Source organism: Phyllobates terribilis, unplaced genomic scaffold (assembly GCF_046119375.1).
Source record: "Phyllobates terribilis strain yellow unplaced genomic scaffold, ASM4611937v1 Scaffold_1__5_contigs__length_1240528914, whole genome shotgun sequence".
NCBI classification, from domain to species: domain Eukaryota; kingdom Metazoa; phylum Chordata; class Amphibia; order Anura; family Dendrobatidae; genus Phyllobates; species Phyllobates terribilis.
This window is the reverse complement of record NW_027362761.1, coordinates 36,868,505-36,978,441: the sequence shown is the minus strand read 5'-3', so window position 1 is coordinate 36,978,441 and position 109,937 is coordinate 36,868,505. Positions and strand designations below refer to the sequence as shown.

The following is a 109,937-nucleotide window of genomic DNA, read 5'->3' as shown; positions in this document are numbered from 1 at the left end:
CATGAGACAAGACTGGTGGTAGCGCTCACCTCTTCTTCTCCGAATAAGCTGTTTTCCAGATGTCCCAAACAATCGAAAAGGGGATTCATCAGAGAAAATGACTTAGCCCCAGTCCTCACCAGTCCACTCCCTGTACCTTTTGCAGAATATCAGTCGGTCCCTGATGTTTTTTCTGGAGAGAAGTGGCTTCTTTGCTTCCCTCCTTGAAACCAGCCCTTGCTCAGTCTCCGCCTCACAGTGCGTGCAGAAGCACTCACACCAGCCTGCTGCCATTCCTGAGCAAGCTCGGCACTGCTGGTAGTCCGATCCTGCAGCTGAAACAGTTTTAAGATACGGTCCTGGCGCTTGCTGGTCTTTCTTGGGCGCCCTGGAGCCTTTTTGACAACAATGGAAGCTCTCTCCTTGAAGTTCTTGATGATGCGATAGATTGTTGACTGAGGTGCAATCTTTGTAGCTGCGATACTCTTCCCTGTTAGGCCATTTTTGTGCAGTGCAATGATGGCTGCACGTGTTTCTTTAGAGATAACCATGGTTAACTAAAGAGAAACAATGATACCAAGAACCAGCCTCCTTTTAAAGTGTCCAGTGATGTCATTCTTACTTAATCATGACTGATTGATCGCCAGCCCTGTCCTCATCAACCACCACACCTGTGTTAATGGATCAATCACTAAAACTATGTTAGCTGCTCCTTTTAAGGCAGGACTGCAATGATGTTGAAATGTGTTTTGGGGGTTAAAGTTCATTTTCTGGGCAAATATTGACTTTGCAAGTACAGTAATTGCTGTTAAGCTGATCACTCTTTGACATTCAGGAGTATATGCAAATTGCCATTACAAAAAATGAAGCAGTAAACTTTGGAAAAATTACTATTTGTCTCATTCTCAATACTTTTGGCCATGACTGTATAACTGTATTATAATCTCTTATATGTTCTGCAGGACTGGTATCTAGCAATATGTCACCATATGGCGGTAATAGCAGTGCTGGTCTTTGAATAGAGATTATTTTCAGCAACAGTGCGGTCATCTGCTGAGGTTCTCCTACATCCACTATTCGGGTGCGCCACCATAGTTGTAACCAGAATTACCTGGTTAGGGGCCCACGCAGAAGTTTCACCCCCCCTGAACCAAAACTCTAGCTACACCTCTGCTCAGTACACAACATTGTGGGTTATAAATAATTTAATGTATTGTAATGTATTGTGCTGAATGTATAATGCAATTTATTTGTGCATAAGATTTAGGGAAAGTATAGAATACAGTTTAAGGCTTAGGTTAGAGATAGCTAGTGACTTTAGATAGATGAGGACATAGGGTATAGTATAAAGTTGATAGATTAAATTAGGAAAGAGAAATATGCAGAAGTGGGCACATTAGGTATAGGAAGTGGAGCACAGGGTTAGATGCAGTTAATATGTTCTGGACCAGCCCAGCATGGGAGGGGACAGGGTCGTACAAAAAGGGGAGCACTTCCTGGTTAGATCAGTTGATTAGATTGAGAGGTAAATTGAAGCAAAGTGAGAGTTCAAGGCCAGAGTGCCGGTGTTAGAACCCTCCTGTTTGTTTTTTCCATCTTGTGTTTTGTGGTCACGTGACCATCTGCCTTTATATTCCAGATCCGCCCTTGTGGCTGTGCTGGACTTCAGTGTTTGACTGTTTTTCTAGCCTGGTGCTTCCTTGCCTTTCTCTTTCAAGTTCGCTTGGTCCTCTGGGACCTTTAGTACTTTTTTGTCACTTTGTCTTTTTGTGTTCTGCAACAACTTCTCTGTTTACGAGGTGTCCCATTTTTTGTTCCAGTCCTTAGTTCTTTTAGGGACCCCTCCCTTAATTCTATAGGTCTTCGTTCAGACTAGCCGAGGACTAAGGAGGATCTGTTCACTAGGAACAGGCAGCCCGCTACATCGTAGTCTTACTGTAGGGACAGCTTTCCCCTATCTTTCCTTAGTACTTGTTGCAGATCATAACAGTAAGTCCAGCCCAAAAAAAAACTAAAAGGAAAGAAATTTGGGGATCAGCATGGTTTCCGTCTAGGATTTGGCTCAACGCCTGCAGGGATTGTCTCTGGAGGTGGCCGAGCTTCAGCAACATGTGAGTAGCTGTTCTGGAGCGCATTTTGTCGAACCCAAGGTGGGACTGCCTGATGTTTTTTATGGTAAACAGCAAGATTTTTTTTCCTTTAAAAATGCTTGTTTGTTATATTTTTGTTTGAGACCAAGGTCCTCTGGGAATGAATCACAGCGCATTGGTTTTATTATGTCACTTTTGCGCAATGAACCACAGGGGTGGGCCTTTTCTCTCCAACCTAATGATCCGTGTTTAAGGTCTGTTGAAGAATTTTTTTATGCTATGGGGCTATTATATGACGATCCTGATCGAGTCTCATCTGCTGAATCAGAACTCAGACGTTTGAATCAGGGGTCAGATGATGTTGAAAATTATTGCACACACTTCAGGAGATGGGCTTCAGAAGTTAAGTGGAATGATCCTGCGCTGAGATGTTTATTTCTTGCTGGTCTGAGTGAAAGGGATAAGGATCTGCTAATTGCATTCCCGGCACCTGAGACTCTGCAGGATGCTATGCAGTTACACTGTTCGTATAGACAGGAGACTGAGGTGCCGGCTCAATGAGGTAAAGACTCCTGTAATGCGAGGTCCTAGTCTCCAGAAAATCTGCTCTGACGGAGGAGAACGATGGAGGTTGGGGGGATGTCACTCCGCTCTCAGGAAAGAGACCGGAGGTTCGCCGAGGGATTGTGTCTTTATTGTGGTAAAGCTGACCATTTGATTAAGTATTGTGAGCGTCGTTTAAGTAAAGAAAAAAAAAAGGTTAGGTATGCCTGTATAGCTTGTTTATGCTCTGCAGGAGTATTTCTTTCTGGGAGTACTACTCTGCAGGGAGATTTGATTGAATTTCAGGTATTTGTGGATTGTGGTTCAACACTTAATGTGATTGATAAAGGGTTTTTGGAACACCTTAAATTGAAATCCAAACCTTTGTCATCACCTATTTCTGTGATTGCAATTGATAACACTTCTTTGAAATGTATTACTCACAAGACTGCTGCATTTCCCCTCACTATCAATGGAGTTCACCAAGAAATTTTGGACTTGGTTGTTTTAGATAATTTACCCTCTCCAGTTGTTCTAGGATTGCCTTGGTTAAAACTGCACAATCCTTTATTGAACTGGTCTACAAATGTGATTAAGTCTTGGAGTCCGAAGTGCTATGATAAATGTTGTAATGGTCGCATTGCTGAGGTGGAAAAAGGGGAATTACTGGTACCTATTCAAGATTTTTGGAGTTTTTTTTCCGAGGAGGAATCGCAAGTTTTACCTCCTAATAGGGATTATGATTGCGCCATTGAGTTTGTTCCGGGAGCTACTCTTCCCAAGAGTTGCTTGTTTAATCTGACTATCCCTGAAAGAAAGGCCTTGGAGGAGTACATACAGACTAGCCTGGCTGCTGGTCACATTAGACCTTCTAAGTTGCCTGTGGCAGTTGGATTTTTCTTTGTTAAAAAAAGGACGGCGGTATATGTCCATGTCTGGATTTTCGTGAAATTAATAAGATTACCGTACGCAATTCCTACCCATTGCCGTTAATTCCTGACTTGTTTAACCAGTTACTGGGGGCCAAGTGGTTCTCCAAAATTGATCTCCGGGGGACATACAATTTGTTACGAGTGAAGGAGGGTGATGAATGGAAAACTACTTTTAACACTCCGGTAGATCATTTTGAGAATCTGGTGATGCCTTTTGGTCTTACCAATGCACCTGCATTTTTTCAGAACCTTATTAATGACATCCTGAGACCTTTGATTGGTAAGAATGTGGTTGTGTATTTGGATGACATTTTGATTTACTCACCAGATCTAGAGTCCCATTGGCAGAGTGTACGTGAAGTTTTGCAGTTATTGAGTAATAATTCACTCTTTGCTAAGCTGGAGAAATGTGAGTTCGCTGTGCAGAAAATTAGTTTTTTGGGCTACATTATCTCCAGCGAGGGCTTTGAGATGGACCCTGTGAAGGTTCAGGCTGTGCAGGAATGGCCATAGGCGTATTGGTTTGAAATCTATACAGAGATTTTTGGGTTTTGCCAATTATTACAGGAAATTCATTAAGAATTTTTCTGTAATTGTTAAACCTCTAACCGATCTCACCAGGAAAGGTGCGAATACGGTCCAGTGGACTACTGAGGCCATTGAAGCGTTTGAGTATCTCAAAGAGAGGTTCAGTTCTGCCCCTATCCTTATGCAGCCTGATGAGACCAAGCCTTTTTTGGTCGAGGTCGATGCTTCATCGGTGGGGGTTGGAGCAGTTTTGTCTCAGGAGAACAAGGGTGGAGTACATCCTTGTGCCTTCTTTTCGAAAAAAATTTCAGAAACCGAACTGAATTATGATGTTGGAAATCAGGAGTTGCTGGCTATTAAACTTGCGTTTGAACATTGGCGTCATTTTTTGGAAGGCGCTAGATTTCCTATTCAGGTTTTCATAGATCATAAGAATTTGATCTATCTGGATGCTGCCAAGCGCTTGAATGCCCGTCAAGCTAGGTGGGCACTTTTTTTTCTCGGTTTCATTTTTCTGTTACCTATATCCCTGGTACTAAGAATGTTAAAGCCGATGCTTTATCTCGCAGCTTCTCTCCTACGGTCGGTGCCGAGGAGGAGAGCATTTTACAGAAAGGAGTTGTGGTGGCGGCATTGGACTCCGTTTTGGAGAATGAGATTCTGCAAGCTCAAGATGATGCTCCATCTAACACTCACCATGGGAGGTTGTTTGTGCCTAGAGCCTTTAGGAGAGATTTGTTTGTGGAGTGTCATGAGTCTCGGTTGGCAGGTCATCCAGGAATTTCGGAGACTAAGAGACTTATCAGTCGCAGTTTTTGGTGGCCTGGATGGCAGAAGGAAGTCATCAAGTGGGTGCGTCAGTGTACTGTGTGTGCTAGGTCAAAGGCTTCACATACTCCTGCTGCGGGATCGCTTTGCCCTCTGGAGGTTCCTAGTGCGCCTTGGACGCATCTCACAATGGATTTTATTACTGATCTTCCTTTGTCCGAGGGTTTTACTGTCATCTGGGTGGTCGTGGACCCTTTTAGTAAGATGTGTCATTTGGTTCCATTCATTAAGTTGCTCTGCGCCAAGACACTCGCTAAGGCGTTCGTTAAGGAGATTGTCAAGCTCCATGGCATTCCCACGGATATTGTTTCTGATAGAGAACCTCAGTTTGTGGCTCGCTTTTGGCGTGCTTTTTGTGACAGGTTGGGAGTCCATTCGTCATTTTCGTCTGGTTATCATCTTAAGTCTAATGGACAGACTGAAAGAAAGAACCAGGATGTTGAACAGTTTTTGCGTTGTTTTGTGGCAGACAATCAAGAGGTGTGGTCTGAGTTTCTGCCTCTCGCAGAATTTTCTCTTAACAATCATACATCCTCCTATGCTGGGTGTTCTCCTTTTTTTTGTTGTACTGGGAGACATCCGTCTTTTGGTTCGTTCTCCAAATTGGGGTCGGCGGTGCCGGAGGAGGTGATTTGGAGAGTTTGGACTAATGTACGTTGCAACCTACAAGAGGCTAACAAGAAGTCCAAGAAGTATTTTGACAGGAAACGTAAGGAGGTTTTGTTTACTGTGGGTGACATGGTTTGGTTGTCCTCGAAGAACCTGCGGTTGAGGATTCCCTCTAAAAAGCTGGGTCCTAAGTTTGTGGGTCCATTTAAAGTGCTTCAGGTTGTTAACCTGTCTGCTGCTAGGTTGGATGTCCCTACATGTTTCCTTGTTGAAAAGGGCTGATGTATCTGATAGGGACGCCACTGTCACAGTTCCTCCTGTTGTGGAAGACGGCGAATATGAAATTTCTCGTATCTTGAATTCTAGATGGCATAGAGGGAGATTACAGTATCTTGTCTCCTGGAAGGGTTTCGGTCCCGAAGACAACTCTTGGGTAAGGACGGATGTTGTCTCTGCTCCTAGGCTTGCTAAAGCTTTCCACAGGAGGTTTCCGGATAGGCCTGGAGGATCCGGAGGATCCTCATAAAAGAGGGGGTACTGTTAGAACCCTCCTGTTTGTTTTTTCCATCTTGTGTTTTGCAGTCATGTGACCATCTGCCTTTATATTCCAGCTCCGCCCTTGTGGCTGTGCTGGACTTCAGTGTTTGACTGTTTCTCTAGCCTGGTGCTTCGGTGCCTTTCTCTTTTAAGTTCGCTTGGTCCTCTGGGACCTTTAGTACTTTTTTGTCAGTTTGTCTTTTTGTGTTCTGCAACAACTTCTCTGTTTAGGAGGTGTCCCATTTTTTGTCCCAGTCCTTAGTTCTTTTAGGGACCCCTCCCTTAATGCTATAGGTCTTCGTTCAGACTAGCCGAGGACTAAGGCGGGTCTGTTCACTATGAACAGGCAGCCCGCTGCATCGTAGGGATTCAGCTTAGTCTTACTGTAGGAACAGCCTTCCCCTATCTTTCCTTAGTACTTGTTGCAGATCATAACAGCCGGAGGGCATGAGAAGTACGGATTGTTCTGGCAGTATGAGAATGTCAACAACTTTCTTCAGCGGACATTCCTATAATATTCGGGACCTACAGCCTGAACTGGGCACTGGGAAGCTTGTCTTATTCCCTTCCAACAAGTGGAAGCCAGACAGAGAAACTAGTAAGGTAGACGGGTCTTATGGAAACTGCAAAGCTGGACAGAGTATCCCAGGTGCCAAAATAGCCATTAAGCGAAGGGATAGCTCAGGATGAAATAACGGAGAACATGGAAACGTACTGTACTGTAACATTAATTGAAATCTGACTGTTAAGTAAAGTTGGACTGTTTGATGATAAGCGGGTGTCCCCTGATTTGTGTGTGGCTGTTCCTGGACGAAAGGACGTGGATGCAGCGGAGGCCTCTGGCTTGAATGTGAGTACACTGCATTGTACACAGCGTGACACTAAGGGATTGGGACACTGTTTATTTGTGGGGTGCCGGCGTGTGCGGAGTCACTGTGACTCCCCGGCGCCTGCACAATAGAACCCTGCGGCGCAGTGCACAGACAAAACTGGGCAGGGAAGGAACAAAGCACGCTCTATGTGATTGGCGCTTTGCCAGGGAGAACAGTGCACGTCGCAGGGCCCTGTGATGTGCAGGTGAGGGGGGCAAAATGCTAACTAAGCACATAGGCGGTGATTTCAGGGATTACTAAGAAGGTAGGTGGGGATTTCTTGGCATCCAGGGGACGCCAAGCCTGTGCAAAACAGAGTTGATAAAAACACATTTCTCTGCAAGCAGACCTCTACTATGGGCCATACAGGTATGTATAGATTTACTTTTCTATAACCTGTATGCCCATATTAGAGGTCTGATATCTCCCACGGGGTGACAGATTCCCTTTAGAGGGGTTGTCCAGGACTAGTTTTTTTTTTCCTACTATGGGCTTAAAAACTAATAGGCAACTAGTTAACAGAGGCAGCTACCTGCCTATTCTAACTGGTGCCGGCTCAGAGCAGTCACAGACCGCTCCTGACGGCGATTCAACTGCTTAATGTCAGCACAGCTCTCTCTTCCGCTCTGCGCTGTTGACTGGGTGTGACTGCTGAACTTATGATGATCTTATGATTGGCAGCAGGGATCCGGCAGCTTAAGGCCAGTTTCACACGCCCGGATATTTCCGGTACCGGAGATATCCATGTCCCGTGTCCTTGTGTGTTTTACGCGTTGCATCCGTGTGCGGCTTGTGTGCAACATCAGGATCACACGGACGGGTGCCTGGGAATCAGTGCTACAGTTAGCGCTGTTCCCAAGCGCCGGTGCTGAACACTGCCCTTATCATGGTTCCCTGTCGGCACTGTGATCAGCACCAGCAGGGACAATGATGAAGATAGTAGTAGTGTCTGCTCCTGCAGTGTCCCCACTTGTAAAAATAAGAATAAAATCAAATCCATGCACTCACCTCTCCTAGGTGGCCCCTGCTGTAATCCATGCGACCGCTGATGCCGAGGAGCCAGGGAGAATAAAGCGGTGTCCTGTCACTCACTGAGCGCAGCTTTGGCGCATTCTCTCGAGTCCTCTGCAGCAGCAGTTGCATAGATTACAGCGTCGGACACCTAGGAGAGGCGAGTACATGGATTTTATTCTTATTTTTACAGGTGGGGACACAGCGGAAGCAGACACTACTACCCTCATCACTGTCCTTGCTGGTGCTGATCGCAGCGTGGGCAGGGAACCATGATGAGGGCAGTGTTCAGCACCCGGCGCTTGGGAATAGCGCTACCTGTACACTGATTCCCAGGTGCTGGTCCGTGTCACACTGATGACACAAGGATGTCATCCGTGTGGCACTTTTGCAGACCGTGTATCCGCAAAAAAACCTGACTTATCTCCTTGTGGAGCACACAGACACACGGTCCGTGAAAGCACACCGAGATGTGCACAGACACATAGATTTGAATGGGTCTACGTGTGGAAACTATCAGCACTTGTACCGGAGATAAGGACGTGTGAAGAACTGGCTGTCAATCAACGTAACGTGGACCGTCACACCCAGTCAACAGCGCAGAGCGGATGAGAAGCCGCTGCTCTGTCCACGTTGCGTCAGAATCGCCAGCAGGAGCGCTCTGTGCCAGCGGAGATCAGCGCCGGGCAGGTGGGTAGTAACTACCTGCCTGTTAGAGCTTAGCCCCATAGTAAACAATAGAATAAATAGTGGTGGATAGCCCCTTGAACAGAAGACAATGGCTCTCCGGGTACAGAAACACAACAGTTATTTATTTATTCTTGTATAAAACAGGGTTTATAGTGTGCAAAATATAAAAACCAAAAGCTGCAGTATATGCATGCATGTTATACTGCCACCATAGGATAACGCTAACGGGATAGTTACAGCCCAGACTGGCAGAAGAAAGCAGCTGTACTGAATACTGATGGACGTGCCCCCACCTCACACCGTGCTAGGCAAGGACTATACATGCCCCAGAAGTATGTGCACGTATAAGCCGCTGTGCAGGAACACAGGCCCTGAGAGACAGAGGCATGATGGGAAACGGGACACCTAATGTGTAATGTTCCCATAGAGCAGCCCCTATAGGGAAAAAGGAACGGCGGCATTGAAAACAGAAAGGCGCCATGCCGCAGAGCTCTAGCGCACCTCTCCTCCTGTGCGACATTAGAAAAGCGACTACATGGGAAGCCTCCAGCTGCCGCTGCTCTCACCACTACTACAACTCCCAGCATGCACTGCGTACAACCCAGCACTACCCGGATACACTGATGGAATATAAATAACAAAAGCTCCGCCCACTCCTTCCGAATCGGCACAGCCTATTGGTCTTTCTGCTGTCGATCATAGCGCGCTGGTGTTTTGATTGGTTTACAAGCCGAGACTGGTTTTAACTTCCTTAAAGGGACAGTGCACTGCCCTTCCTGCAGCTGTTCTGTTATCACATGGCAGGGGAAATGTGACTTACTCTTGGGCCACAATTGGAGCACGAACTTCAGCATGGTAAGAGCTTAAATGGTTAATGTCACGAGCTTCTTCATGAGATGTAGAAAGGAGTTTACTGAAGTGCTCGTAGCCGTCTGCATGGCACTGTATATCTGCTTAGATTAGAAAGTTGTTCTAGAAGTTTTTATGGGGATTAGGATTAGACAATGATACTTTACTTACTCATTGCGTCACTACAGTAAAGTGATGGAAGTGGCCAAAACAACCAATCAGTTCCCTGCTTTCATTTGATAACTTGTGCACAACATATATCCAGAGCCAGGAGTATGAATGGAGGGGGTAATGGAAGGTAGGATTACTGTACAGGAAGTATCCAGAGCCAGGAGGATGAATGGAGGCGGTAATGGAAGGTAGGTCTACTGTACAAGAAGTATCCTGAGCCAGGAGGATGAATGGAGGCGGTAATGGAAGGTAGGATTACTGTACAGGAAGTATCCTGAGCCAGGAGGATGAATGGAGGTGGTAATGGAAGGTAGCATTACTGTACAGGGAGTATCCAGAGCCAGGAGAATGAATGGAGGCAGTAATGGAAGGTAGCATTACTGTACAGGAAGTATCCAGAGCCAGGAGGATGAATGGAGGCGGTAATGGAAGGTAGGATTACTGTACAGGAAGTATCCAGAGCCAGGAGTATGAATGGAGGGGGTAATGGAAGGTAGCATTACTGTACAGGAAGTATCCAGAGCCAGGAGTATGAATGGAGGGGGTAATGGAAGGTAGCATTACTGTACAGGAAGTATCCAGAGCCAGGAGTATGAATGGAGGGGGTAATGGAAGGTAGCATTACTGTACAGGAAGTATCCAGAGCCAGGAGTATGAATGGAGGCGGTAATGGAAGGTAGCATTACTGTACAGGAAGTATCCAGAGCCAGGAGTATGAATGGAGGCGGTAATGGAAGGTAGGATTACTGTACAGGAAGTATCTAGAGCCAGGAGTATGAATGGAGGCGGTAATGGAAGGTAGCATTACTGTACAGGAAGTATCCAGAGCCAGGAGTATGAATGGAGGCGGTAATGGAAGGTAGGATTACTGTACAGGAAGTATCCAGAGCCAGGAGTATGAATGGAGGGGGTAATGGAAGGTAGGATTACTGTACAGGAAGTATCCAGAGCCAGGAGTATGAATGGAGGGGCTAATGGAAGGTAGGATTACTGTACAGGAAGTATCCAGAGCCGGGAGGATGAATGGAGGGGGTAATGGAAGGTAGCATTACTGTACAGGAAGTATCCAGAGCCGGGAGGATGAATGGAGGGGGTAATGGAAGGTAGCATTACTGTACAGGAAGTATCCAGAGCCGGGAGGATGAATGGAGGGGGTAATGGAAGGTAGCATTACTGTACAGGAAGTATCCAGAGCCGGGAGGATGAATGGAGGGGGTAATGGAAGGTAGGATTACTGTACAGGGAGTATCCAAAGCCGGGAGGATGAATGGAGGCTGCAATGGAAGGTAGGATTACTGTACAGGAAGTATCCTGAGCCAGGAGTATGAATGGAGGGGGTAATTGAAGGTAGGATTACTGTACAGGAAGTATCCAGAGCCAGGAGTATGAATGGAGGGGGTAATGGAAGGTAGCATTACTGTACAGGAAATATCCAGAGCCAGGAGTATGAATGGAGGGGGTAATGGAAGGTAGGATTACTGTACAGGAAGTATCCAGAGCCAGGAGTATGAATGGAGGCTGTAATGGAAGGTAGCATTACTGTACAGGAAGTATCCAGAGCTGGGAGGATGAATGGAGGCGGTAATGGAAGGTAGCATTACTGTACAGGAAGTATCCAGAACTGGGAGGATGAATGGAGGCGGTAATGGAAGGTAGCATTACTGTACAGGAAGGATCCAGAGCCGGGAGGATGAATGGAGGCGGTAATGGAAGGTAGGTCTACTGTACAAGAAGTATCCTGAGCCAGGAGGATGAATGGAGGTGGTAATGGAAGGTAGCATTACTGTACAGGGAGTATCCAGAGCCAGGAGAATGAATGGAGGCAGTAATGGAAGGTAGCATTACTGTACAGGAAGTATCCAGAGCCAGGAGGATGAATGGAGGCGGTAATGGAAGGTAGGATTACTGTACAGGAAGTATCCAGAGCCAGGAGTATGAATGGAGGGGGTAATGGAAGGTAGGATTACTGTACAGGAAGTATCCAGAGCCAGGAGTATGAATGGAGACGGTAATGGAAGGTAGGATTACTGTACAGGAAGTATCCAAAGCCATTAGGATGAATGGAGGGGGTAATGGAAGGTAGCATTACTGTACTGGAAGTATCCAGAGCCAGGAGGATGAATGGAGGCGGTAATGGAAGGTAGGATTACTGTACAGGAAGTATCCAGAGCCAGGAGTATGAATGGAGGGGGTAATGGAAGGTAGGATTACTGTACAGGAAGTATCCAGAGCCAGGAGTATGAATGGAGGGGGTAATGGAAGGTAGCATTACTGTACAGGAAGTATCCAGAGCCAGGAGTATGAATGGAGGCGGTAATGGAAGGTAGCATTACTGTACAGGAAGTATCCAAAGCCGGGAGGATGAATGGAGGCTGCAATGGAAGGTAGGATTACTGTACAGGAAGTATCCTGAGCCAGGAGTATGAATGGAGGGGGTAATTGAAGGTAGGATTACTGTACAGGAAGTATCCAGAGCCAGGAGTATGAATGGAGGGGGTAATGGAAGGTAGCATTACTGTACAGGAAATATCCAGAGCCAGGAGTATGAATGGAGGGGGTAATGGAAGGTAGGATTACTGTACAGGAAGTATCCAGAGCCAGGAGTATGAATGGAGGCTGTAATGGAAGGTAGCATTACTGTACAGGAAGTATCCAGAGCTGGGAGGATGAATGGAGGCGGTAATGGAAGGTAGCATTACTGTACAGGAAGTATCCAGAACTGGGAGGATGAATGGAGGCGGTAATGGAAGGTAGCATTACTGTACAGGAAGGATCCAGAGCCGGGAGGATGAATGGAGGCGGTAATGGAAGGTAGGTCTACTGTACAAGAAGTATCCTGAGCCAGGAGGATGAATGGAGGTGGTAATGGAAGGTAGCATTACTGTACAGGGAGTATCCAGAGCCAGGAGAATGAATGGAGGCAGTAATGGAAGGTAGCATTACTGTACAGGAAGTATCCAGAGCCAGGAGGATGAATGGAGGCGGTAATGGAAGGTAGGATTACTGTACAGGAAGTATCCAGAGCCAGGAGTATGAATGGAGGGGGTAATGGAAGGTAGGATTACTGTACAGGAAGTATCCAGAGCCAGGAGTATGAATGGAGACGGTAATGGAAGGTAGGATTACTGTACAGGAAGTATCCAAAGCCATTAGGATGAATGGAGGGGGTAATGGAAGGTAGCATTACTGTACTGGAAGTATCCAGAGCCAGGAGGATGAATGGAGGCGGTAATGGAAGGTAGGATTACTGTACAGGAAGTATCCAGAGCCAGGAGTATGAATGGAGGGGGTAATGGAAGGTAGGATTACTGTACAGGAAGTATCCAGAGCCAGGAGTATGAATGGAGGGGGTAATGGAAGGTAGCATTACTGTACAGGAAGTATCCAGAGCCAGGAGTATGAATGGAGGCGGTAATGGAAGGTAGCATTACTGTACAGGAAGTATCCAGAGCCAGGAGTATGAATGGAGGCGGTAATGGAAGGTAGGATTACTGTACAGGAAGTATTCAGAGCCAGGAGTATGAATGGAGGCGGTAATGGAAGGTAGGATTACTGTACAGGAAGTATCCAGAGCCAGGAGTATGAATGGAGGCGGTAATGGAAGGTAGCATTACTGTACAGGAAGTATCCAGAGCCAGGAGTATGAATGGAGGCGGTAATGGAAGGTAGGATTACTGTACAGGAAGTATCCAGAGCCAGGAGTATGAATGGAGGGGGTAATGGAAGGTAGGATTACTGTACAGGAAGTATCCAGAGCCAGGAGTATGAATGGAGGCGGTAATGGAAGGTAGCATTACTGTACAAGAAGTATCCAGAGCCAGGAGTATGAATGGAGGCGGTAATGGAAGGTAGGATTACTGTACAGGAAGTATCCAGAGCCAGGAGTATGAATGGAGGGGGTAATGGAAGGTAGGATTACTGTACAGGAAGTATCCAGAGCCAGGAGTATGAATGGAGGCGGTAATGGAAGGTAGGATTACTGTACAGGAAGTATCCAGAGCCAGGAGTATGAATGGAGGGGGTAATGGAAGGTAGGATTACTGTACAGGAAGTATCCAGAGCCGGGAGGATGAATGGAGGGGGTAATGGAAGGTAGCATTACTGTACAGGAAGTATCCAGAGCCGGGAGGATGAATGGAGGGGGTAATGGAAGGTAGCATTACTGTACAGGAAGTATCCAGAGCTGGGAGGATGAATGGAGGGGGTAATGGAAGGTAGCATTACTGTACAGGAAGTATCCAGAGCCGGGAGGATGAATGGAGGGGGTAATGGAAGGTAGGATTACTGTACAGGGAGTATCCAAAGCCGGGAGGATGAATGGAGGCTGCAATGGAAGGTAGGATTACTGTACAGGAACTATCCTGAGCCAGGAGTATGAATGGAGGGGGTAATTGAAGGTAGGATTACTGTACAGGAAGTATCCAGAGCCAGGAGTATGAATGGAGGGGGTAATGGAGGGTAGCATTACTGTACAGGAAGTATCCAGAGCCAGGAGTATGAATGGAGGGGGTAATGGAAGGTAGGATTACTGTACAGGAAGTATCCAGAGCCAGGAGTATGAATGGAGGCTGTAATGGAAGGTAGCATTACTGTACAGGAAGTATCCAGAGCCGGGAGGATGAATGGAGGCGGTAATGAAAGGTAGCATTACTGTACAGGAAGTATCCAGAGCTGGGAGGATGAATGGAGGCGGTAATGGAAGGTAGCATTACTGTACAGGAAGTATCCAGAGCTGGGAGGATGAATGGAGGCGGTAATGGAAGGTAGCATTACTGTACAGGAAGTATCCAGAGCTGGGAGGATGAATGGAGGGGGTAATGGAAGGTAGGATTACTGTACAGGGAGTATCCAGAGCCGGGAGGATGAATGGAGGCGGTAATGGAAGGTAGGTCTACTGTACAGGAAGTATCCTGAGCCAGGACGATGAATGGAGGCGGTAATGGAAGGTAGGATTACTGTACAGGAAGTATCCTGAGCCGGAGGATGAATGGAGGTGGTAATGGAAGGTAGCATTACTGTACAGGGAGTATCCAGAGCCAGGAGAATGAATGGAGACGGTAATGGAAGGTAGCATTACTGTACAGGAAGTATCCAGAGCCAGGAGGATGAATGGAGGCGGTAATGGAAGGTAGGATTACTGTACAGGAAGTATCCAGAGCCAGGAGTATGAATGGAGGGGGTAATGGAAGGTAGGATTACTGTACAGGAAGTATCCAGAGCCAGGAGTATGAATGGAGACGGTAATGGAAGGTAGGATTACTGTACAGGAAGTATCCAGAGCCAGGAGTATGAATGGAGGGGGTAATGGAAGGTAGCATTACTGTACAGGAAGTATCCTCAGCCAGGAGTATGAATGGAGGTGGTAATGGAAGGTAGCATTACTGTACAGGGAGTATCCAGAGCCAGGAGGATGAATGGAGGCGGTAATGGAAGGTAGGATTACTGTACGGGAAGTATCCAGAGCCAGGGGTATGAATGGAGGCTGTAATGGAAGGTAGCATTACTGTACAGGAAGTATCCAGAGCCAGGAGTATGAATGGAGGGGGTAATGGAAGGTAGGATTACTGTACAGGAAGTATCCAGAGCCGGGAGGATGAATGGAGGGGGTAATGGAAGGTAGGATTACTGTACAGGGAGTATCCTGAGCCAGGAGTATGAATGGAGGGGGTAATGGAAGGTAGGATTACTGTACAGGAAGTATCCAGAGCCGGGAGGATGAATGGATGCTGTAATGGAAGGTAGGATTACTGTACAAGAAGTATCCAGAGCCAGGAGGATGAATGGAGGGGATAATGGAAGGTAGGATTACTGTACAGGAAGTATCCAGAGCCAGGAGGATGAATGGAGGGGGTAATGGAAGGTAGCATTACTGTACAGGAAGTATCCAGAGCCAGGAGGATGAATGGAGGCAGTAATGGAAGGTAGGATTACTGTACAGGAAGTATCCTGAGCCAGGAGGATGAATGGAGGCAGTAATGGAAGGTAGGATTACTGTACAGGAAGTATCCTGAGCCAGGAGTATGAATGGAGGTGGTAATGGAAGGTAGCATTACTATACAGGGAGTATCCAGAGCCAGGAGGATGAATGGAGGCGGTAATGGAAGGTAGCATTACTGTACAGGAAGTATCCAGAGCCAGGAGTATGAATGGAGGCGGTAATGGAAGGTAGCATTACTGTACAGGAAGTATCCAGAGCCAGGAGTATGAATGGAGGCAGTAATGGAAGGTAGAATTACTGTACAGAAAGTATCCAGAGCCAGGAGTATGAATGGAGGGGGTAATGGAAGGTAGAATTACTGTACAGAAAGTATTCAGAGCCAGGAGTATGAATGGAGGGGTAATGGAAGGTAGGATTATTGTACAGGAAGTATCCAGAGCCGGGAGCATGAATGGAGGCGGTAATGGAAGGTAGGATTACTGTACAGGAAGTATCCTGAGCCAGGAGGATGAATGTAGGTGGTAATGGAAGGTAGGATTACTGTACAGGAAGTATCCAGATCCCGGACGATGAATGGAGGCTGTACTGGAAGGTAGGATTACTGTACAGGAAGTATCCAGAGCCAGGAGTATGAATGGAGGCGGTAATGGAAGGTAGGATTACTGTACAGGAAGTATCCTGAGCCAGGAGTATGAATGGAGGTGGTAATGGAAGGTAGGATTACTGTACAGGAAGTATCCAGAGCCAGGAGTATGAATGGAGGCGGTAATGGAAGGTAGCATTACTGTACAGGAAGTATCCAGAGCCAGGAGTATGAATGGAGGGGGTAATGGAAGGTAGGATTACTGTACAGGAAGTATCCAGAGCCAGGAGTATGAATGGAGGTGGTAATGGAAGGTAGCATTACTGTACAGGGAGTATCCAGATCCCGGACGATGAATGGAGGCTGTACTGGAAGGTAGGATTACTGTACAGGAAGTATCCAGAGCCAGGAGTATGAATGGAGGGGGTAATGGAAGGTAGGATTACTGTACAGGAAGTATCCAGAGCCGGGAGGATGAATGGAGGCTGTAATGGAAGGTAGGATTACTGTAGAGGAAGTATCCAGAGCCAGGAGGATGAATGGAGGGGGTAATAGAAGGTAGGATTACTGTACATGAAGTATCCAGAGCCAGGAGGATGAATGGAGGGGGTAATGGAAGGTAGGATTACTGTACAGGAAATATCCAGAGCCAGGAGTATGAATGGAGGGGGTAATGGAATGTAGAATTACTGTACAGAAAGTATCCAGAGCCAGGAGTATGAATGGAGGGGGTAATGGAAGGTAGGATTACTGTACAGGAAGTATCCAGAGCCAGGAGTATGAATGAAGGGGGTAATGGAAGGTAGGATTACTGTACAGGAAGTATCCAGAGCCAGGAGTATGAATGGATGGGGTAATGGAAGGTAGGATTACTGTACAGGAAGTATCCAGAGCCAGTAGTATGAATGGAGGCGGTAATGGAAGGTAGGATTACTGTACAGGAAGTATCCAGAGCCAGTAGTATGAATGGAGGGGGTAATGGAAGGTAGGATTACTGTACAGGAAGTATCCAGAGCTAGGAGTGTGAATGGAAACGGTAATGGAAGGTAGGATTACTGTACAGGAAGTATCCACAGCCAGGAGTATGAATGGAGGCAGTAATGAAAGGTAGGATTACTGTACACGAAGTATACAGAGCCGGGAGGATGAATGGAGGGGGTAATGGAAGGTAGCATTACTGTACAGGAAGTATCCAGAGCCAGGAGTATGAAAGGAGGGGGTAATGGAAGGTAGCATTACTGTACAGGATGTATCCAGAGCCAGGAGTATGAATGGAGGCGGTAATGAAAGATAGGATTACTGTACAGGAAGTATCCAGAGCCAGGAGTATGAATGGAGGGGGTAATGGAAGGTAGGATTACTGTACAGGAAGTATCCAGAGCCGGGAGGATGAATGGAGGGGGTAATGGAAGGTAGGATTACTGTACAGGGAGTATCCTGAGCCAGGAGTATGAATGGAGGGGGTAATGGAAGGTAGGATTACTGTACAGGAAGTATCCAGAGCCGGGAGGATGAATGGATGCTGTAATGGAAGGTAGGATTACTGTACAAGAAGTATCCAGAGCCAGGAGGATGAATGGAGGGGATAATGGAAGGTAGGATTACTGTACAGGAAGTATCCAGAGCCAGGAGGATGAATGGAGGGGGTAATGGAAGGTAGCATTACTGTACAGGAAGTATCCAGAGCCAGAAGGATGAATGGAGGCAGTAATGGAAGGTAGGATTACTGTACAGGAAGTATCCTGAGCCAGGAGGATGAATGGAGGCGGTAATGGAAGGTAGGATTACTGTACAGGAAGTATCCTGAGCCAGAAGTATGAATGGAGGTGGTAATGGAAGGTAGCATTACTATACAGGGAGTATCCAGAGCCAGGAGGATGAATGGAGGCGGTAATGGAAGGTAGCATTACTGTACAGGAAGTATCCAGAGCCAGGAGTATGAATGGAGGCGGTAATGGAAGGTAGCATTACTGTACAGGAAGTATCCAGAGCCAGGAGTATGAATGGAGGTGGTAATGGAAGGTAGCATTACTGTACAGGAAGTATCCAGAGCCAGGAGTATGAATGGAGGTGGTAATGGAAGGTAGCATTACTGTACTGGAAGTATCCTGAGCCAGGAGTATGAATGGAGGTGGTAATGGAAGGTAGCATTACTGTACAGGGAGTTTCCAGAGCCAGGAGGATGAATGGAGGCTGTAATGGAAGGTAGCATTACTGTACAGGAAGTACCCAGAGCCAGGAGTATGAATGGAGGGGGTAATGGAGGGTAGGATTACTGTACAGGAAGTATCCAGAGCCGGGAGGATGTATGGAGGGGGTAATGAAAGGTAGGATTACTGTACAGGGAGTATCCTGTGCCAGGAGTATGAATGGAGGGGGTAATGGAAGGTAGGATTACTGTACAGGAAGTATCCAGAGCCAGGAGTATGAATGAAGGTGGTAATGGAAGGTAGCATTACTGTACAGGGAGTATCCAGAGCCGGGAGGATGAATGGAGGGGGTAATGGAAGGTAGGATTACTGTACAGGGAGTATCCTGAGCCAGGAGTATGAATGGAGGGGGTAATGGAAGGTAGGATTACTGTACAGGAAGTATCCAGAGCCGGGAGGATGAATGGAGGCTGTAATGGAAGGTAGGATTACTGTACAGGAAGTATCCAGAGCCAGGAGGATGAATGGAGGGGGTAATGAAAGGTAGGATTACTGTACAGGAAGTATCCAGAGCCAGGAGGATGAATGGAGGGGGTAATGGAACATAGGATTACTGTACAGGAAGTATCCAGAGCCAGGAGTATGAATGGAGGGGGTAATGGAAGGTAGGATTACTGTACAGGAAGTATCCAGAGCCAGGAGTATGAATGGAGGCAGTAATGGAAGGTAGAATTACTGTACAGGAAGTATCCAGATCCCGGACGATGAATGGAGGCTGTACTGGAAGGTAGGATTACTGTACAGGAAGTATCCAGAGCCAGGAGTATGAATGGAGGCAGTAATGGAAGGTAGGATTACTGTACAGGAAGTATCCTGAGCCAGGAGGATGAATGGAGGCGGTAATGGAAGGTAGGATTGCTGTACAGGAAGTATCCTGAGCCAGGAGTATGAATGGAGGTGGTAATGGAAGGTAGGATTACTGTACAGGAAGTATCCAGAGCCAGGAGTATGAATGGAGGCGGTAATGGAAGGTAGCATTACTGTACAGGAAGTATCCACAGCCAGGAGTATGAATGGAGGCGGTAATGGAAGGTAGGATTACTGTACAGGAAGTATCCAGAGCCAGGAGTATGAATGGAGGTGGTAATGGAAGGTAGCATTACTGTACAGGGAGTATCCAGATCCCGGACGATGAATGGAGGCTGTACTGGAAGGTACTATTACTGTACAGGAAGTATCCAGAGCCAGGAGTATGAATGGAGGCGGTAATGGAAGGTAGGATTACTGTACAAGAAGTATCCTGAGCCAGGAGGATGAATGGAGGCGGTAATGGAAGGTAGGATTACTGTACAGGAAGTATCCTGAGCCAGGAGTATGAATGGAGGTGGTAATGGAAGGTAGGATTACTGTACAGGAAGTATCCAGAGCCAGGAGTATGAATGGAGGCGGTAATGGAAAGTAGCATTACTGTACAGGAAGTATCCAGAGCCAGGAGTATGAATGGAGGGGGTAATGGAAGGTAGGATTACTGTACAGGAAGTATCCAGAGCCAGGAGTATGAATGGAGGTGGTAATGGAAGGTAGCATTACTGTACAGGGAGTATCCAGAGCCGGGAGGATGAATGGAGGGGGTAATGGAAGGTAGGATTACTGTACAGGGAGTATCCTGAGCCAGGAGTATGAATGGAGGGGGTAATGGAAGGTAGGATTACTGTACAGGAAGTATCCAGAGCCGGGAGGATGAATGGAGGCTGTAATGGAAGGTAGGATTACTGTAGAGGAAGTATCCAGAGCCAGGAGGATGAATGGAGGGGGTAATAAAAGGTAGGATTACTGTACAGGAAGTATCCAGAGCCAGGAGGATGAATGGAGGGGGTAATGGAAGGTAGGATTACTGTACAGGAAGTATCCAGAGCCAGGAGTATGAATGGAGGGGGTAATGGAAGGTAGGATTACTGTTCTCGAAGTATCCAGAGCCGGGAGGATGAATGGAGGGGGTAATGGAAGGTAGGATTACTGTGCAGGGAGTATCCTGAGCCAGGAGTATGAATGGAGGGGGTAATGGAAGGTAGGATTACTGTACTGGAAGTATCCAGAGCCGGGAGGATGAATGGAGGCTGTAATGGAAGGTAGGATTACTGTACAGGAAGTATCCAGAGCCAGGAGTATGGATGGAGACAGTAATGGAAGATAGAATTGCTGTACAGAAAGTATCCAGAGCCAGGAGTATGAATGGAGGCTGTAATGGAAGGTAGGATTACTGTACAGGAAGTATCCAGAGCCAGGAGTATGAATGGAGGCGGTAATGGAAGGTAGGATTACTGTACAGGAAGTATCCAGAGCCAGGAGTATGAATGGAGGGGGTAATGGAAGGTAGGATTACTGTACAGGAAGTATCCAGAGCCAGGAGTATGAATGGATGGGGTAATGGAAGGTAGGATTACTGTACAGGAAGTATCCAGAGCCAGTAGTATGAATGGAGGCGGTAATGGAAGGTAGGATTACTGTACAGGAAGTATCCAGAGCCAGTAGTATGAATGGAGGGGGTAATGGAAGGTAGGATTACTGTACAGGAAGTATCCAGAGCCAGGAGTGTGAATGGAAACGGTAATGGAAGGTAGGATTACTGTACAGGAAGTATCCAGAGCCAGGAGTATGAATGGAGGCAGTAATGGAAGGTAGGATTACTGTACAGGAAGTATACAGAGCCGGGAGGATGAATGGAGGGGGTAATGGAAGGTAGCATTACTGTACAGGAAGTATCCAGAGCCAGGAGTATGAAAGGAGGGGGTAATGGAAGGTAGCATTACTGTACAGGATGTATCCAGAGCCAGGAGTATGAATGGAGGCGGTAATGAAAGATAGGATTACTGTACAGGAAGTATCCAGAGCCAGGAGTATGAATGGAGGGGGTAATGGAAGGTAGGATTACTGTACAGGAAGTATCCAGAGCTGGGAGGATGAATGGAGGGGGTAATGGAAGGTAGCATTACTGTACAGGAAGTATCCAGGGCCAGGAGTATGAATGGAGGCGGTAATGGAAGGTAGGATTACTGTACAGGAAGTATCCAGAGCCAGGAGTATGAATGGAGGCGGTAATGGAAGGTAGCATTACTGTACAGGAAGTATCCAGAGCCAGGAGTATGAATGGAGGTGGTAATGGAAGGTAGCATTACTGTACAGGAAGTATCCAGAGCCAGGAGTATGAATGGAGGGGGTAATGTAAGGTAGCATTACTGTACAGGAAGTATCCAGAGCCAGGAGTATGAATGGAGGGGGTAATGGAAGGTAGCATTACTGTACAGGAAGTATCCAGAGCCAGGAGTATGAATGGAGGCGGTAATGGAAGGTAGCATTACTGTACAGGAAGTATCCAGAGCCAGGAGTATGAATGGAGGGGGTAATGGAAGGTAGCATTACTGTAAAGGAAGTATCCAGAGCCAGGAGTATGAATGGAGGCGGTAATGGAAGGTAGGATTACTGTACAGGAAGTATCCAGAGCCAGGAGTATGAATGGAGGGGGTAATCTAAGGTAGCATTACTGTACAGGAAGTATCCAGAGCCGGGAGGATGAATGGAGGGGGTAATGGAAGGTAGCATTACTGTACAGGAAGTATCCAGAGCCGGGAGGATGAATGGAGGGGGTAATGGAAGGTAGGATTACTGTACAGGGAGTATCCAAAGCCGGGAGGATGAATGGAGGCTGCAATGGAAGGTAGGATTACTGTACAGGAAGTATCTTGAGCCAGGAGTATGAATGGAGGGGGTAATTGAAGGTAGGATTACTGTACAGGAAGTATACAGAGCCAGGAGTATGAATGGAGGGGGTAATGGAAGGTAGCATTACTGTACAGGAAGTATCCAGAGCCAGGAGTATGAATGGAGGGGGTAATGGAAGGTAAAATTACTGTACAGGAAGTATCCAGAGCCAGGAGTATGAATGGAGGCTGTAATGGAAGGTAGGATTACTGTACAGGAAGTATCCAGAGCCAGGAGTATGAATGGAGGCTGTAATGGAAGGTAGCATTACTGTACAGGAAGTATCCAGAGCCGGGAGGATGAATGGAGGCGGTAATGGAAGGTAGCATTACTGTACAGGAAGTATCCAGAGCTGGGAGGATGAATGGAGGCGGTAATGGAAGGTAGCATTACTGTACAGGAAGTATCCAGAGCTGGGAGGATGAATGGAGGGGGTAATGGAAGGGAGGATTACTGTACAGGGAGTATCCAGAGCCGGGAGGATGAATGGAGGCGGTAATGGAAGGTAGGTCTACTGTACAGGAAGTATCCTGAGCCAGGAGGATGAATGGAGGCGGTAATGGAAGGTAGGATTACTGTACAGGAAGTATCCTGAGCCAGGAGGATGAATGGAGGTGGTAATGCAAGGTAGCATTACTGTACAGGGAGTATCCAGAGCCAGGAGAATGAATGGAGGCGGTAATGGAAGGTAGCATTACTGTACAGGAAGTATCCAGAGCCAGGAGGATGAATGGAGGCGGTAATGGAAGGTAGGATTACTGTACAGGAAGTATCCAGAGCCAGGAGTATGAATGGAGGGGGTAATGGAAGGTAGGATTACTGTACAGGAAGTATCCAGAGCCAGGAGTATGAATGGAGACGGTAATGGAAGGTAGGATTACTGTACAGGAAGTATCCAGAGCCATTAGGATGAATGGAGGGGGTAATGGAAGGTAGCATTACTGTACAGGAAGTATCCAGAGCCAGGAGGATGAATGGAGGCGGTAATGGAAGGTAGGATTACTGTACAGGAAGTATCCAGAGCCAGGAGTATGAATGGAGGGGGTAATGAAAGGTAGGATTACTGTACAGGAAGTATCCAGAGCCAGGAGTATGAATGGAGGCAGTAATGGAAGGTAGCATTACTGTACAGGAAGTATCCAGAGCCAGGAGTATGAATGGAGGGGGTAATGGAAGGTAGCATTACTGTACAGGAAGTATCCAGAGCCAGGAGTATGAATGGAGGCGGTAATGGAAGGTAGGATTACTGTACAGGAAGTATCCAGAGCCAGGAGTATGAATGGAGGGGGTAATGGAAGGTAGCATTACTGTACAGGAAGTATCCAGAGCCAGGAGTATGAATGGAGGGGGTAATGGAAGGTAGCATTACTGTACAGGAAGTATCCAGAGCCAGGAGTATGAATGGAGGGGGTAATGGAAGGTAGCATTACTGTACAGGAAGTATCCAGGGCCAGGAGTATGAATGGAGGCGGTAATGGAAGGTAGGATTACTGTACAGGAAGTATCCAGAGCCAGGAGTATGAATGGAGGCGGTAATGGAAGGTAGCATTACTGTACAGGAAGTATCCAGAGCCAGGAGTATGAATGGAGGGGGTAATGGAAGGTAGCATTACTGTACAGGAAGTATCCAGAGCCAGGAGTATGAATGGAGGGGGTAATGGAAGGTAGCATTACTGTACAGGAAGTATCCAGAGCCAGGAGTATGAATGGAGGGGGTAATGGAAGGTAGCATTACTGTACAGGAAGTATCCAGAGCCAGGAGTATGAATGGAGGGGGTAATGGAAGGTAGCATTACTGTACAGGAAGTATCCAGAGCCAGGAGTATGAATGGAGGGGGTAATGGAAGGTAGCATTACTGTACACGAAGTATCCAGAGCCAGGAGTATGAATGGAGGCGGTAATGGAAGGTAGCATTACTGTACAGGAAGTATCCAGAGCCAGGAGTATGAATGGAGGCGGTAATGGAAGGTAGGATTACTGTACAGGAAGTATCCAGAGCCAGGAGTATGAATGGAGGCGGTAATGGAAGGTAGGATTACTGTACAGGAAGTATCTAGAGCCAGGAGTATGAATGGAGGGGGTAATGGAAGGTAGGATTACTGTACAGGAAGTATCCAGAGCCGGGAGGATGAATGGAGGGGGTAATGGAAGGTAGCATTACTGTACAGGAAGTATCCAGAGCCGGGAGGATGAATGGAGGGGGTAATGGAAGGTAGCATTACTGTACAGGAAGTATCCAGAGCCGGGAGGATGAATGGAGGGGGTAATCTAAGGTAGCATTACTGTACAGGAAGTATCCAGAGCCGGGAGGATGAATGGAGGGGGTAATGGAAGGTAGCATTACTGTACAGGAAGTATCCAGAGCCGGGAGGATGAATGGAGGGGGTAATGGAAGGTAGGATTACTGTACAGGGAGTATCCAAAGCCGGGAGGATGAATGGAGGGGGTAATTGAAGGTAGGATTACTGTACAGGAAGTATCCAGAGCCAGGAGTATGAATGGAGGGGGTAATGGAAGGTAGCATTACTGTACAGGAAGTATCCAGAGCCAGGAGTATGAATGAAGGGGGTAATGGAAGGTAAGATTACTGTACAGGAAGTATCCAGAGCCAGGAGTATGAATGGAGGCTGTAATGGAAGGTAGGATTACTGTACAGGAAGTATCCAGAGCCAGGAGTATGAATGGAGGCTGTAATGGAAGGTAGCATTACTGTACAGGAAGTATCCAGAGCCGGGAGGATGAATGGAGGCGGTAATGGAAGGTAGCATTACTGTACAGGAAGTATCCAGAGCTGGGAGGATGAATGGAGGCGGTAATGGAAGGTAGCATTACTGTACAGGAAGTATCCAGAGCGGGGAGGATGAATGGAGGCGGTAATGGAAGGTAGCATTACTGTACAGGAAGTATCCAGAGCTGGGAGGATGAATGGAGGGGGTAATGGAAGGTAGGATTACTGGACAGGGAGTATCCAGAGCCGGGAGGATGAATGGAGGCGGTAATGGAAGGTAGGTCTACTGTACAGGAAGTATCCTGAGCCAGGAGGATGAATGGAGGCGGTAATGGAAGGTAGGATTACTGTACAGGAAGTATCCTGAGCCAGGAGGATGAATGGAGGTGGTAATGGAAGGTAGCATTACTGTACAGGGAGTATCCAGAGCCAGGAGAATGAATGGAGGCGGTAATGGAAGGTAGCATTACTGTACAGGAAGTATCCAGAGCCAGGAGGATGAATGGAGGCGGTAATGGAAGGTAGGATTACTGTACAGGAAGTATCCAGAGCCAGGAGTATGAATGGAGGGGGTAATGGAAGGTAGGATTACTGTACAGGAAGTATCCAGAGCCAGGAGTATGAATGGAGACGGTAATGGAAGGTAGAATTACTGTACAGGAAGTATCCAGAGCCATTAGGATGAATGGAGGGGGTAATGGAAGGTAGCATTACTGTACAGGAAGTATCCAGAGCCAGGAGGATGAATGGAGGCGGTAATGGAAGGTAGGATTACTGTACAGGAAGTATCCAGAGCCAGGAGTATGAATGGAGGGGGTAATGGAAGGTAGGATTACTGTACAGGAAGTATCCAGAGCCAGGAGTATGAATGGAGGGGGTAATGGAAGGTAGCATTACTGTACAGGAAGTATCCAGAGCCAGGAGTATGAATGGAGGCGGTAATGGAAGGTAGGATTACTGTACAGGAAGTATCCAGAGCCAGGAGTATGAATGGAGGGGGTAATGGAAGGTAGGATTACTGTACAGGAAGTATCCAGAGCCAGGAGTATGAATGGAGGGGGTAATGGAAGGTAGCATTACTGTACAGGAAGTATCCAGAGCCAGGAGTATGAATGGAGGCGGTAATGGAAGGTAGGATTACTGTACAGGAAGTATCCAGAGCCAGGAGTATGAATGGAGGCGGTAATGGAAGGTAGCATTACTGTACAGGAAGTATCCAGAGCCAGGAGTATGAATGGAGGCGGTAATGGAAGGTAGGATTACTGTACAGGAAGTATCCAGAGCCAGGAGTATGAATGGAGGGGGTAATGGAAGGTAGGATTACTGTACAGGAAGTATCCAGAGCCAGGAGTATAAATGGAGGCGGTAATGGAAGGTAGCATTACTGTACAAGAAGTATCCAGAGCCAGGAGTATGAATGGAGGCGGTAATGGAAGGTAGGATTACTGTACAGGAAGTATCCAGAGCCAGGAGTATGAATGGAGGGGGTAATGGAAGGTAGGATTACTGTACAGGAAGTATCCAGAGCCAGGAGTATGAATGGAGGCGGTAATGGAAGGTAGGATTACTGTACAGGAAGTATCCAGAGCCAGGAGTATGAATGGAGGGGGTAATGGAAGGTAGGATTACTGTACAGGAAGTATCCAGAGCCGGGAGGATGAATGGAGGGGGTAATGGAAGGTAGCATTACTGTACAGGAAGTATCCAGAGCCGGGAGGATGAATGGAGGGGGTAATGGAAGGTAGCATTACTGTACAGGAAGTATCCAGAGCTGGGAGGATGAATGGAGGGGGTAATGGAAGGTAGCATTACTGTACAGGAAGTATCCAGAGCCGGGAGGATGAATGGAGGGGGTAATGGAAGGTAGGATTACTGTACAGGGAGTATCCAAAGCCGGGAGGATGAATGGAGGCTGCAATGGAAGGTAGGATTACTGTACAGGAAGTATCCTGAGCCAGGAGTATGAATGGAGGGGGTAATTGAAGGTAGGATTACTGTACAGGAAGTATCCAGAGCCAGGAGTATGAATGGAGGGGGTAATGGAACGTAGCATTACTGTACAGGAAGTATCCAGAGCCAGGAGTATGAATGGAGGGGGTAGTGGAAGGTAGGATTACTGTACAGGAAGTATCCAGAGCCAGGAGTATGAATGGAGGCTGTAATGGAAGGTAGCATTACTGTAAAGGAAGTATCCAGAGCCGGGAGGATGAATGGAGGCGGTAATGAAAGGTAGCATTACTGTACAGGAAGTATCCAGAGCTGGGAGGATGAATGGAGGGGGTAATGGAAGGTAGGATTACTGTACAGGGAGTATCCAGAGCCGGGAGGATGAATGCAGGCGGTAATGGAAGGTAGGTCTACTGTACAGGAAGTATCCTGAGCCAGGAGGATGAATGGAGGCGGTAATGGAAGGTAGGATTACTGTACAGGAAGTATCCTGAGCCAGGAGGATGAATGGAGGCGGTAATGGAAGGTAGCATTACTGTACAGGGAGTATCCAGAGCCAGGAGAATGAATGGAGGCTGTAATGGAAGGTAGCATTACTGTACAGGAAGTATCCAGAGCCAGGAGGATGAATGGAGGCGGTAATGGAAGGTAGGATTACTGTACAGGAAGTATCCAGAGCCAGGAGTATGAATGGAGGGGGTAATGGAAGGTAGGATTACTGTACAGGAAGTATCCAGAGCCAGGAGTATGAATGGAGACGGTAATGGAAGGTAGGATTACTGTACAGGAAGTATCCAGAGCCATTAGGATGAATGGAGGGGGTAATGGAAGGTAGCATTACTGTACAGTAAGTATCCAGAGCCAGGAGGATGAATGGAGGCGGTAATGGAAGGTAGGATTACTGTACAGGAAGTATCCAGAGCCAGTAGTATGAATGGAGGGGGTAATGGAAGGTAGGATTACTGTACAGGAAGTATCCAGAGCCAGGAGTATGAATGGAGGGGGTAATGGAAGGTAGCATTACTGTACAGGAAGTATCCTCAGCCAGGAGTATGAATGGAGGTGGTAATGCAAGGTAGCATTACTGTACAGGGAGTATCCAGAGCCAGGAGGATGAATGGAGGCGGTAATGGAAGGTAGGATTACTGTATGGGAAGTATCCAGAGCCAGGAGTATGAATGGAGGCTGTAATGGAAGGTAGCATTACTGTACAGGAAGTATCCAGAGCCAGGAGTATGAATGGAGGGGGTAATGGAAGGTAGGATTACTGTACAGGAAGTATCCAGAGCCGGGAGGATGAATGGAGGGGGTAATGGAAGGTAGCATTACTGTACAGGGAGTATCCTGAGCCAGGAGTATGAATGGAGGGGTTAATGGAAGGTAGGATTACTGTACAGGAAGTATCCAGAGCCGGGAGGATGAATGGATGCTGTAATGGAAGGTAGGATTACTGTACAAGAAGTATCCAGAGCCAGGAGGATGAATGGAGGGGATAATGGAAGGTAGGATTACTGTACAGGAAGTATCCAGAGCCAGGAGGATGAATGGAGGCAGTAATGGAAGGTAGGATTACTGTACAGGAAGTATCCTGAGCCAGGAGGATGAATGGAGGCGGTAATGGAAGGTAGGATTACTGTACAGGAAGTATCCTGAGCCAGGAGTATGAATGGAGGTGGTAATGGAAGGTAGCATTACTATACAGGGAGTATCCAGAGCCAGAAGGATGAATGGAGGCGGTAATGGAAGGTAGCATTACTGTACAGGAAGTATCCAGAGCCAGGAGTATGAATGGAGGCGGTAATGGAAGGTAGCATTACTGTACAGGAAGTACCCAGAGCCAGGAGTATGAATGGAGGGGGTAATGGAGGGTAGGATTACTGTACAGGAAGTATCCAGAGCCGGGAGGATGTATGGAGGGGGAAATGAAAGGTAGGATTACTGTACAGGGAGTATCCTGTGCCAGGAGTATGAATGGAGTGGGTAATGGAAGGTAGGATTACTGTACAGGAAGTATCCAGAGCCAGGAGTATGAATGGAGGCGGTATTGGAAGGTAGCATTACTGTACAGGGAGTATCCAGAGCCGGGAGGATGAATGGAGGAGGTAATGGAAGGTAGGATTACTGTACAGTAAGTATCCTGAGCCAGGAGTATGAATGGAGGGGGTAATGGAAGGTAGGATTACTGTACAGGAAGTATCCAGAGCCAGGAGGATGAATGGAGGGGGTAATGAAAGGTAGGATTACTGTACAGGAAGTATCCAGAGCCAGGAGGATGAATGGAGGGGGTAATGGAAGGTAGGATTACTGTACAGGAAGTATCCAGAGCCAGGAGGATGAATGGAGGGGGTAATGGAATGTAGAATTACTGTACAGAAAGTATCCTGAGCCAGGAGGATGAATGGAGGGGGTAATGGAAGGTAGGATTACTGTACAGGAAGTATCCAGAGCCAGGAGTATGAATGGAGGCAGTAATGGAAGGTAGAATTACTGTACAGAAAGTATCCAGAGCCAGGAGTATGAATGGAGGGGGTAATGGAAGGTAGAATTACTGTACAGAAAGTATCCAGAGCCAGGAGTATGAATGGAGGGGTAATGGAAGGTAGGATTACTGTACAGGAAGTATCCAGAGCCGGGAGGATGAATGGAGGCGGTAATGGAAGGTAGGATTACTGTACAGGAAGTATCCTGAGCCAGGAGTATGAATGGAGGCGGTAATGGAAGGTAGGATTACTGTACAGGAAGTATCCAGATCCCGGACGATGAATGGAGGCTGTACTGGAAGGTAGGATTACTGTACAGGAAGTTTCCAGAGCCAGGAGTATGAATGGAGGCGGTAATGGAAGGTAGGATTGCTGTACAGGAAGTATCCTGAGCCAGGAGTATGAATGGAGGTGGTAATGGAAGGTAGGATTACTGTACAGGAAGTATCCAGAGCCAGGAGTATGAATGGAGGCGGTAATGGAAGGTAGCATTACTGTACAGGAAGTATCCAGAGCCAGGAGTATGAATGGAGGGGGTAATGGAAGGTAGGATTACTGTACAGGAAGTATCCAGAGCCAGGAGTATGAATGGAGGTGGTTATGGAAGGTAGCATTACTGTACAGGGAGTATCCAGATCCCGGACGATGAATGGAGGCTGTACTGGAAGGTAGGATTACTGTACAGGAAGTATCCAGAGCCAGGAGTATGAATGGAGGCGGTAATGGAAGGTAGGATTACTGTACAGGAAGTATCCTGAGCCAGGAGGATGAATAAAGGCGGTAATGGAAGGTAGGATTACTGTACAGGAAGTATCCTGAGCCAGGAGTATGAATGGAGGTGGTAATGGAAGGTAGGATTACTGTACAGGAAGTATCCAGAGCCAGGAGTATGAATGGAGGCGGTAATGGAAGGTAGCATTACTGTACAGGAAGTATCCAGAGCCAGGAGTATGAATGGAGGGGGTAATGGAAGGTAGGATTACTGTACAGGAAGTATCCAGAGCCAGGAGTATGAATGGAGGCAGTAATGGAAGGTAGAATTACTGTACAGAAAGTATCCAGAGCCAGGAGTATGAATGGAGGGGGTAATGGAAGGTAGGATTACTGTACAGGAAGTATCCAGAGCCGGGAGGATGAATGGAGGGGGTAATGGAAGGTAGGATTACTGTGCAGGGAGTATCCTGAGCCAGGAGCATGAATGGAGAGGGTAATGGAAGGTAGGATTACTGTACTGGAAGTATCCAGAGCCGGGAGGATGAATGGAGGCTGTAATGGAAGGTAGGATTACTGTACAGGAAGTATCCAGAGCCAGGAGTATGAATGGAGACAGTAATGGAAGATAGAATTGCTGTACAGAAAGTATCCAGAGCCAGGAGTATGAATGGAGGCTGTAATGGAAGGTAGGATTACTGTACAGGAAGTATCCAGAGCCAGGAGTATGAATGGAGGCGGTAATGGAAGGTAGGATTACTGTACAGGAAGTATCCAGAGCCAGGAGTATGAATGGAGGGTGTAATGGAAGGTAGGATTACTGTACAGGAAGTATCCAGAGCCAGGAGTATGAATGGATGGGGTAATGGAAGGTAGGATTACTGTACAGGAAGTATCCAGAGCCAGTAGTATGAATGGAGGCGGTAATGGAAGGTAGGATTACTGTACAGGAAGTATCCAGAGCCAGTAGTATGAATGGAGGGGGTAATGGAAGGTAGGATTACTGTACAGGAAGTATCCAGAGCCAGGAGTGTGAATGGAAACGGTAATGGAAGGTAGGATTACTGTACAGGAAGTATCCAGAGCCAGGAGTATGAATGGAGGCAGTAATGGAAGGTAGGATTACTGTACAGGAAGTATACAGAGCCGGGAGGATGAATGGAGGGGGTAATGGAAGGTAGCATTACTGTACAGGAAGTATCCAGAGCCAGGAGTATGAAAGGAGGGGGTAATGGAAGGTAGCATTACTGTACAGGATGTATCCAGAGCCAGGAGTATGAATGGAGGCGGTAATGGAAGGTTGGATTACTATACAGGATGTATCCAGAGCCAGGAGTATGAATGGAGGGGGTAATGGAAGGTAGGATTACTGTACAGGAAGTATCCAGAGCCAGGAGTATGAATGGAGGGGGTAATGGAAGGTAAGATTACTGTACAGGAAGTATCCAGAGCCAGGAGTATGAATGGAGGGGATAATGGAAGGTAGGATTACTGTACAGGAAGTATCCAGAGCCAGGAGTATGAATGGACGGGGTAATGGAAGGTAGGATTACTGTACAGGAAGTATCCAGAGCCAGGAGTATGAAAGGAGGCGGTAATGGAAGGTAGCATTACTGTACAGGAAGTATCCAGAGCCAGGAGTATGAATGGATGGGGTAATGGAAGGTAGGATTACTGTACAGGAAGTATCCAGAGCCAGGAGTATGAATGGAGGCAGTAATGGAAGGTAGGATTACTGTACAGGAAGTATCCAGAGCCAGGAGTATGAATGGAGGCGGTAATGAAAGGTAGCATTACTGTACAGGAAGTATCCAGAGCCAGGAGTATGAATGGAGGGGGTAATGGAAGGTAGCATTACTGTACAGGAAGTATCCAGAGCCAGGAGTATGAATGGAGGCAGTAATGGAAGGTAGAATTACTGTACAGAAAGTATCCAGAGCCAGGAGTATGAATGGAGGGGGTAATGGAAGGTAGGATTACTGTACAGGAAGTATCCAGAGCCAGGAGTATGAATGGAGGGGGTAATGGAAGGTAGGATTACTGTACAGGAAGTATCCAGAGCCGGGAGGATGAATGGAGGCTGTAATGGAAGGTAGGATTACTGTACAGGAAGTATCCAGAGCCAGGAGGATGAATGGAGGGGGTAATGGAAGGTAGGATTACTGTACAGGAAGTATCCAGAGCCAGGAGTATGAATGGAGGGGGTAATGGAATGTAGGATTACTGTACAGGAAGTATCCAGAGCCAGTAGTATGAATGGAGGCGGTAATGGAAGGTAGGATTACTGTACAGGAAGTATCCAGAGCCAGTAGTATGAATGGAGGGGGTAATGGAAGGTAGGATTACTGTACAGGAAGTATCCAGAGCCAGGAGTGTGAATGGAAACGGTAATGGAAGGTAGGATTACTGTACAGGAAGTATCCAGAGCCAGGAGTATGAATGGAGGCAGTAATGGAAGGTAGGATTACTGTACAGGAAGTATACAGAGCCGGGAGGATGAATGGAGGGGGTAATGGAAGGTAGCATTACTGTACAGGAAGTATCCAGAGCCAGGAGTATGAAAGGAGGGGGTAATGGAAGGTAGCATTACTGTACAGGATGTATCCAGAGCCAGGAGTATGAATGGAGGCGGTAATGGAAGGTTGGATTACTATACAGGATGTATCCAGAGCCAGGAGTATGAATGGAGGGGGTAATGGAAGGTAGGATTACTGTACAGGAAGTATCCAGAGCCAGGAGTATGAATGGAGGGGGTAATGGAAGGTAAGATTACTGTACAGGAAGTATCCAGAGCCAGGAGTATGAATGGAGGGGATAATGGAAGGTAGGATTACTGTACAGGAAGTATCCAGAGCCAGGAGTATGAATGGACGGGGTAATGGAAGGTAGGATTACTGTACAGGAAGTATCCAGAGCCAGGAGTATGAAAGGAGGCGGTAATGGAAGGTAGCATTACTGTACAGGAAGTATCCAGAGCCAGGAGTATGAATGGATGGGGTAATGGAAGGTAGGATTACTGTACAGGAAGTATCCAGAGCCAGGAGTATGAATGGAGGCAGTAATGGAAGGTAGGATTACTGTACAGGAAGTATCCAGAGCCAGGAGTATGAATGGAGGCGGTAATGAAAGGTAGCATTACTGTACAGGAAGTATCCAGAGCCAGGAGTATGAATGGAGGGGGTAATGGAAGGTAGCATTACTGTACAGGAAGTATCCAGAGCCAGGAGTATGAATGGAGGCAGTAATGGAAGGTAGAATTACTGTACAGAAAGTATCCAGAGCCAGGAGTATGAATGGAGGGGGTAATGGAAGGTAGGATTACTGTACAGGAAGTATCCAGAGCCAGGAGTATGAATGGAGGGGGTAATGGAAGGTAGGATTACTGTACAGGAAGTATCCAGAGCCGGGAGGATGAATGGAGGCTGTAATGGAAGGTAGGATTACTGTACAGGAAGTATCCAGAGCCAGGAGGATGAATGGAGGGGGTAATGGAAGGTAGGATTACTGTACAGGAAGTATCCAGAGCCAGGAGTATGAATGGAGGGGGTAATGGAATGTAGGATTACTGTACAGGAAGTATCCTGAGCCAGGAGGATGAATGGAGGGGGTAATGGATGGTAGGATTACTGTACAGGAAGTATCCAGTGCCAGGAGTATGAATGGAGGCAGTAATGGAAGGTAGAATTACTGTACAGAAAGTATCCAGAGCCAGGAGTATGAATGGAGGGGGTAATGGAATGTAGGATTACTGTACAGGAAGTATCCTGAGCCAGGAGGATGAATGGAGGGGGTAATGGAAGGTAGGATTACTGTACAGGAAGTATCCAGAGCCAGGAGTATGAATGGAGGCAGTAATGGAAGGTAGATTTACTGTACAGAAAGTATCCAGAGCCAGGAGTATGAATGGAGGCTGTAATGGATGGTAGGATTACTGTACAGGAAGTATCCAGAGCCAGGAGTATGAATGGAGGCGGTAATGGAAGGTAGGATTACTGTACAGGAAGTATCCAGAGCCAGGAGTATGAATGGAGGGGGTAATGGAAGGTAGGATTACTGTACAGGAAGTATCCAGAGCCAGGAGTATGAATGGATGGGGTAATGGAAGGTAGAATTACTGTACAGGAAGTATCCAGAGCCAGTAGTATGAATGGAGGCGGTAATGGAAGGTAGGATTACTGTACAGGAAGTATCCAGAGCCAGGAGTATGAATGCAGGGGGTAATGGAAGGTAGAATTACTGTACAGGAAGTATCCAGAGCCAGGAGTGTGAATGGAGGCGGTAATGGAAGGTAGGATTACTGTACAGGAAGTATCCAGAGCCACGAGTATGAATGGAGGCGGTAATGGAAGGTAGGATTACTGTACAGGAAGTATACAGAGCCGGGAGGATGAATGGAGGGGGTAATGGAAGGTAGCATTACTGTACAGGAAGTATCCAGAGCCAGGAGTATGAATGGAGGGGGTAATGGAAGGTAGCATTACTGTACAGGAAGTATCCAGAGCCAGGAGTATGAATGGAGGGGGGAATGGAAGGTAGGATTACTGTACAGGAAGTATCCAGAGCCGGGAGGATGAATGGAGGGGGTAATGGAAGGTAGCATTACTGTACAGGAAGTATCCAGATCCAGGAGTATGAATGGAGGGGGTAATGGAAGGTAGCATTACTGTACAGGAAGTATCCAGAGCCAGGAGTATGAATGGAGGGGGTAATGGAAGGTTGGATTACTGTACAGGAAATATCCAGAGCCGGGAGGATGAATGGAGGCGGAAATGGAAGGTAGCATTACTCTACAGGAAGTATCCAGAGCCAGGAGTATGAATGGAGACGGTAATGGAAGGTAGGATTACTGTACAGGAAGTATCCAGAGCCAGGAATATGAATGGAGGCGGTAATGGAAGGTCGCATTACTGTACAGGAAGTATCCAGAGCTAGGAGTATGAATGGAGGGGGTAATGGAAGGTAGCATTACTGTACAGGAAGTATCCAGAGCCAGGAGTATGAATGGAGGGGGTAATGGAAGATAGAATTACTGTACAGAAAGTATCCAGAGCCAGGAGTATGAATGGAGGGGGTAATGGAAGATAGAATTACTGTACAGAAAGTTTCCAGAGCCGGGAGGATGAATGGACGCGGTAATGGAAGGTAGGATTACTGTACAGGAAGTATCCAGAGCTGGGAGGATGAATGGAGGCGGTAATGGAAGGTAGCATTACTGTACAGGAAGTATTCAGAGCTGGGAGGATGAATGGAGGTGGTAATGGAAGGTAGGATTACTGTACAGGAAGTATCCAGAGCTGGGAGGATGAATGGAGGGGGTAATGGAAGGTAGCATTACTGTATAGGAAGTATCCAGAGCCGGAAGGATGAATGGAGGCGGTAATGGAAGGTAGGATTACTGTACAGGAAGTATCCAGAGCCAGGAGTATGAATGGAGGTGGTAATGGAAGGTAGGATTACTGTACAGGAAGTATCCAGAGCTGGGAGGATGAATGGAGGGGGTAATGGAAGGTAGCATTACTGTACAGGAAGTATCCAGAGCTGGGAGGATGAATGGAGGCGGTAATGGAAGGTAGGATTACTGTACAGGAAGTATCCAGAGCCAGGAGTATGAATGGAGGGGGTAATGGAAGGTAGCATTACTGTACAGGAAGTATCCAGAGCTGGGAGGATGAATGGAGGCTGCAATGGAAGGTAGGATTAATGCACAGAATGTATCCAGAGCTGATGATGCTGAAGTTGTTTTTTTATTTGGCTGTTTTTTTTTGGCAGTTTTTTTTTTTTATAGATTTAACAACAAAAATAAAAAATCACAATAATAAAATACAATGTAGTGAGGTGCCCTGATGTGAATAGATGTACAAAAATGATAAAACTGTCACAAAAATGGGCATCAAAGTGGACACTGAAGGGCGTTATGGAAAGAGTTAAATGACTTTGGGCTACTGATCTCTCAATGCAATGCAATGCACATAGTTAATGATGTCCCACATCTAATTCAGGTCACATTAGTCTGGCCCAAATGGGTTCTGGGCATCAGAACTGGCTTCAAGTTGGGCAAATAGTCAGTTCTCCCAGATTTGGACAAGTAACTGGTGTTTTTAAGGGGTTAAATGGCTTTTGGCCACTGATATTACACAACTATTACATGGATGGTAATGCCCCACATCAAATTCAATTGAAAACAGTTTCTATGTATTAATAAAGTATGTCATATTATCAACGCATTTCCCATAAGTAGGTGTCACAACTCTGTTGTTGGATTACCCAGGTCCAGGGGCTCCTTCCCTTTCCCTAACTCTAGGGACGCCCTAGCTATCCCTTCTTCCCGGATTACTTCTGATGGTGAAGACACTGGGGCCACGTACCTTGCTGAACTTCTTAATCAGCATATCTGTCCCCCCTCCCCCATCCAGGGAAGTGGGGAGTAAGTGTATGTATATACACAAACCAGGCTAGGAAGGGAGGACGTACAGGGATAAATGAAAATACCAATCATACAAATATGCACTCACAGACAACAGAGAGGAACACCAGGGAGAAAAGTAAGGAAAACCAAATAGAAGGATGAGGATTTGCACACATCCGAAACACCAAGCAACAGTCACAGATCAACACTCCAAACGCCTCTACCAACAATCGACACCTGCGCTCCACACCAGGCAGTATGAAACTAATGCTGGCAATGCTGATTGCCAGAGGCTAGTATATATAGCAGAGGGGAGTGGCCAACAGTGAACAGCTGAAATCATCCAAGCAGGAAAACTTCAGAAACTCTAAACTGAAGAGTTTAACCCCTGCACTGCTAAAAGAAACCTGCACAGTTTAATATGAAGAAGTGCTTCTAATCAATGCAGGAGTACGTGAAATCAGACGCTGCTGTCTTCTGGCCCCTCTCTGTCGCGGTAAACCCGTGATAGTAGGTTCATCAGGAGAACATACCAAATTTAGATAAGAGAGGAAAATTATAATTCCATATATACTTGGCTTAAAAACTGTATGTAAGCCACTCATTAGATTGCACTGAATGGTCTATAGACAGTGTTTAAGCTTTAGTAATAGATAGAAACTGTTTTCAGTTGAATTTTCTATCTTTCTATTAAATATTTTTTTATGCCTGATACTATTTAGTATATTACACTAGTGGGATATATTCAGTATGCTGTGTAACTGATTTACGGTATATCTATCCTGTGGACTCTTCATCTACAATTCGAAATATGACATGCTAGATTTAATGTACCCTATTTGATTGTGATTATAATGTATCTTTGAGACTCTACTGTGTATATCCCTATTTTTTTTATTTAGTACTGCACTATTCTTTTGCCTGATTTTTGATTTTTGTGGTATATACTAAGTCATCTACACTCATGGCTAAAAGTGTTGGCACCCTTGAAACTGTTCCAGAAAATGAAGTCTTTTTCACAGAAAATTATTGCACATGTTTTGTTATACACATGTTTATTTCCTTTGTGTATATTGGAACAACACAAAAGAAAAGAAAAAAAGGCAAATTGGACATAATTTCACACACAACCACATAAATGGGCCGAACAAAATTGTTGGCACCCTCAACTTAATATCTGGTTGCACACTCTTTGGAATAAATAACTGTAATCAATCGCTTCCTATACCCATCAACAAGCTTCTTACACTTCTCAACTGGAATTTTTTACCACTCTTCTTTTGCAAACTGCTCCAGGTCTCAAATTTGAAGGGAGCCTTCTCCCAACAGCAAATTTTAAGATCTCTACACTGGGAGCTTCTTGAAATATGTTTAGGCTCATTGTCCTGCTGGAAGACCCATGACCTAGGACGCAATCCCAGCTTTCTGCCACTGGGCACTACGTTGCGTCCCAAAATCCTTTGGTAATCTTCAGATTTCATGATGCCTTGCATACAGTCAAGGCACCCAGTAGCAGAGTCAGCAAAACAACCCCAAAACATCTTTGAACCTCCACCATATTTGACTGTAGGCTCTGATCTTTTCTTTGTAGGCCTCATAATGTTTTTGGTAAACAGTAAAATGATGTGCTATACCAAAAAGCTCTATCTTGGTCTCATCTTGGTCTCCTCTGTCCACAAGACGCTTTCCCAGAAGGATTTTGGCTTACTCACGTACACTTTGGCAAAATGCAGTATAGATTTTTTATTTCTCTGTCAGCAGTGGAGTCCTCCTGGGTCTCCTGCCATAGCGTTTCATTTAATTCAAATGTCGACAGATAATTTGTGCTGACACCGATGCACCCTAAGCCTGCCGGACAGCTTGAATTTCTTTGAAACTTGATTGGGGCTGCTTTGCACCATCTGGACTATCCTTCATTGCAACCTTTTATCACTTTTTCTCTAGCATCCGCGTCCAGGGAGATTATCTGGTTTCAGGTGTGATTTTCATATTGTTCACACTTGTTACTTGCCACAGGTGAGTTTGAATGAGCATCACAAGCTTGAAACAAGGTTCTTTACCCACAATTTGGAAACGTGCCAACAATTTTGTACAGTCCATTTTTGGGGTTTTGTGTGAAATTATGTCCAGTTTGCCCTTTTCTCATTTTTTTTTGTGTTGGTCCAATACACACACAGGAAATAAACGTGTGCGTGTATAACAAAACAGGTGTAATTGCAATAATTTTTTGAGAAAATACTTTTTCCGAAACAGTTCCAAGGGTGCAAACACTTTCATTCAGGACTGTAATTTTCATCTAATTGGAGTGGATAATATTAAGTAGACTGTGATTTCTTCAACCTGCAGATTATGATGACTGATATCTTTCCTTGGTATTGATATGTACAGTTAGGTTCCTATATATTTGGACAGAGACAAAATTTTTCTAATTTTGGTTCTAGACATTACCACAATGAATTTTAAACAAAACAATTCAGATGCAGTTGAAGTTCAGACTTTCAGCTTTCATTTGAGGGTATCCACATTAAAATTGGATGAAGGGTTTAGGAGTTTCAGCTCCTTAACATGTGCCACCCTGTTTTTAAAGGGACCAAAAGTAATTGGACAATTGACTCCAAGGCTATTTCATGGACAGGTGTGGGCAATCCCTTCGTTATGTCATTCTCAATTAAGCAGATAAAAGGCCTGGAGTTGATTTGAGGTGTGGTGCTTGCATTTGGATAGTTTTGCTGTGAAGTAAACATGCGGTCAAAGGAGCTCTCCATGCAGGTGAAACAAGCCATCCTTAACCTGCAAAAACAGAAAAAACCCATCCGAGAAATTGCTACAATATTAGGAGTGGCAAAATCTACAGTTTGGTACATCCTGAGAAAGAAAGAAAGCACTGGTGAACTCATCAATGCAAAAAGACCTGGGCGCCCACGGAAGACAACAGTGGTGGATGATCGCAGAATATTCTCCATGGTGAAGAGAAACCCCTTCACAACAGCCAACCAAGTGAACAACACTCTCCAGGAGGTAGGCGTATCAATATCCAAATCTACCATAAAGAGAAGACTGCATGAAAGTAAATACAGAGGGTTCACTGCACGGTGCAAGCCACTCATAAGCATCAAGAATAAAAAGGCTAAACTGGACTTTGCTAAAAAACATCTAAAAAAGCCAGCACAGTTCTGGAAGAACATTCTTTGGACAGAAGAAACCAAGATCAACCTCTACCAGAATGATGGAAAGAGAAAAGTATGGCGAAGGCGTGGTACAGCTCATGATCCAAAGCATACCACATAATCTGTAAAACACGGCGGAGGCAGTGTGATGGCTTGGGCATGCATGGCTGCCAGTGGCACTGGGTCACTAGTGTTTATTGATGATGTGACACAGGACAGAAGCAGCCGGATGAATTCTGATGTATTCAGAGCCATACTGTGTGCTCAGATCCAGCCAAATGCAGCCAAACTGATTGGTCGTCGTTTCATACTACAGATGGACAATGACCCAAAACATAAAGCCAAAGCAACCCAGGAGTTTATTAAAGCAAAGAAGTGGAATATTCTTGAATGGCCAAGTCAGTCACCTGATCTCAACCCAATTGAGCATGCATTTCACTTGTTAAAGACTAAACTTCAGACAGAAAGACCCACAAACAAACAGCAACTGAAAACCACCGCAGTGAAGGCCTGGCAGAGCATCAAAAAGGAGGAAACACAGCGTCTGGTGATGTCCATGAGTTCAAGACTTCAGGCAGTCATTGCCAACAAAGGGTTTTCAACCAAGTACTAGAAATGAACATTTTATTTACAATTCTTTAATCTGTCCAATTACTTTTGGTCCCTTTAAAAACAGGGTGGCACATGTTAAGGAGCTGAAACTCCTAAACCCTTCATCCAATTTTAATGTGGATACCCTCAAATGAAAGCTGAAAGTCTGAACTTCAACTGCATCTGAATTGTTTTGTTTAAAATTCATTGTGGTAATGTCTAGAACCAAAATTAGAAAAATTTTGTCTCTGTCCAAATATATATGGCCCTAACTGTAGGGCTTGTTAGGGCCTATCGGGGCAAACCTATGTTGAGCGGGGCCGCCATTTGCATTCCTAGTGTGCCAACCTCCACGGTAAGGTAGGGACAGGATAGACAGATATCACGGTATCTTACCTCCCTTCTTTCTCTATGGTCTTTGGTCAGGCATATAAAACCCAAGACAGAAACAAAATAAACAAATACCCTTATATAAGTAAAAGCAATAGTGCATATATATAACATGGGGTACTCAGTAAACACCATTTTTCATTAAAAAAAAGCTTAGAAGTCATCCCACAAACGTCAAGGTGTACCCAAATTCGGGATGGTCCTAACCTCTAATATTAAAACCTTACCTTGTGTGATAGTGACGTCCTATGTGAATAAGGGCTTAGCAGGACTGGGTCCCAAACATGGACACACAGCTAGTGCTAGTAGGGAACTTTTTAAAAGTAATATCCAGCTCACTAAATGCAGAACTTATTTACGTACAGCAGGGTATTTGTTTAATTTGTTTCTGTCTTGGGTTTTGTCTGTTAGATGGCCAGTGTGAACATGCTCCTATTTTGCATGCATACCAACTTGTACTCCAGCACATTTTTTTCGGTTTAGCTTTGATCAGGCATACCTATATTGGATGGACATATATACTCTGATTTAAAATATTTTTTTATTTTAAATATATCAATAAAAGTGATATTTTAGTATTTTTTCTATAAGAGTACATATTTGATGAACCAATGGCTTCTTTCATACACTGTGAATACTAGCCTGTCAATGATGACTGGCTGGCTAGAGCGTGATATGTGTGATGGAAGCTATTATTCATGTAAGACTGGTTTCACCCATCTGACATTCACTGTCCAATACGGATCGCGATGCCTGGTGGCCGGAATTCTGACCCAAAGTCAACAACCTCGTAGTCATATATGAGGCTGTTGAGTTTTTCGTGGGAGACTTGTGACACAGGCTTAAGCTACTACTAACTAAATCCATGTTCTGTCTATCATAAATAGATTTATTTATTTTTTCCTCCGTACCTGAAATGACATCTAAGGGGAGGGGTGATGACAGCTGGGTAAATAATACTACTTTGTAAGATAGCCGTGCTGTGATAAGAGTAAACTGGTGGGAATGGAATGTTCAGGTAGTCATTAGGCAACGTTCACACAAGTATGCAGTTTTTTTGTCTAAGTAGGCAGATTTTATTAAAGTTCATACAATTTTTACAGCAAAACAGGTAAACAGCCGTTCGGCATAAGGCAAAACAAAATGGTCCGTACAGTTGCACATGGCTCACCCCTTCACATTATCATCCAGATTCCCACTGCACAGTCTGACCAGAAGTAGGTGGTCCCTCCAGCTCCCACAGAGACAAGGTCTTAGATGTTTCCACCTCTACACACAGACAGTTATGAGCAGATCAGCTGCCCTTTAACCCAGCTGCACCTGTTGGATTGGAGGATGGGATTGACCGGTCCTGCCTGTCACTTATCAGTCATTCCTGACACCTTAACCCTTTGCTGCTCTACTAAGTAAAACCTCTCAGCACTCTATCAGTGCTGGAGCCTTTTGCAGGTGTCATATCACTGAGGCCAGGTACTTCGGTGACACATCACTCCTTGTTGGACTTGTCGGCAGCAGACGCCATCTTGCTGCCTGTCTTCATACCCCTCCTCTGACCAAAGCTGAGGGCTGGGCACCTTCCACCAACGTACTGAGGTCCCTTGACAGGGCATCTGCATTTACTGGTCGGTGAACTTTATAGTGACCCCCTCCACCACCTCATAGGGTCCTTGCCACTTTGCGAGGTATTTACATTTACCGTGGGCACCAACACCCCCGGTCCTTAGGTTTAAACTGTTTTTCCTGTCTGTCTACAGGAAGTAAAGTGCTATTTGTTCTTCAAGGGTAACACTATACTGCAAAGAGTTGTACAGTTCAGTCCAAATATATAGGAAAAATCCAGTGATGCTGGTAACTTTTGTAAAATCTAGTGTACAATAATCTGTATATTTTTTTTTCCCAACTTGTGATACATAATCATAATCACTGTATTTGTTCTCGTTCTCTCCAGGCTGTAATGGGGGTACAAATGGTGGTCACCTTACTGGCCGCCAGTGTCATGCACAGAGTGTCCCCTCACTATTCCCTTGCACGATGGCTACTATGCAATGGCAGGTGAGTTTACTGAGAAATAATAAGATTCATATTGGAGCTTTTTCTGTTCATGTATTACTCCTCTATAAATGTCTTCAAAACAACTTGTCCAATATGGAGAAGATCTGTCAGGTTTTTATTTCTTGCAATGCTAAAATATTCAATATAGCAATGGACTATAGCATGCACCAAGGTTTTAGACAACAGAACATGGGGGGGGGGGATATTTTATACTAAATAAAACTTCCCTGGTGGTCCAAGGTATTGGAAAGGTTTACAGTGGGTACAGAAAGTATTCAGACCCCATTTTAATTTTTCACTCTTTGTTTCATTGCAGCCATTTGGTAAATTCTAAAAAGTTCATTTTTTCTCATTAAAGTACACTCTGCACCCCATCTTGACTGAAAAAAACCCCAGAAATGTAGAAATTTTTGCAAATTTATTAAAAAAGAAAAACTGAAATATCACATGGTCATAAGTATTCAGACCCTTTGCTCAGTATTGAGTAGAAGCCCCCTTTTGAGCTAGTACAGCCATGAGTCTTCTTGGGAATGATGCAACAAGTTTTTCACCCCTGGATTTGGGGATCCTCTGCCATTCTTCCTTGCAGATCCTCTCCAGTTCCGTCAGGTTGGATGGTGAACGTTGGTGGACAGCCATATTCAGGTCTCTCCAGAGATGCTCAATTGGGTTTAGGTCAGGGCTCTGGCTGGGCCAGTCAAGAATGGTCACAGAGTTGTTCTGAATCCACTCCTTTGTTATTTTAGCTGTGTGCTTAGGGTCATTGTCTTGTTGGAAGGTAAACCTTCGGCCAAGTCTGAGGTCCAGAGTACTCTGGAAGAGGTTTTCATCCAGGATATCTCTATCTTCATCTCATCAGACCAGAGAGTCTTATTTCTCATAGTCTGGGAGTCCTTCATGTGTTTTTGAGCAAACTGTATGTGGGCTTTCATATGTCTTGCACTGAGGAGAGGCTTCTGTCGGGCCACTCCTAAAGGCCCGACTGGTGGAGGGCTGCTGTGATAGTTGACTTTGTGGAACTTTCTCCCATCTCCCTACTGCATCTCTGGAGCTCAGCCACAGTGATCTTGGGGTTCCTCTTTACCTCTCTCACCAAGGCTCTTCTTCCACGATTGCTCAGTTTGGCTGGACGGCCAGGTCTAGGAAGACTTCTGGTGGTTACAAACTTGTTCCATTTAAGGATTATGGAGGCCACTGTGCTCTTAGGAACCATGAGTAATGCAGAAATTCTTTTGTAACCTTGGCCAGATCTGTGCCTTGCCACAATTCTCTGAGCTCCTTGGGCAGTTTCTTTGAGCTCATGATTCTCATTTGGTCTGACATGCACTGTGAGTAGTGATGATCGAGTATGTTTTGTTAACCCTTTCGCCGAGTATGCTCGAGCCGAGCTCCGAGTATTTATAGCTGCTCAGTGATATGGTTGAATCGCTCCCAGGTGCATGATTTGCAACTGTTTGACAACTTTAATACATGTGAGGAATGTGTAAGAAATAGACATTCCTCACGTGTAATAAAGCTGTCAATAAGACGCAAATCATGCACACGGGAGTGATTCAACCATATCACCGAGCAGCTATAAATACTCTGTGCTTGGCCCGAGCATACTCGGCGAAAGGGTTAACAGAACATACTCGCTCAACACTAACTGTGAGCTGTGAGGTCTTATATAGACAGGTGTGTGCCTTTCCAAATCAAGTCCTATCAGTTTAATTAAACACAGCTGGACTCCAATGAAGGAGAAGAACCATCTCAAGGAGGATCACAAGGAAATGGACAGCATGTGACTTAAATATGAGTGTCTGAGCAAAGGGTCTGAATACTTATGACCATGTGATATTTCAGTTTTTCTTTTTTAATAAATTTGCAAAAATTTCTACATTTCTGTTTTTTTTTCAGTCAAGATGGGGTGCAGAGTGTACTTAATGAGAAAAAAAATGAACTTTTTAGAATTTACCAAATGGCTGCAATGAAGCAAAGAATGAAAAATTTAAAGGGGTCTGAATACTTTCTGTACCCACTGTATATCACTTGAGGTGGTCCAGGGTCTGAAGTAAAAGTAGGGGTTAATTCATAATGATTTAAATTATGAGCAGTTTATTTTATTTCTTGGTGGTCTAGGGTAAAGTAGGGAGTTAATACTTAGTAGTCTAGGTTATGAGGAGTTTAAAGAAGCCCTCCTGCCATCAAAATTTGTATCCTCTTAATATATTGCAGTCATCATATTATATAGCACTGTGTACTTGCAATTGCTCATTTTGCCTTTCTACTCAGTTAATTCTTCTGTTGTCCATTAGGTCTATGACATCACATGATTAAAAACTGACTAGCTGAATCCTTCTAAGCTCTAACAGGAGTTCAATTTTCCCTGTATGAGGGCAGCATGGTGGCTCAGTGGTTAGCACTGTAGCCTTGCAGCACGGGGGTCCTGGGTTTAAATCCCACCAAGGACAACACCTGCAAGGAGTTTGTATGTTCTCCCCGTGTTTGTGTGAGTTTCCTCCAGGTTCTCTGGTTTCCTCCCACACTCCAAAGACCTACTGATAGGGAATGTAGATTGTGAAGCCCAATGTGGACAGTGCCGATAATGTCTGTAAATTGTCTGTATTGTAAAGCGCTGCAGAATATGTTGGCGCTATATAAATAAAATTATTATTATTATTTATGAGTCATCAGTCATAGCAAAAGTCAATGGCAGGGTGGAGGAGGGAGCAGCTGGGTTAGGAGTTGAAGAGAAGAATGATTTCTTCAAGGACAAGAGACTTTCTGTTTCTAGATAGAAAAGAGAAGAATTAGCTGGGTAGTAAGGCAAAATGAGCAATTGTAAGTACACAATGCTATAGAATATGATGACTGCAATATATTATATTAAAAGGATAAAAACTTTAATGAGAGTGTTTCTTTAATACCTGGTAGTTTACTTGCCATGGGCTTACGCCCGAATCTCCCGCAAAACGGGATTCTGACATATGCGCCAAAGGGGCGGAGCATTTGGACGTAAGCCCTCATGGGGCCACCGAACTGGTGCCTGAACCCAATGTGAAAGCACCCTAACCTGTTCTGATAAGATGAGCACGTTCAGCTTTCTCTCCTACCTGATGCTGAATGTACAGACTAGTGTGGGGCCTGCAATAGAGAGGAAAGCGTGGATATGAACAGCCACAGTTCTTTCAATGAGCTGGAAGAGCATTTAGTGTGTGATCTGCCAATTATTAATAGTATTTAGAAGCCATGGCACCTTCAGGTCCCACTGACAACCAACTAGAAGATGTACAACTTTTTAACAAGAATTTATTATTTACTTTTTTTAATTGGGGTCTATTACACAATTTCTCATATTGAACTGGACACATGATGTAATAGTGGCTGAAGGACAGAATAAAACATGTTGGATTTTTTTGGATTTTTAATTTCGCCTCACCGTCGCGGAGCTATTGGCAATGAACGTACTAGCACCTAATGAGATCAAAAAAAGGGTTGTCCACTACTCAGACAACCTCGTTCTCAATCCCTATTTACCCCTTCCCCAGTAAAATAACACCTACACTCTCCTCTGGTGCAGCCATTGTTCCAGCGGTGTCGACACTCGCTCTCCCAGTGTCACGTGTGGGGGGAATGCTGGTGAGGAAATGGCAGATACGGGCAGGGTGAGCAGGGAAAACTAGTCTGTCCCTAGACTGGGAACCCTGAATAGACCTGACCCCGAAGGTATCTCTGATGGTGAGAAGGTTCGGGTCTCCACCCTAAGCCCTAACTCCTCCACAAGCCCTGCACTAATCCCCCTCACCTCCCTCCACTGAAAAAGGTACAGCAACTTCAAAGGAAAGGACTTCAGCGGCACAAACGAACAGGTCATCACAGCACGGCTTCCAGGTATAGAGTGAAACTATCAGCAGCACCACCTGGTGGAAGGAGAGGCTACTTAAAGGCTAGGGGGAGGAAACTCGCACATTAACTCACATCCACCAGGACACGGAACTGGTATTAACTCATGCAGTACTGGGGAAATAACACAGTTAAAGTTACAGCGGCATCTAGAATAGACCGCAGATACTCAGCGCTTGACAGTACCCCCTCTTTTAACCCCTTAAGGACCCTGGGATTTTCCGTTTTTTGCATTTTCGTTTTTTGCTCCCCTTGTTCCCAGAACCATAGCGTTTTTATTTTTTGGTCAATATGGCCGTGTGAGGGCTTATTTTTTGCGGGACGAGTTGTACTTTTGAACGACATTACTGGTTTTACCATATCGTGTACGGGAAAATGGGAAAAAAATTCCAAGTGCGGTGAAATTGCAAAAAAAGTGCGATGCCACTTTTTTTTTTTTTTTACCACATTCACTGAATGCTAAAACTGACCTACCATTCTTATTCTCCAGCTCATTATGAGTTTGTAGACACCAAACATGTATAGGTTCTTTTTTATTTAAGTGGTGAAAAAAAAATCCAAAGTTTGCTAAAAAAAAAAATGCCGCCATTTTCCAAGACCCGTAGCGTCTCCATTTTTCGGGATCTGGGGCCGGGTGAGGGCTTATTTTTTGCGCGCTGGGCTGACGTTTTTATTGATAACATTTTGGGGTAGATCCGATGTATTGATCGCCCATTATTGCATTTTATTTCAATGTTGCGGCGACCAAAAAACCTAATTCTGGCGTTTAGAATTTTTTTCTCGTTACGCCGTTTACCGATCGGATTAATTATTTTTTTATATTGATCGGGCGATTCTGAACTCGGCGATACCAAATATGTGTATGTGTTGTTTTTTATTATTATTATTTTATTTTGAATGGGTCGAAAGGGGGGTGATTTAAACTTTTATATTTTTTAAATATTTTTAAAAACATTTTTTTTTACACTTTTTGCTTCTATAGTCTCCATAGCAGACTAGAAGCAGCAACTGTCTGATCACCTCTGGTACATAGAGGTGATGAGCAGATCAACTCTATGTAGCAGAAATGCTCCTGTGCTATGAGCGCCGACCACTAGGTGGCGCTCATAACGATCAGTCCATGACAACCACTGGGGTCTGCTGCAGACCCAGGGTTGTCATGCTCACCCATCAGTGACCCGCGATCACATGACGAGGTCACCGATGGGCAGGGTAAGTCAAGCACTTCCGGCGCGGCGCTGTTAAATACCGCTGTCAGAGATTGACAGCGGCATGTAACATGTTAACAGCCGCGGGTGGATCGCGATTCCGTAATAATCAGCTGACATGAGCCCGGTTCAGTGTGGGCTCAACGCCGGAGCCCGCGCTGAACAGGGGGTGACAGCCTGGTGCGTACTATTATGCCCCAGGCTGTAAAGGGGTTAAGAGAGGCCTCCGGACTGCTGGTGAGGAAATGGCAGATACAGGCAGGGTGACCAGGGAAAACTAGTCTGTCCCTAGACTGGGAAACCTGAATAGCCCTGACCCCGAAGGTATCTCTGATGGTGAGAAGGTTCGGGTCTCCACCCTAAGCCCTAACTCCTCCACAAGCCCTGCACTAATCCCCCTCACCTCCTTCCACTGAAAAAGGTACAGCAACTTCAAAGGAAAGGACTTCAGCAGCACAAACGAACAGGTCATCACAGCACAGCTTCCAGGTATAGAGTGAAACTATCAGCAGCACCACCTGGTGGAAGGAGAGGCTACTTAAAGGCTAGGGGGAGGAAACTCACACATTAACTCACATCCACCAGGACACGGCAATAGAATTGGCATTAACTCATGCAGTACTAGGGGAAATAACACAGTTAAAGTTACAGCGGCATCTAGAATAGACCGCAGATACTCAGCGCTAGACGGCGCGTGACACCCAGGGCTCGTGTCACATTGTTATGAGAGAGCCAACATCGCTGGAACAGCACCGGTGGTGTTCATAGGTGTTATTATTTTACTGAGGGGAAATATAGTGATTGAGAAAGGGTTATCTGGGTAGTGGACAACCCTTTTAACACCCACTTGAATTAAAAAAGTTATCAGTTCATTTTCAATGGGGAGGTGTACTTGTCCCTGTATGAGGAGGAAAAATGATAGAAAGGTTTGTAATGTGACACAGCTAATCTCAGTTGTGCTGCCTTTGCCTCCACATCAACCTTATCTAAAAGCTGTGAGTCATCTGTGCTCTATACTCAGCACTGTCTAATCATGCAGGAGGTTAGACCAGGAGATCAGAGCTGTATCCTTAAGCCCCCATCACACTATGCGAGATCGCTAGCGAGATCGCTGCTGAGTCACAAGTTTTGGGACGCAGCAGCGACCTCAGTAGCGATCTCGTTACGTTTGACACTTAGCAGCGACCAGGACCCTGCTGTGAGATCGCTGGTCGTGTCGGAATTGTCTGGACATTTCTTTGATCGTTGAAGCCCCGCTGGGTAGCATGCATCGCTGTGTTTGACACCTTACCAACGACCTTGTTAACGACTCAGACACAGAAACACATAGGCATGCATCGTTATACAGATCGTTACGGGTCGCCGCATCGTTGCTGCGTTGTTGGGAAGATCTGACTGTTTGACATCTCACCAGCGATCACATAGCGACGCAGCAACGATCCCTGACAGGTCCAATCGTTGTTGGGATCGCTGTAGCGTCGCTTAGTGTGACGAGGCCTTTACATCTCACACACTGAGAAACCTGTTATGTTGGGGCGAGTTATCTTGTGTGATCAGTTCAACATGAAAAATTTGGTGAAAACTAAACAACGCATCTTTTTTTTTTAATCCGGAAAACACAGTATTTTCTCATTTTACAATTTAATTCTAAGTGAATGAATACCTTGTTTCTATGTTCACATTACTTAGAGTACATATCCTTAGCCCAGCTTAGGTAATAATAATAATCTTTTTATTTATATAGCGCCAACATATTCTGCAGTGCTTTACAATTCAGACAATTTACAGACATTATCGGCACTGTCCCCACTGGGGCTCACAATCTACTTTCCCTATCAGTATGTGTTTGGAGTGTGGGAGGAAATGGAGAACCCGGAGGAAACTCATGCTAACATGGGGAGAACATACAAACTCCTTGCAGATATTGTCCTTGGTGGGATTTGAACCCTGAACCCCAGCGCTGCAAGGCTGCAGTGCTAACCACTGAGCCACCGTGCTGCTCCCCTTGGGTCCGTAACATTGTGACATACATTCATGTGAAATGCTCAGTAAGTCCTGCTTCCTGTCGTGTTTAGTTTTCTATTGCAATCAGAAAAAAATATTGCGGATCCTAGATAAATCTTTTGATTTATATGTAACTCTTGGACTCTGTCAGGGGTACCTTTATTCTCTTCATGCAATCCAATGTTTTTTTTTCCCTTTGTCTCTAGTAGTTTTGCTTTTATTATGTACTGTGGTGTTTATCACCTTATGCTTTTGTAAGATCCTTGGAAGAAATAAATCATGTGCCAGTCCTTTGTGTTGACCACACATGTATTTATGCATGGAAATAATATCACTTATGAGGGGGCTTCTTTTTCTAAGCTAAACAAGTCCAATTATAAGAAGACCTTCCATCCAATTTAAAAATCGATTTGCTTGACCGTGAACCGAATCTAACTTCCAATTTTCTTTTTAAAATATGGAGCCCAAAACTGGATCCCATATTCTAGATATGGCCTTACAAGTGCTTTTATAGAGGTGTAATATTACACTGGGATCACTGTTTTTTTTAGTTCTCTTTTTACATACTCTTAATATCTTATTTGATTTTGCAGCTGCTGCTTGACATTGAGTACTACTGTTTAGTTTATTAGTAACCAGAATACCCAAGTCCTCTCCTGTTCCGTAATCCAGAGTATATTTCCATTTAAAGGGGTTCTCCAAGAATGAAATAAAATGGTCCTTGACACGTAATTCAAATGGCAGCTCGTTTTGGTCACATGTCATGATGGGCTGCAGTCTAAAGAAACGCAGCTCCCAAGACCTGTGTCTCAACTGTCAGAGGAGCTATATAGTAAGCATACACATACCGGAGCTGCTGGAAAAGTGTGTGACAGCTCAAAGGATTTTCTTCTTCAGCCTCAGTTCTCCATTCTTAGTCAGCTGATGAGAACCTTTTTATCTTCTCCTGTCACACACTTCTCCAGCATGTGTGGTATGAGTATGCGTACGATACAGCTCCTCTGTCAGCTGAGATGCAGGTCTCGGAAGCTGTGTTTCTTCAGGCAGCAGCCCATCCTGACACGTGACCAGTAAGAGCTGCCATTTGAATTACGTGACGAGGGCCATTTTATTAGTCTTGGAGAACCCCTTAAATGTATATGTATTAATACAGTCACTGCCTGAGAAGTTCTAGGATCTATGCCATGTTTATATGGGCCACAAGTTTGATAAAACTGCCATATGGTATACATAGCCACTGTCAATATTAAACTTCACATGTCTTAATTTTTTTTTCCTGATCAGCTTATTCCGCTACAAGCATCCAACAGAAGATGAATTAAGAGCACTCTCTGGAAAACAAAAGCCCAAAGCCAAAAAAGAGCGGTAAGATCAGGAACAAATATAATCTATAGCAAGTATCCATAAAAGGGTTGTCATACTGGTAGGTCATCAATATCATATCAATGTGGGTCTTACACCTGATTCCCCAACTGATCAACTATTATGAGCTCTGGGAGCTGGATGTACCGTAATTTTCGAACCATAAGACGCACCTAGGTTTTAGAGGAGGAAAATATGAAGCACTGTTATGGGGGTGGTGGGGTCTGATCCCCATCCTGGCATACATGGGGCCCCCATCCTGGTATACATGCCCCCCATCCCCATCACGCTGCACACAGAAAAAAATAAACTATTCTACTCCCCTTCCCTCTGCTTCCTCGCAGCGCAGCGTCCTGTTCTGCTCTCAGCAGCTGATTTCAGAGTGTAAGCAGCACATGACATCACTGCCATGCACCCTCACAGGGTGAGGTCAGCTGAAGGAATATTCACTGCCCCCCATGCCTGGGACTATGGGGGTGTAGAGCAGTGAATATTAATTTTCTTTAATAGCGGGCACACTGTTAGCCGCAGCTGCCAGCTCCTGCAGTGGTTGGGCGATCATGTGTGCCCACTATTAAAGAGAATGAATATTCACTGCTCTTCACTCCCATAGTCCCGCCCACCTCTCAGCGCCGGCTTCAGTGCATAGAGGTGGGTAGGACTATAGGCGTGGGGAGCAGTGAATATTCATTCTCTTTAATAGTGGGCACACGCGATAGCCGCTGCCGCCGGCTCCTGCAGCGGCTGGGCGAACAGTGTGCTCGCTATTAGAGAAAATTAATATTCACTGCTCCCCACGTTCATAGTCCCTCCCACCTCTATGCACTGAAGCCGGCGCCGAGAGGTGGGCGGCACTATAGGGGTGGGGAGCAGTGAATATTAATTCTCTTTAACAGCGGGCACACGTGTTAGCTGCAGCAGCCGGCTACTGCCTCGGATTGCCCGCTCCTCCGCTGCTGCCGCCCCCACCCATTCAATCCACAGCTGGACTATAAGGTACATCCGGACTATAAGACGCGCCCCCCACTTTCCTCCAAAATTTTGGAGGAAAAAAATGCATCTTATAGTCTGAAAAATATGGTTAATGGTGAACAGCACAAACTCTACTTAATCCATACTGGCTTCTGCTGAGAACTGGAGCTCAGCTCCTATTTAAGAGAATAACTGATCCGCAGTACCCTGTAGATGCCACTACGCATTGAATAAAGCTTTATAAATAAAGATTATTATTATTATTAGCTGTGCTGTTCAACTCCATTCGCTGATTACACCCACATAGGTCATTACAGGTATCATATGCCCAGGCAACCTCTACACTAAGTATCAATGGTAATTACTCTCTTGAATTAATCTTTTGTTTTGTTTTTTCTAAACTAGAATAATCTTTTAGAACTTCTTCACTTATGGCTGACCATCTGGGATTATGGAGTCATGGGTTTTTGCAAGGGCTGACAGAGCTTTTAGACTCTATCTACCTATCTAATAGGAGAAAAGTGTAATGCTGTGCATGTCAGATTTAGCGAGACATTAAACTTTCAGCTTGCATATTTTTTACATCTTAGTTAACCTCTTTTTTTTGTAGGAGAATGAATGGAATCACAGATGAAAAACCCCTTACAGTCCCGAGAGACATTGACCTTCATTTGGAGGTCACGTCAATCACTACTGTTGATGCGCTTGGTAATTTTTTTGATTTTATTGGGTAAAGGTAAAATAAAACTATAAAAACTTCCTTTTATATGCACAAGAAATCCGGTCACTTATGCGGCATGTGATGCATAGTGATTGTCATTTGTGATCACAGGGGACAGAATGATACATGTTTAATACACAGTAATAATCATATCCATAGTGTAGTACCATACCCAATAAAGAATCGCCTTCCAGCTTGTCATGCAAGGCGTGTGAATTACTTCAGGGGTGTATCATGTGAGACTAGATGGATGCCATAAACTGATTTTATTTACTTATTTTTTTGTCTTGGGATGTGTGTATTAGTTAGTATTTTTGGCGCCAAATTCATAAAAAATGACTCGCACGATTCAAGAATTTGGCGCAAAGCAATCAATTGGCTTTTTCCTATCTTAAACTATTTTTGCGACTTTTGGCACTAAAAGTCGCACAAATTGCGACAAAATATTGGCATACTCAAAAATACACCAGAGGGGACTGAAGTGAAGTTGCGCCAAATTTTGCAACTTTTTTTAAAAGTCACAATTGATACATTGAGTTAAACCTCTGGAATTGCTAGACTCCAGCCAGAAAGCATAAAGAAACCAAACAGGTGAGCACATATAAAATAGACCTCAAAAAAGCACAAATAGAATGATTTGGTTGCAAATAAAATAAAAAAGGCACAAAACTGGACAAAGGACAATGATGAATCGGAGCCTATACTTCCTAAAATTTAGATTGCCAACCTATATTTTAAAGTTGTTGTTTTAAAGTCCATTCACTTTAAAGGGTTTATCAAAAAAGTCTTCAGTCCCTCTGTGACTGCAGACTTGTGAATCCTCATAGCGTGCGCTGTTAGGATTCTCCACTGCTAGTGGCCGAAACGGGCGATCATATAACTGCAAGTATGCAATATGTGTACGATTGGCCACATTCCAACTAGACGTGCGTGGCCTGCAGACTTCCGTGATAAACCTGGACAACCCCTTTAAGGTAATCATCTTTCTGGTCATGAAGAGTGTCTCAGTGTATTATTCCAAATTATGATGTTCCAGTGAAAACTTCTCAGATTGTAGGTTTAAGATTCCCAGGGTACTTGTGACTCTGCACTTGAAGAATGTATGGCCGGGCATTCCCACATCATGTGACTGAAGTCAATGTGACCACTATGGGACTTTGGGTGGGTGTGATCATCTAGCCAGTTTGTGCAAATATATTCATGCTTGATATTACTAGTATGGGGTGTACAATTTTTTTATTTTATTTGTATAGCGCCAACATATTCCGCAGCCCTTTACAATTCAGACAATTTACAGACATTATGTGCACTGTCCCCATTGGGGCTCACAATCTACATTCCCTATCAGTATGTGTTTTGAGTATGGGAGGAAACTGAAGAACCTGGAGGAAACCCACACAAACACGGGGAGAACATACAAACTCCTTGCAGATGTTGTCCTTGGTGGGATTTGAACCCAGGACCCCAGTGCTGCAAGGCTGCAGTGCTAACCACTGAGCCACCATGCTGCAATTAAACGAATAAGGGTATAAGGGCTTTATAAGAAAACACGCTGACAGATTTGCCTGGCTTAGGTGGATATATCAGGAGTGCCTTGAGCCCAACAAATATGTATCATTGGGTAATGTGATCTTGGCAGCATAACTTCTGAAAACTGACCAATAAAGGCATGCTTACTCTGACGCTATTTAGCGAAGCAATGGAGGGGATATTGCAGGCTCTGATCAATTGTTCAAAGGAGCACAGTGTATGCTACAATGTGAGATGTTTCCAGAGTTTGTATATTATGCTTGGGTCAACATTGGGATTCCTGTGGGTGGCGTTTGTCTTAGAATAGGATTTTAGTTTGATGGGATACAGACATGTCTGTGCGTGCCACATCTGATGTGCCAACTCATGGTCAGGCTTCAGTATAAGGTATATGACTACTGCTTCTTCCTATAATGGCCAACACCATGACTTATCTTAATAAAATGCTAATGATACTCTTAAATATTAAAATGTAAGAAAATAGACTAAATTCAGGCTGTTTGCATTTGAGGACAACTACATAATAGGGTGAGATATTGATTTGTTGTTATAATCGTTATTTCTATAGATTTCAACTACACCTAACTAACCATGGCCATGCCATCACCCATGGGCACTGTGTCAGTGAGAACAAGTTGTCATTGATGGGTTCTATCTAGCCACAGTGAAGTCCACCTACTTTTTGTAGATCAGACTCTGTTGTACCCTAGATGACACTTTCAAACTTTTTGTTCAGTCTGAGTATGCAATATCATTCTAGTGATAGCACTTAATTCTATTTTTTTCTTTCTTCTTGCAGTGCTTCGATATTTCCTGGAGTACCAATGGTTTATAGACTTTTCACTGTACTCCACTATCATCTACCTGTTGACTGAAGGATACTACTGTCTCGTGAATGCCCAGAATGAAATCAATATTGGTGTTTTGTGGTGCCTGCTGACTGTCATTTTTGCTATGTATCCTTTAAGGGCTAATGTAAGGGGATGCAGTAAATGGGATCTTGGTGTCTAAAAGCAGCATATGTTGGTCATTCCTTACCCTAAATCTTCCAGAAAAGTCCTCTTTACCATGATGAAGCACTACTTCCGTTCTGAAGAGGGAGGAGAGCGCTCAGTCTGCTTGACCTTTGCCTTCTTCTTTATGCTCATCGCCATGATAGTGATGGTTGTAAGAGAAGAGTATTTAGAGTTTGGACTGGAACCAGGTATTCATGTTACCACCAATCCCTTATGTCCTATTTTTAATATTTGGCCACGGCCCCACTATTCGGTCAGTATTTTTTCTCAGGAGTGGGAGCCAAAACCAGGTGAGGAACAATCAGAAAAGGTATAATAGAAACAATCCCCAATTCTGCATTTATCACCCACTCCTGGTTTTGGCTCCCATTCCTGAGAAAAAATACTGACCAAATACTGACCAAATACTGACCAAATACTGGGGCCGTGGCCTATTTCCGACATTGGATGTACTTATACGTCCAACGTTGGCTCCATAACTTTGATGTGGGCTCAGGAGCAGTCGCAGGGTGATGATGGGTTACCATGACAGCATGGCAATCGGTGCCTCTGAGGAAGGTCTATGCACAGACCGAAATGTTATGTCCCACTGTGGATTTCAACTCTCAATTAAATAGCCTTGAAATTCTATATTTGAGAGCCAAGTTCTTCCATATATATTGCTACTGATTGGGCTCCTACTTGTGCACCTATACACAGGAGTGCCGTGTTCTTTTTCCACATGGATTTCATAGGAGACCATGACTTTTGCTAGACACAGCAATACTGTGACAAAAAATCTAAACTCCAGAATTGCAGTATTTCTACTACACTAAAAAAATGCAATAAGAAGCAATTAAAACTTTGTATCTAAAAAAAAAAAAAAAAAAAAAAAAAAAAATGGTATTAATAAAAATGTCTGTTCGACCTGCAAAAAAAACAAGCCCTCAGCCTGCTCTTTCGACTAAAAACTGAAAACGTTACAGATCTTGGAAAATAACAGCACAAGCAAATTTTTTTTCTTTTTAATTTCCAAATTTTTTATTTATATATTTTAAATTTATGTAACTTTTGCATTGCCATAATCACAGTAGAATCATATTGCCGGGCTATTTTTACTGCATAAATAATACCGTAGAAACAAAACCCAAAAATCTTTTTTTTTTTTCGCAATTTTGCCGCACTTGGAATTTTTTTCCATTGCATCACATGGTGAAATGAATGTTGTCAACCATCTCGCAAAATACAAGCTGTCATATAGTTGTGTGGACAGAAAAATAAAAAAAGTTCTGGCTCTTAAAAGAAGGGGTGGAAAAAACAAAAGCATAAAAATGGAAAATCGCCTGGTCGGGATGGTTATGGTTTCTATGTGATATCTTCTCAGTTCTCATGGATTTTCTATGTCTCTCATCATGTGTAATAGAGCTTTTTTATTGCAGGTATAGATAATATCTGTCACAATCTGGAAATTTTGCTAAAACCACAAGGCTGGCAGTTATCGTAAGTTGCCTCTTAGAATTTTTTTATCAATATACTTACATTTGCCCAGATAACAGCAAGTTATGTATGAGATGGTGTCAAAGCAAATCGGTCAGCAGGTTTTTGCTATTTAATCTGAGAGCAGCATGCTGTAGGGGGCAGAGAGCCTGATTCCCAAGGATGTGTCATTTATTAGGCTGTGCCCTGTAGTTTCAGTGCAATCAGTGTTTTATCAGCAGGAGATAACACTAGAGGACTAGTTCTCATGTGCAGAGCAGTCGGGCTAATCTGTGTAACCCCACCCCCACCACTGATTGGCAGCTTGCTGACAATGTACACATGAAGCTGCCAATCAGGGGCGTGGGCGGGGTTATACACGGCTCAGCATTCTGATCACTACATCTACAGCAGAGAAAACAGGGATTCTATCAAAACTGCAGCAAGCAGCCCAGTAAGTGATACATCACTAGAATCAGGCTTTCTGCCCCCATCACCCCCAGATTGCTCTCAGATTACATGGCAAAAATCTGCTTACAAATTCTCTTTTAATCCTACATATAATATAAACACCTGGTTTCTTATTTTTGGACATCTTTTTTGATGAACCTTATTTAATACATCATCATAGTACACTTGTGGTATTTAGTATTGATAACCTGCATGATACATGTTCTGTCTAATGCTATGTTCACATGCAGCATTTTTTTAATGCAAATTTAAAAGCTGCTTCTTACAGTACCAGTAAAAGCTGTGAGATTTCAGAAATCTCATGCACACACTTGTGTTTTGTTTTTTATTTTATTCCCTGACTGAATTTGAGAAGTGCATCATTTTGTAAATCTCCAGCATATCAATTCTTTCAGCGTTTTTGCAAAGTTTTTTCACCATAGAAAGCAATGAGTAAGTGGAAGAAAATAAAGACTGCAAAAAAACGCAACAAATGTTTTTGGTGAATAAGACTAACTTTATTAAGGTTATGTGCACGCAGTGCGTTTTTGGTGCGTTTTTTCAGCGCGGAAATGGGCCAGAAACACATTGCATACCTTATCCCATGACTTCCTATGACATTTTGCAAGGTCTGTGCACATGATCAGGAATTTTCCTGAGCGGATTTCATGTGCGGAAAAAAACGCAGCATGTCCAGTCTTTGTGCGTTTCCGCATGCGTTTTTGCCTATACAATGCATTTGAAAAAACGCATGACAAAAACACACAAAAAACGCGTCAAAACCGCATGGATTTTCCGCAGTGTTTTTCCTGCCAAGGAGATGCAGAAACTCTGTGGAAATTTCTGCTTCAAATCCTGAGCATGCACGCATAGCCTAAAAACATGTACTGTAGGCAAAGCACACACAGGTGCTTCTCACAAAATTAGAATATCATCAAAAAGTGAATTTATTTCAGTTCTTCAATACAAAAAGTGAAACTCGTATATTATGTAAAGTCATTACAAACATAGTGATCTATTTCAAGTGTTTATTTCTGTTAATGTTGATGATTATGGCTTACAGCCAATGAAAGCACAAAAGTCATTATCTCAGTAAATTAGAATACTTTATAACAACAGCTTGAAAAATGTTTTAAAATCCGAAATGTTGGCCTACTGAAATGTGTGTTCAGCAAATGCCCTCAATACTTGGTCGGGGCTCCTTTTGCATCAATTACTGCATCAATGTGGCGTGGCATGGAGGCGATCAGCCTGTGGCACTGCTGAGGTGTTATGGAAGCCCAGGTTGCTTTGATAGCAGCCTTCAGCTGGTCTGCATTGTTGGGTCTGGTGTCTCTCCTCTTCCTCTTGACAATACCCCATAGATTCTCTATGGGGTTAAGGTCAGGCGAGTTTGCTGACCAATCAAGCACAGTGATACTGTTGTGTGTAAACCAGGTATTGGTACTTTTGGCAGTGTGGACAGGTGCCAAGTCCTGCTGGAGAATGAAATTTCCATCTCCAAAAAGCTTGTCGGCAGAGGGAAGCATGAAGTGCTCTAAAATTTCCTGGTAGACGGCTGCGCTGAGTTTAGTATTGATAAAACACAATGGACCTACACCAGCAGATGACATGGCTCCCCAAACCATCACTGATTGTGGAAACTTCACACTAGACCTCAAGCAGCTTGGATTGTGGCCTCTCCACTCTTCCTCCAGACTCTGGGACCTTGATTTCCAAATGAAATGCAAAATTTACTTTCATCTGAAAACACCTTGGACCACTGAGCAACAGTCCAGGTCTTTTTCTCCTTGGCCCAGGTAAGACTCTTCTGGTGTTGTCTATTGGTCATGAGTGGCTTGACACAAGGAATGTGACACTTGTAGCCCATGTCCTAGATACGTCTGTGTGTGGTGGCTCTTGAAGCAATGACTCCAGCAGCAGTCCACTCCTTGTGAATCTCCCCAAAATTTTTGAATGGCCTTTTCTTAACAATCCTTTCAAGGCTGTGGTTAACCCGGTTGCTTGTGCTCCTTTTTCTACCACACTTTTTCCTTCCACTCAACCTTCCATTAATATGCTTGGATACAGCACTCTGTGATCAGCCAGCTTCTTTAGCAATGACCTTTTGTGGCTTACCCTCCTTGTGGAGTGTGTCAATGACTGCCTTCTGGACATCTGTCAAGTCAGCAGTCTTCCCCATGATTGTGGAGCCTACTGAAACAGACTAAGGGACCTTTTTAAACGTGTAGGAAGCCTTTGCAGGTGTTTTTTGTTAATTATTCTAATTTACTGAGATAATGACTTTTGTGTTTTCATTGGCTGTAAGCCATAATCATCAACATTAACAGAAATAAACACCTGAAATAGATCACTCTGTTTGTAATGACTCTATATAATATGAGTTTCTCTTTTTGTATTGAAGAACTGAAATAAATTAACTTTTTGATGATATTCTAATTTTGTGAGAAGCACCTGTATGTAATCCGCACCCACAACGCGAAAAACCCTTCAAAATGTGCGTTTTGAACACTGTGTATTTACTGTTAAGAGAGCAAATTCTTCCTGCAGAGAAAAAACGCAGCAAAAAACACAGCGTTTGAAAATAGCCTAAGTGTGCAACATACAGTTAGATCCAGAAATATTTGGACAGTGACCACATCTTTGTGATTTGGGCTCTGCATGCTACTATTTTGTTTTATTATTTAAAATGAAATAGCAGATGCAATTGAAGTGTAGACTGTCAGGTTCAATTAAAAGGGTTGAACAAAAATATCCTCTGAAATGTTTAGGAATTGTAACCATTTTTCTACAAAGCATCCTCATTTGAAGGTCTCAAAAGTAATTGGACAAATTAACTTTAACATAAATAAAATGTTAATTTATTAATAGTTTGTAGAGCATCCTCTGCAGGGAATGAGTGCCTGAAGTCTGGAAGCCATGGACATCACCAAACGCTGGGTTTCCTCCTTTGTGATGCTTTGTCAGGCTTTATTCCAGCTGACTTTAGTTGTTGCTTGTTTGTCGGTCTTTCTACCTTAAGTTTTGTCTTAAGCATATGAAACACATGCTTGATGGGGTTGAGATCTTGTGACTGATTCGGCCATTGCAGAATATTCCACTTTGCCTTAAAAACTCCTTGGTTGCTTTCGCAGTTTGTTTTGGGTCATTGGACGGCGCTTCACAGTATAGATGGACAATCAACCTTGCTACATTTGGTTGAATCTGAGCAGATAGTATAGCCCTGTACAATTCAGAATTCATCTGGCTGCTTCTGTCACATCAATTAACACTAGTGACCCAGTGCCATTGGAAGCCATGCATGCCCATGTCATCACACTGCCGGCACTATGCGATACAGAGGATGTGGTGTGCTTTGGATCATGAGCCGTTCCAAGCCTTCTCCATACTTTCTTCTTCCCATCATTCTGGTACAGGTTGATCTTAGTTTCATCTGTCCAAAGAATTATTTTCCAGAACTGGGCTGGCTTCTCTAGATGTTTTTTGGCAAAATCTAATCTGGCCTTTCTATTTTTAAGGCTGATTAATGGTTTGCACCTTGTGGTGGACCCTTTGTACTTGCGCTCATGAAGTCTTCTCTTTATGGTAGACTTAGACTTGGGTGGATTTTGTGAAAGGAAGATTCTGCGATCATCTACCACTGTTGTCTTCCTTGGACATCCAGGCCTCTTTGAGTTCCCAAGCACACTACTGCATTGCTTTTTTTTGTTTGTTTGTTTTGGGGGTGGAGGGGGTGCAGGATGTACCAAACTGTTGATTTCTGGTATCTCTCTGATGGATTCTTCTTTTCTTTCAGTGTAATGATGGTCTGTTTCACTTCCATTGAGAGCCCCTTTGACTGCATGTTGTGGATTCACCATTACAGCTACCAAATGCAAATGTCACACGTGTTAACAAAGGAAAAGCCCATTAAAGAGCTTTTGAGATATTTGTCCAGTTACTTTTGGTCCCTTGAAAAATAGGCAGCTACATATTAAAGAGCTATAATTCCTAAATCCTTACTCCAATTACGATGTGAATACTCTCAAATTAAAGCCACATTCACACGTTCAGTATTTGGTCAGTATTTTACATCAGTATTTGTAAATCAAAACCAGGAGTGGGTGATAAATCCAGAAGTGGTGACGTGTTTCTATTATATTTTCTGATTGCTCCACTCCTGATTTTGGCTTACACATACTGATGTAAAAAACTCACCAAACACTGACAGTATGATGTAAAATACTGAGCAAATACTGAACGTGTGAACGTGGCCTAAAACTGAGCGTCTGCACACTAAGCCCATATTGATTATATAACTTGAAAATGTTTTGGTAAACCGCTAAAATGGCAAAAGTTGTCACTGTCATATTTTTCGACCTAACTGAATGTGGGGCTTTATAGCTAAATATTGTACATATGGTTGTGAGTTTTAGGCAGGTGTGAAAAAATGCTGCAAAGTGTTAATACAAAGAGTCCTGCAATGAATGATATGCCACAGGCCATAGCCCGGATGTGAACATCTAGTCTGTCTGTAGATTACATGGTGAGACCGAAGCATTGCATAGCCCTACATTCACAAAAGTTCTGTGGTTAGTTCTCCAAGATGCTTGAAGAAACAAGTACAAGTGTATCTAGAACAGGGATGTCAAACTCAAACACACAGAGGGCCAAAATGAAAAACTTGGACAAAGTCGCTGGCCAACCAGTATACAGTATAATGGGCCCCACATAGTCCTCCATACAGAATAATGGACCCCACATAGTCCTCTATACAGAATAATGGGCCCCACATAGTCCTCCATACAGAATAATGGGCTCCACATAGTCCTCCATACAGAATAATGGCCCCACAAAGTCCTCCATACAGAATAATGGCCCCACATAGTCCTCCATACAGAATAATGAGTCCCATATAGTCCTCCATACAGAATATGGGCCCCACATAGTCCTCCATAAAGAATAATGGCCCCACATAGTCCTCCATACAGAATAATGGCCCCACATAGTCCTCCATACAGAATAATGGCCCCACCTAGTCCTCCATACAGAATAATGGCCCCACATAGTCCTCCATACAGAATAATGGCCCCACCTAGTCCTCCATACAGAATAATGGCCCCACATAGTCCTCCATACAGAATAATGGGCCCCACATAGTCCTCCATACAGTATAATGGGCCCCACATAGTCCTTAATACAGTATAATGGGCTCCCACAAAGTCCTCCATACAGTATAATGGACGTCACATAGTCCTCCGTACAGAATAATGGGCCCCACCTTGTACTCCATACAGTATTATGGACCCCACATAGTCCTCCATACAGTATTATGGGCACCACATAGTTCTCCATACAGTATTATGGGCACCACATAGTCCTCCTCCATACAGTATAATGGCCCCACATAGTCCTCCATACTGAATAATGGGCCCCCACAAAGTCCTCCATACAAAATAATGGCCCCATATTAGGGTGGTGGTTCTGGTGTCGCAGGCCAAATAAAACCACCCTGCGGGCCAGAGTTTGACATGTATGATCTAAAAGAATTTGTGCAATTTTTTTAAAGGCATACCATATATTGAATTGATTTAGTTTTCTCTTCATTCACTTTGCATTTTATACATTGAGAAAAATAAACTTAACAGTTCTATTTTTGAAAGCATTCTTACTTTGCAGCATTTTCTCCATACCTAAAACTTTTGCACATCACTGTATAATTTAGTTGCATGAATGCCATGCTGCTGTTCTAAGTCCATGTGTGCTGTTTTTCAGGGTCCCCTTTATTAAACTGGGTTTCAAAATTGCATTGGTTGCCCTATGCTCATTCCTTGGTGCTTGTCTGACATTCCCCGGCCTGCGATTGGCTCAGACTCACCTGGATGCTCTTAAGATGGCAGCAGACAGACCCATGCTCCAGTAAGTATATTGTCAAAGATGGCTTAACCCTTTCGCAACCCTGGGATTTTCCGTTTTTGCATTTTCGTTTTTTGCTCCCCTTGCTCCCAGAGCCATAGCGTTTTTATTTTTTGGTCAATATGGCTGTGTGAGGGCTTATTTTTTGCAGGACGAGTTGTACTTTTGAACGACATCACTGGTTTTACCATATCCTGTACTGAAAAACGGGAAACAAATTCCAAGTGCGGTGAAATTGCAAAAAAAGTGCAATACCACAATGGGTTTTTTTTTAATTTTTTTACCACGTTCACTGAATGCTAAAACTTATTTTCCAGGTCATTACGAGTTAGTAGACACCAAACATGTACAGGTTCTTTTTTATTTAAGCGGTGAAAAAAAATTCCAAAGTTTGCTAAAAAAAAAAAAAATGGCGCCATTTTCCAAGACCCGTAGCGTCTCCATTTTTCGGGATCTGGGGGCGGGTGAGGGCTTATTTTTTGCGCACCGAGCTGAAGTTTTTATTGATACCATTTTGGGGTAGATTTGATGTTTTGATCGCCTGTTATTGCATTTTATTGCAATTTTGCGGCGACCAAAAAACGTAATTCTGACGTTTAGAATTTTTTTTCTCATTACGCCGTTTACCGATCGGATTAATTCTTTTTTTATATTGATAGATCGGGCTATTCTGAACGCGGCGATACCAAATATGTGTATGTGGGGTTTTTTTTATTATTATTTTATTTTGAATGGGGCGAAAGGGGGGTGATTTAAACTTTTATATTTTTTTAATATTTTCAAAAACATTTTTTTTTCACTTTTTGCTTGCTTCTATAGTCTCCATAGGAGACTAGAAGCAGCACTTGTCTGATCGCCTCTGCTACATACAGGGGACAAGTAGATCCCCTGTATGCAGCAGAAATGCTCCTGTGCTATGAGCGCCAACCACTAGGTGGCGCTCATAGCGATCAGCTCATGACAACCACTGGAGTCTGCTGCAGACCCAGGGTTGTCATGACCACCCATCGGTGACCCGCGATCACGTGACGGGGTCACCGATGGGTGGGGTAAGTGACGTGCTTTCGGCGCGGCGCTGTTAAATGCCGCTGTCAGAAATTGACAGCGGCATTTAACATGTTGGCAGCTGCGGGCGATTCCATCCGCGGCTGTTGCGGGTACATGTCAGCTATAATAATCAGCTGACGTGTGTCCGGTTCAGTGTGGGCTCAGAGCTGGAGCCCTCACTGAACCGGGGGTTACAGCCTGGTGCATACTAATACGTCACAGGCTGTAAAGGGGTTAAATGACATTTGGGTGGACCAGAAAAAAAAGATCCAGTTGTGTTAAATAACCATACTAAGTCCATTATACCCAGAATTTCACTGTAAAGAAGCACTCCCATCAAAATTTTTATTCTCTTAATATATTGCAATCATCATATTCTTTAGCACTGTGTTCTTACAATTGCTCATTTTGCCTTTCTACCCAGGTAATTCTTCTCTTTTCTTTGCTCTATGTAGAAACAGGAAGTCTCTTTTCTCTGCATTTATCATCCCCCTCTTCAACTCCTGACCCTCATGCACCCTGGGTAGGGACTTTTGCAGTGACTTATGACTCATACAGGGAAAATTGACCTCCTGTTTCTACATAGAGCTTAGAAGGATTCAGCTAGTCAGTTTTTAATCATGTGAGGTCATAGACCTAATGGAAAAGAGAAGAATTAGTTGGGTAGAAAGGCAAAATGAGCAATTGTAAGTACACAGCGCTGTATAATATGATGACTGCTATACAGTGCATTGTGAAAGTATTTGGCCCCCTTGAACTTTTCTACCTTTTGCCACATTTCTAGCTTCAAACATAAAGATATAAAATTCTATTTTTTGGGGGAAGAATCAACAATAAGTGGGACACAATCGTGAAGTGGAACGAAATTTATTGGATATTTTAAACTTATTAAAAACTGAAAAGTGGGGCGTGCAATATTATTCGGCCCCCTTGAGTTAATACTTTGTAGCGTCACCTTTTGCTGCGTTTACAGCTGCAAGTCGCTTGGGGTATGTCTCTATCAGTTTTGCACATCGAGAGGCTGAAATTCTTGCCCATTCTTCCTTGCAAAACAGCTCAGTGAGGTTGGATGGAGGGCGTTTGTGAACAGCAGTTTTCAGCTCTTTCCACAGATTCTCGATTGGATGCAGGTCTGGACTTTGACTTGGCCATTCTAACACCTGGATACGTTTATTTCTTAACCATTCCATTGTAGATTTTGCTTTATGTTTGTGATCATTGTCTTGTTGGAAGATAAATCTCCGTCCCAGTCTCAGGTCTTTTGCAGACTCCAACAGGTTTTCTTCCAGAATGGTCCTGTATTTGGCTCTGTCCATCTTCCCATCAATTTTAACCATCTTCCCTGTCCCTGCTGAAGAAAAGCAGGCCCAAACCATGATGCTGCCACCACCATGTTTGACAGTGGGGATGGTGTTTTGAGGGTGATGAGCTGTGTTGCTTTTACGCCAAACATATCGTTTTGCATTGTGGCCAAAAAGTTCGATTTTGGTTTCATCTGACCAGAGCACCTTATTCCATATGTTTGGTGTGTCTCCCAGGTGGCTTGTGGCAAACTTCAAACGAGACTTTTTATGGATATCTTTGAGAAATGGCTTTCTTCTTGCCACTCTTCCATAAAGGCCAGATTTGTGCAGTGTACGACTGATTGTTGTCCTATGGACAGATTCTTCCACCTCAGCTGTAGATCTCTGCAGTTCATCCAGAGTGATCATGGGCCTTTTGGCTGCATCTCTGATCAGTCTTCTCCTTGTTCGAGATGAAAGTTTAGAGGGACGGCCGGGTCTTGGTAGATTTGCAGTGGTCTGATACTCCTTCCATTTCAATATGATCACAGTGCTCCTTGAGATGTTTGAAACTTGGGAAATCTTTTTGTATCCAAATCCAGCTTTAAACTTCGCCACAACAGTATCTCGGACCTGCCTGGTGTGTTCCTTGGTCTTCATGATGCTCTCTGCACTTGAACCAGAACCCTGAGACTATCACAGAGCAGGTGCATTTATACGGAGACTTGATTACACACAGGTGGATTCTACTTATCATTACCAGTCATTTAGGACAACATTAGATCATTCAGAGATCCTCACTGAACTTCTGGAATGAGTTTGCTGCACCGAAAGTAAAGGGGCCGAATAATATTGCACGCCCCACTTTTCAGTTTTAAATTTGTTAAAAAAGTTTAAAATATCCAATAAATTTCATTCCACTTCACGATTGTGTCCCACTTGTTGTTGATTCTTCCCCAAAAAATTAGAATTTTATATCTTTGTTTGAAGCCAGAAATGTGGCAAAAGGTGGAAAAGTTCAAGGGGGCCAAATACTTTCACAAGGCACTGTATATTAATAAGATAAAAACTTTGATGGGAGGAGGGCTTCTTTAATGTTCAGAAAACCATGGTAGTAATGTGCTGGTTCATCAGTATTTCCCATTGACTTTCTCGTAATCATGTTACTTTCAATATAAAAATGCAATGTATTCTGTTTTAAAGAGGCAGGTAGTAATTTATGGGGCCACAGAAGATTGCAGGGTGCGCACATCTGAACATAGTGGAGTATGTGACTCGTGGCTGTTACTGATATCGCTCATGTGACCTCTTTCTGCAGGCTTCTGCTTCATGCCAGCTTTCTGCCTCCTGTCATTGTGGTGTTAATGTGGATCCGCCCAATCACCAGAGACTTTCTTTTAAATGCACCAATGGGTAAAAAAGCTGTACAGCTGTAAGTAATAAAAAAATAAAGTATTCTATAACTCTATCTCAAGACAAAGTGGATGCAGATCTAATATTCATTTCTAATTTCCTTGCTAGGACCCTAAGACCTATTGCTTAAATTAGGTTTTATGTTAAAAAGTGTATCTTTTTTAATTCTGGTGATTATTTTTTCTTTGTCCGTTTACACAATATTTTGTTTTATTTTTTCTATTTCAGTTTCATATTATATAAGGTGTAAAATGATCCTGTGTGAACAAGGCCGAAACCAGGCTTTTCGTATTTTCTTGTGACACTTTACAACCTAAGAAAATGACAGAATGAACATGCTAGAACGAAATAACCTCTTTTATCTTTTCAGTATGTCTGATTCCACATACAACACTTTCCGCCTCTGGGTCATCGCGATTTTATGTCTCCTCCGCCTCTCCTTAACACGCTTCCATTTGCAGGCATACCTCGGATTAGCTAATAGTTGGGTTGATCAAATGAAGAGAGAGGCTGGGCGGATATCCATGTTGGAGATTCAGCGTAAAGTAAGTAGCCAAGAGAAAGCAACTTTTTAATCACCAAAGTGTTATTGAGGAGTGTGTAAAAACATTATTAAATCCCAGCTCTTGTGTACGCAGACTAGTATGGGAGATCCGTTATTCACCGTTCACTGGTATCGCGTCCACAGTAGCATGATTAGCAGAAAGCGCTACACACGCTTCTATCATTGATGATCGATCCTTGGGATAGGTCATCAATGTCTGATCGGTCGGGGTCCGAGACCCAGCACCCCCGCCAATTAACTGTTCTAATCAGTAGGAGGCGGATGTGCAGTTCCCTGATTCGGCCAGTATCAGAAGACAGAGCAGCTCCACAATTGAGCATTGACGGCCACCGACACAGATAACAGCTGATCACGTGGGGTCGGACCCCGACCGACCAGACATGGATGACCTATACTAGGGATAGGTCATCAATGACAAAGTAGTGGACAACCACTTTAAACATGTTATTAAGATCCTGATATTATATTATAGGGGTAAAGCCTCCTTCCCTTTAAATGTTGCATAGTCCTTCAGAAACATATTACAATGTAGCCAGAAGGTAAAGCCCGTAGAATAGATCTGTTCTATTGTGCACGGCCATAAAAAAGAAAACACATTTAGTGGTGTATATTTTGTTTGTATTTACACTATTTATTTTTATTATTACAAGATTAAAACTAACCCCAATTGGCATCTGAAAAAAATAATATAATGACGTGTGGGACCATTTTCCTTTTCTTTTGTTTGTGCAGATTTCCCGCATCTTTTGTTACCTTACTGTAGTGGCTCTACAGTATTTGGCACCGATCATTTTTACCCTTCATACTGTTTTCTTGCTGAAGTCAATGGGTAGGTAAAATTGTAAATGCTCTATATCCTCAATATAAAACCACATTTAACGTACAATGCCAAATATTTGCCACTTTGTGGGGAATGCAGTTTGGTGGGAGACCCATCCAGCTTGTGCATTTCACTGTAGACATTGGCCACAGTGCCCAGCCAAAGTGATCAGTCAGTGGTTGCTATATTACTAAAGGGCACATGCTGATTGGGGATCTAAATGTGCAGTACAATACATGAGCTGGTCCCTTGGTCACCAGGTGAAGGGAAGGGGAGTCAGTTATTTCTACTGTACACACTGAAAAATATCTTCTTTTCATAAGTGAGAACATGCTTTGGCCTACACAGCTTGCCATGCATGGAACGTCCCTAAACTAAGCTAGACCATACACACAATGGCTGTTGGTTGATGTCATCTTCCCCAACTTCTGCATTAACTTGTATTTTTCTTGATGATGGGTTTTATGGGACATCCGAACAGTCTGCTTACACATATAGGCCCCGATTCATCAAGACTAGCATTTTTCACGCTGGTCTTGATGAGGGGAGACGTTACTGATTAATGAAGAGGCATACGCTTCTTAATGAATCAGGAGCGCCAGACGGGTGGTGTACACCTCCATCCACCACGCCATAGCACATCATGAACCAGACAAGTTGTGGCATCGTGCCCCTGTTCCTTCCCAATTCCATCCATTTTGGCGCAGCTGGGGGAAACTGGCTTGAAAAAAATCAAGTCACAAAATGTTGTCACAACTCCAAGTTGCCCCCATATTTTGCGACTTTACAGAGCAATTTACTCCAGAATTCTGAAGATCTTGCTCTGATGAATCAGGGTCTAAATCCTTTACCAAGCCCAACCACGTTAGCATAATTTGTGTGGAAAATTCCATGAATTAGGTATTGATAAGTCTCTATTCCATGTTTTGTGCAATTATTATATGTATTTTTCCAGGTGATTATTCTTGGGGTCTGTACCCAGAAACTGATGGCTTTTCCCCTGTAGTAGAGTCTTCTACTGCACCACCCATTACTTCTTCTGAAGAAGAGGAAGACTCTGAGGATGTTCAGATTGCCGTCCAGCAGATAATAGGGGCACTGAGTTCTTTCCGAACCATCTTCTCTTCCATTTTCTTCCGTGGTCTGTTTGGCTTTTTGACGTGGTGGGTCTCTGTGTGCCAAATTGTCACTAGCCTGTTTGGTCTCTACTTCCATCAGTACTTAGGAGCCTCATAGATAATTGTGGAAAAAGATCCCTGGGAGATCCAGAAACTGTACTAGGCTTTGGGGCAGATGCACACTGTGTTCTAAATGGCCACATTACATTAGGGATCTAAAGCACTTATGCAACGAAAAAGCATAAGTAAGTTTTTAAAGGAAAAAAAAGGACTATGAAATCAACGACAAACCTTATGTGGAAGAAAAGATTTATTTAAACAAAAATCACAGTAGCATGGGCCTGAATGTAGTATCCAGACAAATGAGTAGCCCACTGTAATGTTACATTGATTAAATCTGAGGTTTTCTTTTACCGCGTGTTTTTTGTTTAATTTCTGAGCAGATTTTATTTGGTTTGTTTGGCACACATTACTGTAGAATATTGGGTCATCTTGACCAAACGGAAACCTTTTTACTTTATATGCAAATTAATAAAAAAAAAATTCTGTATACCCACAATCATAAAATGTGTTGACGTAAAATGAATGCCCTGCGTGTAAGGCTTTATTCACATGTCCGTTTACCTGTTTTTTGTCGTAAGTGTACCCTCATTGTTTTTCACTGACGACACATGACACATGAAATTGTTTGGGGTTATTCACCTATCATTTTGCTGAACGATAGTCGCATTGCAGTCCTGTCCCCTTATTCTGGGCTCTTTTTCAGCCAAACTGCAACCATTTAAGTGAATAAGACGGTGAAATTAAAAAACGGCAGCACCTGGATATACTGATGAGACACAGACCAAAAACAGATGAAAGCTGGATCCAACCCGCGGATGAAAATGTTTGAATTCAAGCCAAGTCCTTTACATTTCTTGATTTGTACTGTAACTGGTGCGGTAGGAAGCTGGAATACAAAAACTGTATTTTATATTTGACTATAATAGTATGGGAGTCACTAACAGGCTGTAAGGCAGACACTGTGCACTACACTTATGGCCACGTTCACACTGTCAGTGTTTGGTGAGTTTTTTTTACATCAGTATTTGTAAGTCAAAACCAGGTGAGGAACAATCAGAGGAAAAGTATAATAGAAACACGTCACCACTTCTGGATTTATCACCGCTCATGATAGATGTGTGAGCGGTTGTCCATCAGTATTTTGCACCTGTGCTGCCTCAGCCTTTATCATTGGGGCCTGCGGCATCATGCAGTATAATTCATGCTGTGACCAGGTATTGATAAGTATGGCACTTTTTCTGTGATTTTTTGGGGGATTTGATGTCCTTTTCAGTAAATTACTGTTAATTTTAGTGTAGGGACAAGACAATGGGGACCCTTAACACGGGCTGCGAGATTGCCTATTTTAGTCAAAATATCATCTAAGACTATGGTCTTTTTCAGTTTCTGCAGGGTGCAGTCAATCCCTGTAATGTTGGTGGGGAAATTGAGGTATCTGTGTCTGTGGGGTGCACTGAGTGCTAGACAGTACTCCTGAACTAATAGTATGGGACTCACTAATAGGCCATAAGCCGGCTAATATACTACATGGATCTGTGTGACTGACACCTTATGCAAGCCTTCTCCATGTGCATCTATAATACTAGACCACTACCCCTCCATGGATGATAGATGTGTGAGCGGTTGTCCATCAGTATTTTGCACCTGTGCTGCCTCAGCCTTTATCATTGGGGCCTGCGGCATCCTACAGTGCATTAGTATTGTGACTTTCTGTTTTGAGTGTGGCTGCCTTTTTTTTCTGCTATTTTTTTATTATGTCCTTTTTGCTGTGTTATGCTAAGCAATTTGTGTTTTGCTTTGAGTTTAGGCATATTTCAATCGCTTGGAAAAACGGCAAATATAACAAATTAATAAAAAAGTACAAAAATGCTAGGAAATTGTTGTTTTTAATAAGCATTTAAAAATGCTGGAATGAATTGTGTTTGAGGTGGACTAAAGGAACAATCACCCCCCCCCCCCCCCAACCTGCTGTCTCCTTCCCCATCATCCTGTAGAATGCAAGCCCGCAAGGGCAGGGCCCTCTTTCCCCTGTACCCGTCTATCATGGTTAGTTCATTTACTGTAAGTGATATCTGTATTTTGTATGTAACATCTTCTTATATACAGCACCATGGAATCAATGGTGTTTATATAAAAAAAAAAAATAATAATAATAATAATAATAATAATAAAATGGGTTGTCTGATTTCCCCAAAAAACTTTGAAGAGGCAAGACATGTGGTCGTATGAACAGAGGAAGCTATAATCCCTGCCTGTAAGCGGTGCTTTAAATGGGACATTATCAAATCTGCACCCTGTTCCAGTCACCCTACATCAGGTATGTGATCAAACGAAGACATCTGAAACACCACTTTATTTCCACTGAGACCACTGCAGTGGCCTGTGCTGGAGTGGGGTGGGGATACAGCTGGTGAGAATAGCTTCAAAATATGCAGTGTCTTTGCAACATTTTTTGGGAAGTCTTGCAACTCCTTTAACTGCTCCAATTGAGGAATGCATCGTAGATTGCCATATTAATGGTTTCATTGCCCATATGAGAACAAATACAATGGATAGGACATGCTGTGGTTTTCAGCCAATATGAGCTGGCTGCATTATCTGGGACTGAGTGCTTAGGAATGTTTTTAGTTTTTCACAAACAGGCAGGCAGTTGCTACCTACCTGCCTGTTGTTGTTCATCACTGGCTCAGACCACTCCTGCTGGGAGTGGGGATTCTGAAGCCTCTGCTGATGTCAGGTCGACAGAGCGGCTGCTTCTTTTCCGCTCCGCTCTGTCAACGGGGCATGGCTTCTGATGTCATTCTGATTTGACGGCTGGCTCCCACAGTTAGGCAGCGGGGATCCTAATGTCAATCAGAATGACGTCTAAATCCTGCCCTGTCAACAGAGCAGAGCGGAAAAGAATCAGCCACTCTGTCGACGTGCCGTCAGCAGAGGCTTCACTTCTGCATTGGGAGGTAAGCGGAGTGCGGCACCACTCGCCCCCGGATGCAGAAGTGAGCAGTTGCTGGACAATGCTTTTAAGTTGTCCTTGTTGGGCTACGTTCCCACAGTGGGCTTTTGGTGAGTTTTTGATGTTGCAGAATTTCTGCACCCATTAAGTAAATTGGGTTACTTGTATCTTTGAGTCAGTTTTTTTACGTGTTTTTATTGCGTCTTTGACGCTGACATTTTTGTCTCCGTTATGTAATATTTTAAATAAAGCTGCTTTGTTTTCTATACTTTTTGGTATTTAGCTTTGACACAACTTTGATATACAGTACAGACCAAAAGTTTGGACACACCTCATTTAAAGATTTTTCTGTATTTTCATGACTTTGAAAATTGTACATTCACACTGAAGGCATCAAAACTATGAATTAACACATGTGGAATTATATACTTAACAAAAAAGTGTGAAACAACTGAAAATATGTCTTATATTCTAGGTTCTTCAAAGTAACCACCTTTTGCTTTGATGACTGCTTTGCACAATCTTGGCATTCTCTTGATGAGCTTCAAGAGGTAGTCACCGGAAATGGTTTTCACTTCACAGGTGTGCCCTGTCAGGTTTAATAAGTGGGATTTCTTGCCTTATTAATGGGGTTGGAACCATCAGTTGTGTTGTGCAGAAGTCAGGTGGATACACAGCTGATAGTCCTACTGAATAGACTGTTAGCTGCTTTTTTCTTGCCATAATATAAATTCTAAGTAAAGAAAAACGAGTGTCCATCATTACTTTAAGAAATGAAGGTCAGTCAGTCCGAAAAATTGAGTAAACTTTGAAAGTGTCCCCAAGTGCTGTTGCAAAAACCATCAAGCGCTACAAAGAAACTGGCTCACATGAGGACCACCCCAGGAAAGGAAGACCAAGAGTCACCTCTGCTTCTGAGGATAAGTTTATCCAAGTCACCAGCCTCAGAAATCGCAGGTTAATAGCAGCTCAGATTAGAGACCAGGTCAATGCCACACAGAGTTCTAGCAGCAGACACATCTCTACAACAACTGTTAAGAGGAGACTTTGTGCAGCAAGCCTTCATGGTAAAATAGCTGCTAGGAAACCACTGCTAAGGACAGGCAACAAGCAGAAGAGACTTGTTTGGGCTAAAGAACACAAGGAATGGACATTAGACCAGTGGAAATCTGTGCTTTGGTCTGATGAGTCCAAATTTGAGATCTTTGGTTCCAACCACCGTGTCTTTGTGCGACGCAGAAAAGGTGAACGGATGGACTCTACATGCCTGGTTCCCACCGTGAAGCAGGGAGGAGGAGGTGTGATGGTGTGGGGGTGCTTTTCTGGTGACACTGTTGGGAATTTATTCAAAATTGAAGGCATACTGAACCAGCATGGCTACCACAGCATCTTGCAGCGGCATGCTACTCCATCCTGTTTGCATTTAGTTGGACCATCATTTATTTTTCAACAGGACAATGACCTCAAACACACCTCCAGGCTGTGTAAGGGCTATTTGACCATGAAGGAGAGTGATGGGGTGCTACGCCAGATGACATGGCCTCCACAGATGGTTTGGGGTGAGTGAAGGCAAAAGGGCCAACAAGTGCTAAGCATCTCTGGGAACTCCTTCAAGATTGTTGGAAGGCCATTTCTGGTGACTACCTGTAGAAGCTCATCAAGAGAATGCCAAGAGTGTGCAAAGCAGTCATCAAAGCAAAAGGTGGCTACTTTGAAGAACCTAGAATATAAGACATATTTTCAGTTGTTTCACACTTTTTTGTTAAGTATATAATTCCACATGTGTTAATTCATAGTTTTGATGCCTTCAGTGTGAATGTACAATTTTCAAAGTCATGAAATTACAGAAAAATCTTTAAATGAGAAGGTGTGTCCAAACTTTTGGTCTGTACTGTAGTCATGTGCGGATTACATGCGTTTGATGCTTTTTCACCATGGATACGCACTAAAAACTCGTGTATATTTTTGACCTGTGAATTTTCCACGTCCAATGCAAATCTATTGGAAAAATCTGCACATAAAACTCAGTGTACCCGCAAGATAAATTGACGTGTGGATTTGAACCACACAATGCAGGTCAAGTTTACGCTGAGTAAAAATAAAAAAATAGCACAGTGGGTGTGAGATTTCTTCCCATCCACTTTGCTGGAACTGTAAAACGCTGCGCTTTTGACACCGCTAAAATGCGCCACATCATAAACTCTCCAAAAACTCATCTTGGGCACACAGCCTAAGGCTATGTGCCCACGATGCAGAAATGAAGCAGAAAATTTCTGCAGCATTTCTGCATCTCCCTGGCAGAAATAACGCATGCAGATTGTGCATGCGTTTTTCCTGCAGAATACATGCGGATCCACATGCAGATTCACATGCGTTTCTGCATGCAGATTGACAAGCGCTTTCCAGGCGATAGCATCACTTGGAAAGTGCTTGACAACTAGGTTACACTGTATAAATCCATGCAAACGGCATGGATTTATACAGTGTGAACCGTAAAAATGAAAACAAATAAAGCTATACTCACCCCCGAGGCCCCGGCGTGGCTGCAGTGCTGCTTCCTGGCTGGTTCCTGGATGCCGGCATCTCGCGAGACAGAGCGGTGAAGGGCCTGCGGTCACATGACTGTGACGTCACCGCAGGTCCTCAAACGATGTCGGCATTCAGAGAGAAGCCGCCGGACAGGTGAATATAAACTTTATTTGTTATTTTTTTCTTTTTTTACAGGTACAATGGTACCCAGGTCTGGATGAGAGTCTCCTCTCCTCCAGAACTGGGTACCATCCGCACATAGAGACGCATAGAAGCCGCTTGTACAAATGTACAGTCGCGGTTTCTGTGCGTCTCAATGCAAGTCAATGGCGGGAGTTCCGCTGCGCTTCCGCAAAATTAAATGACATGCTGCGGATTTTTGTACGCAGCATAAACGCTGCGGAAAAATCCGCAGCATGTGCATAGAACATGCGGAATCCCCTTGGGGACCATGGGGTGCGGATTACCTAGCGTTTCACAAGCGTTTACGCTGCGGAAATTCCGCAGCATAAACGCTTGAAAAACGCTACGTGGGCACACAGCCTAAAGCTTCTTGTTTAGCACTGATATTGCTGTACTATGTACCAAACTGGAAACAAATGGTTATGGTATTACTGTGTAGAACAATTCTGTGCCCCCGGCTGCAGTGCACATGCTACAAGCACAATTGAAACTCTCCTTCTTGTCCACAAAACGAGCGAGATGATGCAGTTTTGTTTTTTTTCTTATGCACCATTGCTGCACACCCACATTAAGGATTTCTTCCTACAATAAAGATTTAATTCTTGTTGTTACCACTGCGTATTTTCATGTGCAAATAATGCAACATCTCACAGTTTCAGCAAAAGTGTATCGGGTCTATATAAGTGTTATGTACACCATTTTTTTCCACTGTGGAAATTGACCTGCAGTGCGTCTTCTGATTAAATATCCACGTTTATGGGGAAAATCCTGAAAGAAGAATGCAAAAGATGTTGTAAAGCCACAAATACACTAAAACACGTGTTTTTTTGTATTTCTAAGGCTGAAACGCATTAAAATATACAGTGGGTACGGAACGTATTCAGACCCCTTTAAATTTTTCACTCTGTTTCATTGCAGCCATTTGGTAAATTCTAAAAAGTTCATTTTTTTTCTCATTAATGTGCACTCTGCACCCCATCTTGAATGAAGAAAACAGAAATGTAGAAATTTTTGCAAATTTATTAAAGAAAAAATGAAATATCACATGGTCATAAGTATTCAGACCCTTTGCTCAGTATTGAGTAGAAGCACCCTTTTGAGCTAGTACAGCCACGAGTCTTCTTGGGAATGATGCAACAAGTTTTTCACCCCTGGACTTGGGGATCCTCTGCCATTCTTCCATGCAGATCCTCTCCAGTTACGTTAGGTTGGATGGTGAACGTTGGTGGACAGCCATTTTCAGGTCTCCTCAGAGATGCTCAATTGGGTTTAGGTCAGGGCTCTGGCTGGGCCAGTCAAGAATGGTCACAGAGTTGTTCTGAAGCCACTCCTTTATTTTAGCTGTGTGCTTAGGGTCATTGTTTTGTTGGAAGGTGAACCTTCGGCCAAGTCTGAGGTCCAGAGCACTCTGGAAGAGGTTTTCATCAAGGATATATCTGTACTTGGCCGCATTCATGTTTCCTTCAATTGCAACCAGTCGTCCTGTCCCTGCTGCTGAAAAACACCCCCATGGCATGATGCTGCCACCATCATGTTTCACTGTTGGGATTGTATTGGGCAGGTGATGAGCAGTGCCTGGTTTTCTCCACACATACCGCTTAGCATTATCACAAAAAAGTTCTATCTTCGTCTCATCAGACCAGAGAATCTTATTTTTCATAGTCTGTGAGTCCTTCATGTGTTTTTGAGCAAACTATGCGGGCTTTCATATGTCTTGCACTGAGGAAAGGCTTCCGTCAACTGCAGGGATAGTTGACTTTGTGGAACTTTCTCCCATCTCCCTACTGCATCTCTGGAGCTCAGCCACAGTGATCTTGGGGTTCTTCTTTACCTCTCTCACTAAGGCTCTTCTCCCATGATTGCTCAGTTTGGCTGGACGGGCAGGTCTAGGAAGACTTCTGGTGGCCCCAAACCTCTTACATTTAAGGATTATGGAGGCCACTGTGCTCTTAGGAACCTTGAGTAATACAGAAATTCTTTCATAAGCTTGGCCAGATCTGTGCCTTGCCATAATTCTGTCTCTGAGCTCTTGGGCAGTTCCTTTGATCTCATGATTCTCATTTGGGCTGACATGCACTATGAGCTGTGAGGTCTTATATAGACAGGTGTGTGCCTTTCCAAATCAAGTCCTATCAGTTTAATTAAACACAGCTGGACTCCAATGAAGGAGTAGAACCATCTCAAGGAGGATCACAAGGAAATTGACAGCATGTGACTTAAATATGAGTGTCTGAGCAAAGGGTCTGGATACTTATGACCATGTGATATTTCAGTTTTTCTTTTTTAATACATTTGCTAAAGTTTCTACATTTCTGTTTTTTTCAGTGAAGATGGGGTGCAGAGTGTACTTTAATGAGAAAAAAAATTAACTTTTTAGAATTTACCAAATGGCTGCAATGAAACAAAGAGTGAAAAATTTAAAGGGGTCTGAATACTTTCCATAACCACTGTATATATATTTAAGCTGCACATGAATTTTTCAATAAAGTTCTAGCAAAGTTAGGTAATTCAGCAAACAGGAAATTTCTAAAACAAAGGAGTTTTATATAAAACTTGACATGGCAAAAAAACTGCAGCTGAAAAAATGCAAGAAAACCTTGTTTAAAGAACTCAAACGCAATTAATAAATGCAAGTAATAATAGAAATACAAATTATTATAGCGCCAAAATATTCCACAGCACTTAACAATTTTAGAGGATACTTGTACAGACAGTAAAGACATTACAGAATAACACATAACTCTGATACCAAGAGGGGTGAGGGTCCTGCTGCTCGCAAGCTTACAATCTATGAGGAAATAGGGGAGACACGAAGGTAATTGGTAAAATGTGCTTATATTGTATGGTCCGGCCATCAATATAATAAATAGGGCATTCACATAACTCTGCATGAACCGGTCACCAGCCAGTATGTGTACAGTACAGACACAGAGGGCTATGAAGTGCAAGGAGGGTGTGCGAACAGATGATATGAGGGTCATGATTTTGAAGAACATTTTGCAAGGGTAAAACAAGGATAGTTAGATAAGTGAAATTAAGCATTAGGCCAGTCTAAAGAAATGGGTTTTTAGACCACGCTTAAAACTGTGAGTATTGGGAATTAATCTAATTGTCCTGGGCAGTGCATTCCAAAGGATTGGCGCAGCACACAAGCAGTCTTGGAGAAGGAAGTGGGAGTTCAGATTATTGAGGATGTAAAAGCCCCGTCACACATAACGAGATCGCTAGCGAGATCGCTGATGCGTCACGGTTTTCGTGACGCAATAGCGATCTCGCTAGTGATCTCGTTATGTCTGACAGGTAGCAACGATCAGGCCCCTGCTGTGAGATCGCTGATCGTTACAAAGCTTCCTGGACCATTCCTGGGTCGTTGTGCTCCCGCTGAGCAGTGTGCATCGCTGTATTTGACACCTTATCAACGACCTCGTTAGCGATTCAGAACTGAGACACGTAGGCGTGCATAAATTGGACTTTTCCGCGCCCCTCGTCCCCGATTGGTGGTCACTACTGCGTCCTTGTTTTTCGGATCCCACCAGCTTTCTCCTGCTGTGACTCCACCTTGAAGAAATCAGACATCTTTAGTGAGGTGGGTATTGTTTGGGGTCTCAAATGAGTTTCCATTTTTAATTCATTTATAGGACATCTACCAATTATCTGCTATCATTGCTCTTCAGGGAGTGAGGGCTTGGTTTCTATCTGTATATATATGCTTTTGCATGGGCAGATATTTTAGGGGTCTCGTGCACACACACCCACACAGCACGTTTTCTGACACGCTGTCCTGGCCAACCGCTTCAGAGTTTTTCACATGCCAATTAACATGAAGTTTAAATCAATAGACTCTGTTGTTTTGGCCTGTTGCACGCTTCACAATTTTCTTCGTCGACGTGATGCAATTACGTACTGTCCGCCCGGCTTCGTGGACTCTGTGGACCTAGCCAATGGGGAAGTGGAGCTCGGTGAATGGCGTGCAAACGATTCTGCAATTGCAGGCCTTCAACCAGTGGGACATGGCAGAAACACCCATGATGCGAAGACCTGCCGCGACAACTACTGCCAGTATTTTAACGGTCCTGGTGCTGTTCCTTGGCAGCATCAGAACCTATAGTGGGCAACTACTCATGTTTCTACACTACTGACATTTCTGTACTGATGTGTCTAATAAACTGTGTTCTACTATGCAAAAGCTTTGTTTCTCATTCTTTCAGTAGCAGCAGTAGTCACCGCAGTAAGCAGTCCATATATATATATATATATATATATATATATATATATATATATATATATATATATATATATATATATATATATATATATATATATATATATATATATATATATACACATACACATATATATATATATATACACATACATATATGTATACACATACACATATATATATATATATATATATATATATATACACACATACATATATGTATACACATGCGTATACAGATACTTACGTGTACTCGTATGTAAACAGATTCATCCATGTACTCATACATATTTTTAAGTACATAAATATATACACACACGCTCATATACACATACGTATACAGATAACTATATATACACATACATACTCTCAAACATACAAATATGCATACACATAAATGGCCATTTACATCTCTCTCTCTCTCTCTCTCTATATATATATTCATATAAATATATGGACATCCATACATCTGTACAGGAACAATGCACACACCAGTGTTCCCGTCTGACCGGAGACGCAGTAGCGATGTTAAACCAAGGCCGCCCAATCAGAACGCAGTAGTGTCCACCAATCGGAGATGAGGGGGCGCGGAAAAGTGATTTTATGCACGCCTTTGTGACACAGTACAGTCCTTATCAAGGTGTGGATCGTTGAAATAGCTGCTGTGTGAAAGCGTCCCAACGACCGCCGAGATCGTTAGATCGCTGGGGTGGCCGAAATCGTTGGTAAGTTCTGCATGTTTGACAGCTCCCCAGCGATCACGAAACGACTATCCAGCGATCCCAAAACCGTGACGCACTAGCGATCTCGTTATGTGTGACGGGGCCTTTAGTCTTGGGTCATTGGCAGAACGGAAGGCACGGATAGGGTGGTAGGCTGAGATAAGGGATAAGATATAGGGTGGTGCTGAATCATGGAGAGCTTTGTGGGTGAGCGTAATAAGTTTATATCGGATGGGCAACCAGTATAATGACTGGCATAGGGTAGAGACATCAGTGTAGCGGCTGGAAAAGAATATGATCCTGGCTGTTGCATTCAGGATGGATTGGAGAGGGGAGAGTTTAGTAAGAGGGAGACCGACTGGTAGAGAGTTGTAATAGTCCAGACGAGAATGAGTAAGAGCCACAGTAAGGCTGTGTGCCCACGTAGCATTTTTCAAGCGTATATGCTGCGGAATTTCCGCAGCGTAAACGCTTGAAAAACGCATGTATATCCGCACCCCATGATCCCCAATGGCATTCCGCAATGTCAATGCCCATGCTGCGGTCAAAAATCCGCAGCATGTTCATTAATTTTGCGGAAGCGCAGCGGAATCAATGTGCGGATGGTACCCAAGTCTGGAGGAGAGGAGACTCTCATCCAGACCTGGGTACCAAAGAACCTGTAAAAAAAAGAATAAAATAAAGTTTATACTTATCTTCTGATGTTTTCCCTCCGTCGCGTTGTTGTCTGAAGGACCTGCCACGTCATTGAGTCATGTGACCCACCACATGACTCAATGACGTCACCGCACGTCCTGCACACAACAGCGTGAGCCGCTCAAGCCTCCGGACGGGGCAGAGAATGCATCAGAAGGTGAGTATAAAGTTTATTTTTTTATTTTTTACCTTTCTGAACAAGTTGTCAAGCACTTTTCCAAGTGATGCTTGGAGAAGTGCTTGATAACCCGCATGCGGAAATGCATGCAAAGACGCCTCACAAACGCTTCTACCTGGCGGGAAAACCGCATGTAATATCCGCATGCGATTTTCCCGCCAGGGAGAAGCGTAAAAAATATGCTTCAGGTCCGCAACGTGGGCACATAGCCTAAGAGTTTTTGTTGAGTTAAAGTTAAGAAAAGATCAAATTCTAGAGATGTTTTTGAGGCGTAGGTGACATGAGCGAGTGATCAGATGTTGGGAGTGAAGGAAAGATCTGAATCAAGTATGACCCCAAGACAGCGGGCTTTTTTGCTGGGGAGTAATGGTAGAACCACACACACAAATTGCAATATTGGGTAGAGATAGGTTAGTGGAGGGAAGAAACATAAGGAGTTCAGTTTTAGATAGAGGGAGGACATAAAGTTAGACAGCGGACAGACAATTCCTTGTTATTTTGTAGTAATGCAGGGTTAATGTCACGAGATGAGGTGTATAATTGGGTGATGGTACTGAAAACCGAATCTACTGATTGTCCAATAGGGGAGGTCTACAAGGAGAAAAGGAGGGGGACCTAGGACAGAACCTAGAGGAACCCCAACAAGTAGCCTAAACTAGCAAATTGGTGAAGAAATGCTGCAGCATCAAAACCGCCATCATGGGAATATAGCCCAAGGGATAAAAAAGGAAAGTTGTTCACTATTGAAAGCAAAGACTGAAACATTGTAGATATAGTCACATTTTTCACTACTGAACCGTGGATTTCTGGCTCTGGAAAAAAAAACTGTCCCCTGGCTGCAGTCTTTTCTTTTTTTACTTTACTTTTCTTAAACAAACTGTTCTTTACTCACCCTCCCTGTGTCCAGCTCTGAATTTCTGCTGCTGCCAATTTCTGGTACATTCTGCAGTCATGTTGACAGCGCTGCAGCCGATCGGTGAGCTTAGTGTCTCGTGCCATAAACTTGGACAGAGCAGCTGAGCTCAGTTATTGACTGCAGTGCTTTCGACGTGAAATCAATGCTGCGGAGAACAGACATCCGGAGCAAAGGCAGAGACTTGGCTCTCGTCCCGGGGAAGGCAAGTTAACCAAGGTTTGTTTTACAAAACATTTTGGAGGAGGTGCCTTAAATATGGTGAAGTCCTCCGGCCATTGGCCGGGGACTCCTTAGGACGGCGCGCGCGGCCCCTTTAAGAGGGAGGGAGCGCGCGCGCCCTAAGCACAGTGGCCGGGAAGGAGCGCGCGCTGCCAGCAGAGCGGGAGGAGGACGCCGGGCTCGGAGCAGAGGGGTGAGGGGAACAGCGTCCCTGCCTAGCAGAGGGCAGGGACGCCGGCGCTACAGTACCCCCCCCTTTGGGCCCCCCCTTTTTTAGGCCAGAGAGAAATTTAGCTAGGATGAGAGGGGCATGGATGTTCTCCCGGGGCTCCCACGTTCTCTCCTCAGGACCAAACCCCTTCCAATCTACTAGAAAAAAGGTCCTCCCTCTTACCCTTTTGGTGGCCAGAATGTTCTCTACCTCAAATTCGTTTTCAGCGGAAGCCGGAGCAGGAGGCGTACCTGTAGACTTGGAAAAAGAGTTAAGTACCACAGGTTTGAGGAGAGATACATGGAAGGAGTTAGGGATCCGCAAGTTGGCCGGGAGTTTCAATTTATAGGCCACCGGGTTGATCTGACTGATGACCTCCAGAGGACCGATGAACCGAGGCCCTAACTTATAGGAAGGAATCTTGAGCCGGACATACTTGGACGAGAGCCAGACCTTATCCCCTGGAGGGAATTGAGGAGGATCCAGACGTTTTTTGTCAGCATGTCTTTTCATACGCTCGGATGACAGAAGGAGTGCGGATCGGGTACTCTCCCATATGGAGGAAAATTTGTTAACAAGAGATTCCGCAGCCGGATTGTCCACCGAGGTGGAGACGGGAAATGGGATCCGAGGATGCTGACCGAAGACTACAAAAAATGGGGATTTGGAGGAAGATTCGCTCTCGTGATTGTTGTAAGAAAATTCGGCCCATGGCAGGAGATCCACCCAGTCTGAATGGTGGGCATTAACGAAGTGCCGGAGGTAACTGGTCAGGTTCTGATTGATCCACTCCACTTGACCATTAGACTGTGGGTAGTAAGCGGAGGAGAAGTCCAGGGTGACGTCTAGCAGTTTACAAGTGGCTCTCCAGAAGCGTGAGGTGAACTGTACCCCACGATCCGACACGATGTGGAGGGGCAGGCCATGAAGACGGAAGATGTGGCGGATAAAGTCTTTAGCCAGCTCGGGTGCAGACGGGAGGCCTGGCAGGGGAACGAAATGAGCCATCTTGGAAAAGCGGTCAGCGACCACCCAAATGACCGTACAACCGGCAGAGACGGGGAGATCAGTTATAAAGTCCATTGCTATATGCTGCCAGGGGGCAGCAGGTACTGGGAGCGGAAGGAGGCGACCGGCTGGCAGATGTCTCGGAACCTTGTTGCGGGCGCAGGACACACAGGCAGAAACAAAGTCTATTACGTCCTTGTGCAGGGTAGGCCACCAGTAGTGCCGGGTAATAAGCTGGAGGGTCTTTTTCTGACCGGCGTGGCCAGCTAGTTTAGACGAGTGACCCCAGTGTAGGATCTTCTCCCGATCAGGTACGGATACGAACGTCTTACCGGGAGGGAGATGATTTAGACTCACGGGAGCCACCTGCATTACTCTGGCGGGATCGATGATGTGTTTCGGTTCTTCCTCGAGATCAGACACCAGAAAGGATCGAGATAAGGCGTCCGCCTTGATGTTTTTGTCAGCCGGGCGAAAATGAAGAATAAAATCAAAGCGAGCAAAAAACAAGGACCACCGAGCTTGGCGCGGGTTAAGTCTCTGGGCATGCTGAAGGTAAGCCAAGCTCTTGTGGTCAGTGTAAATTATTACCGGGTGAAGAGCCCCTTCGAGCAGGTAACGCCACTCCTCCAATGCCAGCTTGATGGCCAATAACTCTCGATCTCCAATGGAATAGTTGCACTCAGAAGAGGAGAAGAGTTTGGAGAAGAAGCCACAAGTTACCATTATCCCGGAAGATGATTTTTGGGTAAGTACCGCTCCGGCTCCAGAGGAGGAGGCGTCAACCTCCAGGAAGAACTGCTTGTTGCCATCTGGGCGATGCAGCACCGGGGCGGAAGAGAAGGCCTGTTTTAAGGAAAGAAAGGCCTCCTCTGCTTCGGGCGGCCACTCTCTGGGATTAGTGCCCTTACGGGTGAGCGCGGAAATTGGGGCAGTCCGGGAAGAGAAGTGCGGTATGAAGAGGCGGTAGTAGTTGGCGAAGCCCAGGAACCGCTGAATGGCCTTCAACCCCTCCGGTCGGGGCCATTTCTCGATGGCAGACAGTTTCTCTGGATCCATTCGTAGGCCGGTCTGAGAAATAATGTAGCCCAAAAACGGAAGCGAGGTCTGCTCAAAGAGGCACTTCTCATATTTAGCGAAGAGGTGATTCTGCCTGAGCCTGAGCAGGACCTGACGAACGTCTCTCCGGTGAGTCTGGAGATCCGGAGAGAAGACCAAGATGTCGTCCAGGTACACCACTACGCAGGAGTAGAGAAGGTCCCGGAAGATGTCATTGACCAACTCTTGAAAGACGGCAGGAGCGTTACAGAGACCAAAGGGCATTACCAGATATTCATAGTGGCCGTCCCGGGTGTTGAATGCAGTCTTCCATTCATCCCCTTGACGGATACGGACCAGGTTGTACGCCCCACGGAGGTCCAGTTTGGTGAAGATTCTAGCCCCCCTCAGACGATCAAATAATTCTGGAATGAGCGGAAGGGGGTATTTATTCTTCACCGTGATCTGGTTTAGGCCTCTATAGTCTATACAGGGACGGAGAGAGCCGTCCTTCTTTTTTACGAAAAAGAAGCCTGCTCCCGCCGGGGAGGTAGATTTCCGGATGAATCCCCTGGCCAAATTCTCCTCAATATATTCGGACATCGACCGGGTCTCAGCAGCGGACAATGGGTAAATACGCCCACGGGGAGGCGTAGCACCAGGTAACAGGTCGATAGGACAGTCGTATGGTCTATGAGGGGGTAACGTCTCTGCCTCCTTTTTATTAAAGACATCAGCAAATGACCAATAGGGAATCGGAAGTCCAGGTAGATTAGTTGGGGTAGGAGAAGGACGGGCGGGATGAACAGGAACCAAACAAGTCTTATGACAGTCCTGTCCCCAGCGAAGGACTTCTCCGGTCTGCCAGTCAAGCACGGGTGCATGTCTCTGGAGCCAAGGTAGACCTAGTAAGAGGGCGTGAGAGAGTCCAGGCAGAACATGAAAAGAGATGCTCTCAGAATGCAGCATTCCCACCTGCAGAGTTACGGATTCGGTGATGAGTTGGATGGGACGTGGTAAGAGGCCCCCATCCACAGCAGCGACAGATAATGGTATAGCCAGAGGTTTGGTGGGAATGCGGTATTTTTCTACCAGGGCCTGTGAAATAAGATTCCCGGCCGCTCCAGAGTCAAGTTGGGCTAGTTCGAAAAAACGATTCTCCCCGCAGATAATTGAGACTGACAGCAGCAGAGATGGAGAGGATTTATTCTTGTCTAGGTCGACCTCTCTGAGCGAACCTAGACACAGGCGTTTCCCGACCTCTCCGGGCAGGTACGGATCCGGTGCTCCTTACTGCCACAGTAGAAGCAGCTCCCCTCGGCACGGCGTAAGTCCTGACGGGTTTTGACCATCTTGGTCTGGTCGACCTGCATAGGCTCAGGAGAGTGTACCTGGGGAGAAATGGAGGGAGTGACGGATTTCTGAAAAGTAGGAGCTAGACATGGAAACCTCCTCTCACGGGTGACTTCTTTGGCACGCTCCTGAAACCGTAGGTCAATCCGGGTGGCAAGAGTTATTAGGTCATCGAGAGTGGTAGGAATGTCTCGACCGGCAAGTTCATCCTTAATACGGCCGGACAGACCCTCCCAGAAGACAGATACCAGAGCGTCGTTATCCCAGGCCAGCTCCGAGGCAAGGGTACGGAACCGTATGGCATATTGGCCCACGGTGAGACTTCCCTGACGGAGGCGTAGCAGAGATGATGCGGATGAGGTCTTCCGTCCAGGTTCGTCGAAGACTTTCCGGAAAGCCGTGAGAAAGGCAGGCAAGTCGGACACCAGGGGGTCTCCTCTCTCCCATAGAGGATTTAGCCAGGCCAGGGCCTCCCCGGTGAGATGGGACATTTTGGCCCGGTCGGAGTTAAACTGGTGGGACAGGAGTTCAAAGTGCAGGGTGCACTGATTTATAAAGCCCCGAGCCTGAGCGGAGTCGCCTCCGAAGCGAGGAGGTGCAGAAAGCCGGGGTCCGGGGTAGGATACCATAGTATTGGTGGGCAGCGGAGCTGCCGGATTACGAGTCATGGCCCTGGCGGTGGTTGCTGGTGGAGCAGTCAGAGTGTCCAGGCGAGAATTGACATTCCGCAGGTGACCCAGGATGGACTCCTGTTGGGACCGCTGACGGGACAGTTCATGACACAGGTCCGAGAGTGAGGGAGCTTGGGTGCCACCGGGTTCCATGGCCCGAGCAAACTGTAACAGGTCTGGGAGGCGGAACCTCTGAGCTACTATACAAGGGGGCGGTCCTTGTAAGGGAGCGGGTGGCGACCAGGGAAGGCGGGCAGGCAGTCACAGCAGGTGACCGGGACAGTCTCTGGGTGAACGGACAGGAGGTCACGGCAAGTGACCGGGGCAGTCTCTGGATGAACGGGCAGGAGGTCACGGCAAGTGACCGGGGCAGTCTCTGGATGAACGGGCAGGAGGTCACGGCAAGTGACCGGGGCAGTCTCTGGATGAACGGGCAGGAGGTCACGGCAAGTGACCGGGGCAGTCTCTGGATGAACGGGCAGGAGGTCACGGCAAGTGACCGGGGCAGTCTCTGGGTAAAGGGTAGGTACGACCTGTGATGGCAGAGCCTCCAGGTAGGCTAGCAGGCAGATGGTAGATGTGTGCTCCCAGGTGAGCAAGCGAGAGTCTCTGGAATGGCAGGTGGTCACAGCACGTGACGGCGGAGCCTCCAGGTAGGCATGCAGGCAGGTACCAGGTGTGCGCTCCCAGGTGAGCGGGCAGGAGTCTCTGGAATGGCAGGTGGTCACAGCACGTGACGGCGGAGCCTCCAGGTAGGCTAGCAGGCAGGTAGCAGGTGTGCGCTCCCAGGTGAGCGGGCAGGAGTCTCTGGAATGGCAGGTGGTCACAGCACGTGACGGCGGAGCCTCCAGGTAGGCTAGCAAGCAGGTAGCAGATGTGCGCTCCCAGGTGAGCGGGCAAGCTGGTCCATAGACAGACTGACAGGAGTTGGGGGGCAGACCGTCGGACCTCAGGCTAGCAGGCAGGTAGCAGAAGAGCGCTCCCAGGTGAGCGGGCAAGCTGGTCCTTAGACAGACTGACAGGAGTCGGTAGGCAGACCGTCGGACCTCAGGCTAGCAGGCAGGTAAGCGGAATATCAGGCAGGAATCAGACAGCAACTGGCAGGAATCTGGCAGGTAACTGGCAACGGGACCTGAGGGCTGAAGCAGAGTAGTGAACAGTGCAACAACATTGCTCGGGCACCTCCATTTTGGAGGAGGTGCCTTAAATATGGTGAAGTCCTCCGGCCATTGGCTGGGGACTCCTTAGGACGGCGCGCGTGGCCCCTTTAAGAGGGAGGGAGCGCGCGCGCCCTAAGCACAGTGGCCGGGAAGGAGCGCGCGCTGCCAGCAGAGCGGGAGGAGGACGCCGGGCTCGGAGCAGAGGGGTGAGGGGAACAGCGTCCCTGCCTAGCAGAGGGCAGGGACGCCGGCGCTACACACATGGACTAATTGTAACCTATATGCTAGTGCATGGAACAAAAAAGTTCGTGTGAACGTATCCACAAAGTACCATAAACTCCATGGACATGTTGCTTTTCAGGTTCTGCTAATGTTTAGTGGTTACCTTGCCACAACTTCATAAAATACTCAACCGCCTAAAGAAATGTAAACATTAATGCAAAATATCTATAGCTATACGCTAGAATACAGATATGGAACTTAATATTAACAATAATAACCAGTGTGTATCAAGACCGACCTGGAAATATATAGCCGACCGGTCCTGCTCCACTCTGAAGATGAACTTTTCTGTGTGTAGAAACACTTCTTCAGATAGTGGCTCGTAATCACTAGTCCAAATGATGTCCACAAGTGTATGTTCACAAAATTCCGCTCCACTTTTTGCATGTGATGACCCCGATTAAGGGAGTGCTCTAAGGTAAATAATCCGGAGTCCTTACCTCGTTGCGTTAGAGATGATTGTGCGTCAAAACCATGGTGTTGACGTGACTCGGCTTATATCCAGAGGTACAAAATGCATGAATTCCGTCCGGGTGTATAGATAGGAACATTCCTCATAAGAGTGCATTGTGCAAAATAGTAGTAGCCGTAGTTTTTACCACGCTATCTAGGATGAACATAAAAGCCCCAAACTCGTGGTGCCAAAGCTCTCGAGCGTGTCGGCCGGTCAGGCTGATCCAGGCTAGCCACAATACAAACACCACCCTAAGCTGTAGTGACGTCACCAGCTACGTATTCTAAAAAATAAAACAAAGGTGTCTACAGTCCTACACGTTTCAGAGGATGACGTCCTTCCTCAAGGATTAAGGGTTGTACGGGGAAGTGTGAACTTTTATAGATATCGATGGTGATTAGTTGTTCTCCATTCACTGATGTCTAATTCCATAAATGCAAATGGCTCTATTTCGCTATTTAGCCCAGCTACCATGAGTGTATTTAATTCCAAAATCCATCGGCTCTCGCTTCTTCACATCTGATATATAAAGTTGCCCCCTCTCCAGTGTTTTTCTATTCCCCACAAAGAGCTACCTTTTAGTTTACCATCATGTAATAGTTTAGAATGTTTGGATAACGGATGTCCTGCATAGCTACGTGTGATATTACAGGTGCTTCTCACAAAATTAGAATATCATCAAAAAGTGAATTTATTTCAGTTCTTCAATACAAAAAGTGAAACTCGTATATTATATAGAGTCATTACAAACAGAGTGATCTATTTCAAGTGTTTATTTCTGTTAATGTTGAGGATTATGGCTTACAGACAATGAAAACACAAAAGTCATTATCTCAGTAAATTAGAATACTTTATAACAGCTTGAAAAATGTTTTTAAAATCCGAAATGTTGGCCTACTGAAATGTATGTTCAGTAAATGCACTCAATACTTGGTCGGGGCACCTTTTGCATCAATTACTGCATCAATGTGGCGTGGCATGGAGGCGATCAGCCTGTGGCACTGCTGAGGTGTTATGGAAGCCCAGGTTGCTTTGATAGCAGCCTTCAGCTCGTCTGCATTGTTGGGTTTGGTGTCTCATCTTTCTCTTGATAATACTCCATAGATTCTCTATGGAGTTAAGGTCAGGCGAGTTTGCTGGCCAATCAAGCACAGTGTTACTGTTGCTTTTAAACCAGGTATTGGTATTTTTGGCAGTGTGGACAGGTGCCAAGTCCTGCTGGAGATGAAATTTCCATTTCCAAAAAGCTTGTCGGCAGAGGGAAGCATGAAGTGCTCTAAAATTTCCTGGTAGACGGCTACACTGACTTTGGTCTTGTTAAAACACAGTGGACCTGCACCAGCAGATGACATGGCTCCCCAAACCATCACAGATTGTGGAAACTTCACACTAGACCTCAAGCAGCTTGGATTGTGGCCTCTCCACTCTTCATTCAGACTCTGGGACCTTGATTTCCAAATGAAATGCAAAATTTACTTTCATCTGAAAACAACACCTTGGACCACTGAGCAACAGTTCAGGTCTTTTTCTCCTTGGCCCAGGTAAGACGCTTCTGGCGTTGTCTATTGGTCATGAGTGGCTTGACACAAGGAATGAGACACTTGTAGCCCATGTCCTGGATACATCTGTGTGTAGTGGCTCTTGAAGCAATGACTCCAGCAGCAGTCCACTCCTTGTGAATCTCCCCCAAATTTTTGAATGGCCTTTTCTTAACAATCCTTTTAAGGCTGCGGTTATCCCGGTTGCTTGTGCACCTTTTTCTACCACACTTTTTCCTTCCACTCAACTTTCCATTAATATGCTTGGATACAGCACTCTGTGATCAGCCAGCTTCTTTAGTAATGACCTTTTGTGGCTTACCCTCCTTGTGGAGTGTGTCAATGACTGCCTTCTGGACATCTGTCAAGTCACTCGTTTTCCCCATGATTGTGGAGCCTACTGAAACAGACTAAGGGACCTTTTTAAACGCATCGGAAGCCTTTACAGGTGTTTTTGTTAATTATTCTAATTTACTGAGATAATGACTTGTTTTCATTGTCTGTAAGTCATAATCAACATTAACAGAAATAAACACTTGAAATAGATCACTCTGTTTGTAATGACTCTATATAATAGTTTCACTTTTTGAATTGAAGAACTGAATTAAATTAACTTTTTGATGATATTCTAATTTTGTGAGAAGCACCTGTATATACGTGTTCCTTCATTCTTAGGCTATGTTCACACATCATTGTTTTTTCAGCATTTTTTGCTGCAGATTTTTATGCAAATTTTCAGCTGCCTTTTGCAGTACCAGCAAAGTCTATGCAAAACCAGAATTCTCTGTTCACACATCATGTTTTTTGGGGGGGGAAATAGAGCATGTCACTTCTTTCATTGTTTTTTCACCCATAGGACGTAATGGGTGGTGAAAAAAACGCTGGAAAAAACGCATCAAAATTTGTATCAGCGTTTTTGACGTCAAAATAGAATGGGGTTCTTTTTTTTCACAGATCTTTATGTACATGCATAAAAAGAGACAGAAGGACAGTAAAGAAAACACACCAAAAATGCATAAAAAAAAGCACCAAAACTGCAAGAAAAATCCTGAAAATGCCCTTGAGGATCAGGTTTTGCAGCAGATTTGTGATGCAAAAAAAACCATGATGTGTGAACACAGCCTTACACGTAATTCTCTTTTTGTTCTTCCTATGTATACATTTTCACAGGGACATTTAATACACTAAATCCCACCTTTATGCCGACATGTAATGTGGTTTTTAATAGTAAAGTTTTTCCCTCCGTAGTAGTGAAAGTACAGTTAGGTCCATATATATTTGGACAGAGACAACATTTTTATAATTTTGGTTCTAGACATTACCACAATGAATGTTAAACAAAACAATTCAAATGCAGTTGAAGTTCAGACTTTCAGCTTTTATTTGAGGGTATCCACATTAAAATTGGATGAAGGGTTTAGGAGTTTCAGCTCCTTAACATGTGCCACCCTGTTTTTAAAGGGACCAAAAGTAATTGGACAGATTAAATAATTGTAAATAAAATGTTCATTTCTAGTACTTGGCTGAAAACCCTTTGTTGGCAATGACTGCCTGAAGTCTTGAACTCATGGACATCACCAGACGCTGTGTTTCCTCCTTTTTGATGCTCTGCCAGGCCTTCACTGCGGTGGTTTTCAGTTGCTGTTTGTTTGTGGGCCTTTCTGTCTGAAGTTTAGTCTTTAACAAGTGAAATGCATGCTCAATTAGGTTGAGATCAGGTGACTGAATTCATTCAGCTGCTTCTGTCCTGTGTCACATCATCAATAAACACTAGTGACCCAGTGCCACTGGCAGCCATGCATGCCCAAGCCATCACACTGCCTCCACCGTGTTTTACAGATGATGTGGTATGCTTTGGATCATGAGCTGTACCACGCCTTCGCCATACTTTTCTCTTTCCATCATTCTGGTAGAGGTTGATTCTGGTTTCATCTGTCCAAAGAATGTTCTTCCAGAACTGTGCTGGCTTTTTTAGATGTTTTTTAGTAAAATCCAGTCTAGGCTTTTTATTCTTGATGCTTATGAGTGGCTTGCACCGTGCAGTGAACCCTCTGTATTTACTTTCATGCAGTCTTCTCTTTATAGTAGATTTGGATATTGATACACCTACCTCCTGGAGAGTGTTGTTCACTTGGTTGGCTGTTGTGAAGGGGTTTCTCTTCACCATGGAGATTATTCTGCGATCATCCACCACTGTTGTCTTCCGTGGGCGCCCAGGTCTTTTTGCATTGATGAGTTCACCAGTGCTTTCTTTATTTCTCAGGATGTACCAAACTGTAGATTTTGCCACTCCTAATATTGTAGCAATTTCTCGGATGGTTTTTTTCTGTTTTTGCAGCTTAAGGATGGCTTGTTTCACCTGCATGGAGAGCTCCTTTGACCGCATGTTTACTTCACAGCAAAACCTTCCAAATGCAAGCACCACACCTCAAATCAACTCCAGGCCTTTTATCTGTTTAATTGAGAATGACATAATGAAGGGATTGCCCACACCTGTCCATGAAATAGCCTTGGAGTCAATTGTCCAATTACTTTTGGTCCCTTTAAAAACAGGGTGGCACATGTTAAGGAGCTGAAACTCCTAAACCCTTCACCCAATTTTAATGTGGATACCCTCAAATGAAAGCTGAAAGTCTGAACTTCAACTGCATCTGAATTATTTTGTTTAAAATTCATTGTGATAATGTCTAGAACCAAAATTAGAAAAATGTCGTCTCTTTCCAAATATATATGGACCTAACTGTATATGTAGGATTTATGTTTTTCCAACATATTTTACAATTGTGGTTTCTTTCCATGTAAAAAAAATTAAATTTGTTGTTCTATTAAAACATAAATCCTACATATACTTTCACTACAATGGAGGAAAAAACTCTACTATTAAAAACCACATTACTAAGGCCAGAGGCACACAATCATATATTATCTCTGCAAGAAATTCAGATCGATTATATTAACCCCTTCACGCCGTGGCCCTTTTCCGTTTTTGCGCTTTTGTCTTTTACTCTTCTTCCCAGAGCCATAACTTTTTTATTTTTCAGACAATATGGCCGTGTAAGAGCTTGTTTATCGTGGGGCGAGTTGTACTTTTGAACAACACCATTGGTTTTACCATATCATGTACTGGAAAACGGGGGGAAAAATTCCAAGTCTGGTGAAATTGCAAAAATAAGTGCAATTCCACAATTTTTTTTTTTTTTTACATTGTCAGCTAAATGCAAAACTGACCTGCCATTATGATTCCCCGGGTCATTACGAGTTTGTAGATACCAAACATGTATAGGTTCATTTTTATTTAAGTGGTGAAAAAAAAATCCAAAGTGTGTTAAAAAAAAAAAAAGTCTCCATGTTCCGAGACCTGTAGCGTCTCCATTTTTTTGAATCTGGGGCTGGGGCAGGGCTTATTTTTTTGTGTGCGGAGCTGACGTTTTTATTGAAACCATTTTGGGGTTGATACAATGTTTTGATCGCCCGTTATTGCATTTTATTGAAATATTGTGGCGACCAAAAAAACATAATTCTGGTGTTTTTTGATTTTTTTTCTTGTTATGCCATTTATCGATAGAATTAATTATTTTTACATATTGATCAGGCGACTCTGAACACAGCGATACCAAATATGTGTAAATTTGATTTATTTTTTATTTTTATTTTGAATGGGGCGAAAGGGGGGTGATTTGAACTTTTTTATATTTTTTTAATTTTTTAAATATTTTTAAAAACATTGTTTTTTTTTACATGCTTCAATATTCTCCATGGGAGATTAGAAGCTGCGATCGTCTGATCGACTGTGCTACACACAGCAAGACTTTAGACCTGTTGAATGTAGCAGAAATGCTCACTTGCTATGAGCCCCGATCTCTGGGTTGGTGCTCATAGTATCCCGGCAATGACAACTGCTGGGGTCTCCTGCAGACCCTGGGTTGTCATGCCAACCCATCGACGACCCACGGTCATGGGACACGGGCACCGATGGGCGGGATCAGTGACGCGCCCGACCATGTTAAATGCTGCTGTCGGAGATTGACAACGGCATTTAACATGTTAACAGCCGCATGTGGATCGCTATTCCACCTGCGGCTTTTAGGGGCACATGACAGCTGATTAGATCAGATGTCATTTCCCCGGAAAGGTGCGGCCTCAACGCCAGAGCCCGCGTCAAAGGGGGAGACACTTCATGCGCCTTACATGTATGGCGCATGTCGTGAAAGGGTTAATGACACTCTGCTTCAAGTTTGAGCAGTGTGTCAGCTTAGTGTGATCAGATTCTCTTGACTGAGAAAATCAGAGCACTGGTGAAGATTACCGAGAACTTTATTTGTCCATTTGAGTCTGCAGAAATCAGACTGCACTGGGATGATATCTGAGTGCAATCCGATGTTTTACAAGCACTCATAGACTCGTGCATGTCATCTGATTAGCAGATCCACTCCCAGCATGCTGTAATTTTTTTTTCCTCATGCAGATGTAATGTAGGTGCCGGAATGCAACGCACAGAGACACAAGGCGAGAACAGTCAGAGATGATTGTAAACAGTTTTATACAACAGGTATACTGAAACAAGGGATTAGCAACAAGGGTAATGAACAGTGGTTTGAAATATCAGAAAAATACGAAATTACTCAAAGTAAGGCGCAGTCTCTCAAAGTAAGGTGATGCCCTCTATCATGGGAGACACCACGCAAGTTCTTTAACTGTGCAATTGGCCCTAGCGGGGGTCACCAGTTATTCCCGATAGGCCGTGAGTCTCTTCCGGATAAATTCAATTAAATCACGTTGTGCTACTTTAGCCTCAACCGTTCCCCTCCCAACCTGAGTACCTAAACCCAATTGTCCCCGGTACCGTGGGTGAACAGTGGAAGTGACAGCCCTGCTCACGTATGCAGCTCCTCTGCCTCCGCTGGCGTGACTTTCCTGGGGCAACCGTCTCTCAACTCCTCTCTGCTTGGCCGTTGGAGGCAGTCTCTCGAGCCATGGATAGGGGGGTCCAGGCCTCGCCTGTCGGCGGGCGACGTCGGGTTCCGCGAACTCACTCAGCACCGCGATCAGGTTCCACGTCTGCTCCTTTCTGCTTCTTGGCGCCAGAGACCCCTCAGGTTTGGCGCGCTGGCCTCCTATCTCCCGGAACTCCTTCCTGGAAGTCACCTGTTCGGGTCCAGCGTCTGAACCTGCTCTCCCTGCAACTTCCCTTGCATATTTTGGTTCCGCTTGACTGTATCTGGCCAGTAGATGGCAGTCTCGCTCCATCCTTGAAACGTCATGTTGAAGTTCTTTTACAAGCTTTCTTGCCTGTTCTACATTCCTCCCTCCTTTTTGCTCGCCAGTCCTCGGGCGAGTGGACTTCTCGCAAAATTGATGTCTCCTTCCAGGCAGTGCAAGCTCAGACAGGAGTTGGGCACACTCCTGCGTTTTCTGTTGGATTCGAGACCAGATAAACTCTTCCTGAGCATACCGGTTAGGAGGAATTCCGGCATTAGCCCGCTCAGTTCTGCGGGGCTCTTCTTGCGGAGCAGACTCCGGGAGATTCGAGGAATCAACTACTCTGGATTGCAAATCATTTCCCGACTCATTCTGAGTTCCACTCGGGAGTGGCACCAACAGTTCCGACGGGCCCAACTGCATTGTGGCCCATCCTTCTTCATCCCCCAAGGATCCTGTATGTGGCACTTCAGCCAACACGTCTGAGGGCCCAGCCCCGTTACAGACTTCTGCTTCAGAGGAGCAAGGTCGCAACATATTACGGTGCAACACCCTGGATGTCGCGGCGTCATCCCCTTCGGGCCTAACCTCGTAGACGGGGTTGTTTGGGTGAACCTTCTTCACCACCTGATATGGTATTGCCTCCCAACGATGGTCCAGCTTACTCCCAAATCGTTTAGCCCTCACCAGCACTCAGTCTCCTGGCTGAAGCGATCCACCTGTGGTCGGGGGCCGAACTGCATGCTCTACTTCCTGAAACTTCTGAGCAACCAGTCTTCTCACGGTATGGAGTCGACGCTGGTGTTCTCGAATCCAGGTACTTGGGCTACTGCCCGGGCCGGGGTCTTCTGAGTCTAGCTCCAGTTCGGTGATTTCCACTTCTTCCAAACAGCAACATGTAGGGGGTGTAGCCGGTGGTTGCATGAACTCGATTATTATACACCCATACCAGCTCGGACACAAATTCAGGCCACTTCATCTTTTTGTCCGCTTCCAGTGTTTGCAACATTTGCAACAGGGTTCGGTTAAAGCGCTCGCATGCACCGTTCCCTTGCGGGTGGTAGGGCGTTGTCCAGGAACGGTCGATCCCATAGATGCGGTATAGCTCATCCATCACTCGTCCTTGGAAGCAGGCTCCCTGGTCAGAATGTATTCGCTTCGGGCACCCATAAATCCGGATGAAATCTTGACAGATGGCCTTGGCTGCGGCTTCTGCCGTCTGATCTTTAGTGGGCGTCACTACTGCGAACTTGGTGAAGTGATCAGTAATGACTAAACAGTGTCCATAACCGTTGTATGAAGTTCCTACCATCAGGTAGTCAATCATCAAGACTTCCAAGGGGGCAGAAGTTCGGATGGTCTGAATGGGAGCTCTTTGCTCCCGGGGCTTGTTCAACTCACACTGGCGACATGTTCGGCAGACCCCCTCGACTTCTTGCCACAGTTGAGGCCAATACACCAGCCGTTGCAACCACCGGAAGGTCTTTTCTACTCCGAAGTGAGCACCTCTTCTATGAGCTTCTTGGGCTAGCTGTGTTACTAGCGCTCCTGGAACTACCACTTGCCAGGTAACATCAAACTCTCGAGGCAGCTGGATTCTTCGGCATAGCAAGCCATCCTTCAGGAGGAGCCTATCCCACTGGCCTAGGATTTGTAGGGTAGTTGGAAGTGAAGCGGCTCTGGTTTCCTGGTCGGGTCTCTGATTAAGGGCGACCCATTCTCTCAACTTTGCTAGCTCCGGGTCGGATTGCTGCAGATGTATCCATTCATCTCTTGAATGGCCCAGAATCTGAGTGGGCCTCGGCTCCTCTCTGGTCTCTTGAGCGTCGACCACAGCAGCGGCGAACTGGCTGAAATCCGGGATCTCGTCGCCTTCGAGCTCCTTATCTCTGTCCTTCTTCGGCTCCGCCTGAGTGACCCGGGACAGGGCATCTGCATGTGTGTTCAGGGCCTTGGACCGATAGGCGATTTTATACTGGAATTTGGACATCCTTGCGACCCACTGCTGTTCTAACGCGCCCAGTTTGGCGTTCTCCAAGTGGGCCAAAGAGTTGTTATCTGTCCGCACTTGCACTTCTGACCCTGACAAGTACTCAGCAAATTTCTCGGTCATGGCCCACACCAGTGCCAGTAGCTCCAGCTTAAACGAACTGTAGTTGTCCGGATTCTTCTCCGTATCTCGGAGTGACCTGCTGGCATACGCGATCACTCGCTCTTTCCCTTCTTGTACTTAAGCCAGCACTGCTCCCAGCCCATGCAAGCTTCCACCAGTGTACAACATGAAAGGCTGCGAAAAGTCAGCATAGGCCAGAATTGGGGCATCTGTTAGTGCCATTTTCAATGCTCGGAATGCCTCTTCTTGTCGTGGGCCCAACTGAATGGGCTGCCGCTTGGCTCCCCCGGCCGTTCCTCTCAGCAATTCTTTGAGCGGGATCGCAATCTTAGCGAAGTCTTTAATGAATCTGCGGTAGTATCCAGCAACCCCAGGAATGCCCTTAGTTCCCTTAGATTGGCGGGCGTGGGCCACTTCTGCACGGCAGCTACTTTCTCCGCAGTGGGGTGCACCCCTGCACTGGACACAGTGTGCCCCAGATATTCAATTTCTCGTTTGAAGAGACGACACTTACGAGGCTTAATTTTCAGACCGTGCCTTTGTAGCCGTTCTAACACTTGTTCCAATCGGCGGAGATGATCCTCAAACGTAGCCGAATAGATAATTATATCGTCCAGATATATTAAAGTGGCTTCAAAGTTGAGGTCCCCCAAGCATCTCTCCATCAGCCGTTGGAAGGTTCCTGGCGCATTTGTTAGTCCGAACGGCATTCGATTGAACTCAAACAGGCCCATAGGGAGAACAAAAGCTGTCTTCGGACGATCCTTCTCAGCTACTGGGACCTGCCAATAGCCACTGGCCAGGTCGAGGGAGGAGAAAAATTTGGCGCTCCCTAGTGCAGATAGAGACTCTTCGATTCAGGGGAGTGGATAGGAGTCCCGTACTGTACAGGCATTCAGCTTTCGATAGTCTACGCAGAATCTCAGGGTACCATCCTTCTTTCGGACCAGCACGATCGGAGCCGCCCAGGGGCTCTAACTTTCACGGATCACACCTTTCCGCAACATGTGGGCCAACAGCTCTTTCACCTCCTGGTACATTTGAGGCGGGATTTGCCGATATCTCTCTCGGATGGGAGCAGTATTTCCGGTGGGTATTTCGTGCTGAATGTCCCGAGTGCACCCGAAATCATCTTCATGCTGTGCAAACACTCCCTGATATCGCTGTAGAAGTTGTTCGATCTGCCTTGCTTGTCCAGCAAAAAACTCAGTCAGGTTAGCCTCCATTTCTTCCAGGAGGTGGCGTCCAGCCAACGGTTCTCTTCCATGTTCCTGGCTATTGAGGGACACCTCTAGGGTCCATGGCTTTCCTTCCACAGGTGCCAGCCCTATAGCGTCAGCTTTAGTAAGGGCCTCTGGCATTATGCACACTCGCGCCACCTCTTGTCGGGGCAACAACTGTAAACTGGTGCCACTTAAATTGATGCAGCGCACGGGTACTCGACCGTGCCGCACGGTGGCCAGAGTTCGAGCAATCAGGAGTCCAGAGGCTGCTTCTTCTCCCTCCATTGGTTCAATTTGAATGTCCACGCCCTCTAAGGACACATGTGCCAGCACCGGCAAAGTGAGTACAGTCTGTCTCACCGGCAGTGTCATTGTGGCTTCAGGCGGTATCGATACCTTGCCAAGGTACTGAGAGGTAGTGGGCAACTTTTGAATCTGACTGACCCGCACGAGGTGCTGGAACACTCTCTTGTTAGCTGGGTCTCGAGTGGCGCGGGTCCAGTTGTTTTTGCTACAGTCCTCAGCCAGGAACTGTCCGACTTCTTTCAGCACATTCATGCCCAGGGTTACAATGGGCCCATCGCCTCCGGGCCCTGTGGTCAGTACGATCCCTTTTTGTCCGAGGTCCTTTCCACATGCCCGCACGGACATCCATACTACTCCCGCTACTGGGATAGGTAGTTGATTAGCCGCCACCAGTTTGACAGTGGGTTCCCGGCAGGAACGAGCGACTTTAGGAAAGTGACTTTGGAAGTACGTCTCAGGCATAGTGGTCACTTGAGACCCGGTGTCCATCAAACAGCGGATCCGCTGCCCATTGAATTCAGCCCAGATAATGGGCCTCTCGGAGACAATGTCTTCAGAGCCCCCTCTTCTACTCTCCGAAGCTCGAGACCCCACGGTATGCTCCACAACCGTGGGGCATTTTAGTTTAACGTCCCCTCCTCCTCCTTTCTCGGTTGGGACAGTCTTTGGAGATATGCCCCCTACCTCCGCAGGTCCAGCACTCCGGTCCTCGTTCTGCCGATAGGTCGGGTACATGTCGTGCTGGGGCTGGATAGGAACGTCTTTCTCGTTCTGGTCTCCGTCCGCGTTGAGCAGTACGGTCCGTCGGCAAGGGGACAGTAGGAGTCTTCCTAATAGCATTCAGCTCCCCCCGAATGTCTCGAATTTCCTGATGTATTTCCCGTACCCAATCAGGCTCTTGGTTGGTGAATCCAGGAGCAATTGCCTCATGACTTCTAACTGTGGCTTTGAGAATAGGAACTTCTCTCTCCAGGACTCTAGCTTCAGCCCCTACCTCCAGGAAGCCCATATCAGGGCTCAATCGCAGCCGCTCCTTCAGGATCTGCCTCAGGGAAGGGTCTTTCAAGCCAGCAATCAGTTGGTCACGCAACACCTCATCCAATGGTCCCAGTCCTCGGTTCCCATCTCGAGTTTTCTTAGTGATATGGGCCGTCACTTCCTGTAATGCATTAACATACTGATTTACTGTCTCATTTTCCCCTTGGACCCGCTGAAACAACCGTAAGCGCAAGTGTCCCAAATCTGTAGTGTCACCGTGCATGTCCTCTAGAATTTTTATCACTTTATCCACGGTGTCACAGTCCCCAGGTGGGCGGTACATCACAGTCTGTCGGGCCTCTCCATCAAGGGTTAGGAGGGCCAGCTCCGCCTGGGCTAGAGGGTCAAGGGGATACATACGTGACATGCCATCCCCTGTAAACTTGGGAAGATGGCTGAGCATAGCCCCCAGGGGTATATGGCTCCGGCCGGACCCAGCCACAGACTGATCCGCCATCTCTGCGTCTGAATGTTGCATCCTGCCGACTACGCCAAATGTAATGCAGGTGCCGGAATGCAACGCACAGAGACACAAGGCGAGAACAGTCAGAGATGATTGTAAACAGTTTTATACAACAGGTATACTGAAACAAGGGATTAGCAGCAAGGGTAATGAACAGTGGTTTGAAATATCAGAAAAATACGAAATTACTCAAAGTAAGGCACAGTCTCTCAAAGTAAGGTGATGCCCTCAATCATGGGAGACACCACGCAAGTTCTTTAACTGTGCATTTGGCCCTAGCGGGGGTCACCGGTTATTCCCGCTAGGCCGTGAGTCTCTTCCGGATAAATTCAATTAAATCACGTTGTGCTACTTTAGCCCCAACCGTTCTCCTCCCAACCTGAGTACCTAAACCCAATTGTCCCCGGTACCGTGGGTGAACAGTGGAAGTGACGGCCCTGCTCACGTATGCAGCTCCTCTGCCTCCGCTGGCGTGACTTTCCTGGGGCAACCGTCTCTCAACTCCTCTCTGCTTGGCCGTTGGAGGCAGTCTCTCGAGCCTTGGATAGGGGGGTCCAGGCCTCGTCTGTCGGCGGGCGACGTCGGGTTCCGCGAACTTACTCAGCACCGCGATCAGGTTCCAAGTCTCCTCAGTAGGCACAGCACTCAGGTCACAACTGTGAGGGATCCGGAGCTCTTTTACCGGTGCCCGGCTGGAGCACCTCTCAGCCCTCTGGATTTGGCCTGTCACGCGGGGTTTCTCAGGACGCAGGGAGCACGTCTGCTCCTTTCTGCTGCTTGGCGCCAAAGACCCCTCAGGTTTGGCGTGCTGGCCTCCTATCTCCCGGAACTCCTTCCTGGAAGTCACCTGATCAGGTCCAGCGTCTGAACCTGCTCTCCCTGCAACTTCCCTTGCATATTTTGGTTCCGCTTGACTGTACCTGGCCAGTAGATGGCAGTATCGCTCCATCCTTAAAACATCATGTTGAAGTTCTTTTACAAGCTTTCTTGCCTGTTCTACACAGATCTGCACTGTCCCATAGTATAACAATTATTGGATAGTACTTGGACCAAACATCGGATAACACTCTTCTGATGTATACACTCATGTTAGCGAACCCTCAAGTCACAGCGGCATGGCCGTAGCAGTTTGTCTCCACCCAGTCTACAGTGAGCGCTGGCTGTAACACGCCCTAGCAGTGACTTGAAAGCCGGCTTAGCATTAGAAGCTGGCTGTCAGTCACAGCACATTGACCTGCAGATTAACCCAATATCTGCAGGCTAATAGAATTTTTTGTACATGACAGGTTACCTTTAACCCCTTTATGACATTGTCAGTAATAGTACGTCCCTGTGTCCTGGGCCTATTGGATCAGGTACGTACTATTACGCACAATGTGATCATGCCCGCACAGAAGCTGTGCGGGGCGATCGCCGCCGGCTGTCAGCTGAATCTCACGACTGACACCTGGTTTTATGTGCCAGGAGCAGTCCATCACCGCTCCCGCCGCATTAACCCATGAACTGCTGTGATCGAAGTTGATTGCAGCATTTCCGGGGCAGGCAGAGGTAAGAGCGCCCTTCTTACCTTGAGTCGGAGACTGTCCCGATCGTTGCCATGGTGATGTATAATGCGGTACCGCTGTAAACGTACTGACCCGAAGAATAAAGCTGCCTTATCAATTTTACCATACGCGGAACGGCGAAAAAAAATAAAACCAAAAAAAATTACAGAATCGTTGTTTTTGGTTTATTCTGCCTCCCAAAAATCGGAATAGAAAGCGATCAAAAAATTTTATTTGCCCGAAAATGGTACCAATAAAAACGCAAAGCATAAGTCAAATCTCAACAGACCTATATTCACAGGTGTACACCACTGAAGAAATCATAGCAAATTGAAGGGAAGGGGAGAAGGTGTGAATATATAAAAATTAATCTTTATTAAAACCAACTATTAAAATTAATATGATAAACATTTATAATTTACTCATGCATCCACAGATGCATATAAGGCAACCGTCAAGATGATATTTAGACAGTAACCCACATATATTCACGGTTACGGTGAATACGGTGTTGATTATTTTGATTATTTGGGGATGCCTATCCCAGTCCCTTAAATCAATGGGTTAGGCATCCCAAATTAAGGCTGTATATTAAACATTATACATTTTCTAAGGGCCCTTAGAAAAAGCCAGTATACCGGCGAAACGCGCGTCGTTATGTTAGTAGTGTTGAAAAGGGAATATCTATTACAATAAGAATAGCCCAAGTGATAGTATATGCAGCAGCGGTGCTTATATGCTGAAATAGCACAGCTGCTGCGAGCGTGCGCTTCTAGTCACAGCGGTCAGCTGTGCGTGTCAGGTACGCGACCACATGTGAAGGCAGGGGAATCAGGAATGCATGGAGTTGTCCGGTACAATTTGTCCTTCAATTTGCTACGAATAAAAACGTCAACTTGTCCCGTAAAAAAACAAGCCCTTACATGACTGTCGGCGGAAATATGAAAATTATTGCAAAAACTAGTCTTTGCAGAAAAAAAAGTGTTTTTTAGTGTGTGACAGCTGCCAAACATAAAAACCCGATAAGAATCTGGTATCGCTGTAATCGCACCAACCCGAAGAATAAAGTCATCTAATCACTTATACCGCACGAGGAACGGCGTAAAAAAAACCTCTAGGGTTAGGGTTGTGTTGGGGTTGGGATTTTTTCAAAAGTAAAGAAAAAAAAAAATGATGATGATATAGCGACTAGTGTTGAGCGCAAGTGCTCACTACTTGAGTTTGCATCGGATGCTCAGGTATGCACCCAGTATCGCGGGTGCTCGAGTGACATGCTCAAGTCTCTGCCCCATATGTTTCACGGCTGTTATACAGCCAAAAAAAACTTGCGGAGATTGCCATACTAGAGTGATTCTTGCATGTTTTTTTTGGGGTGTCTGTCAACCATGAAACATGTGGGGCGGGGACTCGAGCATGTCACTTGAGCACCCGATGCAAACTCAAGTAGCAAGACTAATGACAACTTATTCAATATGATGACCTAATGTTATCAAATTCTGTGTCATACCTCTTGGTTCAATATGTTCACTATACCCCTTGATAAAATCATTGAGGGGTGTAGTTTCCAAAATGGGGTCACTTGTGGGGGGTTTCCACTGTTTAGTCACATCAGAGGCTTTCCAAATGCGACAGGGCGTCCACTAATTATTCAAGCAAATTTTACATTCAAAAAGTCAAATGGCGCTCCTTCCCTTCTGAACCCTGCCCTGTGCACAAACAGTGGTTTTCCCCCACATATGGAGTATCGACTTACCCACAACAAATGGTATGGTGCAATTTCTCCTGTTACCCTTATGAAAATGCAAAATTAGGGGCTGAAAAACATTTTTGCGGGAAAAATGTGAAAATTTTATTTTTACGGCTCAATGATATAAACTTCTGTGAAATAGCTGGGGGTTTAAGGTGCTCACCACACATCTAAATAAGTTCCCTGAGGGGTCTAGTTTCCAAAATGGTGTCACTTGTGGGGGGTTTCCACTGTTTAGGCACATCAGGGGCTCTCCAAACGCGACATGGCGTCCGCTAATTATTCAAGCAAGTTTTACATTCAAAAAGTCAAATGGCGCTTCTTCCTTTTCGAGCCCTGCCGTACACCAAAGCAGTGGTTTTCCCCCACATATGGGGTATCTGTGTACTCAGGAGAAATTGCTCAACAAATTTTGTTGTCCATTTTTTCCTGTTACCCTTGCGAAAATAAAAAAATTTGGGTCTAAAGTAACATTTTTGTAAAAAAAAGTTAAATGTTCATTGTTTTCTTCTAAATTCCAAAACTTCCTGTGAAGCACATGAAGGGTTAATAAACTTCTTGAATGTGATTGAGCACCTTGAGGGGTGCAGTTTTTAGAATGGTGTCACTTTTGGGTATTTTCTGTCATAAAGGCCCCTCAAAGTCACTTCAAATGTGATGTGGTCCCTAAAAAAAATGGTTTTGTAAATTTTGTTGGCAAAATGAGAAATCGCTGGTCAACTTTTAAACCTTATAAATTCCTAACAGAAAAGTAAACATGTGGGAAATGTTATTTATTAACTATTTTGTGTGACATCTCTCTGATTTAATGGCATGAAAATTCAAAGTTTGAAAATTGCTAAATTTTCGATTTTTTTCACAAATAAACGCAAGTGATATCGAATAAATGTTACCACAATCATGAAGTACAATATGTCACAAAAAAAAAACATTCAATCAATGGGATCCGTTGAAGCGTTCCAGAGTAATTACCTCATAAAGTGACAGTGGTCAGAATTGTAAAAATTGGCCTGGTCATTAATGTGTATACCACTTTCGTCGGTAAAGGGGTTAAACCTGAAATTTTCTTTTAGGTTTTTTAAAAAAAAACACCCCATCTGAACCCAACCTTTAAGGGGTTTTCCGGCCTTTTGATAGAAGTGTGCAGTCATTCTACGTGGCTAAAGACTTTTGAATCCTAGCGCACACACAACACACAGGACTCTCTTAGACCAGGCAATTTGCATGCTTCCAGCCACATGCAGATTAGATGTGCTGCCATACTTACAGTGACGTGACCGCCTGATCTCAGCAGTGACACTGGAGAATCCTGTCCGTGCGCGGTGTGCACGCTGTAAGGATTCAGAAGGCTGCAGTCAGTCTTCTAGTAAGAGTTTGAACAAACTATTTAAAGTGTGAATATTATTTCAGGAAACTTTTCAGAACTAGCCATCATGTTATATACATGAGGAATAGCACAATCTCTGGCAATTATATGACTTGTAGCATGTACATTTCACCAGTTCTCCCCTCCCACAGGTTTTCTCTCTCATTTTAAATAGTTTCTCAACTTGTGTGTGGAGACAAGCTGCTATAACATCTTCCAAAGTGACCATAAAGAGCGATTCCTGCTCTCCATTCTCTGTAGTCCTTAGAAGCAGCATGGAGGGCATTATACAACAATACTGTTCAAACAGTGTAGCTGTAAATCCAGCACTTAAATAAATTTGCTAGACGCTAGCTTGGTCTGCTTGGCTTCTCACTGTGCCGAGTGCTCCTCACTCCTCTCCCCACCATAAAGTTTAATAGGAGCTGTGACCTAATATTTCGGTGAACTTGCAGTCCAGTCAATCTTGCTTTGACCAAGATGGATTTGAACAGTTTTTCAGACTGGATGGGGAGTTCTTTAATGTTTCATTAATATCTGAAGAGATAATTTGCATATTTCCTAGAGGAGCATTGCAAGGCTTAAAGGTCTCCTCATCTTGGCATGTCACTCTCCGCAAGGAGAAACGTTACCCCTTGGATCCCGGTCAGATGCCTCTCACCCAGCCAAACCAGATCTCACACTTTGCACTGACGAGGGGCAGTACCCTGAAACAGTGTCTGCAAATGGAGATTCCTGGTTTGGTTTTTATCCTAAGTCATGTGGCTAGGCTCGATAGAGGGTCGATATTGACTTTTAGGATTGCTATTTCCTATAGGTGGCACTAAAGTTCTAGTCCTCTTCCTCTCTGAAGAGACAATATTAATATCCCACTTATAACAGGTTCGATATTTTATTACATGACCTGGTTTTCCATATGATTTTTTTTTTAGTTTAAAAGTAAAAGGGATGTTTTAAATATTATTGTCTAAGAAAATCATTATATTTGATGGTACTCTGAGGACCATATTATAGTGAGATCTCATATTGCTTGTTCCCATGCTGTGTGGAGAGACAGCTGACAAAACTCTGCCAATTTAAGGACCTTTTCTTGAAGTACTAATAAACTGCGGACTCCAGCTAATTTTCAGATGGTATAATATTAAATATAGTGAACAAATCAAGGATAATAGGGTTTTTGTGCGAGTTAGTGGATATCATTTGGAGCTCCTGCACATGGGTGCCTGCTAATCCATACCTCTCCATTCTATTATTTGACAGGGGGGCAGATACTCTCAGAGATTATTGATCTCTATGGAGCAATGGAATACCCATTCACACGGGAACTAAAGAAGATGGATGTGAAAGGAAATGCTGAACTTACTCGGCTGTTCCTCCATCCTCCTCCGGGACGTCTTCTGTAGTCACTTCACAATGGCCAGTCCGTTACTTTATCAAGATCAATAATCCATGCAAGTACATGTCAGATTCAAATAATTATAGAATGGAAAGTTGTGTAACTTTATTATATTTTGAGATATATATTTTTAAGGAGTGTTTATTACAATTACGCATGGTGTAAACAATCCTCCGAAAGCTAAATACATCAATACTACATCTCTTGGATTCTTTTTCAGAAAGACAATGTATCACTGTTGGTAAAAGATATTACTCTGTAATCCAGACTGTAAGCATAGCTGAACATGGTCAGGAATTAGATACCTTATTACTTACAATCCTATATACTACTTCTCTTTGTATATATACAGCATTCTGATTTTAAGAGGCGAAGATAAAACAGCTTCTTCCTAGACCTCTCTCTAGTAACGTGGGATAAGATGCTCATAATAGCCAGCTCAAAGGTTTAAGAAGGCATGATCTAATAAGGACACATAATGGGGCTGGATATCTGGGAAGTGCCCAGTGACAATGACTAATCATCAGCAAAATATTTCAGGTGCTAATATATTCAGGGCTGCAGGCTGACTCCTCTCAGGGGGTCTCACCCAGACGTGACCCACAACGCTGGGACAGAGCGTGTAGGACACAGCTCAGTCATGTTCACACGCAGTCTTAATAGAGGCTAACTAATGCGAGGGGGAGGGGGACACAAGGCGGACGTTGGAGCTACATACATGTCACAATAAGTATTAACAGCCCTGGGATTCTGACACCAATGATCATTTGCGAGAGGTCATCTTTAGCCATGTCTATTAAGGACAATGCAACCATACCAGAGGCATTTACATGGAAGGCAAATAAATTCTAAGGCTTCATGAAAAACTGAATTTTACGAACACTGCCGCCATGTTCACACGTCTAGGACCCCACACCCCAATGCTGTTAGAATCAGCAGCCATTTTAATACAAGTGTATGCCATATTTTACAATTCAGCACAAAATAATCTCCATGGGATAATAAACCCACTGTGGGTTTTAAATCCACATAACGTTCATTATTTCTGCAGATAAAGGACTGACCATAGTACGGAGCCAGAAAGCAAAGTTTCAACTTTATGAATTTTTCCATTGCAAAAAATTTGTGAGATCAGTCCATCCTGAGCTTGTGAAGATAGCCAAACACATCTTTTATACTTCTGGGTTCTACATTTTATTTATATAATTATAGCTCAATGATCTGATCACTAAATGTCCTCCAAGTTGTAGTACAGATAATTAAATTTATAAAAACATAACCAGGGGGAGGAAAAGCTATAATCATTGTCTATTCATTAGTTTACTGTATATGATGAGCATTTGTACTTGCAAAAAGAAAGTACAAGAGAAATGCAGCATGCTGCCCAACAGAACGTATGGGGACCTGAGTGGCAACTTGTGTGCATGATGCCCAACTATGTCAAATGAAGTCTACTATCGCCCTCTAGTGGTGATTGCACATAAACGCATCAATCATATATATTACTTTTTCCACACTGTCCAAGGCGTGCAAGAATAAATCAATGAGAGGCCTGTAATTTGGGGTTTGGCCATACTACACTGCTCAAAAAAATAAAGGGAACACTTAAACAACAGAATATAACTCCAAGTAAATCAAACTTCTGTGAAATCAAACTGTCCACTTAGGAAGCAACACTGATTAACAATCAATTTCACATGCTGTTGTGCAAATGAAATAGACAATAGATGGAAATTATTGGCAATTATCAAGACACCCTCAATAAAGGAGTGGTTCTGCAGGTGCGGACCACAGACCACATCTCAGTGCTGATGTTTTGGTCACTTTTGAATGTTGGTTGTGCTTTCACACTCGTGGTAGCAGGAGACGGACTCTACAATCCACAGAAGTTGGTCAGGTAGTGCAGCTCATCCAGGATGGCACATCAATGCGAGCTATGGCAAGAAGGTTTGCTGTGTCTGTCAGCGTAGTGTCCAGAGGCTGGAGGCGCTACCAGGAGACAGGCCAGTACACCAGGAGACGTGGAGGGGGCCGTAAGAGGGCAACAACCCAGCAGCAGGACTGCTACCTCCGCCTTTGTGCAAGGAGGAACAGGAGCACTGCCAGAGCCCTGCAAAATGACCTCCAGCAGGCCACAATGTGCATGTGTCTGCACAAACGGTTAGAAACAGACTCCATGAGGGTGGTATGAGGGCCCGACGTCCACAGATGGGGGTTGTGCTCACAGTCCAACACCGTGCAGGACGCTTGGCATTTGCCACAGAACACCAGGATTGGCAAAGTTGCCACTGGCGCCCTGTGCTCTTCACAGATGAGAGCAGGTTCAGACTGAGCACATGTGACAGACGTGACAGAGTTTGGAGACGCCGTGGAGAGCGATCTGCTGCCTGCAACATCCTTCAGCATGACTTGTTTGGCAGTGGGTCAGTAATGGTGTGGGTGGCATTTCTTTGGAGGGCCGCACAGCCCTCCATGTGCTCGCCAGAGGTAGCCTGACTGCAATTAGGTACCGAGATGAGATCCTCAGACCCCTTGTGAGACCATATGCTGGTGCAAGATGAAGGCATTGAAGGTATGGACTGGCCCTCCCGTTCCCCAGACCTGAATCCGATTGAGCACATCTGAGACATTATGTCTTGCTCCATCCACCAACGTCACGTTGCACCACAGACTGTCCAGGAGTTGGCGGATGCTTTAGTCCAGGTCTGGGAGGAGATCCCGCAGGAGACCATCCGCAACCTCATCAGGAGCATGCCCAGGCGTTGTAGGGAGGTCATACAGGCACGTGGAGGCCACACACAATACTGAGCCGCATTTTGACTTGTTTTAAGGACATTACATCAAAGTTGGATGAGCCTGTAGTGTGTTTTTCCACTTTAATTTTGGGGGTGACTCCAAATCCAGGCCTCCATTGGTTAATAAATTTGATTTCCATTGATGATTTTTGTGTGATTTTGTTGTCAGCACATTCAACTTTGTACAGAACAAAGTATTCAATGAGAATATTTCATTCATTCAGATCTAGGATGGGTTATTTGAGGGTTCCCTTTATTATTTTTTGAGCAGTGTATATAGTGTGTGCTTGTGTATGTCTGTACGACAGTAGAGTTTGTTTTCATAACTTAATTTGCAAAACTGTTACCATATCTGCTTATTAAGATTTCTGCCACTTTTCAGAAAAGAAAAGCATTGATCAAATTCCATGGCCATAGTGTCTACTGAACAGATGGTCACTGTATTAGCGAATAGGACCCATGCTACACTGCAATTACATGCTAGCATTACACCAGTTTTCCCACAGACACCGTTAATTTTAATCAACATTTTAATCAATAGATCTTTGAATAATAATAAGTTCCACAATTGTATGTTAATTAAAATGTTCCTGTGCTGAGATAATCTTATAAATGTGCCCCTGCTGTGTACTGTGTAATGGATGTGTCTAACCGTACAGGAACATGGTCTGATCATACCACATCTCCTGGGCAGGGGAGGAAACAAAAGAGTATACAGACATTACAGCACGGGATCACAGCTGATTCTTTCTGTGAGGTAAAACATTGTTTAAAAACAGGCAGTGAAATGTAATGTGATACATGGCAGAAATGGCGTGCAGACCCCTAAGAAACTGTTCTGCAGATTGGACAATCCCAAGATTAAAACAATGAAATGATATAATGTGTCAGTGTATTATGTTTTATTAAATATACAATCTCTTGCAACAATTATTTAAAATAGAGTTATATTCATATATAAACCTTTTTCCAAAAGTGCTGGCACAGCAGAACAAAAAGGGTAAAAAGCATCAACCTTTCTAACGTGTTAGTTATTAGGGCAGAGAAACACTTTCAGCAGCAAGGTTG

The 109,937-nt window shown here is 44.8% G+C and overlaps 1 protein-coding gene across 1 annotated transcript; it reads left to right on the top strand.

Moving 5' to 3' along the window:
- The first annotated feature begins 9,330 nt into the window (after positions 1-9,330).
- Positions 9,331-70,422, top strand: TMEM161A (transmembrane protein 161A). Its single transcript, XM_073661033.1, has 12 exons — positions 9,331-9,474; positions 42,439-42,542; positions 50,921-51,001; positions 52,581-52,678; positions 55,021-55,177; positions 55,274-55,425; positions 56,656-56,716; positions 62,897-63,040; positions 66,686-66,799; positions 67,151-67,325; positions 68,078-68,174; positions 69,121-70,422. The coding sequence occupies exons 1-12, from the start codon at positions 9,472-9,474 to the stop codon at positions 69,399-69,401; spliced, it is 1,467 nt and encodes a 488-aa protein (XP_073517134.1). The 5' UTR covers positions 9,331-9,471; the 3' UTR covers positions 69,402-70,422.
- Positions 70,423-109,937: the final 39,515 nt, after the last annotated feature.

What these genes read in the sequence shown, in the direction of transcription:
- TMEM161A (XM_073661033.1), top strand. An exon ending in TGGCTACTATGCAATGGCAG is followed by an intron (nt 42,543 to 50,920) that starts GTGAGTTTACTG and finishes TTTCCTGATCAG; the next exon opens with CTTATTCCGCTACAAGCATC. An exon ending in CACTACTGTTGATGCGCTTG is followed by an intron (nt 52,679 to 55,020) that starts GTAATTTTTTTG and finishes TTCTTCTTGCAG; the next exon opens with TGCTTCGATATTTCCTGGAG.